General features: G+C 44.1%; 6 protein-coding genes across 12 annotated transcripts in view; 3 read left to right on the plus strand and 3 right to left on the minus strand.

The window, feature by feature from the left end:
- Positions 1–7597: 7597 nt before the first annotated feature.
- Positions 7598–29679, plus strand: LOC109898202 (SAGA-associated factor 29-like). Of its 3 annotated transcripts, none has more exons than XM_031833755.1 (11): positions 7598–7621; positions 23302–23399; positions 26182–26255; positions 26626–26701; positions 27126–27198; positions 27545–27609; positions 27703–27832; positions 28520–28666; positions 28818–28853; positions 29003–29165; positions 29328–29679. In XM_031833755.1, exons 3-11 carry the CDS (start codon positions 26190–26192, stop codon positions 29442–29444), a joined length of 873 nt encoding a protein of 290 aa, XP_031689615.1. In that variant the 5' UTR covers positions 7598–7621; positions 23302–23399; positions 26182–26189; the 3' UTR covers positions 29445–29679. The 3 variants fall into 3 exon arrangements, with proteins under 3 accessions (XP_031689615.1, XP_031689614.1, XP_020348657.1); XM_031833754.1 differs by lacking the exon at positions 7598–7621 and adding an exon at positions 19645–19775; XM_020493068.2 differs by lacking the exons at positions 7598–7621; positions 23302–23399 and adding an exon at positions 19733–19775.
- Positions 11933–20098, minus strand: LOC109898203 (nuclear protein 1-like). The gene is made up of 4 exons (XM_020493069.2): positions 19838–20098; positions 14197–14306; positions 13800–13937; positions 11933–13523 (listed from the first exon to the last, which is right to left on the minus strand). Exons 2-3 carry the CDS (start codon positions 14294–14296, stop codon positions 13810–13812), a joined length of 228 nt encoding a protein of 75 aa, XP_020348658.1. The 5' UTR covers positions 14297–14306; positions 19838–20098; the 3' UTR covers positions 11933–13523; positions 13800–13809.
- A 3614-nt stretch (positions 29680–33293) lies between the features above and the next one.
- Positions 33294–50844, plus strand: LOC109898205 (protein spinster homolog 1). Of its 4 annotated transcripts, none has more exons than XM_031833758.1 (13): positions 33714–34208; positions 37842–38060; positions 38320–38421; positions 40766–40968; positions 43020–43171; positions 43307–43373; positions 43600–43742; positions 43994–44146; positions 44555–44744; positions 47773–47838; positions 48205–48303; positions 48384–48552; positions 49357–50844. In XM_031833758.1, exons 4-13 carry the CDS (start codon positions 40849–40851, stop codon positions 49425–49427), a joined length of 1230 nt encoding a protein of 409 aa, XP_031689618.1. In that variant the 5' UTR covers positions 33714–34208; positions 37842–38060; positions 38320–38421; positions 40766–40848; the 3' UTR covers positions 49428–50844. The 4 variants fall into 4 exon arrangements, with proteins under 4 accessions (XP_020348661.1, XP_020348662.1, XP_031689618.1 ...); XM_031833757.1 differs by having other exon boundaries at positions 37845–38060; XM_020493072.2 differs by lacking the exon at positions 38320–38421 and having other exon boundaries at positions 33294–34208.
- Positions 50845–51298: 454 nt separating this feature from the next.
- lat (linker for activation of T cells) lies at positions 51299–78740 on the plus strand. The gene is made up of 14 exons (XM_020493075.2): positions 51299–51617; positions 51964–52466; positions 53634–53748; positions 53936–53975; positions 54192–54223; positions 54312–54369; positions 54451–54500; positions 54615–54647; positions 56616–56664; positions 57351–57436; positions 61256–61357; positions 65828–65911; positions 69955–70044; positions 77449–78740. The coding sequence occupies exons 3-14, from the start codon at positions 53640–53642 to the stop codon at positions 77454–77456; spliced, it is 741 nt and encodes a 246-aa protein (XP_020348664.1). The 5' UTR covers positions 51299–51617; positions 51964–52466; positions 53634–53639; the 3' UTR covers positions 77457–78740.
- A 1573-nt stretch (positions 78741–80313) lies between these two features.
- On the minus strand, positions 80314–102532 carry LOC109898207 (ataxin-2-like protein). The gene is made up of 16 exons (XM_031833759.1): positions 102290–102532; positions 100784–101091; positions 100603–100689; positions 100349–100474; positions 100178–100255; positions 100021–100082; positions 99647–99942; positions 91985–92051; positions 88761–88910; positions 88573–88636; positions 88243–88406; positions 87912–88035; positions 87601–87716; positions 82532–82714; positions 81001–81172; positions 80314–80908 (listed from the first exon to the last, which is right to left on the minus strand). The coding sequence occupies exons 2-16, from the start codon at positions 101049–101051 to the stop codon at positions 80850–80852; spliced, it is 2016 nt and encodes a 671-aa protein (XP_031689619.1). The 5' UTR covers positions 101052–101091; positions 102290–102532; the 3' UTR covers positions 80314–80849.
- A 36272-nt stretch (positions 102533–138804) lies between these two features.
- Positions 138805–144179, minus strand: part of LOC109897235 (SH2B adapter protein 1-like) — a 19567-nt gene continuing 14192 nt past the window's right edge. For both annotated transcript variants that reach the window (XM_031833761.1, XM_031833760.1), the window contains exons 8-9: positions 140608–140782; positions 138805–139012 (exon numbers count right to left, since the gene is read on the minus strand). In XM_031833761.1, coding sequence (XP_031689621.1) covers positions 138918–139012; positions 140608–140782 — 270 coding nt within the window. In that variant the 3' untranslated portion in view covers positions 138805–138917. The remainder of the gene's footprint in view (positions 139013–140607; positions 140783–144179) is intronic.

Raw genomic sequence — 144179 nt, forward strand, 5'->3', positions numbered from 1 at the left:
TGAGATTATCTGAGGTAATAAAAATAGAACAAACTGACTTGAGGGGTGAGATGAAAAGTGATAGAAAAGTTTTTACTGTGGATGCTAAGAAAAGCATCAAACCAAGTAAGTTCAAGAAAAAAGGGACAAGCACGCACACAGGAAAAAAGTCAACAGGATGCACTTAACGAGTTGGACAGAAAATATGCGGGAATTGTGGGAAAACGTCTCATTCAAAGTTTCAGTGTCCAGCAAAGAATGCTGAGTCCCACAACTGTGGTAACAGAGGATATTATGGAAAAGTGTGTAAGTCAGGTAATGCAGTAAATGCTGTCTCAGAAGACAACAGTAGACTTTTCCTGGGCACAGTGAATGCAGGAGAAAACCCATGGTCTGTACGGATACAGATCAGGAATACCAATGTCAGGATACAGATCAGGAATACCAATGTCAAGTTAAAGATCGATACAGCAGCTGACTTGACCAGAGGAGTTGTACAGACAGATCACTAAAGAGGAAAATATAGACAATCTAAACCTCTGTCAACAAACCACTGTCTGGGCCAGGGGGAGCTTGACTTAGTGTAGTTGGGGTAGAAAACGAAACACTGTACTTTGTGGAGAAAGGCGCAACAGAGGACATTTAGGTAGTGAAAACCCTACAGACAACTCTGTTAGGCAGGCCAGCTTTAACTTAGCTGAAGTTAGTGGATAGGCTAGATAGCATAGACATGGACTCAGTTAAAGTAACTTACCCCAAGCTGGTGGTTTAGGTTTAGTGCAGCAGCCTTACACAATTAATCTCAAGCCAGATGCCAAATCCTTTTCGCTCAAGGTGCCACGGAGAGTTCCCCTGCCTTTGATGGAAAAGTTGAAGAAGGAATTGAAGCAAATGGAGCAGTGGGACGTAACCACCAAGATAAAGGAGCCTACTGACTGGTGCTCAGGGATGGTGCCATCTTTCCCGAGAAAGTTCATCTGCGTGAATCTGACCCCGCTGAGTTTGTGAGCAGAGAGAAATTCATCCTGCCAACAGTGGATCAAACACTAGGAATGTTGTCAGGAGCACAGCTATTCACCAAGCTTGACGCTAACATGGGATTTTGGCAAATACCACTAACAAAGGAGTCGGCACGCTACACTACATTTATCACTCCAGTCGGAAGGTACATTTTCAACCGTCTTCCATTGGGGATAGCCTCTGCTCTAGAACACTTCCAGAACTAGATGGGGATGGAGGTGATGGAGGGTCTCGATGGAGTGGTGTGCCACATGGATGATGGGCTAGTCTGGGGGAGAGATCAAGCTGAGTTCGACGGAGAGTACACACAGTCCTGGAAAAAGGCCGAAAAGCAGGCATCACAAAAATACGAGTTTGGGAAAACACAGGTAAAGTTCCTCGGTCATATCATCTCCACAGGTGGGATGAAACCAGACACCGACAAAACGAGAGCAGTGCAGGAGATGAAACAGCTGTCAAATGTAAGTGAACTCAGAAGGTACTTAGGAATGGTCAACCAGCTTGGAAAATATATTCCTAACCTGGCCGAAAAGAACAAAGCGCTAAGAGACTTGCTGTCAAAGAAAAGCCAGCGGTACTGGGAATGTGAGCAGCTGAAAGCGTTCCAGTGACTTCTTCATAGGACAAGAGATTCTGAATGAGGCTCGATAAGTATGTATTCTTACTTCCTCACTCATGTTCCAGGGAAGAGCCTAACCACAGCCGATACGCTCTCATGCGCAACTGTGTTGAACAGCGGGAGCAGAGCCGATGGGGAACTGATGGAGGATACAAACATCTATGTCGACACAATAAACGTGAACTTACCCACGAGTGATCACTATCTGCGTGGCTCAGGGAGTAGCTCAGCGCAGACAGGTTCTGCTCAGAAGTGATGAGAGACTGCATAGAGGGATGGCCGGACCCCAGCAGACTGGACGGGGCACTAAAGCACTACTGGACTCAGAGAGCTCTTTTGACTGTGCATGAGGGTCTTCTGTTACAGGACACTAGGTTAGTGATACCATCTACAATGAGAAACAGTGTGCTCGAGAAAAAACATGAGGGACACCAGAGGGTAGTCAAATGCAGAGAACATGCAAGACAATCAGTATGGTTGCCAGGGCTTAGCAGTCAGTTAAGCGAGTTAGTCTTGCACTGCAGGGTGTGTGTCAAGGAGAGAAACAAATGTGAGGGAGCCACTCATGCTACTCATGCCAACCAAACTACCAGACCGACCATGGCAGGAACTAGGTGCAGACCTATTCACATTGAGCGTCACTAGCTACTTACTGGTGGTGGAATATTTCTCAAGATAATGTGTGCAGGTATAGCTCAGCTCAGCCTTTCGAGGTCCACATATGTCATTGTACATTTGAAAGCTATGTTTGCCCGCCACAGGATAGCAGAGACATTAGTGACAGATAATGGGCCACATTTTTCAGGGAGAGACCTGCAACCCTTCGCAACAGACTATGGCTTTGAGCATGTGACGAACAGCCCTCGGTTTCCCCAGAGCAACGAGCCGTTCAGACAGTCAAAACCTGCTGAAGAAGGCTGCTGATCCCTATCTGGCATTGCTCGCCTAGAAATCTACACCTCTAAGCAATGGATACAGTCAAGCGGAACTAGTCGCCTGCACACTACCTTACCAGCCACGTTAGAACCAGTACTTCCAGACTTCAGGAAAGCTCATGCTACATCAAGAGACATTGGGTGAGAGACATTTCCAGCCTGTCCTCAGGAGACAATGTGTGGATCACTGAAGCAAAAGTACAGGGCACAGTGACATCTGCACTTCGCAATCCCTGCTCTTACCTTGTCAGCGAGCCACAATGCACACTGCCATCATTTGATGCCTATGCCAGCTACGAAGAACAACTGCGAAGACAGCCAACAGTTGCAGCTACCTGAGGAGGACATACCTACCCTTCCCAGGCAGACTCAGATGTCTACCTCTGTGAACTGTTAGGTCACACCTGCCTTTGTGAGAACAAGATCAGGCAGAGAAGTGATACAACCAAAGAGACTTGATCTTTGAGTGACTGAAAGTAACGTGTATAAACATTTAAAGTAGTGGGGACAGTTCAACAGAAATATTTGTTAAATAAAATAACAGTGAAATGTTTACGTGATTTACTGAGCTTTAGTAAAAAGCCAGACTGGGAACAGGTCTGTTTTACAAGGGCAGAATAACCCCCTATAACCTGCTGAGACAAAGGCAGGCTACCCTTGGTTCTCCAGAAAGGGAGATGTGACGTAATGTTAATGTTGAGCAGTGACTTAGAGGGGGGCTGGAATGTCACAAGAAGAAGGGCGCGCATGTTCATTGTGTCCTGATTTTGGCAATCAGGACACAAAGGTTGAAATATCAAAATGAACTCTGAACCAACAATGTTAATTTGGGGACAGGTCAAAACGCATGAAACATTCATGGCAATTTAGCTAGCTAGCTTGCATTTGGCTGTTATTTTACCTGAAATGCACAAGGTCCTCTACTCCGACAATTAATCCACAGATAAAAGGGTAAACCTAGTTAATTTATAGTAATCTCTCCTCCTTCAGTCTGATTCTTCTTCTTTGGACTTTATATTGCAGTTGGCAACCAACTTTAAGGTGTATTACCACCAACAACTGGACTGGAGTGTGGACCTCATTTCATCTTTCAATCACACGCTGTTAAACTCAGCAAAAAAATAAATGTCCTCTCACTGTCAACTGCATTTATTTTCAGCAAATTTAACATGTGTAAACATTTGTATGAACATAATAAGATTCAACAACTGAGACATGAACTGAACAAGTTACACAGACATATGACTAACAGAAATGGAATAATGTGTCCCTGAACAAAGAGGGGGTCAAAATCAAATGTAACAGTCAGTATCTGGTGTGGCCACCAGCTGCATTAAGTACTACAGTGCATCTCCTCCTCATGAACTGCACCAGATTTGCCCGTTCTTGCTGTGAGATGTTACCCCACTCTTCCACCAAGGCACCTGCAAGTTCCCGGACATTTCTGGGGGGAATGGCCCTAGCCCTCCACCTCCGATCCAACAGGTCCCAGACGTGCTCAATGGGATTGAGATCCGGGCTCTTCGCTGGCCATGGCAGAACACTGACATTCCTGTCTTGCAGGAAATCACTCACAGAACAAGCAGTATGGCTGGTGGCATTGTCATGCTGGAGGGTCATGTCAGGATGAGCCTGCAGGAAGGGTACCACGAGGGAGGAGGATGTCTTCCCTGTAACGCACAGCGTTGAGATTGCCTGCAATGATAGCAAGCTCAGTCCGATGATGCTGTGACACACTGCCACAGGACATGACAGACCCTCCACCTGAAAATCGATCCCTCTCCAAGAGTACAGGCCTCAGTGTAACGCTCATTCCTACGACGATAAACATGAATCCGACCATCACCCCTGGTGAGACAAAACCGCGACTTGTCAGTGAAGAGCACTTTTTGCCAGTCCTGTCTGGTCCAGCAATGGTGGGTTTGTGCCCATAGGCAACATTGTTGCCAGTGATGTCTGGTGAGGACGTGCCTTACATCAGGCTTACAAGCCTTTGTCCAGCCTCTCTCAGCCTATTGCGGACATACTGAGCACTGATGGAGGGATTGTGCATTCCTGGTGTAAATTGGGCAGTTGTTGTTGCCATCCTGTACCTGTCACGTAGGTGTGATGTTCGGAAGTACAGGTTATTACAAGTGTTGTTACTGTTGTTACAAGTGGTCTGCCACTGCGAAGACAATCAGCTGTCCGTCCTGTCTCCCTGTAGCACTGTCTTAGGCGTCTCACAGTACGGACATTACAATTTATTGACCTGGCCACATCTGCAGGCTGAGGGAAAGATTTTGTGTGTATATATTTCTGTGCTCCATTTAGTTAGTCTGCCTTTTTAAATAGTATACATTGTCTACCTCTGAAGGTACATTATGTGTATTTTATTTCAATCTTTTTGTACCCCTGGGAACAATACTGTACCCTAACCGTACCCTTTTTTCTGAGAGTGTGATCCACGAATGCAGTCAATGCTAACTCGGTTCAACCGGGGCATTAATCGAGTCCCCTCAATGAGAGAAGAATGTAATTGTAATTGTAATTTCTGTCTTAGTATCTGGGTTCCTCTGTACCCTCCCCCTAGATATCAGTAAGGAGGTGGAACAGCTGCGGGAGGCGTTGCTGTTAGGGCGTGCCCGTGTGGATGCAGAGTTAGAGACCAAGCGGTGGGCGGAGCAGGGCAGGAAGCTGCAGAAGCTCAGATCACCCGGCTGAAACTGGACAGGCAGAACAACCAGGAGGCCATCAAAAGGTAGGAGGGGTGAGTGTGTGTGTGTGTTTGTGTGTGCTTATAACTATGTTATGTGTGCGCCTTATCCACTCTCTACAGTATAAGCTCCAGATGTACCACAGAGTGTGTGGCATCCCCAAGAATACACATACAGGAGAGGGGTCACACTCAGGGGAGTCTGCGCCCTTTGACCCCAGGGACCTGCATGTTCAGCTGGGGCAGCAGTTGACCTCTGCGACATGCCCTCCTGGAGTGAAGAGAGCTCATCCACGGTGAGAGCGAGGGAATGCTATGCTGCATGCATTCTGGGATACGGTTACCATTGTTACCACATATTCTACCATATTTATTGGCACATAACTAAGTGTCCGAAATTGCACCCTATTCCCGCCTGTATATACTTTTGCCCAGAGCCTAAGTAGTAGTGCATTAAATAAGGAATAGGGCACCATGCCATTTGAGATTTACCCCAACTCTAACACTGATTCTCCACTCTTCCTCTCCTCCTCACAGACCTTGCTCTCTCTCCCCCTGCCCGAGAGACTGGACTCTTCAGCCCAGCTTCCCCTCTCTCCCCCACACTGGATCCCCATGAGACTGACTCTTCTCTGGAGGGCCAAGCCCCAGGCGGCTCTTTTACAAACCGTAATGGCCGCCACACTGTGGGGCATGTTGATGACTTCCATGCCCTGCAGCAGCAGATCCTGGAGGGACACGTCCTCATTGGCAAGATGGAGGTTGCCCTCCAGGCCACTGCCAACCACACCCTGCTGGAGCTCAGCCTGGATAAGGTGAGAGGTCAGGGGTCATTTAGAGGTTAGAGGAGCAGCAGACATTTTACAGAGGAGTTAATGATCCCAAGAGTAACTTTTAGATCCTTGGTTTAAATTCATTAAACTCATGCGTCATCTCAGTAGTACTGTATACAGTATAGCCAGTTGAACTGAAAATATGTCACACTTTTGTATTGTTATCCTGTGTTTTAGTTAGATTTGTTTAGTCAAACTGTCTGTACATGTATCTTTCGCTGTGTGTCAACCTACAGACACGGGCTAGCACTAAGACCCTGCGGCAGATCCTTGAGGAAGCCAACTCCTTGCTCAGAATGTTCTGGAGGGCAGCCCTGCACAGTTGTGGGGGTACCCTCAGAGCACCAAGGTCAGAAACATATACTCTTTATAAAGCATTCATAAAGCATTCATAATGCCTTAATATGCATGACATACAGAGACAATGGGTCACTCTTTGTGTTTGCTTGTAAGAGTTACATTAAAGGGAATTGCTTTCGCTGTTAGCGTGTTATGTGTGTGAAGTTACTGATCATTGTTTAGAGTTTGTATGCTTTAGTGGTGACTTTGTTAATACATGTCACGTCACTCCAGGTGCAATCAGTGTAACCTCACTGCTCTTTACAGGTGTGTAGATGTTTGATATGTGACGGTGTTAATACATTTGTCACGTCACTCCAGGTGGAATCAGAGAGGGGTCACACTCACTGCTCTTTACAGGTGTGTGTAGATGTTTGAAATGTGACGGTGTATTTTTTTACTATCTGTGTGTGTCTAGGAGCTGTCTCTAAAGGCCTAGCCCAAACCATTAAAAACAGACCCAGACCATTATTCCTCCTCCACCAAACTTTACAGTTGGCACTATGCATTGGGGCAGATAGCGTTCTCCTGGCATCCTCCAAATCTAGATTCGTCCATCCGACTGCCAGATGGTGAAGTGTGATTCACCACTCGAGAGAATTTGTTTCCACTGCTCCACAGTCCAATGGGGGCGAGCTTTACATCATTCCAGTCAACACTTGGAATTGCGCATAGTGATCATAAGCTTGTGTGTGGCTGCTCAGCCATGGAAACCCATTTCATGAAGCTCCTGATGAACAGTTATTGTGCTGATGTAGCTTTCAGAGGTAGTTTGGAACTCGGTAGTGAGTCTTGCAACCGAGGACAGACTATTTTTACACGCTCCAGCACTCGGCGGTCCTGTTCTGTGAGCTTGTGTGGCCTACCACTTAGCGGCTGAGCCGTTGTTGCTCCTAGACGTTTCCATTTCACAATAACAGCACAGTTGACTAGGACAGCTCTAGCAGGGTAGAAATTTGACGAACTGACTTGTTAGAAAGGTGGCATTCTATGAAGGTGCCACGTTGAAAGTGAATGAGCTCTTCAGTAAGGCCATTCTACTGCCAATGTTTTGTCTATGGAAACTGCATGACTGTGTTCGATTTTATACACCTGTTAGCATAAGGTGTGGCTGAAATAGCCGAATCCAGATAAGATAAGTATTCAATCCCCTGAGTCAATACATGTTATAATCACCTTTGGCAGCGATTACAGCTTTCTGGTAAGTCTCTAAGCTTTGCACACCCGGATCTTACAATATTTGCAATATTTATTATTTTTTAAATCCTTCAAGCTCTGTCATGTTGGTTGTTGATCATTGCTAGGCAGCCATTTTCAAGTCTTGCCATAGATTTTCAAGCTGATTTAGGTCAAAACTGTAACTAGGTCACTCAGGAACCTTCAATGTTGTCTTGGCAAGCAACTCCAGTGTATATTTGGCCTTCTGTATTAGGTTATTGTCCTGCTGAAAGGTGAATTTGTCTGTTGGAAAGCAGTGTCTGTTGGAAAGCAGACTAACCAGCTGTCCCTCTAGAATTTTGCTTGTGCTTAGCTCTATTCTATTTATTTTTATAATAAAATACTCCCTAGTCTTTGCCAATGACAAGCATACCCTTAACATGCATTCACCACCGTGCTAGAAAATATGAAGAGCTTGTGTGTTGTGTTCGATTTTCCCCAAACATAATGCTTTGTATTCAGGATATAAAGTACATTTCTTTGCCACTTTTGTTGCAGTTTTATTTTAGTGCCTTATTGCAAACAGGATGCATGTTTTGGAATATTTTTTTCACTCTGTCATTTAGGTTAGTATTGTGGAGTAACTACAATGTTGTTGATCCATCACAGCCAGTAAACTCTGTAACTGTTTTAATGTCACCATTGGCCTCATGGCAACTGATTTAGGAAGGATGCCTGTGTCTTTGTAGTGACTGGGTGTTACGTTCCCACAAGACAAACTCAATATGTCACTCACAAACAATGAAAATCTCTTTGATAACCAAAACAAAACCGAAAGGGGTTCTGAAAGGCACCGTTTTCCACATTTTGTTATGTTACAGCCTTTTTCATCAACTAGCCAATACCATCCCTACGATGAAGCATGGTGGCGGCAGCATCATGCCGTGGGGATGTTTTTCAGTTGCACGAAATGGGAGACTAGTCAGGATCGAGGGAAAGATGAACAGAGCAAGTACAGAGAGATCCTTGATAAAAACCTGCTCCAGAGAGCTCAGGACCTCAGACAGGTGGCGAAGGTTCACCTTTCAACAGGACAAGGACCCTAAGCACACAGCCAAGACAACGCAGGAGTGGCTTTGGGACAAGTGTCTGAATGTCCTTTAGTGGCCCAGCCAGAGCGCGGAATTGAACTCGAACAGCTCTGGAGAGACCTAAAAATAGCAGTGCAGCGACACTCCCCATCCAACCTGACAAAGCTTAAGAGGATCTGTAGGATAAGAATGGGAGAAACTCCCCAAATACAGGTGTGCCAAGCTTGTAGCGTCATACCCATGAAGACTTTGAGGCTGTAATCGCTGCCAAAGGTGCATCAACAAAATACAGAGTAAAGGGTCTGAATACTTATGTAAATGAGATATTTCAGGGTTTTTTGCAAACATTTCTAAAACACTGTTTTTGCTTTATGGGGTATTGTGTTTAGATTGATGAGGGGGAAAAAATAATTTAATCAATTTAGGAATAAGTCTAACGTAAAAAAGTGTGGAAAAAGTCAAGGGGTTTGAATACTTTCCGAATGCACTGTAAGTCAGTGATTGAGCACCAGTGGACGCTCCTCAAAGGAGGAAGGGGAGGACCATCCTCCTCAGTGAGTTTCATAAAAATAAAAATGTTCTAACATTTAAAAAGTAATAATTTTTAGATAAAACTAAACTAAATATTCATGTCACCAAATAATTGATTAGACTTACTAATTAAGTCTAATTATGACAGCTTACGGTGGACATCCTCCAACCTATCAGAGCTCTTGAAGCATGACTCTTGAAGCATGGCTCTTGAAACTGACATGTTGTCCAACCAATCAAAGGATCAGATAATGTATCTAGTACTGAAAGCATTGTAGCACTGCAGTGCATACAATGTGGTGAGCAGTTGACTAAAAGAGAGAGAAAGACAATAGTTTAAGTTTTTAACAAATTAATTGCTTCCAAAACAAGGAGAAGGAAGAGAGAGATAGAGATGTCATCTTTTTTTCAGTTTCACTTACTTAGCAAGCGAATGCAGCTAGATAGTTTAGCCTACTCAAACACACGTGTCTCAGATAGATATCAAAAAGAATATCCAACAGTGGAAGTCAAGGTACGTTTTTGGTTTTACAAATGTATTGCCACCGTGGCCTGGCATTGTAACTGCTAAACTGTACTGCATGATTGTAGCGGGTTTACTAACACGTTAGTACAAGTAGCTATGTTGCCTATGTCGTGTCTTTGGCTATGCTGGATTAAGTGATATGACATGCTATTCTATACCTAATTGAGCTAATCATGTAAATGTAATTAACTAGAGAGTCGGGGCACCACGAAATAAAATTTATAGAGCTGTTATCTTCCGAATAAACTCTTAAAAACCTAGTAATATTTTACATCAATAGCAGTCAATATTAATCGTCATCTTAATTCAGTCTCATCTGAAAGTTGTAAATTCTTGGTTATCTGCACGAACCCTGGCTAACAAGTTGAATCAGCAATACAAAATTGGGTTTAATTATTTATTTACTAAATACCTAACTAATCACACAGAATTACATATACACATAATTAATCAACTTGATTACAAATTACGTCATAAAGGAAAACGTCCCTAGCGGGCGGAACAGATATGACAGCTTGTTACACAAAAGAAAAGGGGCTGGGTTTGAGTGAAAGAGCGGGAAGACTGAGGAACAAAGGGCGAAGCTGTGCTATCGTAAATACAGTATCTTATGCATTCTAAATTACCGCCCATTTGGAAAAGGAAAATGCAATAAATATTTACTCTGAGCTGCGCTTCGGTAGGTTGGTGGTAGATGGAAGGCCGTGTTGCCAAACCGAGTCTTTTGTCCTTTGAAGAATGTCTCCTGGTGGTCTAATGGATACATTGTAGTAACGTCGTTGTGTGATAGACGGGATACTCTGTCTGTTCCTTCCTAACCCTCGTTTGCAGTTGCTGTTGCTAACTCAACGGCTAGGAGGTATCACTTCTGTAGTGAATAACGGTTTAAAGTTCATACCATTCGCAACCAAAGCTCACGCTGATGTTGGCTTCGTTCTGTAGTTATTATCTGAACCATTCTGACATCAGACCGTCATCCTCACATCCTCGGAACAGGAGGTTATATTGTCGTCAAGGCTTTATATAGGAAGGGAGAAGAGGGCGTGTTTGAAAAGTTTTATAGCCCATGTCCCTTCACAGGGGCGGGCCACTGATTGAGCAGAGCCCTACCTTATGAAAACCCAAATCTCACATTTTAGAAGCTAAAATCACATTTCATCCCATCACGAATAATTTCATATTCAAACATTTAAATTGAACAACAATTCCATGTGAATCCGATAACTCTGATGTGTAGACTTTCCACTGTAGAGTTTATGTCATCTTATCATTGATGAGAATGTCTCAGAAGACAACCGAACCGACATCCTATTCATTAAGTACCACCGCATATGTTCAATTGGTCAGATTACCAGAATATAGTTCATTTCCCCCCACCTTCTGATATTCCAAGAATCTCTTTGTTAACCAAGGGTTTTGCAAATGTAACATCAGTAGGGTAGAGAGCGGAAAAAGGAGGGAAGAGGTATTTATGACTGTCATAAACCTACCCCCAGGCCAACGTCATGACACCTATGAAGTTAGCTAATATGGTGACAACAATGTGTGTAGCGTTTAGCGGTTATGATATAAAGGTTTGGCTTGGAAAGGTTTCTTAGCCTGGTCACAGACAGCTGATATGTTGTGCACTGAAGTTAATAAGTGAAGGGTAAAGGTGAGAGGATGAGAGCGCATAGATGCGAGAAGGACTTTACAATGAGTAAAGTGATCATGCTGTTTGTATGTGGCTGCTATGAAAGTGAACTGTTTGCGTGTTATCATGATTCTGTTGAAAAAGTTTCTTAAACAGAAACAAACGGAACGAAACGTGGATAAACATATCTGAAATTGTCCAATAGAAACTCTTGTTTGTAATTATTGGACTAATGATTACACCCTAGATCAGCTAGATGCACGCAAGAGTGTGCAAGGCGGTATTGAATGTGTCACTGTCACCTTGATTACTCAAATGTTTCTCTCGACCTGTGCACCTAAGTTGTAAACTTTCATTCATAGGCTAGGTTGTAACAACCTCATGATGGTTATCGGGAAAATTTGAGTATCATGTAGTAGCCTAAACCTATTGATGTTAGATTGAGCTGGGTGAATGGAATATGAATGACAGTCATCCAACATGCTGTAATATAAATAAGGCCATTCTCATAAAAAAAATGGTCATCCCTCATCTTAAATGTCACTGACCACCACTGGTATCAAGATAAGGTGACTCATTTAGAAGCATTTGATTTTGCAATCACATTTATTATTTTGGATTTGTGTGCCCATGATAACTGTTTTCAACCCATAACATAAGGAGACATGAAATGTTACGCAGGCATATTTATGAGATCTCTATACAAAAACACTGTCCAACAGCTAGATCCAAGATTCTTACAGAGTTCAAGTTCGATGTCTAATTTAACTGATTACTTAACTATAACTTACTCTTTTTTCATGATGGGAAAAACATAACATGCTCCACCAAAGGCTTTTGAAAAAAAATGGGTGTTAGATGATACTGGCATCCTTTTTATATCAGTTTCCCTTTTAAAAGACCATGGAGCTCATGGAGCTCACACTTGTGAGTGCATTTGATGGCAAGTTTTGTTTTTACAATTTAGAAATAGGGAATTACTTTTAAAACAATACACAATCTAACTGTCATGTAGGCTATATCTCCTTGAAATATATCTGTGAAACTAACCTAGTATAAAAACCCTGCCTAACATCAACTAATTTCAGCTCAAGGGTAGCCTACATTTTCAGACGCAAAGAGATGCAAAGCACCAGACTTAAGTTATTTTCTCATTATTCATTTAGTTTAAGCAGCTGTCACAGAAATGTCTATTCTTTTACATTTTCCTTTCTTTGTCAAGGGTTCTTCAAATAGTCCATTTCTTGACAATAACCCTTAATTCTTTGGCACAAATGTATTTTCTAAACTAGAGCATTCCCAAAGAAAGGACTTTAACTTGACACAAATCGGTTACTGCCACCTATTGGCTTGTTTGAAGATTGCAGCCCATGACACCTTCCATGAAGACAAATTCAGAATTAAAGATGTCCTCCAGTGATGTTGGAAAAGTAATATCCCAAGTATAAAGACAGTAAAGTACACACACCAAAAGGTAAAAATAGGTTTTAAGCAAAATAGGGTTTAGACAACTGCAAACTTCAAGGAATAGGGCATACACGGAGTTGGTTGGATGGGAAGTTGTGATGTCACTAGAGGAAAGCCCACCCCCGTGCCATGTCATGACTTACCTGGACAACCTATTGAGATGAACCTTTTGTTAATAAGTAATTCGGGTGTTAAATGAGTTGAAAAGGAGACTGGAGTACCACTTTAAACCTAGACTTATTTTCAATACACTTTGTAAAATAAATACATTTTAAGAACCTCTTTGCTTTAAAAAAAAAACATTAAGTGACAAATATCATCAATTAAGACTTAAAAACAAAACCACATTGATACTGAAACATGATGCAGCCTGCAACCACTCCCATTACTCCCCACTTGTTTGGGAAGGTCGTCCAGAAGACCGCTTGCATGGTGGTCTACATCACCTTCAGTGGAGGTCTACCCATGACTGAGGTGAACACCCAATATGGGGGCCACTCCCACTCCATACCATCAGCTCTATGAAGGAGAGGACTGAAATCCCCCTTCACTGATGCTAGAGTCAAACTCATTGGCAGCCTGTGACCCGTCCTCATATTCACCCCTCTCTACATTGGAGTTCACCGTCTGTCTGCCCATCTTGTTTTGTCACCAAGGCGGCCATGGTCGGTTGCCAGTGTTAACCGTCCGATTTGCCCTGAAAGGAAAGACAAATGCACTTTGGTTACGGTTCTGCCTAGTTGACCGTTTGCTACATGAGGGCACTTGAGGGTGGTAGGAACAGAGTACCAAGATAGAAACAAAACAATGCCTTAAAAATGGTATTTAGTAGGTCAATAAGCCTACAAAAAAATATATAATTCACTGTAGAGCAAATGTTGAATATTCACTTCCTCAAACTTCATATTGTGTCCCACACTTGTTTGAAATTGTGAAGTGCATACAAAGATTGGAGGGCGGGGGGGTGACTTACCTCCATTTACTCACTCCTTGGCCTTCTTTTCAGTGTTCTGAAGTTTCTCTATGAGCTTGCGCTCGTGGCCTCCGGGGTTGGGTCGGTTGGTATTGTCGCTGGCTTCCTTCGTTGACCTCCCCTTGCGGCTAGCGCCACCTGGAAACAGTGCGAGTTCACAGTTCAGATTGTGAGACTTTGAAAACAATAACACACCCACTTGCCCCCAATGCAACATTGTAGCAGTCAACATGTGCCACTTGCAACACGTTGAGGAGTTGAGAGTTCTTCATAGATTGAACCTCACCGACCCATAGAAATTGAATGAATCTTCAAATTATTTGTTGGCTACCATTATTTGATGGTCATAACTTGATAATTCATTGCACATACAAACATAAGAATGACTGATTCTTACTTATGTATTTTTCTGAAAGGTTGTAGTATTCATATTCGTCGTAGTGTTGTTCTTCAAAGTGGGTTGGCTCAACATTCTTCACGTCTACGAAACTTGCCATAGCGACGCTTCTATTGAACAAATAAAAAGTAACTGAGAAATGACTTTTCGCTGGACAGCAACAAAACAACTTTAGAAAGCAGTTATTTTTCCACGGGTGTTTCTCTTTCTTTCAACTCTAGAAATGAGTGGTTTTATGCACTTGCCCATGTGTTTAATAAAGCATGGTCGCTCCTCCCTTTCTCCTTGTTATGAGTCCTTGGCCCTTGCCTGAGTCAGTGAAAGTTGCATGAGTTTTTGGTAAATATTTGACGCCAACTGACTTCCAAGGTCACCCATGTTTTTTTATTTATCAGGTGCCCTTTATTGATTTAATTTGCTATTCATCTTGTGGTACATGTTTTCTTTCTTTTTCTCTCTCTCTCTCTCTCTCCACCTAGTTTCCTTCACCGACATGGTTAATCTGCCCTATCAACCCCTCCCTCCTCGGAGACAAAGATTAGATGAATAATGTTTTTCCTTCAGTCTTATCAACATCTGTGGTTCAAAACTCACACTTCTCACGTTTTCTAACAGACCCCCTTTTCTTTGTTTGTCCTCCATTTGTCTGTCAGGGCTCCATCCAAAGGGTGCTTGAAGGTGAGGTGTGTGAATGTGAGCATGGGGAACCAACTTTTGGTGACAATGCAAAGCTGTTGATAGATTCTGGTTGTTCAGTAGGCATTGAACCCATTTTGATCGCAGTTCTATAGCACCCATGAAATCCCATTGTGTGTGTGTTCTCACGTGTGCATGTTAGTAGAGAGGAAATTAAATGTATGTGGTACTGTACAGCGAATACATGTAGGCCTACATAAAGGAATATATATATATATATATATATATATATATATATATATATATATATATATATATATATATACAGTGGCTTGCGAAAGTATTCACCCCCCATGGCATTTTTCCTATTTTGTTGCCTTACAACCTGGAATTAAAATAGATTTTTGGGGGGGTTTGTATCATTTGACTTACACAACATGCCTACCACTTTGAAGATGCAAAATATTTTTGGGGGTAAAACTAACAATAAATAAGACAAAAAAACAGAAAACTTGAGCGTACATAACTATTGACCCCCCCCAAATTCAATACTTTGTAGAGACACCTTTTTCAGTAATTACAGCTGCAAGTCTCTTACAGCTTGCCCGTTCTTTAAGGCAAAACTGCTCCAGCTCCTTCAAGATGGATGGGTTCCGCTGGTGTACAGCAATTTTTAAGTCATACCACAGATTCTCAATTGAATTCTCACTATTCCTTCAATTCTGACCAGTCCCTGCTGAAGAAAAACATACCCACAGCATGATGCTGCCACCACCATGCTTCACTGTGGCGATGGTGTTCTTGGGGTGATGGGAGGTGTTGGGTTTGTGCCAGACATAGCGTTTCCTTGATGGCCAAAAAGCAACATTTTAGTCTAACCTGACTAGAGTACCTTCTTCCATATGTTTGGGGAGTCTCCCACATGCCCTTTGGCGAACACCAAATGTGTTTGCTTATTTTTTTCTTTATCCCATTGCTCTATAGTGGGGTGTTGTGTAGGCCACTACACTCATGGATTTTCCTTCTATTAATAGTTCACAATTGTTTGTTGTTTAAGCAATGGCTTTTTTTCTGGCCACTCTTCCGTAAAGCCCAGCTCTGTGGAGTGTGCGGCTTAAAGTGGTCCTATGGACAGATCTCTGCTGTGGAGCTTTGCAGCTCCTTCAGGGTTATCTTTAGTCTCTTTGTTGCCTCTGATTAATGCCCTCCTTGCCTAATCCGTGAGTTTTAGTGGGCAGCCCTCTCTTGTCAGGTTTGTTGTGGTGCCATATTCTTTCCATTTTTTAATAATGGATTTAATGGTGCTCCGTGGTATGTTCAACGTACTTCTTCTTCTTCTCTCTACTTCACCACAACTTTGACCCTGACCTGTTTGGAGAGCTCCTTGGTCTTCATGGTGCTGCTTGCTTGGTGGTGTCCCTTGCTTGGCTGTGTCCCTTGCTTGGCGGTGTCCCTTGCTTGGCGGTGTCCCTTGCTTGGCGGTGTCCCTTGCTTGGCGGTGTTGCAGACACTGGGGCCTTTCAGAACAGGTGTATATATACTGAGATCATGTGACAGATCATGTGACACTTAGATTGCACACAGGTGGACTTTATTTAACTAATTATGTGACTTCTGGAGGTAATTGGTTGCACCAGATCTTACTTAGGGGCTTCATAGCAAAGGGGGTGATTACATATGCACGCACCACTTTTCCATTGTTCATTTTTAAAAAGATTTTTAACAAGTTATTGTTTTCATTTCAGTTCAACAATTTGACTATTTTGTGTAGGTCCATTGCATGAAATCCAAATAAAAATCCATTTACATGACAGGTTGTAATGCAACAAATTAGGAAAAACGCCAAGGGGGATGAATACTTTTGCAAGGCACTGTATGTACAGTTGAAGTCGGAAGTTTACATACACCTTAGCCAAATACATTTAAACTCAGTTTTTCACAATTCCTGACATTTAATCATAGTAAAAATTCCCTGTCTTAGGTCAGTTAGGATCACCGCTTTCTGTTAAGAACGTGACATGTCAGAATAAGAGTAGAGAGAATGATTTATTTCAGCTTTTATTTCTTTCATCACATTCCCAGTGGGTCAGAAGTTTACATACACTCAATTAGTATTTGGTAGCATTAGCTTTAAATTGTTTAACTTGGGTATAATGTTTTGGGTAGCCTTCCACAAGCTTCCCACAATAAGTTGGGTGAATGTTGGCCCATTCCTCCTGACAGAGCTGGTGTAACTGAGTCAGGTTTGTAGGCGTCCCTGCTCGCACACACTTTTTCAGTTCTGCTTACACATTTTCTATAGGATTGAGGCCAGGGCTTTGTGATGGCAACTCCAATACCTTCAATTTGTTGTCCTTAAGCCATTTTGCCACAACTTTGGAAGTATGCTTGGGGTCATTGTCCATTTGGAAGACCCATTTACAACCAAGATTTAACTTCCTGACTGATGTCTTGAAATGTTGCTTCAATATATCCACATCATTTTCCGTCCTCATGATGCCATCTATTTTGTGAAATGCACCAGTCCCTCCTGCAGCAAAGCCCCCCCATAACATGATGCTGCCACCCCCGTGCTTCACGGTTGGAATGGTGTTCTCCGGCTTGCAAGCCTCCCTCCTTTTCCTATAAACATAACGATGGTCATTATGGCCAATCAGTTCTATTTTTGTTTAATCAGACCAGAGGATATTTCTCCAAAAAGTAGTCCCCATGTGCAGTTGCACCATAGTCTTGCTTTTTTATGGCAGTTTTGGAGCAGTGGCTTCTTCCTTGCTGAGCGGCCTTTCAGGTTATGTCGATATAGGACTTGTTTTACTGTGGATATAGATACTTTTATACCTCTTTCCTCCAGCATCTTCACAAGGTCCTTTGCTGTTGTTCTGGGATTGATTTGGACATTTTGCACCAAAGTATGTTCATCTCTAGATGACAGAAGGCGTCTCCTTCTCGAGCAGTATGACGGCTGCGTGGTCCCATGGTGTTTATACTTGCAAACCTTTGTTTGTACAGATGAACGTGGTACCTTCAGGCATTTGGAAATTGCTCCCAAGGATGAACCAGACTTGGGGTCTACAATTTTCTTTCTGAGGTCTTGGCTGATTTCTTTAGATTTTCCAATGATGTCAAGCAAAGAGGCACTGAGTTTGAAGGTAGGCCTTGAAATACATCCACAGGTACACCTTCAATTGACTCAAATTATGTCAATTAGCCTATCAGAAGCTTCTAAAGCCATGACATAATTTTCTGGATTTTTCCAAGCTGTTTTAAAGGCACAGTCAACTTAGTGTGTGTACATTTCTGACCCACTGGAATTGTGATACAGTGAATTATAAGTGAAATAATCTGTAAACAATTGTTGGACAAATTACTTGTGTCGTGCACAAAGTAGATGTCCCAAACGACTTTCCAAAACTATAGTTTGTTAACAAGACATTTGTGGAGTGGTTGAAAAACAAGTTTTAAATGGCTCCATCCTAAGTGTATGTAAACTTTCGACTTCAACTGTATATACCGTTGATAGAATGATTCAGACTGTAGTCATGACAAAGTACGACTGTCTGTATCTGTGACATGACTGTCTATATCTGTGAGAACGATGAGGAAGGACCCTTCCCTCACATAAATCTACTCCTGATCAGATGCCGTCGTATAATTTACAGGCTGTGAACCAGGAGATATGAGTAAAACCTCTCAAAGTAGCCTCTTCTCCTAAAGCCTTCATTGAATATTCCACAAACCATTCCTTTTGGATATGACCCAATTGTTTTTGAGCAAGGAAGGGTTGACACAGGTTTTACACAGCCACAGAGTTCTTGGCATATTTTACTTCTCTCGCTGCCTCCATAAACAGTCATAAACAGTACTGTACTGGCCATAAACCGGGGCGACATGTTAAAGCGTCACTCTCTCTTTGTCCCATTCTCTCTTCTTTATCTCTCTTTCACTCCCACTATTCATATTTCTTACATGTGCTGTTTTCCTTTCAACGGCAGTCTCTCAGTTATCTATCAACAGTCCTGTTCTTTCTTTCACTGTTTTTCTCCCCTTACTCTTTCTGTGACTCGTCCTTCCACGCTTTCTTAGCATCTCTCAGTCATGTGGGTACTCTGTTCAATAAATATTTGCTGAAATATGAGCTTACCATATGAGCTGTGATTAAGCCTGCTCTCAACAAACACACAAAGATACACACAGACAATTATAAACAGCACGGAGCGCCCCAGACAGTTTTGAAGCATGGCAGATAAGCCAACACTTATCTGTGTCTGTCTATGGTCCATTTTACTACCTTATTTTCTCCATGTCAGTGTTGAATATGAACTTTTCAGTATCTCCACCTCACCACCCTTTGTGCTTCCCTCCACACACACCCAACTAGTAATATCAAATAGGTATAATATATTGCTTTACATTAAAGGCACGGTCTACCTAGCTTTACATTCATATTAGTACTCTATTAAGTTTTGTTCTTAGTGATTGTTTTGCTGTTTATGTGGGTGTTTTCTTCACCATAGTGTTTCCAGAGGCCAAACCTCCCTCCGCCCCCTTGCAGAATTCTGCTGACGGAACATTTTACACAAACATTACAGTGCAATTGAATGTGTTTACAAGATCATGCCTGAAAGGAATTGTCTGTATGTTTCAATATGTAAACATTGAGGAGAGATTTTTGGAAAATATAATTTGCTTCACCACTTACATTCCATGGGTTGTACATATTAGCTAAACGAATTCAAACAACAATTATATTTACGTGTGATTATTATTATTATTTTACATTAGAACACCTATATGGTAGAGAGATGCCTTATTTCTTATACAGTCTATGGCCGAGATGCAATATTGAAAGACCCGTAAGACAAACGTTTGGGGTAGTGCTGTTTGTCCTCGCTGCCAGTCCGTAGTAGGCCTTGAAACGAATGAAAGCTCACAAACTACCAAAGGTAGGGAGATAGTCTGAATGTATAGTTCTAAACATGTTGTATAACAATTTACGACTACTTACCAACATGTAACTTTACTCCACAAAATAAACTGCGCTTGGTGGTTGATAAAAGGAAAGATCACGTTTAAGGAGTCATAGAAGCTAGCTAGCTATTTAGCCAGCTAAGCTAGCTTGCGAACATTAGTTGGCTTGCTAAATTTTCTAATTTTAGCTGGCTAGTTTCCTACAATATGTTTGTTCTGACCACGTTAGCTAACTCTTGCAGACAACTTGCCAGTACAAAGTAAATGTGACATAAGTTGCGAACAATACAGCTAACCTTACTGTTAGCCAGAAGATTCTAACGTTGCGCTTGTTTACATGGAGCTGCACTGGGGTCAGAACGCAATTATGGTTAGATTAAAGGCCCATTGCAGTCAACGTTATTTTCCTGAGTTTTGTATATATATACTCACACTATGTAGTTGGAATAATATTGTGAAAAGGATAATGCCTTTGGTGTAAGAGCTCTTTGAAAAGATCCAGGCTGTATCACAACTGGCAGTGATTGGGAGTCCCAAAGGGCGTAACACAATTAGCCCAGCGTTGGCCGGTGTAGGCCGTAATTGTAAATAAGAGTTTGTTCTCAACTGACTTGCCGAGTTAAACATTCAATTTTAAAAAGACCACCTGAAATTTCAGCCTGTTTTGGTGGGATGTGCCAAATACAACAGGTGTAGACCTTGGAGTGAAATGCATATTTACGAGGCCCAGGGAAATGCAAATAGTCTGGGTAGCCATTTGATTAGATGTTCAGGAGTCTTATGGCTTGGCGTAATAGCTGTTTAGAAGCCTCTTGGACCTAGACTTGGCGCTCCGGTACCGCTTGCTCTGCAGTAGCAGAGAGAACAGTCTATTACTAGGGTGGCTGGAGTCTTTGACAATTTTTAGGGCCTACCTCTGACACTGCCTGGTATAGAGGTCCTGAATGGCAGGAAGCTTGGCCACAGTGATGCACTGGGCCGTTTGCGCTACCCTCTGTGGTGCCTTGCGGTCGGAGGCCGAGCAGTTGCCATACCAGGCAGTGATGCAACCAGCCAGGATGCTCTCGATGGTGCAGCTGTAGAACCTTTTGAGGATCTGAGGACCCATGCCAAATCTTTTCAGTCTACTGAGGGGGAATATGTTTTTGTCGTGCCTGCTTCAAATCAAATCAAATTGTATTTGTCACATACACATGGTTAGCAGATGTTAATGCGAGTGTAGCGAAATGCTTGTTCGAAATGCAAGCTTCATGACTGGCTTGGTGTCCTTCGACCATGTTAGTTTGTTGGTGATGTGGACACCAAAGAACTTGAAGCTCTCAACCTGCTACACTGCAGCCCCTTCGATGAAAATGGGGCCGTGCTCGGTCCTCTTTTTCCTATAGTCCACAATCATCTCCTTTGTCTTGATCACGTTGAAGGAGAGGTTGTTGTCCTGGCACCACACGGCCAAGTCTCTGACCTACTCCTTGTAGGCCGTCCTCTTGTTGTCGGTGATCAGGCCTACCACTGTTGTGTCATCTGCAAATGTAATTATGGTGTTGGAGTCGTGCCTGGCCGTGCAGTCATGAGTGAACATGGAGTACAGGAGGGGGCTGAGCATGCACCCTTGAGGGGCCCCTGTGTTGAGGATCAGTGTGGCGGATGTGTTGTTGGCTACCCATCAGGAAGTCCAGGATCCAGTTGCAGAGGGAGGTGTTTAGTCCCAGGGTCCTTAGCTTACTGATGAGCTTTGAAGGCACTATGGTGTTGAATGCTGAGCTGTAGTCAATGAATAGCATTCTCACATAGGTGTTCCTTTTGTCCAGGTGGGAAAGGGCAGTGTGGAGTGAAATAGAGATTGCATCATCTGTGGACCTGTGGGGGCGATATGCAAATTAGAGTGGGTCAAGGGTTTCTGGGATGATGGTGTTGATGTGAGCCATGACCAGCCTTTCAAAGCACTTCATGGCTACAGACGTGAGTGCTACGAGTCGGTAGTCATTTAGGCAGGTTACCTTAATGTTCTTGGGCACAGGCACTATGGTGGTCTGCTTAAAACATGTTGGTATTACAGACTCGGACAAGGGAGAGGTTGAAAATATCAGTGAAGACACTTGCCAGTTGGTCAGAGCGTGCTCGCAGTACACATCCTGGTAATCCTTCTGGCCCTGCGGCCTTGTGAATGTTAACCTGTCTTACTCACATCAGCTCCAGAGAGCATTGTCACACAGTCTTCCGGTACAACTGGTGCTCTCATGCATGTTTCAGTGTTATTTTCCTCGAAGCGAGCATAGAAGTAGTTTAGCTCGTCTGGTAGGCTCGTGTCACTGGGCAGCTTCCCTTTGTGGTCTGTAATGGTTAGCAAGCCCTACAACATCCAACGAGCGTCAAAGCTGGTGTAGTATGACTCGATCTTTGTCATGTATTGATGCTTTGTCTGTTTGATGATTAGTGGGAGGGCATAGCTGGATTTCTTATAAGTCTCTGGGTTACAGTCCTGCTTCTTGAAAGCGGCAGCTCTAGCGTTTAGCTCAGTGCAGATGATGCCTGTCATCCATGGCTTCTGGTTGGGGTATGTACGTAAGTCACTGTGGGGACAACGTCATCGATGCACTTATTTATGAAGCCAATGACAGATGTGGTGTACTCCTCAATGCCATTGGAGGAATCCCATAACATATTCCAGTCTGTGCTAGCAAAACAGTCCTGTAGCTTAGCATCTGCTTCATCTGACCACTTTTTTTATTGATCTAATCACTGGTGCTTCCTGCTTTCATTTTTGCTTGTAAGCAGGAATCAGGAGGATGGAATTATGGTCAGATTTGCCAAATGGCGGGCAAAGGAGAGCTTTGTATGCATCTTTGTGTGTGGAGTAAAGGTGGCCCAGAGTTCTTTACCCTCTGGTTGCACATTTAACATGCTGATAGGAATTTGGTAAAACTGATTAAGTTCCCCTGCATTAAAGTACCCGGCTACTAGGAGCGCCGCCTCAGTGTGAGAGTTTTCTTGTTTTCTTATGGAGGAATACAGCTCATTCTACGCTATCTTAGTGCCAACCTCTGACTGAGGTGGTATGTAAACAGCTACGAAGAATACAGATGAGAACTCTCTCGGTAGGTAGTGTGGTCTACAGCTTATCATGATATACTCAACCCCAGGCGAGCAATAACTCGAGACTTCCTTTGATATAGTGCACCAGCTGTTATTTACAAAATACATAGTCCGCCGGCCCTTGTCTAACCAGACGCCACTGTTCTATCCTGCCGGTACATTGTATAACCAACCAGCTGTATGTTGAGTTTGTCGTCGTTCAGCCACAACTCTGTGAAGCATAAGATGTTACAGTTTTTAATGTCCCGTTGGTAGTTTAATCTTCCCCGTAACTCTGCAATTTTATTGTCCAAAGATTGCATGTTTGCTAGCAGAATTGAGGGAAGTGGGGGTTTATTCGATCGCCTCCGACTTCTCAGAAGGCAGCCCGCTCTCCAGCCTCTCTTTCTCCGCCTCCTCTTCATGCAGATCACGGGGGTCGGGGCCTGTTCCCGAGGGAGCCGTATATCCTCCGTCTCGGTCTCGTCAGAGTCGTGAAAGAAGAAACAGGATTCTGCTAGTCCGTGGTGAGTAATCACAGTTCTGATGTCTAGAAGTTATTTTTGGTCATATGAGACGGTAGCGGCAACATTATGTACAAAATGGGTTAAAATAATAAGTTACAAACAACGCAGATAAATAAACAAAAAAACACAATCGGTTGGGGGCACGTAAAACGTCTGACTTCTGCTCCGGCTCCATCTTACATCCACCAGGTGGTAAATTAGTTAATCGACCAATGGGCGGTATTAGATTATGCTGAGCTGTGGGGCACTGGTCTATGGCCCGTGGTGAGGGAGGAGCACCTTTCTCAAATTGAACAGTAATCTACACTGCATGGTCGTGTTGTCAACATGGCAGCATGGTACATCATCCAGTAACATACAACCTCTCGCGTTTTTATCAAAAGCAATCACTTTTGAATGTGAACACAGGCCAGATTAATCAATTCCCTTCAGTAAGCGAGTGAGTTCCAAACCTCTCTGCCAATAACAGAAAGTTTTCCATTTTCCCCGCCCCGCATAGACCACTCCCAGACAGTCCTAACAAAATTCTTGCTTGAGAAATTGCTATTTGCTAAGAAGCTATTTTTGTTTCTTGTTGACCATTTCAATTGAAAACAGTCACAGTGAGGTTACCCAGAAGTTATTTGATATTGAGAGAAAAATGGCAACATTGGACCTTTAAGACACCGTGGAGCCAACGCAAGATATGGATCGGAAAACCTACTTCAATGCAGGGATGGGATGTTACACTGTACTCTAAATTTGACCTACAGTTGAAGTTGGAAGTTTACATACACTCAGGTGGGAGTCATTAAAACTGTTTTTTAAACCACTCCACAAATTTCTTGTTAACAAAACTATAGTTTTGGCAAGACTGTTAGGACATCTACTTTGTGCATGACACAAGTAATTTTTTCAACAATTGTTACAGGCAGATTATTTCACTGTATCACAATTCCAGTGGGTCAGAAGTTTACACAAGTTGACTGTGCCTTTAAACAGCATGGAAAATTCCAGAAAATGATTTCATGGCTTTAAAAGCTTCTGATTGGCTAATTGACATAATTTGAGTCAATTGAAGGTGTACCTGTGGATGTATTTCAAGGTCTACCTTCAAACTCAGTGCCTCTTTGCTTGACATCATGGGAAAATCAAAAGAAATCAGCCAAGACAATTGTAGACCTCCACAAGTCTGGTTCATCCTTGGGAGCAATTTCCAAATGCCTGAAGGTACCATGTTCATCTGTACAAACAATAGTACGCAAGTATAAACACCATGGGACCACGCAGCCGTCATACCGCTCAGGAAGGAGACTCGTTCTGTCTCCTAGAGATGAACATACTTTGGTGCGAAAAGTGCAAATCAATCCCAGAACAACAGGAAAGGACCCTGTGAAGATGCTGGAGGAAACGGGTACCAAAGTATCTATATCCACAGTTAAACGAGTCCTATATCGACATAACCTGAAAGGCCGCTCAGCAAGGACGAAGCCACTGCGCCAAAACTGCCATAAAAAATCCAGACTATGGTTTGCAACTGCACATGGGGACAAAGATCTAACTGTTTGGAGAAATATCCTCTGGTCTGATGAAACAAAAATAGAACAGTTTGGCTATAATGACCCTCGTTATGTTTGGAGGAAAAAGGGGGAGGCTTGCAAGCCGGAGAACACCATTCCAACCGTGAAGCATGGGGGTGGCAGCATCATGTTGTGGGGTGCTTTGCTGCAGGAGGGACTGGTGCACTTCACATAAAATAAAAAAAAGTGGATATATTGAAGCAACATCTCAAGACATCAGTCAGGAAGTTAAAGCTTGGTCGCAAATGGGTCTTCCAAATGGACAATGACCCCAAGCATACTTCCAAAGTTGTCGCCAAATGGCTTAAGGACAACAAAGTCAAGGTATTGGAGTGGCCATCACAAAGCCCTGAGCTCAATCCCATAGAAAATTTAGGGGCAGAACTAAAAAAGTGTGTGCGAGCAAGGAGGCCTACAAACCTGACTCAGTTACACCAGTTCTTTCAGGAGGAATGGGCCAAAATTCACCCAATGTATTGTGGGAAGCTTGTGGAAGGCTACCCGAAAAGTTTGACCCAAGTTAAACAATTTAAAGGCAATGCTACCAAATATGAATTGAGTGTATGTAAACTTCTGACCCACTGGGAATGTGATGAAAGAAATAAAAGCTGAAATAAATCATTCGCTCTACTATTCTTCTGACATGTCACATTCTTAAAAGAAAGCGGTGATCCTAACTGACCTAAGACAGTTAGGATTAAATGTCAGGAATTGTGAAAAACTGAGTTTAAATGTAGTTGGCTAAGGTGTATGTAAACTTCCGACTTCAACTGTATATCCAAACTGATACATCAAGAAGATTGAAATACTGCTAGTTTTCTGTAAAACTACCCTTTTTGTCCTCATGCTAGCTAGCAGTAGCCACTGCCACCGTTTTGGAATACCAGTGGCAGCCAATCAGCTCGTTTGTTGTTTTTTGCAACATGTCATTCTATAATGGCTGCTGTGGCTCCTGCTGGATAGCATGAGGATGAAAATAAGCAGTCGTTCAATCTTCCCGGTGTAACAGTTGGGACAATTCGGAGTACAACACAATTTCTCATCCCCTGAGTCTAACCATGATGTCGTTCCGACCCCAGTGCAACTCATTGTAAACAAGCATAACGGTAGGGTCGGAATCTGCTGGCTAGCTATCATGTGTGCAAGGCATGTCTGTCATGTTGCTGCTTAAACTAAAGTGAAACTAATTTGATGAATGCATTTTGAACATCTCGTTACCACAGGCAACATCATGTCGGCGGACACCAAAATCGCAGAGCTTTTAACAGAGCTCCATCAACTCATCAAACAGACGCAGGTAAGTCTCAACCAATGGTTTCTACACCCAAGTGCTGTTGTCATCAGGAGCACTGACTTGTGATTCAGGTACCACAGTGAAGGAATAGCTACCTAGCTGGTTATATTCAAATGTGACTCCAATTACTCATATTTTTACATCATGCCATCATAGGGATTGAAGTCACATTTGGGAGTAGTGTAATAACTAGCAATACAGAATAGGAATGATATTCAGAGATCAAATTAAATCTCATTGCCAAACATCAATCACTATAATACATTTACATTTTGTGTGCACATTGCATGTTATTCTTGCTGATATATTGCATCATTTTGCACCTATGCAACAACCACATTGTAATATTAATCCCTTTCCTTCTCTTTTTCAGGAGGAGCGGTCGCGCAGTGAACACAACCTGCTCAACATCCAGAAAACACATGAGAGGATGCAGACTGAGAACAAGAGTGAGCCTCTACCTCGCCTCCCCACATTCCCTTTTGTCCATCCACACTGCAACACTCTTCATATTACTGTTACACACCGTTTCTATATATGTATCATCTGGCTAAGCCAGACACACACACGTTATGTTCTTCTATCCTCGTGGGGACCTAAAATTAATTTCCATTCAAAATCCTATTTTCCCTAACCCCTAAACCTAACCCTTATTTGTAACCCTAAACCTTACCACTAACTTCTTATCCGAATTGTAACCCTAAACCCTAAGATCAAAATATTACTATCCTTGTGGGGACTTTGGGGCTTTTAGATCCCCATAAGGACACACACACACACACACACACACACACACACACACACACACACACACACACACACACACACACACACAGTGTAATAAGGTGTTATTCTTGTTTCTCCCTCCCCCAGCCTCCCCTTACTACCGGACTAAGCTGAGGGGACTCTACACCACAGCCAGAGCAGACGCTGAGGCAGAGTGCAGGTCGGTAGCCTACACTTGAAAAAGAAAAGGAGAGCCGCACACTCTTAGGAGCTCAGATGCAATAATTTAATAACCAACGCTTCGACAGACAAGCTGTCTTCATCAGGGTAGCCTACACTGATATCCCTATGCCCCTTGCCCTATGGACCCTTGAAGTGTCCACTGATCTGATATGGTAGGTTTGGTGTAAGCCATTTAATGTAATGTTTCCTTTCACCTATCCAACTGTGGTAGTTCAGTGATTGGATGTGTTTTTGCGTTCAGAAATCATCGCCACCATGTGGAGTACGTAAGTACAGCTTAATTCCAAAGAAATAAGTTGGGCGCCACTCTTTCTCTCCCACAGTATTCTTCGTCATGCTCTCGACAAAATTGCAGAGATCAAATCCTTATTGGAGGAGAGGCGAATAGGTAAGAATGGAAGGAAGGAGACGAGAATAAGCCACTGTTAACTATTGAGATGCAGCCCATGCCTCACTCTTTCCTCTCTCTCCTCTCCCCCAGCGGCTAAGATGGCAGGGGTGAACAGCGACAATGACCCCCCCAGGAAGACCATGCGGAGGGGGGTGCTGATGACACTGCTCCAACAGTCGGCCATGACGCTCCCGCTGTGGATTGGCAAGCCAGGAGACAGGTAGGGTCTGATGATTCAGTCTCTCCTGAGCTCAGTATAGTAGTGCACAACATTTTACAATGGGAAACAAAAATCTGTGTTCTTTAAAAAAAAAAAAAACATTCCCCCCCGTATTTCGTGGTATCCAATTGGTAGTAGTTACAGTTTTGTCTCATCGCTGCAACTCCCGTACAGACTCGGGAGAGGCAAAGGTCGAGAGCCATACGTCCTCCGAAACACAACCCAAAACAAGCTGCACTGCTTCTTGACACAATGCCCATCCAACCCGGAAGCCAGCCGCACCAATGTGTTGGAGGAAACACCGTACACCTGGCGACCGTGTCGGCGTGCACTGCGCCCGGCCTGCCACAGGAGTTGCTAGTGGGCGATGAGACAAGGATATCCCTGGGGGCCAAACCCACCCTAAGCTGGACGACGCTGGGCCAATTGTGCAACGCCCCATGGGCCTCCCGGTCGCGGCCAGCTGCGACAGAGCCTGGACTCAAACCCAGACTCTATGCGATGCAGTGCCTTAGACCACTGCGCCACTCGGGAGGCCAAAATCTGTGTTCTTGTTGTGTACATTTCAAGTTCAGTACCCCCCCCCCCATTTCTTTTCCACCTGCCCCTTTTTTCTGTCCTCCATTACTATATTACTCCCTCAACCCTAAAACCCTCCATCCTTCCCTGTATCCGCCTCTCCTCCAGTCCTCCTCCCCTGTGTGGGGCGATGCCAGCCAACAGTGACTACGTGGCCAAGCAAGGGGACAAGGTTGCAGCGCGGGTCAAGGCCGTGGACGGAGACGAACAGTGGATCCTGGCCGAGGTGGTCAGCTACAGCCACTCCACCAACAAGTAACTATCAGCAAATCAGCTACAGCCACTTTTAGCCAATCAAGTACAGCCATGTACCACTGTTACCAATCAACTACAGCCTTTAACACTTTTAGCGAATCAGCTACAACACAGACTGTTTTGAGTTGTATTATTTTGCTCTATCCTTCAGGTACGAAGTGGATGACATTGATGAGGAAGGAAAAGAGTAAGTCAATGTCTTCATTTTCTATATTTCTTTTCCTACTATTTTGTCTTGTAGTACATTATATTTTATGCCCTGAAAATCTCACCTCGGATATAATGACAATTATCTACTCTACTTCTTATCTCCCCCCTCCCATCCTCCTACTCCAGGAGACACACACTTAGCAGGCGGCGTATCATACCCCTGCCCCAGTGGAAGGCCAACCCAGAGACGGACCCGGAGGCCCTGTTCAGTAAAGACCAGCTAGTGCTGGCCCTCTACCCCCAGACCACCTGCTTCTACAGAGCCCTCATCCACACACACCCACACCGGGTGAGACAAGGAAAGGGAGAGCTGATTGACGTCATTTGAATACATTTTGTTTGATGACGAAACTACATAAAGCTGACCATTATTGGGGAAAATGCTAAACTGACCCCAAATCAGTGAACTCTGTTCTCTCCACTAACCACCACGCTCTTTCTGCTCTCTCAGCCCCAGGACGACTACTCAGTGCTGTTTGAGGACACGTCGTACGCAGACGGCTACTCCCCGCCCCTCAACGTAGCTCAGAGATACGTGGTGGCCTGCAAAGAGAACAAAAAGAAGTAAAGAAGAGACTGATGAAGAGGAGAAGAAAGAGAGGAGTCAGGAGAAATCAAGGGGACTGTGACTGAAGATACTGTATTTTGTCAGACTTGACAAGTACACTGTGTAGACAAGTGTTCCTAGACAAGTGTTTCCAACCACCCCCCTCCCCAGAATAACAATGGATTCCATACCTTAACCACACGTATGGACACACTGAGGGCGGGTTTCAAATAAAATAACATCAAATGAAACTTTACTTGTCACATGCGCCGAATACAAGTGTAGACCTTACTGTGAAATGCTTATTTACAAGCCCTGAACCAAAGGTGCAATTCAAGGAGAATTAATAAAATATTTACCAAATAAACTAAAGTAAAAAAATAAAATAACACAATAACATAACAATAACGAAGCTATATACAGAGGGTACCGATACCGAGTCAGTGTGCGGGGGTACAGGTTAGAGGCAATTTGTACATTTAGGTAGGGGTGAAGTGACTATGCATAGATAATAAACCGTGAGTAGCAGCAGTGTACAAAACAAATGGAGGGGGGGTCAATGTAATAGTCTGTTGGCCATTTGATTCATTGCTCAGCAGTCTCATGGCTTGGGGGTAGAAGCTGTTAAGGAGCCTTTTGGTCCTAGACTTGGCGCTCAGGTACCGCTTGCCGTGCGGTAGAAGAGAAAATAGTCTATGACTTGGGTGACGAGTCTCTGACAATTATATGGGCTTTCCTCTGACACCGCCTATTATATAGGTTCTGGATTGCAGGAAGCTTGGCCCCAGTGATGTACTGGGCCATACGCACTACCCTCTGTAGGGCCTTACTGTCAGATGCTGAGCAGTTGCCATACCAGGCGGTGATGCGACCGGTCAGGATGCTCTCTATGGTGCAGCTGTAGAACTCTTGAGGATCTGGGGATCAATGCCAAATCTTTTCAGTCTCCCGAGGGGGAAAAGGTTTTGTCGTGCCCTCTTCATGACTCTCTTGGTGTGTTTGGACTAGAGGTCAACCGACTGATTTTTCAACGCCGATACCAATTATTGAAGGAGGAAAAAATGCAGATACCGATTAATCTGCCGTTTTTTTAAATTTATTTTATTTATTTGTAATAATGACAATTACAACAATACTGAATGAACACTTATTTTAACTTAATATAATAAATTTAAAAAAATCTATTTAGCCTCAAATAAATAATGAAACGTGTTCAATTTGGTTTAAATAATGCAAAAACAAAGTGTTGGAGAAGAAAGTAAAAGTGCAATATATGCCATGTAAGAAAGCTAACGTTTCAGTTCCTTGCTCAGAACATGAGAACATATGAAAGCTGGTGGTTCCTTTTAACATGAGTCTTCAATATTCCCAGGTAAGACGTTTTAGGTTGTAGTTATTATAGGACTATTTATCTCTATACCATTTGCATTTCATTAACCTTTGACTATTGTATGTTCTTATAGGCACTTTAGTATTGCCAGTGTAACAGTATAGCTTCCGTCCCTCTCTTCGCTGGGCTCGAACCAGGAACACAACGACAACAGCCACCCTCGAAGCAGCGTTACCCATGCAGAGCAAGGGAAACAACTACTCCAAGAACGAGTGACGTTTGAAACGCTATCAGCGCGCACCCCGCTAACTAGCTAGACGTTTCACATCGGTTACACCAGCCTAATCTCGGGAGTTGATAGGCTTGAAGTCATAAACAGCGCAATGCTTGACGCACAACGAAGAGCTGCTGGCAAAACGCACGAAAGTGCTGTTTGAATCTATGCTTATGAGCCTTCTGCTGCCTACCATCGCTCAGTCAGACTGCTCTATCAAATCCTATACTTAATTATAACATAATAACACAGAAATACAACCCGTAGGTCATTAATATGGTCGAATCCGGAAACTATCATCTCGAAAACAAGACGTTTATTCTTTCAGTGAAATACGGAACCGTTACGTATCTAAGGGGTGGCATCCATTAGACTAAATATTCCTGTTACATTGCACAACCTTCAATGTTGTCATGATTACGTAAAATTCTGGCAAATTAGGCGGCCCAAACTGTTGCATTTACACTGACTGCGTGCAATGAAATCAAGAGAAGTGACACAATTTCACCTGGTTAATATTGCCTGCTAGCCTGGATTTATTTTAGCTAAATATGCAGGTTTAAAAATATATACTTCTGTGTATTGATTTTAAGAAAGGAATTGATGTTAATGGTTAGGTACACATTGGAGCAACGATGCGCACCGCATCAATTACAGTGGGGCAAAAAAGTATTTAGTCAGCCACCAATTGTGCAAGTTCTCCCACTTAAAAAGATGAGAGACCTGTAATTTTCATCATAGGTACACTTCAACTATGACAGACAAAATGAGAAAAAAAATCCAGAAAATCACATTGTAGGATTTTTAATGAATTTATTTGCAAATTATAGTGGAAAATAAGTATTTGGTCAATAACAAAAGTTTCTCAATACTTTGTTATATACCCTTTGTTGGCAATGACAGAGGTCAAACGTTTTCTGTAAGTCTACACAAGGTTTTCACACACTGTTGCTGGTATTTTGGCCCATTCCTCCATGCAGATCTCCTCTAGAGCAGTGATGTTTTGGGGCTGTTGCTGGGCAACACGGACTTTCAACTCCCTCCAAAGATTTTCTATGGGGTTGAGATCTGGAGACTGGCTAGGCCACTCCAGGACCTTAATGCTTCTTACGAAACCACTCCTTCGTAGCCCGGGCGGTGTGTTTGGGATCATTGTCATGCTGAAAAGACCCAGCCACGTTTCATCTTCAATGCCCTTGCTGATGGAAGGAGGTTTTCACTCAAAATCTCATGAATGAGATTTTGAATGGCCCCATTCATTCTTTCCTTTACACGGATCAGTCGTCCTGGTCCCTTTGCAGAAAAACAGCCCCAAAGCATGATGTTTCCACCCCCATGCTTCACAGTAGGTATGGTGTTCTTTGGATGCAACTCAGCATTCTTTGTCCTCCGAACACGACGAGTTGAGTTTTTACCAAAAAGTTATGTTGGTTTCATCTGACCATATGACATTCTCCCAATCTTCTTCTGGATCATCCAAATGCTCTCTAGCAAACTTGTATGTCTTCCATTTCCTAATAATTGCTCCCACAGTTGATTTCTTCAAACCAAGCTGCTTACCTATTGCAGATTCAGTCTTCCCTGCCAGGTGCAGGTCTACAATTTTGTTTCTGGTGTCTTTTGACAGCTATTTGGTCTTGGCCATAGTGGAGTTTGGAGTGTGACTGTTTGAGGTTGTGGACAGGTGTCTTTTATACTGATAACAAGTTCAAACAGGTGCCATTAATACAGGTAACGAGTGGAGGACAGAGGAGCCTCTTAAAGAATAAGTTACACGTCTGTGAGAGCCAGAAATCTTGCTTGTTTGTAGGTGACCAAATACTTATTTTCCACCATAATTTGCTAATAAATTAATAAAAAATCCTACAATGTGATTTTCAGGATTTTTTTTTTTCATTTTGTCTGTCATAGTTGAAGTGTACCTATGATGAAAATGACAGACCTCTCATCTTTTTTAAGTGGGAGAACTTGCACAATTGGTGGCTGACAATACTTTTTAGCCCCACTGTATATACACCAAAGTATGTGGACACCCCTTTGGCAATTTTTTTTAAACCTTTATTTAACTCAGTTAAGAACAAATTCTTAATTTCAATAATGGCCTAGTAACAGTGGGTTACCTGCCTTGTTAGAACGACAGATGTTTACCTTGTCTGCTCACGGATTCAATCTTGAAACCTTTAGGTTACTAATCCAACGCTCTAACCACTAGGCTACTACTTGCCGCCAGGAGTGAAAACCTCCTTCCATCAGCAAGGGCATTGAAGATGAAACGTGGCTGGGTCTTTTCAGCATGACAATGATCCCAAACACACCGCCCGGGCAACGAAGGAGTGGTTTCGTAAGAAGCATTAAGGTCCTGGAGTGGCCATATTTCAGCCACACCCGTTGCTGACTGGTGTATAAAATTGAGCATACAGCCATGCAATCTCCATAGACAAACATTGGGGCCTTACTGAAGATCTCAATGACTTTCAACGTAGGATGCAACCTTTCCAACAAGTCAGTTCATCAAATTTCTACCCTACTAGAACCTCCCCGGTCAACTGTAAGTGCTGTTATTGTGGGGTGGTAACTTATAGGAGCAACAACAGCTCGTGGTAGTGGTAGTCGCGAAGTGGTAGGCCGCACAAGCTCACAGAACCGGACCGCTGAGTGCTGAATCGCAGAAAAATCTTCTGTCCTCGGTTGCAACACTCACTACGGAGTTCCAAACTGCCTCTGGAATTAACGTCTGCACAATGACTGTTATCTCATAACACCAGGGTCGGTTGAAGCCAATGATTTTTAACATCATTGGTTGAGGCTAGGAAAAATGCAACTATGTACTTTGACTATTTGCCAATGAAAGGACTTGTTTTTCTCGTATCTATTCAGTCACTGGTATCAGTTTCATTGTTGGTCGATTGCCAAAGGAGGTGGTGTTGTAATAAGTCATGTGAGTAAGGTGCGGAAGTTGGATACAATTTCAACATGGCTGCGCCGCGATAAGGAAAGAAGAACCTAGCTGCGCCTCACAAACATAACGGTTTACCTTCGTCCGACCAGTTTTTCAGAGAGCATCAAGACATGTTGACGCTAGTGTTTAAGCTAATGGCATAACGTCCAAGAGCAGATCTGACATCAACACAGGACCCGAGACAGATAACCTCGTCTCATCACTGAGTTGACCAGCTACCAGGTAACGACCGTTAAACAATAACAAAAAGTAGCTTTGAGACTCACAGGTATTATGGACATCTGTTTTCAAAGTATACGAGAGTTGGCAAGATTATACTGCTGGGCTGCTAGGTATGGGATACATTTGTTACTGAGTATTAGCAACGTACTGACATCGAATGACAATCTGTTAGGTAGCTTTAGTTTTGTTAGCCAGCTAACAAGGTGTTTGGTAATTGTATATGGTGTCACACTGGTTGCTAGCAACAAGCTAACCAACCAAGGTCCCATAATGATAGGATAGGATTTGCTAGTTAGCTACATAATTTACTGTCCAGCAACCCGAGGTAAAGACAGTTTCAGGTTGGATATTCGCCTGTAGTTTTCACCACCAACAGCAGTTAGGGACCGTCAACATAGTGACAAATCAACGTTTAAAACTGGTTCTAGCTAACCCGATGGCATAGACACACATTGCACACACTCTTTTTGTTGTCTATCTTGGTGTCTTTCACAATTTTCAATGATTTATTTACATTTTTTTTTATTTCAATAGCTCTTTGGTCATGTGACCTGACTTCAAACAAAGTTCAGAATGTACACTCAGTGGGCCTACATATTGCACACCCTTTAGTTTGCCCATTTTCATCTCATGCATTTATACATTCAATGTTTCTAATTTCAATAGCTCCTTGATCATGTGACCTACTGACCTCAAACAAGGTTCATAATGTCCACTGACTACACTTCTATATTGCACACCCTTTAGTTTGTCCATTTTCATCTCACATGTTTTTACGTTACCATTTTTAATTGTTGTAATTTCAATATTTTACTGTATGTTTGTTTATTCCATGTGTAACTCTGTTTGTGTCGCACTGCTTTGCTTTATCTTGGCCATGTCAGTTGTAAATGAGAACTTCTCAATGAGCCTGCCTGGTTAAATAAAAGTGAAATAAAATAAATAAAAAATGTGTTCCTTGGTCATGTGACCTACTGACTTCAAACAAGGTTTGGAATGTACAATCAGTGAGCCTACACATTGCACACCCTTTAGGTTGGTCCAATTTCAACTCACATAATTTTAAATGAATTTCCCTGCTCTGCCCCCCTGAAGGACAGTGTCACTCTCACACCTATTCACTTCGGCCTTCCTGACCTCCTGGCTTCTAGGTCTACACTCCCTGCCTGCCTTCTCCCTGGGCCTGAGAGTGAATAGCTTACTCCCTGGAACTACAGGCCTCCACACCTACTCTCCCTACTCGTTCAACATCCCTCTCCCTTGGCCTTAGAGTATTGCTTACTCCCTGGAATACTAAAACATCTATAGTCCCGCTGTCAGGAACCACATGCACCTGGTAACCCATAAAAGGCTCTGCGCTGCTGGTGACCCGCCCACTTTTTCTGCTCACAGACTAAGTCCCCACTCCAACCTCCATGGCCCGAGTGCTGCCCCCAGCCCCCGAGCCTGGCCGCCCCTGCATGGACTCTGAGTGTCCCCTACCTTGGAGGCCTCCTTGTGCACCTGGTAACCTGAAACAAGCTCTGTGCACCTGGTGACCTGCCTGCTTTTATCAGCTAAGAGACTAAGTCACCAACCTCCACAGCCTGAGTGCTGCCCCTGAGTAACGCCCGGTCTTATCATCAAAGGCTTTTCTGTCTTACAAACTGGACATCATTTGCTGCTACTAACCTTCGGTGGACTTCAACTGTTTCTTTACACCCAATCGACATCAAGTGCCAGTGCAATACTTATAGGGTTGAGAACCAAATACCCCTCGCAGTACCTAGCGGCACCATCAACTGGGTGTCGGAAGAAGCAACCTTTGAATTTCATCAACTTGACATTCAGTGATCTGTGCCTAGTGGGAACCTAGGCTTCCTCTGTCCGTTTTATGGTTCTGCAGCAAATCAATGGCCATGGATGGTACTACCAGATGTAGTACCATCCATGGTTTGAGATACTGCTTGAGATACTGCTCCCCACTTCATAGGGCATGAGCCAGATCCATGCAATGCCCTATCACTGCGGGGCCAATGGGTTTAGTCTCCGCCTCAAGTCTAGTGAGCGTAGAGGAGACCTCCCCACCTACAATGTGTGGGGCCAGCGAGCGCCGTAGCTGGGGAGATCTGCGAAAAGGGCCTGGCATGCGTCCAGAGTTGCCGCCGCCAACCACCGGACCCAAACCCCCCACCCGCCTGCCTGACGGTTCTGACTACCAGCCTGCCTATCGCCTGGTACTGTTTGGACTCTGACCTGGTTTATGAACTCTCGCCTGTCCCCGACCTGCCTTTACCTACTCCCTTTGTTATAATACATATCGGAGCTCAACCATCTGCCTCCTGTGCCTGCATTTGGGTCTCGCCTTGTGCCCTTGTACCGTGGACATTCTGAAATGAGTTTGAGGTCAGTAGGTCACATTACCAAGGAGCTATTGAAATTTGAATGTTAAAGTTTGTATTTTGATTACGCTCCCTAATTAAACTAGGAATACAAAATGCTTATTAGCTTTGGAAAGTGAATTAATCTCCAAATTGCTAAAATAAGACCTGTGCAATATAGTGTGCAATTTTTCCAACATCATGACACTTATTTGGAGTCAAGTGGTTTGAAAGCTATTGAGGTTTGAAAACGCAAATATCCGTTGAATATCCAACTTATAACTGTCTTTACCTCTCCGTTGAATATCCAATTTATAACTGTCTTTACCTCGGTGTCCAGCAATCACGTAACAGTAGCCAGCTAACTGGTAACTACATAATGTCTACTTCTGCAAGCTTACAAAGACGTCGATGGAACTGCTAAAGAATTGCTAAAGTTCAAGTATCGATCAGAATCACATTGATATTTTATGTATTTTGGTATTGGTATTTTATGTAGCGATCTGTAAACAGATGAAGCATTTTAACCCTCTACTCTAGACACAGTTTTGTGGTTAATTATGAACAGTTTCGATTTTTGTTTGAAGAGGATGTTCGTGTATTAGCCTGCCTGTCAGCACAAATTGACCCTTGTCTGGTGACCACCTAGAGTTAGCCTTTGTGTGACGTTGAAAAACACTTCAGGAAATTGGAAACCATACTCAAGCCCTAACTCGTCGTTCTCTCTGGTATTTTTCATTACCTGAGTTTCCTCACATACTCTTTCTAAACAGCCTCCATTCTTGCTGATACCAATGCACACACACTGTCTTAACACTCTGCGCACACACACTGTCTTAACACTCTGCGCACACACACATTCAGACATGTGCTGTCCATGCTCACATGACAGTAAGTTAGTTTCGTTAGCATACATCACAAGACTGCATTGCTATACTTCCCCTATACTGCCCCCTTCTCCCACATTGTCTCTGACTGTCTTGTTCCCCTGGCTCTAAATTACATTGCTTTCCCTTCAGCTGAATAACACAACCAAACCACTCAAATTTGCTTTGGTTTTACAATGACACACTTTTGAAATGCATTTGGACCTTTGTGTCTCTGACATTCATTTAGGTATTTTTCCTTTTGACTTTTGACTTTTTTATTTTCCCCTCCTTTGTTTCTGCCAGAGAACTCTTTGCACGTGAGTTCCATTTAACTCCAGGTGCCTACTGTGTTGACCCAAAAATGGCCTTCTCATCATTCAGTTTTCTTTCCTTGTTCTCTCCAGCAGCTGTGATGTCTCTAGCTGACCCCACCTCTGACACCACGCCCTTCTTCTCTGATGACAGCGAGGCGGAAGGCTTAGAAGAGCCTGGTGCAGGGCCCAGCCACCACCGGGAAGTGGAAGAGCCAGCCAGCGGCGTGTCCAGCATGAGATCGGTGTTCACTGTTATTGTCCTGTGTTTCATCAACCTGCTCAACTACATGGACAGGTTCACCGTGGCTGGTATGGACGATCTAGCGTTACACCAAAATTGACCAAACCCAATGCTCACCTAACATTTCTTTAAAGGGGAACTACATATCATAAGTGTTTAGATATTGGTCCTCACCTTTTAAAGGTCCCGAACAGTCATTCTGATTCCCATGTAAAATAGCCTTATGCGTGACTTAAACATCACCCATTATATTTTTTCCAGATTTAGATACTTCAATTATATATATTTTTTTATGTTACATGTTTTTCTCTCATGTCAAACTACCAGGAAGTCTGAAAAGATTGAGTGGGCAGGGAGCTCACCTTGACTGGAGGTTCTTTTGAAAACACCAAACCTACTGGCTCCAGGTCATCTATAAGTCTTTGCTCGGTAAAGCCCCGCCTTATCTCAACTCACTGGTCACCATAGCAACACCCACCCGTAGCACGCGCTCCATCAGGTATATTTCACTGGTCATCCCCAAAGCCAACACCTGCTTTGGCCGCCTTTCCTTCCAGTTCTCTTGCTACCAATGACTGGAACGAATTGCAAAAATCACTGAAGCTGGAGATTTATATCTCCCTCACTAACTTTAAGCATTAGCTGTCAGAGCAGCTTTCTGATCACTGCACCTTTACACAGCTCATCTGTAAATAGTTGACTGCCTTTAAACAGCTTGGAAAATTCCAGAAAATTATGTCATGGCTTTAGAATCTTCTGATAGGCTATCTTCTGATAGGCTAATCATTTGAGTCAATTGGAGGTGTACCTGTGGATGTATTTCTATGCCTACCGTCAAACTCAGTGCCTCTTTGCTTGACATCATGGGAAAATCAAAAGAAATCAGCCAAGATCGTAGACCTCCATGAGTCTGGTTCATCCTTAGGAGCAATTTTTAAATGCCTGAAGGTACCACGTTCATCTGTACAAACAATAGTACGCAAGTATAAACACCATGGGACCATGCAGCTGTCGTACCGCTCAGGAAGGAGATGCATTCTGTCTCCAAGAGATGAACGTACTTTGATGCGAAAAGTTCAAATCAATCCCAGAACAACAGCAAAGGACCTTGTGAAGATGCTTTTATACCTGCTTCCTCAAGCATCTATATCCACAGTAAAACGAGTCCTATGTCGACATAACCTGAAAGGCCGCTCAGCAAGGAAGAAGCCACTGCTCCAAAACCGCCATTAAAAAAAGCCAGACTACGGGTTGCAACTGCACATGGGGACAAAGATCGTACTTTTTGGAGAAATGTCCTCTGGTCTGATGGAACAAAAATAGAGCTGTTTAGCCATAATGACTATAGTTATATTTGGAGGGAAAAGGGGGAAGCTTGCAAGCCGTGGAGCACCATCCCAACCGTGAAGCACCATCCCAACCGTGAAGCACGCGTTATGTTGTGTTGGTGCTTTGCTGCAGGAGGGAATGGTGCACTTCACAAAATAGATGGCATCATGAGGCAGGAACATTATGTGGATATATTGAAGCAACATCTCAAGACAATCAGTCGGGAAGTTAAAACTTGACAATGACCCCAAGCATACTTCCAAAGTTGTGGCAAATGGCTTCAGTACAAAGTCAAGGTATTGGAGTGGCCATCACAAAGCCCTGACCTCAATCCTATAGAACATTTGTGAGCAGAACTGAAAAAGCATGTGCGGGCAAGGAGGCCTACAAACCTGACTCAGTTACACGAGTTCTGTGGGCCAAAATTCACCCAACTTATTGTGGAAGGCTCGGGGGCCTGAAACGTTTGACCCAAGTTAAACAATTTAAAGGCAATGCTACCACATACTAATTGAGTATATGTAAACTTCTGACCCACTGGGAATGTGATGAAAGAAATAAAAGCTGAAAGAAATCACTACTATTCTTCTGACATGTCACATTCTTTAAATAAAGTGGTGATCCTAACTGACCTAAGACGGGGCATTTTTACTAGGATTAAATGTCAGGAATTGTGAAAATGAGTTTAAATGTATTTGGCTAAGGTGTATGTAAACTTCCGACTTCAACTGTAGCTAGCCAATTCATCTTGGACAATTTCAGTTGAAACTTTACAAGGTGAGGTCTGAATACATTTAATTAAATACATGTATATTGACTATCAAACAATGTTAATATATCATGACATCAATGATGTCCAGAAATTTGTATGGATCTTCCAATTGGAATGTCTCAATATAATGACATGACATCTGTCAGTTTTGGGCAGCCCTTCCCCCTCTTTTGTTCCATGCTGTCTGAAGACTTAGCTAGCCTCTAATTATATTTGCTGACACACTGAAGTCAAATTTTGGTGTTAGTTTACTTGTACCAATCTAAACCACGCAATTCTGCCAACACGCCTTCTGCGATGACAGTTACAAGGCTGTACGTATTTAAGATGGGTAAGATAATAAGATGTTACCATGGTTTATTAAAATGAGGCTTTATGTGATTAACTTTCTGATCAAAATTTATCATTGTAAAAGCAACAGCAATCTTTTATAATTTGGTCATCCTACTTTGTTCTGGTTTCATCCAAATATCATCAAATTTGATGAAAAACATGATTTTGACAGGACCTTTTTAAGAGTTATATATTATGATGATTTCACACAATCATCGATCTGTTTGCTACAGAAGCATAGGCAACTCCTAAAAAGCATGTTTGATTAGACTATCATAACCCCAATAAGTAATTTCCCATATTCCATATAACAGGTCTGTCTGTCTCTGTCTTGTTTAGGTGTTCTGCCTGACATTGAGCAGTACTTTGGGATCAATGATGGGAAGTCGGGGCTGCTACAAACAGTCTTCATCTGCAGCTACATGTTCCTGGCTCCTGTCTTTGGTTACCTGGGTGACCGGTACAACAGGAAGGTGATCATGAGTGTGGGCATCGGCTTCTGGTCCGTGGTGACGCTTGCCAGCTCCTACATGCCCAGAGAAGTGAGTTACACTGTTCTGACCAGCAAAAAAAACAGTTTTGAATCCCCAAAAAGTTACGGTTGGAAAATTGGAACGCATCATTTTTGTAGTTAATAAATCCAATGTGAAACGTGATAACTATAGTATCCTTAACTAGCGTTAAAAAGGTTACTCCATTCTTCTATAATTAAAAATCTGTTTGTTATAGGCAGTTTTTAAGGACACGTAACTGTGGATAATTTGGCCAATATCGCTTGTTTATTGATGGTGCTGGCAGCGCCCAGTTGGTTTCTTTCTCTTGGATCTGAACGGGTCTTTGGATCCGAACCAACACAGGTCTGTTTGAGTCTGCTTTCCACAGTACTTTTCAGAATTGGTCCCACTGACCTTGGGTTAATTCGGGAATGGTCTCCGTTTTTTGGAAAATAATTGTGTGCTTATCGAGTCTGGTGGGAGAGCCACGGATCCATTTCGGAACAGATCCAACTTTTTGGACATGTGAAGACCTCTAGGCCCATGCCCTGGTTCTCAGACAGTGAAAATGACTTGACAATGGACTGTAAATCTGTGTGTGACAACTCTTAAACTTTCTGTGTCTGCCTGCCTGCTTGTCTGTCTGTCTCCATGTGTGAAGAGATGTGAGCTGCGGGTCTCCACTGAATTAGGTAAATTCGCCTTCAGTTTTAATGCCGCCCATTTAAAAAAAAAAAAAAAAAAACCTGCAGAACTCCCTGCATCTTGATTCCCTGGTGGCAGTTTAGAAGTCTGTGTTGAATTTGTTAAGTCAGAGTATTTTTTTGTTTGTCTTTATTAACTGTGAATAGCTGGGCCTCCTGAGTGGCGAAGCGGTCTAAGACACTGCACTGGTTAAGGCGTCACTACAGACCCGAGTTCGATCCCAAGCTGTGTCACAACCGGCCGTGACCGCGAGTCCTGTAGGGCGGAGCACAATTGGCCCAGCGTCCTCTGGGTTGGGGGAGGATTTGGCCTGGGGGTCTTTACTTGGCTCATCACGCTCTAGCGACTCCTGCTGGCGGGCTGGGCGCCTGCAGGCTGACGTTGGTAGTCAGTTGAATGGTGTTTCCTGAGACACATTGGTGCGGCTGGCTTCCGGGTTAAGCGGGTGGGTGTTAAGGAGCTCGGTTTGGCAGGTCATGTTTCGGAGGGCGTATTACTCGACCTTCGCCTCTCCCGAGCCTGTTGGGGAGTTGCAGCAATGAGACAAGATCGTAATTGGATATCAAGGAATTGGGGAGAAAAGGGGGGTAAAAAATGGTTAGAATTGTATTTTTTAAATTTTTATTAACCTGCAGTTTTTCATTATTTAAAAAACAATATATACTCAGCAAAAAAAGAAACGTCCTCTCACTGTTAACTGCGTGTGTAAATATTTGTATGAACATAACAAGATTCAACAACTGAGACATAAACTGAACAAGTTCCACAGACATGTGACTAACAGATATGGAATAATGTGTCCCTGAACAAAGGGGGGGTCAAAAACAGCAACATTAAATACTGCAGTGCATCTCCTCCTCATGGACTGCACCAGATTTGCCAGTTTTTGCTATGAGATGTTACCCCACTATTCCGCCAAGGCACCTGCAAGTTCCCAGACATTTCTGGGGGGGGAATGGCCCTATTCCTCACCCTCCGATTCAACAGGTCCCAGACATGCTCAAGGGGATTGAGATCCGGGCTCTTCGCTGGCCATGGCAGAACACTTGACATTCCTGTCTTGGAAGTCACCTACAGAACGAGCAGTATGGCTAGTGCCATTGTCATGCTAGATGGTCATGTCAGGATGAGCCTGCAGGAAGGGTACCACATGAGGGAGGAGGATGTCTTCCCTGTAACGCACAGCGTTGCGATCGCCTGCAATGATAACAAGCTCATTCCAATGATGCTGTGAATATAGATATTTTGTGTTTGTGTTGAATTTGTTTTCCTCAGGGCACCATTGAAAATGAGAACCTGGCCTCAATGGGCTCCCCTGATTTTAAATTAAAGTAAAATCTTAACCTGAAGGAATGTTATTTTCTTCCCCCTCTCTCCACCATTCATCCTGTCAGTATTTCTGGCTCCTGTTGTTGACGCGTGGCCTCGTGGGGGTTGGGGAGGCCAGTTATTCCACTATCGCCCCAACCATCATCGCTGACCTGTACGTCAAGGAGAGGAGGACGCAGATGCTCTCTGTCTTCTATTTCGCCATTCCAGTGGGCAGGTGGGGTCATAGAACATACACACCCACTAATGTATACATCTGTCCATCTTTGTTATCTGTCTTGGATTATGTGTTAAGAGTAGGAGCCGATTGACCCTGTGGTGAATGTTTGTTCCATTGTCCTTCCTTCCTCAGTGGTCTGGGCTACATCGTGGGGTCAAAGGTTGATGACATGGCAGGGGACTGGCATTGGGCCCTGCGGGTGAGTTATCAAATCCCCTGAGCTGTTGGATATTATACATCTCAACACACATCTTTCTCAAAATACATGCGCTCTCAACCATAAAGGGAATAAAACAAAAATGCATAAAAACACGTCACCCAGCCAGCTGGTCATCTGACTTAAATTCAATGTGTCCATGTTTTAGTTCTATGTCTATCAGAAACATCAATTGTGCCATTCAAATTGTGTTTTTTTTTCCCCTTAGGTGACTCCTGCGTTAGGACTGGTAGCGGTGGTGTTGCTTCTGTTCGTGGTGAAAGAGCCGAAGAGGGGTGCTATCGAGGCCCGACCGGAGCACACCCTCCAAAGGACCAGCTGGCTGGGTGACATGAAGGCCCTCTGCAGAAAGTATGTCCACCATCACAAGCCCAGTGTCAAATGATATCCCTGTGTAGAGAACTACGTTTGACCAGAGCTGAGTATCATATCCTCTTTTCTATATTGTGCACTACTTGAAATGACACCCATGTTCCCTATAATAGTCCACTATGTTTTGCCCATATCTCTATAGCTCTGTATTCATTGCACAATTATAGTGTATCGTTGGTCTTACAGAAGAGTTATCTAACCAATATATTTGTTTGTGTCTATGTGTGCAGCCCCAGCTTTGTGTTGTCTACGTTTGGCTTCACAGCAGTGGCCTTTGTGACTGGCTCCTTGGCACTCTGGGCCCCGGCCTTCCTCTTCAGAGCTGCTGTCTTCACTGGAGAAAGGCCCCCCTGCATTAAGGGGCCCTGCGACACCTCTGACAGGTAACACACAGGCTCACACCTCAAACTCACACCAACATCCAACAGGTGACGCACAAACGTCCGACAGGTAACACACACACAGGAACTAGGTGCTGAACAAAGACACTTTATAATCAGTCAGAATGTTAAGGGATCATCAGATTCCTGTAATCACAGGATAAGATTGAATCATCACAACGTTGTTGCCACTACTACACTCGACTCCTGATTACTGCAACGGTTTGGGATGACGGTACAAGTCAGTGAATAAAGAGCAGCAGTAGAGAATAGACATCAAACTTTCGCTGTCAAAGGAATTCCGTTTATCCGGAAATAGTCAATTGTCAATCAAAAACCACACAGATGAGTCAGCAAGGGTAAACAAATGTTTTAAATGTTATAAACCCTTCTCACTCTCTCCCTCCGCAGCCTGTACTTTGGCATCATCACAGTTGTGTCGGGGATCCTGGGTGTGGCCAGTGGTGCAGAGGTCAGTAGGAGGCTGAGGTTGAGGACCCCAAAGGCTGACCCCCTGGTGTGTGCTCTAGGACTCCTGCTCTCAGCGCCCTTCCTCTACCTCGCCATCGTCTTCGCTCAGGCCAGTCCCACTGCCACCTACGTAAGCCAACACCCATCTCTCGCTCTGTGTGGCCGTGTCCGAATACTTGCATTCTAAATAGTAGGCATTTTGGGTATGGACAATTCCACGGTGCTGGAGCTGAACTGAGACTTACATTTTTCACTTAAAATGTATACCAAACAAAAACCATGGATTTCAAAGTTTAACAAACCATACAAATCTATGCACAAGGACTATTTTAAACAATTAACACTGACATTTTTACAAAACCTTTTTTAAATAAAATAAAAACAATGTTACCCCTTTTTCTCCCCAATTTTGTGGTATCCAATAGTTTTTTTAGTAGCTACTATCTTGTCTCATCGCTACAACTCCCGTACGGGCTCGGGAGAGACGGCTGAAAGTCATGCGTCCTCCGATACACAACCCAACCAAGCCGCACTGCTTCTTAACACAGCGCACATCCAACCCGGAAGCCAGCCGCACCAATGTGTCGGAGGAAACACTCTGCACCTGGCAACCTTGGTTAGCGCGCACTGCGCCCGGCCCGCCACAGGAGTCGCTGGTGCGCGATGAGACAAGGATATCCCTACCGGCCAAGCCCTCCCTAACCCGGACGACGCTAGGCCAATTGTGCGTCGCCCCACGGACCTCCCGGTCGCGGCCGGTTACGACAGAGCCTGGGCGCAAACCCAGGGTCTCAGGTGGCACAGCTGGCGCTGCAGTATAGCGCCCTTAACCACTGCGCCACCCGGGAGGCCCTTGCCTCTTTTTTTTATTTTTATGAATTCACGGTTTCCCAAAAACTCTGTTTACATATATGCTCCGAATTAAGATTCAACGATGTCTGCGGAAAGAATGGGGTGTCAGCTATGACATAAATTTATTTTGGTTATTTAACTACAGTAAGTGAAGTGGATTTACACCCGGTAACGGAATTTCATCATGGTTCCCTGATCTGTACTACAGAAATTCTCTTCATGGTGATTTATCCTAAATGGGTACACAAAGGTTAAAATATGCAATGTTCTCTCTTGCATATTTGGGTATTATTCTACACACTGGATATTATTTTAACGAGCTCTGCCCCTGAACCAGACCAAATTTGGTTGGTCCAGACCACACCAAATCTGAACCAATCATAGACGTCTATGTTTGCAGAGTACAGCACAGTAGAGTGCAGATAGTTCAGTACATTATCGTGTACTCAACTTGTGTGCTCTACTGTATACTATACTGAACTCTACAGTATTGAACTATACTCTACTACTTACTCTACTGTCCTGTCCAAACTTGTGAAACCAACTGTAGTTTGTGACTACTATTATTTCCCATTGTAGCCAACTCAATTGCAGATATTCTGCTACCAATTTGGTATGAAAGAAAATGTAAAAACACTAATTGTTAGGTCTACCTTTTTACTTGTTACTTCTGTGAATGCAGCTAGCTCAGCCTATTCAGAGAGGGATGCTATGTTAGCTGAAGTGCTGTGCACTGAAGTCTCCAAGAGAAGGGAGAAGGTGAGAGGATAATAATAGAAATAAGGCCATGCTCATTAAAAAAAAGAAATCCTCATGGCGCTGACCACCACTGATACACACGGTCTGCCGTCTGCCCGGGACAGTTGAAACTGGGATTAATCTGTGAAGAGCACACTAGCAGGGTGCCAGTGGCCATTTGAAGGTGAGCATTTGCCCACTGAAGTTTGTTACGGCGCCGAACTGCAGTCAGATCAAGACCTTGGTCAGCACAACGAGCACACAGATGAGCTTCCCTGAGGCGGTTTCTGACAGTTTGTGAAGAAATTCTTCATTTGTGCAAACCCACAGTTTCATCAACTGTCCGGGTGGCTGGTCAGATGATCCCGCAGGTGAAGAAGCTTAACGCCGAGGTCCTGGGCTGGCATGGTTACACATGGTCTGTGGTTGTGAGGCCGGTTGGACTTTCTGCCAAATTCTTTAAAACGATGTTGGAGGCGGCTTATAGTAGAGAAATGAACATTTTATTTCTCTGGCAACACCTCTGGTGGACAGTCCTGCAGACAGCATACCAATTGCATGCACCCTCAACTTGAGACATGTGGCATTGTGTGACAACTGCACATTTTAGTTGCATTTTATTGTCCCCAGTACAAGGTGCACCTGTAACGATCATGCTGTTTAATCAGCATATTCATATGCCACACCTGTCAGCTAGATTGATTATCTTGGCAAAGGAGAAATGCTCATTAACAGGTGTGTAAACACTTATGTACCAAATTTGAGGGAAATAAGCATTTTGTGTGTATGGAATATTTCTGGGATCTTTTATTTCAGCTTATGAAACATGGCACTACATGTTGCGTTTATATTTACGTTCAGTGTATATATGCCTTACTTTCTCAGACTAGCTTTCATTTTAACACCCAATTTGATATGCTCCTAGTGACTTCACGTTGGTCCTTTTACATGGAATTGATCGTGTGTGAATGTACGTGAAATTTTGCACAATATTGAGGAAGAGAAATGCTTGTGTTTGACAACAGCTGATACTCAGATATAGTAACACGCTGTACCAAAATAAACAAATGGCAGGAGTCAACGCAATTGCACATTAGATGACTCATTCTCAATATGGCTGAGTCTAGTATGTTATGTTTTTGAAATTTAACTAGGCTAGCCGTTTAAGAACAAATTCTTATTTTACAATGACTGCCTACCTCAACCAAACCCTCCCCTAACCCGGATGACGCTGGGCCAATTGTGTGCCGCCCTTTGGGACTCCCGATCACAGCTAGTTGTGATACAGCCCAGGATCGAACCAGGGTCTGTAGTGATGCCTCTAGAACTGAGATGCAGTACCTTAGACCACTGCGCCACTCGGGAGCATGTGTTGCTATCTGCATTCGATTTTACTGAACCGTACATAAATAGTGTGTAGTATGATTAGTACACAGTATGTAGTTTTAGTAAGTAGTAGGTAAGACCGATCAGCCTGTCTTTCACACACACGCTTTCCTCTCTGCTGGCTTTGTATCCCCAGTGTATGGTGATGGTAGTCTAACCATTTTTTTTTTTTGTGTGGTCAGGTGTTTATCTTCCTGGGCGAGACCTTCCTGTCTATGAACTGGGCCATCGTAGCGGACATCCTGCTAGTGAGTTCAGATGCATAACAATCCCCTATCTAAACGCAAGGTGGTTGTGCCCTATCCAATCAATGTCCATATGCAGATGTTTCTGGTCAAATTTGTCAAACTCACCTGGTGTCTCGTCCGGGGCAACAACAAAAATGTGTACTAACTGGATAATATGGATTCGGTTTCTGTTGAGGAATTTAGATCATGCCAAGTCATTGGCATATATGAATAGCCACATTTTTAAAGTAATGTAACTCTTTAGTGCACATTTTTGACCTTCCATCCTCAAGGTTACTTTTAAATTGTGCTGATTTATAAGATATGGAAAAACCATTTGCTAATTATTTCCTCCATCCCCCCCCACTCTCCCTCTGTCTTTCCCAGTACGTGGTGGTCCCCACGCGTCGCGCCACAGCTGAGGCCTTCCAGATCGTTCTCTCTCACCTGCTAGGAGATGCTGGGAGTCCTTATCTCATAGGCCTGGTATGTCTCGTGATTGTTATGCATGCATAGACAGGTGTGTGTATGATCCTCATTTACTGTCTGACACCCCTCCCCATCAGGTGTCAGACTCTCTGAAGCAGACTGACTCGTACCTGTGGCAGTTCCGCTCCCTGCAGCTCTCCCTCCTCACGTGCACTTTTGTGGCAGTGGGGGGCGGGGCTTTCTTCCTGGCCACCGCCCTCTTCATCGAGAAGGACCGTCAACGTGCCGCAAACTACACACCCTCAGGTGAGAGGCTAAACTTGGAGCTACGTTTATGCGCCTGGGCCCCAGATTAGCAACAGGTGAAGCTAACTATGAATGCAGGTGAAGTGGTGAAATTCAATGAGGAGCCTTTTAAAATAAAAAATAAAAATCTCATACTTTACCAGGTAGGTTGACTGGGAACACATTTTCATTTACAGCAATGGCCTGGGGAATAGTTACAGGGGATGAATGAGCCAATTGGAAGCTGGGGATGATTTGGTGGCCATGATTGTATGTGGGCCAGATTTGGGAATTTAGCCAGTATACCAGGGTTTACACCCTTACTCTTACAGTAAGTACCATGGGATTTTACTGACCACAGAGGGTCAGGACACGCATTTAATGTCCCATCCTAAAGACTGAACCCTACACAGGGCAATGTCCCCAATCACTGCCCTGGGGCATTGGGATAAATAAAAAAAATAGACCAAAGGAAAATGTGCCTCCTACTGGCCCTCCAACACTACTTCCAGCATCATCTGGTCTCTCATCAAGGGACTGACCAGGACCAACCCTGCTTAGCTTCAGAGGCAAGCCTGCAGTGGGATGCAGGGTGCTATGCTGCTGGCCCAACACTTACTCCTGCTAACTACAGATATGTGAAAGAAAGTGTTGAGAGCAAGCACAGATGAGACCGGTAGAGACGAGTTTACAGACCACAGGTGATGTTAGCAGAGAGAGGCTTGCAACAGTTAGAAGAAACTACCAGGTCACATATTCTGCTCATCTTGATAATCAATATACAATGCTTTAATTTTACTGTCCTGTATTTTCTTTCCCTAACAGATGATGAACCAATTGTTGTACCGAAGAGCGGCAGGTCCACGAGGGTGCCAGTGTCCAGCGTTTTGATTTGAGATTAAAGGGACATTGAAGGCTCCTGTGGAATATGCTGCACCCTGATTGGTCCCTGTTTCAATCGCGCAGCAGTGTTTTTACATTTAGGGTCTTTTAATTGGACAATGCCCTATACAGAGACGTTTATTTATTATTTGTAACATTTGAGGTGATATGGTTTTTAATACCTTTATCTGCTGAGGAACATTGCAGAGTCAGAGCTGCCAAACCGTTCCACTCATCATTTCCTGGTGTTTTTGTAGTGACCAATCAGATATTCCACTTCTGATTGGCTTCACGTGTTGGCATGACAACATGAGAAATGTATGCAGAGTAGTAAACAGGAAGTCAAAGAGCCACATCAGTGGAAGCCTAACCTCTGTGGCTGGAAGAGGTGACCGGATAGAAGAAAGCAAAAGGGAGAATTTCAGAAGAGGCAGCTACTTTACCCGAGGGAGAGAAAGAAGCAGAAAGCCTTTTTGCGTTCCGATGTGTGCACCCCAGTTATCTCCTGTTACAGCCAATGTGTCACAGGGTCACAGATAGGGGTGTCACTCTTAGACAGACACTCATCCGTTACCCCACAGGGACTATATGTCGACGGTAGAGACCTCTGCGGAAAACCGGCAGGATATTTTTCACCCCAGTGCTCTGATTGATTTCTAACCACTACATCCCAACTACTGCTGCTGTGCTTCTTGCTTGGGTCTGAAACGCAGAGATCTGATTGGCCACGTAATAACTACGACCGGTCCATTTCGAAGCCATTCCAACCAGTGCTGTCGTCCTCCCGTCAACAAACTTAAGACTGTAAATATTATGCTTGTTCGTTCAGTGTAACCACAAACTATTTACTACATACAGTATCCAACCGAAAAAAAGGGAGTTGGCAGGCACAGGCCGCATTGTACTCCAAACCCACCGATCGGTTGTGGGATGTTGCATTTTTAACAGATTAAGCCTAATCATGCTTGTTGTTTTTAGACCCGTTTGGTATATTATAATAATAACACTAGATTTGTCCCTCAGCTACCTAGAACGTGGTGGAGGGACAGACGTCTGTTCCAGACAGGTACAGAAGATGATCTATGTTTTCTTTATTAAGACCCTTCTTTTTTTGTGTTTGTTTTGTTGCAATTACTGGTGTTTTTATGGAATGATCCTGGCGGTCAGGTGTACTTTGAGGTCACAAAATCCAGAGTCACTGATGTCACAACGACCAGGAGATCAAATCGGGTCTATTACAGTTTAATTGTCTAAGGAAAATGGATATCCCTTTTTAATGAAGGCGATTGTTACATTATTTCTTTTTTTTTTAAAGAATGTATTGGTTATTTTGGAAAGTGAAGCCTTAAAATAATTAGTTCTGTTTTTTTAACTTGAATTTGATTTGATGTAAACTTTCGTTGAAACATTAAACGATGAGAATGGACCGTTGACGAGATGACTCATGGAATGATTTCTCTATGTATCCGCGCATATGTCACTTAGTGCTTTGCAGTTGCAGAGGTGATAAATGTGTCTTTGAAGCTTGGATCCTGTAAGCCCATAACCACGCTTTAATGAAGGGTTGTATACTCTGCTGCACAAATACACCAAGTGCAGCTGCAGCCTCTCTCATTTAGCCTTTCTATACCTTTCCCTCTCTCGTCCCTCTCCTATGACATCTCCCTCTCCTTTGCCCCTCTCACTATTCAGGAATTCCACCTTGATTTTTTTTCAGTTGTCTACACAGTCTCTCTCTTTGATGGGGAGTGAGAGAGGAGCTCATGGCTTCCTTCCGTTGGTGTGGTTTCCTGTTTGTGGGGGGAGGAGGGGGGGGGGGGGTGTGTGAGAGGTAAAGCAGGTCGCTTGTGCAAAGTTCACACTATTCAATTTTAACGCTGCTGCGAGACTGTGTGTGTGTGCGCCCACGTCTGTGTGTGTATGTCCAGAGCAGTTTGACATTTTGTGTTCTTCTGAGAACTAGTGTCTTCTCAGAGGTTCTGGCAGTTAAATCAGGATGATAACACTAAATGCAACACCGTACCCAACGCTACCACATAGGCACCCGGCAGCCATTTTACATGTGTGGGTGCCATGCCAACCAGCTTTTCTGATGGCGGTCTGCTAGAGGAGCATCTATAGTGGTGGAAACATTTCCCCTAAAATGATTGTCTGGAGAGAATAATAATGAGTGCACTGATGATGGGAACACACAGCTACAGGAGGTACATGTCGTGATTTGCCATTCCATGTCTGTTGTATACTTTCGCTACATTTCTGAGTTGACTTTCAGATTCTACATTCTGACTAAAAAATAAAGCATTATTACTGACAGCTCAATTAGCAGTTGACAATAACTGATTATTGACTTGTATGGACCAAATGATAGCCAAGGGTCTGAATGTTGGCCAATTATTATGCTGTTCCCAATGTTCCCTCTACAGTATATACATTGGTTCAAATACAGACCTTTGGGGTACCCCGGCATAGGATTTAGAACTATAGAATGGTACATCTTTTGAACCATGAACTGAACACTTGTCATTCCCTGTATTTGAATGTGCGTTTCAGGTCTCAGAGAGAGGAGGCGATGAGATCACGGTGGTGGGGAGAGGTGATCTGAAACAACATTGTGAGAAGGATAGAAAAAAGGCACATTGGGGGAGGTTGAGATGACGGCAGGGTAGGAGAGTTGATGAGAAGAGGGAGGAAGGGAAGTAGGAGGCGACTGAACAGGCCGTACAGACAGAAAGGCGCATCGAGGAAGACACCTATGTCAAGCTGCAATAGTCAAGGTTCCTTACAGTTAACTGACAGAGTGGAAAACAGAGTGTTAAATAGGGAGAGTGGTATGACAGAGATTTGAGCAACAGAGGTATGGTATACTGTAGATCAGATGGATCCAAAATGACGCATCTCAGTGTAGCTGACGACTGAGCTGGTCTGGGGATTGGATTGGGATCAACTCGGCCTGAACTCGACCTCCGGTTTAGAACCAGTCTCATTGACCACTTGGCAGATCATCAGCGACTTACGACCTAACGCTCTGTTGGGAATCTACACAAATCGTGCCGGTAAGAGAACTCCCTCCACTCCTACTTTATGCCTAGTTTCTTAACCTCTAGGTTAGTAGAGAATAAGCTAGAACTGAAGAAGTAACTTGTTGACGTATTCACCTGAGTTGGGGTCAATCCTGTTTCAATTCAGAAAGTAAACCAAATTCTAATTCCACATTTTCCCCAGTGAAAAGCATTGAAGAGTATTGTACAGTGTACTTCCTGAATTGACTCCATCCCTGGTACTCACAACAGTGTTGATTTAACCCAAGATGAATTCAGTATAGAGACATGTTCACAATGTTAGAAATGCCTTTGACTGTATCTGAATGCTCTTCAACATCATGGCTACTGGTACAGGACCCAGGTTTTCTGAAGGCCTCCGGTCCAGCAGCTCTGTACTATTACCACTTAACTTGGTCTAAGTTAGCCCTTCAGATCAGCCGTCCCTCGCTTCCTCTCTTGCTACCAAATCTAGATCCGTCTGAGTTTGGCCCGAAAAGTCACCCTCCTCATGGCTCCCCAGGAGGAGTGTCGTGACACACAATCTCTACCAATTGTCACAATTATAGGGCCTTTCGTGTTCAACTCACTACCAATTAAAAGTTTTAGAGGGAGCAAGGTTCTGCAAAAAAGTAAATACCAGCCCTATGGTACCACACTGTAGTGTCGTTGTAGTCGTGTCTGTTCTTGAGGTTGTCTTATTTTGTGTGTCGTCAGTTTTGCAGGGAGTTTGTTTTATGTGCCACAGAACTAGATATTATGTGAAATACAGAAAGTTGTCTGTGTGTGTGTGATTACACATACAGTGTGAGACGAGTGTGCTGGTATTTTCATTAACTTGAAAATACAGGAAATCCGTTTACTGGAATTAGAAAGGTGAACTCAACCTCAAAGTGATAGTTAACAAGAAGTTTAGAGACAGCATGTGTGAAATTGAGAATCAAAAACCACAAGGAAGGAAAATTACATGATGAGGATTTAACACTGACAACCACATTTCTATTCAGAGGTGATACAAAAAATATACTTAAGTACAAAAAAATCCCCATTTTTAATTAGCTTCTTAGTCCAAGACTAGTCTTAATCGGGGTCAGAGAAGACGGCATAATAATGCTTTTAATAGTGCCATGTCAAAAGTGTAACCTGACCGGATGACTCTTTGTATTGTGTTTATACCTGCAGACAGCGATGGAGGTGTCTATGCAGCTGTATGCGTTGCTGCTGAGTGGAGCGGTCCTCCTGTCACTCATCCTGTTGACTGGCCTGTGTCTTCGCTGCAGAAGACACAACCTGCCTAGTAATACCAAAGCTTCGTTACTGTAACCTATAAAGTTGTTTTGAATTAAATTGGTCTCTATGTAGATGTTGTCGCTGTAAATGAGAATGTTCTTCTCAGTCAGCTTAAACTGGTAAAATAAGGGTTAAATGCAAATGATGAGAAAAAATAAAACTCATTTACAGAACATAATTTTCTTACTCCTCAGCGTCCATTCAGCAGCGTTACAGTGAGGATTACACTCAGCAGTAAGCACTTTTTCATAAAACTATTCAGTGCCTGTTAATTAAAATGAAACCACATATTCAAAAGTTTGTGTGGCACTTGTAATATATGTCCGGTACACTGTGTAAGTGTACCAGACGAGATGACGGGAAGTGGGCTTGAATGTTTGCACAAATCTCCAATTGATATCCGTGCGAGGTATCAACCTCTACCAACGCTCTGATTTCTTCCCCACTCAGCACCCCAGGATTCGGCTTGGCCCACCCACCATGTGAGTATGTGTGTGATGACTGAAGTTGTATCCAAATCTTTTCACGATACTTAAGAAAAATGTGTTTATGATGAACCTTCCTCCTCAGACAACCCCTCTTCAGCCACAAGCTGGGGTGCTCCCCCTTCCAGCCTCCTTTCACCCATGTGAGTTACTGCACACACACACACACAGACAATGACTCATATTACCGTCAAGCGAAATGTACCGGTCTTTCTATCCCACAGTTCACCACAGATCGTTCTGAGACCGAACTCTATCACCCCAACTGAAAATGGTGAGATGTCTCGCTCTTCCTCTACATCAAATGTCTATTTTCTCCACTTGTTTTCCTTCTTTCGCCACTATCTCTATAACGGTATATCTCTTAATGGTTAGCTTTTTCTTGCAGAGAGTAATGACGGCTATGAGAGTCCAGGAGAAGGTAATGTGAGCGTTATATCCTACCATGTTCAATAACACTGATCCCTTCAAACATGTGTGCACAGTAACTGCTGAAGAAGTTTTAGACAATGTGCACATGGCTCCTTAGGTGAAACAAAATATGTTTTTATTGTCACACACCAATTAGGTGCAGTGAAATGTATTATTTTACATGGTCAACCATATGGCGCCCCTGGAGCCAGGGTTAAAGTGCCTTGCTCAAGGGCACAACAACACATTTTTCACCTCGTTGGCTTGGATGTTTGAACCAGCAATGCTCTAACCGCTAGGCTACTGTACCTGCCTACTTGTGACTTACTCACATTCATTCAGACATTTGGACATTAAACCATTCATGCAGTGCCTTTGGAAAGTATTCGGACCCCTTGACTTTTTCCACATTTTGTTTGTTTACAGCCTTATTCTAAAATTGATTAAATAGTTTTTTCCCTCATCAATCTATACACAATACCCCATAATGACAAAGCAAATTTTTTTTTTTTTGAAATTTAAATATCAGATTTACATAAGTATTCAGACCCTTTACTCAGTACTTTGTTGAAGCACCTTTTGCAGTGATTACTGCCTCGAGTCGTCTTGGGTATGACACTACAAGCTTGGCACACCTGTATTTTGGGAGCTTCTCACATTCTTCTCTACAGATCCTCTAAAGCTTTGTCAGGTTGGATGGGGAGCGCTGCTGCACAGCTATTTTCAGGTCTCTCCAGAGATGTTTGATCGTGTTCAAGTCCGGGCTCTGGCTGGGCCACTCAAGGACATTCAGAGACTTGTTCCGAAGCCACTCCTGCGTTTTTCACCTTGGCTGTGTGCTTAGGGTCGTTATCCTGTTGGAAGGTAAACTTTCGCCCCAGTCTGTCCTGAGCGCTCTGGAGCAGGTTTTCATCAAGTATCTGTCTGTACTTTTCTTTACCTCGATCCTACTAGTCTCCCTGCCGCTGAAAAACATCCCCACAGCATGATGCTGCCACCACCATGCTTCACCGTAGGGATGGTGCCAGGCATCCTCCAGAATTGACGCTTTACATTCAGGCCAAAGAGTTCAATATTGGTTTCATCAGACCAGAGAATTCTTAGGTGCCTTTTGGCTAACTCCAAGCGGACTGTCATGTGCTTACTGAGGAGTGGCTTCCGTCTGGTCAATCTACCATAAAGGCCTGATTGGTGGAGTGCTGCAGAGATGGTTGTCCTTCTGGAAGGTTCTCCCATCGCCACAGAGGAACTCTGGAGCTCAGCCAGAATGACCATCAGGTTCTTGGTCACCTCCCTGACCAAGGCCCTTCTTCCCCGATAGCTCAGTTTGGCCGGGTAGACAAGTCTAGGAAGAGTCTTGGTGGTTCCAAACTTCTTCCATTTAGGAATGATGAAAGCCACTGCGTTCTTAGGGCCTTTCAATGTTACTGAAATGTTTTGTTACCCTTCCCCAGATCAGTCCCTTTACACAATCCTGTCTCGAAGCTCTAAGAACAATTCCTTCAACCTCATGGCTTGGTTTTTGCTCTGACATGCACTGTCAACTGTGGGACCTTATATAGACAGGTGTGTGTCTTTCCAAATCATGTCCAATGAATTGCATTTACCACAGGTGGACTCCAAGACACAGAAACATCTCAAAGATTATCAATGGAAACAGGATGCACTTGAGCTCAATTTTGAGTCTAATAGCAAAGGGACTGAATACTTATGTAAATCAGGTATTTCTGTTTTATATTTTTAATAAATGTGCAAAAATGTCCAAACATGTCTTCGCTGTGTCTCTCTGGGGTATTATGTGTAGATTGCTGAGGATTTTGTTTTCTATTTAATCTATTTTATAATAAAGCTGTAACGTAACAAAATGTGGAAAAAGTGAAGGGGTCTGAATGCTTTCCGAAGGCACTGTAATCTGACATGATTGATTGACAGCTGTGTGTGCCCGTGTCTCTGCGGATGTGCTATCTTTGTTCTGTAGAGTATGTCAACGAGGTGATGGATGACTATGAACCAGGATCAGGCTACCTGTGAGTGTTCATTTAATTTTAACAAAATACACAGAGTATACCAAACATTAGGAACACCTTCATAATATTGAGTTGCACTCCCCCCTTTTCCTTCAGAAGATTCTCAATTCTTTGGGGCATGGATTGTACAAGGTGTTGAAAGTGTTCCACAGGGATACTGGCCCATGTTGATTCCAACAGATTGTGTCAAGTTCGCTGGATGTCCTTTGGGTAGGGGACTGTTCTTGATACACACGGGAAACTGTTGAGTGTGAAAAACCCAGCAGCGTTGCAGTTCTTGACACAAACAGGTGTGCCTAGCACCTACTACCATACCCTGTTCAAAGTCACTTAAATCTTTTGTTTTGCCCATTCACCCTTTGAATGGCACACCTACACAATCCATGTCACAATTGTCTCAAGGCTTAAAAGTCCTTCTTTAACTGGTCTCTCCTTCATCTACACAGATTTGCATTCACCTGGTCAGTCTGTCATGGAAAGAGCAGGTGCTCTTAATGTTTTGTATACTCAGTGTATACTACATGTCAGTGCCTCACTTTGAATGTTACTTTGCATTTCTAGGACTTCCTGGGGAAAAAAAGTGCCATTTGTTGCTCTATTGGCTAAATTTAAAATAATGTTACTTCTGTGGCTATAGAGTACTGGGGTCTCTTGGGATTTGTGTAACCTCTCGCTCCTCCTTATAGAATAGTGTTACCATCAGATCTTCCTGGGACTGGGTCTCTGTGTCATTCCAACCAATGTCTCATCTCCAAAAGCTCCCAAAGCACAGGTAGGTAACGTAAGGGTGGAGAGGTGACTGAATATGACACATTACTTTAGCCCTTTTTGGATGGGATACATTTGAATGGGGAAGCTCAGGTAATATAATTATGTGCACGAGCACAAATCACCACATCCTTAATTTTATTCCCGTCCGAATCTGCCATGTCAGTAATTTTTACTTGGCAGGAAGGTTATTATCCCAGCCCTAAAAACCGACTGTTTTTCGAGTTTAACAGGTACAGGTACTGCACTCAGTTTGGGTAAGAACATGGGAACAAATTGATGATTAAAACAAAGTGCTATGCGCACAGCCTGAGTCTGGTAATTAAATGTCTGCATAGGTTACATTCCATGGTTCTTATTGATATGCATTACTATTTACACTTTCTCTGAACTGAAGGCCATTAGGTCAATATTAGGCTAACCCTAGATGTGAAATAGCTTCATGTCTAGAAGAGCCTCCAGACTTTCGTCATACCGGTTAATTTTGAATAAGGAAAAAAAAAAGAATTACAGGGGCAGTTTGGTAAAGTTCGAATCTTCCACTGGGAAAACATGCTGTGGTAATAGTTAGTGTATCTAGTAGTGTAAAATTACTTGAAAGTACTACTTAAATCGTTTTTTGGGGTATCTGTACTCTATATTTTTGACAACTTTTACTCCATACATTTTCCCTGACACCCAAAAGTACTCATTACATTTTGAATGCTTAGCGTGACAGGAAGATTCACACACTTATCAAGAGAACATCCCTGGTCATCCCTACTGCCTCTGATCTGGCGGACTCATTAAACACACATTGCTTCATTTGTAAATTGTCTTGTGTTGGAGTGTGTCCCTGGCTCTCAACCTGCTCCACTGCAGCCCCTTCGATGGGGGTGTGCCGGTCCTCTTTTTCCTGTAGTCCACAATCATGTTGAGGGAGAGGTTGTTGTCCTGGCACCACACGGTCAGGTCTCTGACCTTCTCCATATTGTCTGTCTCGTCTATGTCGGTGATCAGGCTGTTGTCATGGCAAACTTAATGATGGTGTTGGAGTCGTGCCTGGCCATGCAGTCATGAGTGAACAGGGAGTACAGGAGGGAACTGAGCACGCAGCACTGAGGGGCTCCTGTGTTGAGGATCAGTGTGGCGGATGTGTTGTTACCTACCCTTACCACCTGGGGGCGGCCCGTCAGGAAGTACAGGATCTTGTTGCAGAGGGAGGTGTTGAGTTTGGGTCCTTAGCTTAATGATGAGCTTTGAGAGCACTATGGTGTAGAATGCTGAGCTGTAGTCAATGAATAGCTTTCTCACATAGGTGTTACTTTTGTCCAGGTGGGAAAGGGCAGTGTTGTGTGCAAAAGAGATTGCATCATCTGTGGATCTATTGGGATGGTATGCCAATTGGAGTGGGATAATGGTGCTGATGTGAGCCATGAATAGCCGTTCAAAGCACTTCATAGCTACAGACAGTGCTGTAGTCATTTAGGCAGGTTATCTTAGTGTTCTTGGGCACAGGCACTATGGTGGTCTGCTTAAAACATGTTGGTATTACAGACTCGGACAGGCAGAGGTTGAAAATGTCAGTGAAGATACTTGCCAGTTGGTCATTCGTCTGGCCCTGTGGTCTTGTGAATGTTGACCTATTTAAAGGTCTTACTCACGTCGGCTGTGGAGAGCGTGATCAGTGTTCTGGAACAGCTGGTCTCATGCATGTTTCAATGTTATTTTCCTTGAAGCTAGCATAGAAATAGTTTAGCTCGTCTGGTAGGCTCGTGTCACTAGGCAGCTTACCGGCTATGCCTCCCTTTTGCAGTCTGTAATAGTTTGCAAGCCCTGTCACCTCCGACGAGCATCAGAGCCGGTGTAGTATGAGTCGAATATAGTCCTGAATTGACGCTTTGCCTGTTTGATGGTTCGTCAGAGGATTTCTTATAAGCTTCCGGGTTAGAGTCCCGCTCCTTGAAAGCGGCAGCTCTACCCTTTAGCTCAGTGCGGCTGTTACCTGTAATCCATGGCTTCTAGTAGGGGTATGTACGTACGGTCACTGTGGAAACGTCATCGATACACTTATTGATGAAGCCAATGACTGATGTGGTGTACTCCTCAATGCCATCAGATGAATCCCGGAACATATTCCAGTCTGCTAGCAAAACAGTCCTGTAGCTTAGCATCTGCTTCATCTGACCACTTTTTTTATTGATCTAGTCACTGGTGCTTCCTGCTTTTAATGTTTGCTTGTAAGCAGGAATCAGGAAGATAGAATTATGGTCAGATCTGCCAAATGTCAGGCGATGGAGAGCTTTGTATGCATCTCTGTGTGTGGAATAAAGGAGGTCTAGAGTTTCATTTATTTATTTTCCCCTTCTGGTTGCACATTAACATGCTTATTTGAACTTAGGTAAAACAGATTTAAGTTTCACTGCATTAAAGTCCCTGGCTACTAGGAGCACCTTGTCTACGTGTGCGTTTTCTTGTTTGCTTATGGTGGAATACTGCTCATTCAATGCTTTCTTAGTGCCAGCCTCAGTCTGTGGTGGTATGTAAACGGCTACGAAAAATACATATGAAAACTCTAGGTAGATAGTGTGGCCTACAGATTATCATGAGATACTCTACCTCAGGCAGGCAATATGTCGAGACTTCCTTAGATATCGTGCACCAGCTGTTATTTACAGAAATACATAGTCTGCCGCACCTTGTCTTACCAGACGCCGCTGTCCTATCCTGCCGGTACAGTGTATAACCAGCCAGCTGTATGTTGATAGTGTCGTCGTTCAGCCACGACTCCTTGAAGCATAAGATATTACAGTTTCTAATGTCCCGTTGGTAGTTTAATCTTCAGTGTAGGTCATCGATTTTTATTCTCCAAAGACTGCACGTTTGCTAGCAGAATGGGAGGAAGTGGGGGATTATTCGATTGCCTACGAATTCTTAGAAGGCAGCTCGCCCTCTGGCCCCTTTTTCTCTGCATCCTCTTCACGCAAATCACTGGGACCTGGGCCCATTCCCAAGAAAGCAGTATATCATTCACGTCGGGCTCGTCAGACTTGTTAAAGGAAAAAGATTCTGACAGTCCGTGGTGAGTAATTGGAGTCCTGATTTCCAGAAGTTATTTTCGGTCATAAGAGACAGTAGCAGCAACATTATGTACAAAATAAGTTCTAAACAACGCAAATAAACACAAACAAAACAATCGGTTAGGGACACATAAAACGTCAGCCTTCTTCTCCGGCGCCATTTGAATAGGGCTTTAAAGACACTTGAATATTACACAATGCATACACAATAAGACATTTTAAGTTGAAATCACAAGTGCAACTCAAGACTTTTTTGTTGATTTTAAGGGCTGTATTCAAACCTTATCACAGAAGTTCCGCTTTATAGCGTGATTGAAATGTGAAGGCTATGCCCCCACTTTGGCAAAGACTGCGTTCAAGGTCAAAGCTTCAAATTACCTTAACATCTCTAGTGCACAGTCTGTAAAGCTTCAGCGATACAGCTTGAATAGTGCGCTAATTTGCATACGTATGTTGCCAGCAGCAGATTTATTTCCTTGTTCATGTTTTTGTGAAGCACATGTGCAGAATGTTAGACGGAGGTTTAGAAAACGTGTCTCCGATGGGCCATTAAAATATTATTTGATCAAATGCTGTCTGGAGTATTCACATCGTGTTCATATGATATGTCAATGTGGAAGCAGAGGAGGACGAAGAGCAGGGTGAGTGCTGCAGTAGAAATCCAGCCTGTAGGTTTATCAGTATAGACATCACAATGGTTTTAGACTGGAGTGTATATACAGTATATACCTCAATCCTGTGTGTGTGTGTGTGTGTGTTCACAGAAAACAGTGGCGTGGTTGGCAATATGAAAATCAATATGACCGTCGACGTGGAAAAGAGTGATGACAGTGATGATGGCAGCAACGACTATGTCAATACTAAAGGTATGGCCCACGTTGGCACGTTGAATAGAATATAACTTTTTAGGGGTGTTCCTGATTAATCAGGAATCTACAACTGTCAAAAAAGCTGAATAACCTATGGAACTCTTTATGCCTTGGAAGGAGGGAGGGGAGTTGCTCTTTAAAATGTATGTCTTTATTACTAACCTGGATTGTCATCCAATTTTGTTCACATACACATGGTTAGCAGATGTTAATGCGAGTGTAGTGAAATGCTTGTGCTTTTAGTTCCGACAGTGCAGTAATATCTAACAAGTAATATCTAACAATTCCACAACAGATATCTAAGTAAAGGAATGGAATAAGAATATATAAATAATGGATGAGCAATGACAGAGCGACATAGGCTAAGATGCAATAGATAGTATAGAATACAGTATTATACATATGAGAGATGTAAACATTTTTAAGTGACTAGTGTTCCATTTATTAAAGTGGCCAATGATATCAAGTCTGTATGTAGGCAGCATCCTTTCTGTGCTAGTGATGGCTGTTTAACAGTCTGATGGCCTTGATAAAAGCTGTTTTTCAGTTGAATGCAGTTGATTTGCGATGATGACACAAACTTAAACAGGACAATCATAGAAGCTTTAAAATCCAATTATAATCCAAAAGTATTGTGAATTTCACTCATAAGCAACATGTAAATAGAGAGATTTTTTGCTGGGGCTCCCAAGTGGCACAGCAGTCTAAAGCACTGCATCTTAGTGCTAAAGGCGTCACTACAGAACCTGGTTCGATTCCAGGCTGTATCACAACCAGCCATGATTGGGAGTTCCATAAGGGCGGCGCACAATTGGCCCAGCATTGTCCTAGTTAGGCTGTCTTTGTAAAAAAATAATTTGTTCTTAACTGACTTGCCTAGTTAAATAGTGTGCTGCCAACACACTGACACTGACACTGACTCAACTCCAGCCACTTTAATAATGGGAATGAATGGAAAATTATGTAAATATATCACTAGCCACTTTAAACAATGCTACCTTATATAATGTTACTTACCCTACATTATTCATCTCATATGCATACTTATATACTGTACTCTATATCATCGACTGCATCCTTATGTAATACATGTATCACTAGCCACTAACTATGCCACTTTGTTTACATACTCATCTCATATGTATATACTGTACTCGATACCATCTACTGTATCTACTATGCTGCTCTGTACCATCACTCATTCATATATCCTTATGTACATATTCTTATCCCCTTACACTGTGTATAAGACAGTAGTTTTGGAATTGTTAGATTACTTGTTGGTTATTACTGCATTGTCGGAACTAGAAGCACAAGCATTTCGCTACACTCGCATTAACATCTGCTAACCATGTGTATGTGACAAATAACATTTGATTTGAAATAAAATAAATGCCCCTTGTTCTGCCACCAACTTGTGCGCACCACCCTCGTGTTTGTAAACACAGAAAGGGGTCTAGATATGCATTATTATTTAGACTTTCTCCGAATTGAAGGCCATTAGGTCCGGTAGCGATTTTAGCATGTAAATCTTAGTGGGGAAAACTCAACATTACATTTTTTAGATGCATGTTAGAGCCAACAGCAGAGCTTTCTTTTGAGTGAATCGAGTGAATTCTTGGTGCTACACCTGGCTATCAGCGGAGCGTTGTCTTGCAGCAAAACAGTTCATTCAGCCTCATTAACTGCCTTTAAAAAAAAACATAGCTGATATGGCGACTTGCTTAAACAAATGTGGTTTCTACTAACAATTGAGATATACAAAACATGGCATTAGGGAACGATGAGCGGATGAGGCAATCCGTAATTTCAATTAAGACATTAATAAGCGAGCGACGATGGACGTAGTCAATAACTATTTGTTCAGCATTTTTGAAATGTACAGCGACAGAATTCAGAACATGGGCCGTTCTTAGTGTACTCCCTGTACAACAAGTCAGAACCCTAGGATAAATAAAGGGGCATATGAACAGACAGTGAAAGCTCTTACAATATTCAATGATTACATTTCTCTAAAACAGGTTATATGCACCACCAAGTTAGAACAGTAGGCGAAATTAAGAGGTGAAAATAGACCAAATGATTAGGGTAAGGCACATTAAACGTCGTTTGGGTCTTTGTGTGTCAAAAAAGATACACGTCATATATATGATGTGCTAAATAAGCTATTGACATGTCAAATAACAGTTCTATTAGAGAATGTTGTGTGTGCTGAATTTGCACGTGCAAGCCAAGCGCCACCACTACTATCAGTAGCACTGTCAAAATTGTACATAAAAAGTTGGCAAACAAGCACACACCGACCATGAACGAAGTGCTTACAATACAATAGACCAAATTATTAGGGTGAGGGTCATGGGCTACTAACGGCTTACTACACAACATATACTTAGTATTACTTTCTTAGCTACAGTATACATCTCTCCCTTGCATAATACATCATTTATGCAGCAGCGTACAATAAATTTTTGTACTCGCCTTGTGAAGGTTGTGCGGCGGTCCTTTGTGGGCAAATTTTGGCACACCCACCCACTCCATTGAATAGCAGGCTAAGTTACTGGTTCCTTTCCAGTTAGTCACTGATTCCTTCCAAATGACTCATTGTTGAATTTGCGATTTCCAACTTGTCGTGTAATCTTTATGGCCGATGAGCACCGATGAGTTTTATCTATAATTTCTCTACATATAAAAAGGATTTGCCAGTAGATTGTCGACTTGATACATGATGACTGCTAGCTAAGACTTTGAAAGTAAGCTGTTGACATGATCAGTCCAATCAAAGCTACTGTACATACAATGTGATTTGATGTAATTTTATCTGTGGCCAATAACCTTGAGTCTTCTAGGATGGGCACTTCTAATGTAACTCTATGGCAGGATCCAAACGGCTGAAATTTTGGGTGTCTACCCTTACTAAGGACTTAAATTTGGCGATGACGTACTGTCCCCATGAGTGACCGAACACTAAGCCAATCACAGCACAATGCTCCAATTTTCTGCTGGCTTGCCGCCACCACAGAAAGCATGAGCTAGGCTGAAACACCTGCATTTGGGAGACTAGTCAGGATCGAGGCAAAGATGAACAGAGAAAAGTACAGAGATCTTTGATGAAAACCTGCTCCACAGGCACTCAGGACCTCAGACTGGGTTGAAGGTTCACCCTTCCAACAGGATAATGACCCTAAGCACACAGCCGAGACAATGCAGGAGTGGCTTCAGGACAAGTCTCTGAATCTCCTTGAGTGGCCCAGCAAGAGCCCGGACTTGAACCCGAACATCTCTGGAGAGATAGCAGTATACCGACGCTCCCCATCCAACCTGACAGAGCTTGAGAGGATTACGCTGCCAAACATTTTTAATAAATGTTTTTTAAATAAAATGTTCTAAACCACTTTTTGCTCTGTCATTATGGGCTATTGTGTGTAGGTTGGGACTTTCATCCATTTTAGAATATGGCTGTAACGTAACAAAATGTGGAAAAGGTGAAGGGGTCTGAATACTTTTTTGAATGCACCGTACAATCGTGGGGAAAAGTTTTAAAAATGACAAATATTCATTTTCACAAAGTCTGCTGCCTCAGTTTGTATGATGGCAATTTGCATATACTCCAGAAGAGTTATCAGATGAATTGCAATTAATTGCAAAGTCCCTATTTGCCATGCAAATTAACTGAATCCCCAAAAAACATTTCCACTGCATTTCAGCCCTGCCACAAAAGGACCAGCTGACATGATGTCAGTGATTCTCTTGTTAACACAGGTGTGAGTGTTGACAAGGACAAGGCTGGAGATCACTCTGTCGGGCTGATTGAGTTCAAATTATAGACTGGAAGCTTCAAAAGGAGGGTGGTGCTTGGAATCAATGTTCTTCCCCTGTCAAACATGGTTACCTGCAAGGAAGCACGTGCCGTCATCATTGCTTTGCACAAAAAGGGCAAGGCACAGGCAAGGATATTGCTGCCAGTAAGATTGCACCTAAATCAACCATTTATCGGATCATCAAGAACTTCAAGGAGAGCGGTTCAATTGTTGTGAAGAAGGCTTCAGGGCGCCCAGGAAAGTCCAGCATGCGCCAGGACCATCTCCTAAAGTTGATTCACCTGCGGGAATGGGGCACCACCAGTACAGAGCTTGCTCAGGAATGGCAGCAGGCAGGTGTGAGTGCATCTGCACCAGTCAGGATGTGGCCCAGAAGTTAATTGACAACATGCCAGAGCGGATTGCAGAGGTCTTGAAAAAGAAGGGTCAACACTGCAAATATTGACTCTTTGCATCAACTTCATGTAATTGTCAATAAAAGCCTTTGACACTTATGAAATGCTTGTAATTATACTTCAGTATTCCATAGTAACATCTGACAAAAATATCTAAAGACGAAGCAGCGAACTTTGTGTAAATTAACATTTGTGTCATTCTCAATTTTTGGCCACGACTGTATACCTCAATCCTGTGTGTTTTGTGTTCACAGAAAGCAATGATGCGGAGGTCAATGTCGACTTGGGAAAGAGTGATGACAGTGATGAAGGCAGCAACGACTATGTCAATACTAAAGGTATGGCCCACGTTGGCACGTTGAATAGAATATAACTTTTTAGGGATGTTCCTGATGTAATCAGGAATCCCTGCTTTTTTGACAGTTGTAATAACCCATGGAAGGAGTGAGGGAGTAGCTGTTTATAAACGGTCTACTTTATTACTATCCCGGATCGTCATCCCTGTGTTTTGAGGGGATATAAATTTTAACAGATGCTGCACCTAGTTTGGGTATAAACATGGGAACAAGTTAACAAGGCAAGTCGGTTAAGAACACATTCTTATTTTCAATGACGGCCTAGGAACGGTGTGTTAACGGCCTTGTTCAGGGGCAGAACGACAGATTTTTACCTTGTCAGCTCAGGGATTCAATCTTGCAACCTTACGGTTCACTAGTCCAACGCTCTAACCGCCTGCCTGTTACGCAAATGCAGTAAGAAGGCAAGGTAAATTGCTAGCTAGCATTAAAGTTATCTTATAAAAAAACAATCAATCATAATCACTAGTTATAACTACACATGGTTGATGATGTTATGTTGCTCCAACATGTCCAAATCAATACACAGAAGTATATATTTTTAAACCTGCATATTTAGCTAAAAGAAAGGTTAGCAGGCAATATTAACCAGGTGAAATTGTGTCACTTCTCTTGCGTTCATTGCACGCAGAGTCAGGGTATATGCAACAGTTTTGGCCGCCTGGCTTGTTGCGAACTAATTTGCCAGAATTGTACGTAATTATGACATAACATTGTAGGTTGTGCAATGTAACAGCAATATTTAGACTTAGGGATGCCATCCGTTAGATAAAATACGTAACGGTTCCGTATTTCACTGAAAGAATAAATGTTTTGTTTTCAAAATGATAGTTTCCAGATTCGACCATATTAATGACCTAAGGCTCGTATTTCTGTGTGTTTATTATAATTAAGTCGATGATTTGATAGAGCAGTCTGACTGAGCGGTGGTAGGCAGCAGCAGGCTCGTAAGCTTAGATTCAAACAGCACTTTTGTGCATTTTGCCAGTAGCTCGTCGCTGTGCTTCAAGCATTGCACTGTTTATGACTTCAAGCCTATCAACTCCCGAGATTAGGCTGGTGTAACCGATGTGAAATGGCTAGCTAGTTAGCGGGGTGCGCGCTAATAGCATTTCAAACGTCACTCGCTCTGAGACTTGGGGTAGTTGTTCCCCTTGGGCCGAAGGCTTTTGTGCCGAGGCTTTTGTGGAGCGATGCTTCGAGGGTGGCTGTTGTCGATGTGTTCCTGGTTTGAGCCCAGGGAGGAGCGAGGAGAGGGACAGAAGCTATACTGTTACACTGGCAATACTAAAGTGCCTATAAGAACATCTAATATTCAAAGGTTAATGAAATACAAATGGTATAGAGAGAAATAGTCCTATAATTCCTATAATAACTACAACCTAAAACTTCTTACCTGGGAATATTGAAGACTCATGTTAAAAGGAACCACCAGCTTTCATATGTTCTCCTGTTCTGAGCAAGGAACTGAAACGTTAGCTTTCTTATATAGCACTTTTACTTTCTTCTCCAACACTTTGTTTTTGCATTATTTAAACCAAATTGAACATGTTTCATTATTTATTTGAGGCTAAATTGATTTTATTGATGTATTATATTAAGTTAAAATACACGTTCATTCAGTATTGTTGAAATTGTCATTATTACAAACAATGAAAAAAATAAAAATAATAATAATAATCTGCCAATTAATCGGTATCGGCTTTTTTGGTCCTCCAATAATTGGTATTGGTGTTGAAAAATCATAATCGGTCGACCTCTAGTTACAGCCTTATTCTAAAATGGATGAAATTAAATAGAAATTCCTCATCAATCTAAACAATACCCCATAATGACAAAGCAAAAACAGGTTTGTAGAAATGTTAGCAATTTTTTATATATAAAAAATAACATACCTTATTTACATAAGTATTCAAACCCTTTGCTATGAGACTCAAAATTGGAGGTCAGGTGCATCCTGTTTCCATCCTTGAGATGTTTCTACAACTTGACTGGATTCCACCTGTGGTAAATTCAATTGATTGGACATGATTTGGAAAGGCACACCTGTTTATATAAGGTCCCACAGTTGACAGTGCATGTCAGAGCAAAATCTAAGCTATGAGCTCGAAGAAAATGTCCATAGAGCTCCGAGACAGGAAAGTGTCGAGGCACAGATCTAGGGAAGGGTACCAAAGAAATTCTGCAGCATTGAAGGTCTCCAGGAACACCGTGACCTCCATCATTCTTAAACTGGAAGAAGTTTGGAACCACCACCACTCTTCCTAGACCTGTCTGCCCGGCCAAACTGAGCAATCGGGGAAGGAACGGCCTTAGTCAGGGAGGTAACCAAGAACCCGATGGTCATTCTGACAGAGCTGCAGAGTTCCTCTGTGGAGATGGGAGTGCCTTCCAGAAGGACAACCATCTCTGCAGCACTCCACCAATCAGGCCTTTACGGTAGAGTGGCCAGGCGGAAGCCACTACTCAGTAAAAGGCACGACAGCCTGCTTGGAGTTTGCCAAAAGGCATCTAAAGGACTCTCAGACCATGATAAACAAGATTCTCTGGTCTGATGAAACTAAGATTAAACTGACTTTGACTTGAATGCCAAGCATCACATCTGGAGGAAACCTGGCAACATCCCTACGGTGAAGCATCATGCTATGGGGATGTTTTTCAGCGGCAGGGACTAGGAGGCACGACTGGTCAGGATCTAGGGAAAAATTAATGGAACAAAGTAGAGAGACCCTTGATGAAAACCTCAGACTGGGGCGAAGATTCACCTTCCAAAAGGACAACAACCCTCAGCACACAGTCAACACAGGAGTGGCTTTGGCACAAGTCTTTGAATGTCCTTGATTGGCCCAACGATAGATCGGCTTGAAGTCCGGGGCTAACGTCTCTGGAGACTGAAAATAGCTGTGCAGCAAGAGAGAGGATCTGCAGAGAACAATGGGAGAAAGTCCCCAAATACATGTGTGCCAAGCTTGTAGCGTCATACCCAAGAAGACTCAATTCTATAATAGCTGCCAAAGGTGCTTCAACAAAGTACTGAGTAAAGCCTCTGAATACTTAAAATGCAATATCAGTTTTTGTTTTAATTTGCAAAAATGTCTAGCCTGTTTTTGCTTTGTCATTATGTGGTATTGTGTTTAGATTGAGGAAAAAACACAATTGAATCCATTTTAGAATAAGGCTGTATTGTAACAAAATGGGGGAAAAGTTATGGGGTCTGAATACATTCCAAAGGCGCTGTATTGTCATGCATTTCTATTGTTTATATTCTAATATCCATTTATTTAAGTGTTATTTGAATATCAATAAAAAATTCAAAATATTTTAACCACAAGATGTCACAAAAGCCCTATTCGCAAGGGACTAGTATTACTATAGAACGTCGGTTATGTAATTATTACCCCAGAATTTCAGTGTTTCCTGTTGACGATTCAGAGAGGATTAGTTTTAACAAACTGCCCCTGTAATATTTTTTTTTTCCTCATTCAATCGATCCCTTTATGACAGAAGTCTGGAGGCTCTGCTAGGCGTGAAGATATCTCAAATGTCTAGGGATAGCCTAAAAATGACCTAATGGCCTTCAGTTCGGCGAAAGTCAAAATAATCATGCATATCAATAAGAACCATGAACTGTAACCTATGCAGACATTTAATTACCAGACTTATTTGGCAATTTTTCAATTAATTGGCACAATATAGTCTACGTCATCTTTTAAAAGTGAAGTTTGGCACTAGGAAAGTTGATATGTGACAAAACGGATCATTCACCTGTGGGCTACATGCATAGGACTTTGTTTTAGCCATTAAATAAAGTTGTAAAAAATATATATTTTTTTCAATCTGCAAAATTGGCGTCCAAAAATAGATTTCCGATTGTTATGAAAACTTGAAATCGGCCCTAATTAATCGGCCATTCCGATTAATCGGCCGACCTCTAGCTGTAACGTAACAATGTGGAACAAGGGAAGGGTTCTGAATTCTTCTGAATGCACTGTATATTCCTCAAGCCTGTGTTTGTGTGTTCACAGAAAATAGTGGCGCAGAGGGCAATATGAATGTCGTTGTGGAAAAGAGCGATGACAGTGATGACGAAGGCAACGACTATGTCAATACTAAAGGTATGGCCCACATTGAATAGAATATAACTTATCAGGGATGTGATTTTTCCTGATTTAATCAGGAATCCCTGCTTTTTCAACAGTTGTGATAACCCTTGGAACTCTTTATGCCTTGGGAGAGGACTACGGTAGTAGCTCATTATAAACTGATTACTTTATTACTAACCGGGAGCATGGTGTAACAGGCCGGCAGCTGCACTCAACTTGTGTATTGGGGTGCATTCCAATACTCTAATAATGATACCAAGGTACTCAAGTGCCAAACAACCTGGTAATGTGTAATGACGTTAATACCACATTCCTCCCCTCTTAAGATTTCAATATTTCATCTTCACAAATAAACCCTTTTTTAACAATATCGAACATAAGACATTGCCTAAGGGAATTAAAGGCCAGCATCCCGGAGTCACCTGTTGATGTTGAAACTGGTGTTTTGCAGGTACAATTTATTGAAGTTGGGCACTTGTGAGGCATCTGTTTCTCAAACTAAACACTAATGTACTTGTCCTCTTGCTCAGTTGTACACCAGGGCCTCCCACTCCTCTTTCTATTCTGGTTAGAGCCAGTTTGCGCTGTTCTGTGAAGGGAGTAGTACACAGCGTTGTACGAGATCTTCAGTTTCTTGCCAATTTATTGCATGGAATAGCATTCATTTCTCACAGGGTTTTCTAATGATCAATTAGCCTTTTAAAATTATGAACTTGGATTAGCTAACACAACGTGCTATTGGAACACAGTAGTGATGGTTGCTGATAATGGGCCTCAGTACGCCTATGTAGATATTCCATAACAAAAACTGCCATTTCCAGCTACAATAGTCATTTACAACATTAGCAATGTCTACACTGCATTTCTGATTAATTTGTTATTGTAATGGACCATTTTCTTTGCTTTTCTTTCAAAAACAAGGACATTTATAAGTGAGCACAACTTTTGAATGGTAGTGTATGTACTCTACTTATCTAAACAAGTCTGTCAGTGTAATCAATAAACATGACATTTCACATATTCACAATTTTTTTTCACATGCTTGGGTAACTTTTATTTAACTGTGAGTCTTTTAGTTGTCTTTTAAAAAGAATTCAATATATTTTCAAAAGTGCTTAGAAGCTTTGCGTGCCTCTGTGCACAACGTACACTAGGGGTAGTATTCATTCTCAACGGTGGAAAAGCCACCAGCTGTTTCTTAGCCGGGCTATGAATCCAGGAATCCCTTGTCCCATGACTGAAATTTCAGATAAGGGCAAGGTCCCACTCTCCAAAATGTCAGCCCTTGGTATGTTTGTCATGGTTCTTTTTCTGTCTTTTGTTTGCGTTCAACTTTCATTTTCAGGTCTGGATAGACTAGGTCCAGTGTGAAGCGTTGTGGATTGAGATGTTATTCTGTAGCTGAACAGAACACGTGACACTTTTGTTGCTATTTTTTTTGAGTGTCTGTAAATGTCACAGGCACAATATTGTTGCTCACTACCATCTCCGGTATCCCTTGGATATTAAAGCTCTGTCGTAGGCCAAATATAGTAGTCGTGAATGAAGCAGAACTAACAGGATACACATCCATCCATTTTTAATGTGCATCAATGATTATCAGGAATATTTTCCCCATGAATGGCCCTGTGTAATCTATTTGCAATCTTCTCCAAGGTTTCTCTGGAAACTCCCAAGGGTGGAGCTGGTGCCTTTGTGTTCCTGACATATTACATGTCTTGACTAGATTGGCTATCACCTAATCTAGTTTTGACCACCACAAGTAACTCCTAGCCAACGCTTTCATATGTGTGACTCTGATGTAGCTGCTGTAGGATAGCCTGGCTTTGGAAAAATAACTTGTGCTCTCCACAAAATACAACCATCCTGTACACTCAACTCTGTTTTCCTGACACTGTTTGCTGTGAATTCAGCACTGTCCTCTTGAGCTGTTATGGTGGGCGTGTAAGACTGCTCTAGGCATCTGCATTCCCATTGGTACTTTCCTAATAAAGCTCAAAAGCAATCACTTTTGCATGTAAAAACACAGAATCCTACTCATTATTCCAAATGCTCCTATGTCAATTTGTTTTGAGGCACCTGGCTCATGCCAGGAGGCAACCCGATTCCAAAACGAATGCAATCAACTGGTGCAAAACACGCCTACACAAGTGCACGGGAGAGATTAATCGAACACCCTCACTGTAGCTAAAGCTAACCCTTTTCCTAACCTTAGTCTCCTAACCTGCCACGTTAATTATCCTAACCTGCTATTTAACAAATCATCTGTGTCCAGAAACCATCAGTTTCATAACACCGGAACTGACCAATTGCCGTTTCCTGATATCAGGGAACACCCACATCAAGAGCCACCCTGAGTTGTGGTCTGCAATTACACCATATTCTTTCAAATGCCGCCTTTCCTGTGAAGTAGTAATATCCCTCTTCCACCCTCGTGTGGCGTCACATAGGCCTATAGGTTAAGTCCCAATGACACCTTATTCCCTATATAGTGCACTACTTTTGACAAGAGCCGTATGGACCTTAGTCAAAAGTAGTTAGGGTGCCATTTGGGACACATCCTTATTCTCTGCTCATATTTGATAGAAACTGACCTATCCTCCCCATAGCCATTACTGTATGTTGTCCTGATCACATTACTAATTTTCTCAGAGTTCAGTGTGTCAAATCGGAGGGCCTGTTGTCCGGACCTCTGGCAGTGTCTATGGGGGTGCCACAGGGTTCAATTCTCGGGCTGACTCTTCTCTGTATATATCAATGATGTTGCTCTTGCTGCGGGTGATTCTCTGATCCACTTCTACGCAGATGACACTATTCTGTATACTTCTGGCCCTTCTTTGGACACTGTTGACAAACCTCCAGACAAGCTTCAATGCAGTGGCCTCCAACTGCTCTTAAATGCAAGTAAAACTAAATGCATGCTCTTCAACTGATCACTGCCCGCCCGTCCAGCATCAGTACTCTGGATGGTTCGGACTAAAAATATGTGGACAACTACAAATACCTAGGTGTCTGGTTAGACTGGAAACTCTCCTTCCGGACTCACATTAAGCATCTCCAATCCAAAATGTAAATCTAGAATTGGCTTCCTATTTCTTAACAAAGCATCCTTCACTCATGCTGCCAAACATACCCTCGTAAAACGGACTATTCTACCGCTCCTTGACTTCGGCGATGTCACTTACAAAATAGCCTCCAACACTCTATTCAGCAAATTGGATGTTGTCTATCACAGTGCCATTTGTTTTGTCACCAAAGCCCCATATACTACCCACCACTGCGGCCTGTATTACTTTCGTTGGCTGGCCCTCGCTTCATATTCTTCGCCAAACCCACTGGCTCCAGGTCATCTATAAAAGTCTTTGCTCGGTAAAGCCCAGCCTTCTCAGCTCACTGGTCACCATAGCAGCACCCACCCGTAGCATGCGCTCCAGCAGGTATATTTCACTGGTCACCCCCAAAGCCAACACTTCCTTTTGGCCGCCTTTCCTTCCAGTTCTCTGCTGCCAATGACTGGAACGAATTACAAAAATCACTGAAGCTGGAGACTCATATCTCCCTCACTAATTTTAAGCATCAGCTATATCAGAGCAGCTTACAGATCATTGCACCTGTACATAGCCCATCTGTAAATAGCCCACTCAACTACCTCATCCCCCATATTGTTATATATATTTTTTGCTTCTTTGCACCCCAGTATTTCTACTTGCACATCTATCACTCCAGTGTTTAATTGCTAAATTGTAATTATTTCACCACTACGGCCTATTTATTTCCTTACCTCGCAAATTTTACTTCATTTGCACACACTGTATAATGACTGTACGTTTGTTTATTCCATGTGTAACTCTGTTTTGTGTCGCACTGCTTTGCTTTATCTTGGCCAGGTTGCAGTTGTAAATGAGAACTTGTTCTCAACTGGCCTACCTGGTTAAATAAATAAAATACAGTAAGGCATTGTTGGCAGAGTAGATGGATGCAGTTCAATGTATCCATCTATTATTGTCTATCAACAATGACAAGCCACTGGGGTCTGAAAACTTGGATGGAAAATGACTGCGGATAATAGCGGACGTTATTGCCACTCCCATTTGCTATATTTTCAATTTAAGCCTATTAGAGAGCGTGCGCCTGGAGGGAAGCAACAGTTATCCCCCTACCAAAGGATAGTAAAAGCCCCATTTGCTGGCTCAAACAGCTGACCCAATCAGCCCGTTACCAACCCTTTGTAAACTTTTGGACCAGATAGCATTGTATTTCACAGTAAACAAATTGACAAGACTTTCAGCATGCTTATAGGAATGACATTCAACAAGCACAGCACTTACACAAATTACTGATTGGCTGAGAGAAATGTATGATAAAAAGATTGGGGGCTGTGTTAGACTTTAAGGTGGCTTTTGACATTATTGATCATAATCTGCTGGAAAAACATGTTATGGCTTTACACACCCCCTGCTATATTGTGGATAAAGAGTTAGACAGGTAACAGAACACAGAGGGTGTTCTTTAATGGAAGCCTCATCAACAAAATCCAGGTAGAATCAGGAATCCCCAGGGCAGCTGGCTAGGCCCCTTACTTTACTAACGGCATGTGTAAAGCCAGTGTATGAGGAAGACTCAACCGTATACACGTCAGCTACCACAGCGACTTAAATGACTGGAACACTTAACAAAGAGCTGCAGTTAGTTTCAGAATGGGTGGCAAGAAACGTTTGTCCTAAATATTTCAAAAACTAAAAACATTGTATTTGGGACAAATCATTCACGAAACCTCAACTAAATCTTGTAATGAATGTGGTACTTGAGCAAGTTGAGGAGAATAAACTGCTTGGAGTAACCCTAAATTGTAAACTGTCATGGTCAAAGCATATTCATACAACAGTAGCTAGGATGGGGAGAAGTCTGTCTATAATAAAGCGCTGCTCTGCATTCTTAACAGCACCATCAACAAGGCAGGTTCTACAGGCCTTAGTTTTGTCGCACCTGGACTACAGTTCGGTCATGTGGTCAGGTGCCACAGAGGGCCTTAGCAAAATTGCAATTGGCTCAGAACAAGGCAGCACAGCTGGCCCTTGGATGTATAACAAAGAGCTAACCAAAATATGCATGTCAATCTCTCCTGGCTCAAGGTGGAGGAGAGATTGACGTCATCGCTACTATTTGTGAGAGGTGTTGACATGTAGAATACACTGGGCTGTTTGAACTACTGGCACACAACCCGGACACCCATGCATACCCCACAAGATATGCCACCAGGTCTTTTCACAGTCCAAGTCCAGAACAGATTATAGGAGGCGCACAGTACTACATGAAACTCTATTCCACAGTAAAATTACATTTTAAAAAACTGATACATATATACTTTTTGGAACAGCAGGGCCTGTGAAGCAACAGACACACACATACATGAATAATATTCACCAATACATTTCTTGGTAGTCCAAAATATATTGCTATCAGGTTGTAAATCACTGCTGGCCAGGTACATTGTTTGCTGCCTCCACCCATTCGGGATTCATCTTCAATTACTAAATATTTGGAACGAAAACGGACGACTATAACTAAGGCTTGGAATGTCAATACAACCAAGCTAGCAATGATCACAAGTCAGTCGTAATGTGGTTAATAGGTTTGGCCACGTGTCAAACACATGGGCCCGCAGGCTAAATAGGACTCACAAGCAAGTATAAATGAGTCAACAATTTAGTCATTTACTTCATGAAATTACAGCTTGATTGCACTCACATCAGTGAATTCAACTTCAATTGCGCTGCTTTCATGTGCCCCGTTTACAGTGGAGAGAGTGTACAGACACATGCCACAAGCTAGGCTACTAAAATGTTGCAGTCTTCGGTATTTAAAGCTTCATGGTTAACCGAAAAACAAAACCTGCAATAAATGATATATATCCGTGAATATATATATATATTGTGAATTGTTTTCATGTGACATTTGACTTATACAGTATGTATAATCAGTATGTATAATCAGTATGCTCCTATGTGACCAGTAGTATTCAAATGTCCCTTATGTCATATGTTACCTTAAATGCTCATTTGTGACAAAGTATTCACATTTTCATTACATATGTTCTTTGTCACAATACATGTTATGGGAGCATTATTTCAGTGATACCTGTCATGGTAATAAAACGAAACGAACAAACACAAAACACTAAACTTAATCGCTTCTCAATTCAGCCATTTTACCGTTAAACCGTTCCCACGTGTCCTTTTTGTTTCACGTGGGAAGTGCTTCATGATAGCAACATAAGATAAAGAGCACATAGAACATAGTTAGAGGTTGGTGTTTTTAAATTACTTTGTATAAAGCTGTTCAGATTCAGTTTAAGAAATCCTTGACCAATTTATGCCCTTTTTGCAATGATACAAGCATTTCTCTACAACCACCTAAATTTGAATGGCGCTGCCCATAACCATAATGAGACGGATACAACGCTTTTGCGATCTCTATACGACAACGGGACAGAGAATGAGGATCAACTTTTTTAATGATTGTCAAATTAACATATTTATAAATGGAGTATACTACAATACATTGAGTGCACCATGCTGTGTTAAAAAAAAAAGTTTGACGTTAAATACTTTTTCATTAGGGTCGCAGCGTATTCTGCATAGCAGCAAAGGCTGGACACATATTTCCCTCTTGTTTTAATAGGATGCATATAGCATTTTAACATATCTAAGTGGGCATTATAAAAGGCCCATTGTTGTCAACGTGGGTTTGGCCAAGCAGGCTACTTTTCCCCCATCGTTTATCAATACGATTTTGGCGGCAAACTATCTGAAAAAGTTTGAGGGTTTTATCTGTTCTTTCATTAGGACTCCGGCTAGCTTTAGTTGTTGATCTTGTTGATGTGAATAGGCAACTGAGGGAGAGAGCCTACCTTTTCATGGTTGTTTCATCAATAGGGCTCTAAAGTTCCCAAAATGTAGGAGGACTCCCGTAGTATTTACATATTTGCAGAAATCCATTCGGGTGGCGCTTGGCAAATGCGTTCTAATTATCTAAAGGCAGGCACACTGTTGCTATGGCCTGTAGTCACACAGTTGTTTAAAGTGAATGATGGCAGGTCTGTATTTGCATATAGGCCTACTATAGCGCTGATTGGCTTTGGTGCACCGGTCTGCATAGACTCTGGTCCTAGACAGGACAGCTAGCAGTTTTATTAAATTGTCCAAACAAGGCTGCTTTCCCACTCTATATTGCTTTACAATTTTCACATGCCTTACTGTCATTCAAACATTCCATGAATTTTCCCAACCAATTTAATTCCTGGGGGTGTATACAAACAGACTTGGTTTTACTAAAACATCTAACCTAGTAGGTGGGCGATATTCTGAAACTCAGCTCTACATAAAAGTTGGTACTAACTTTTTTTTTTTTTCTCAGACATGTGAAGCCTCCCCATCACATAGCAGATTCTGACGGAGTCGATCGACTGCTGGATTTATCATGAGTGCAACCAAGTTTCAAAGGGAAACCTACACAGCGTAACTAACATCTACATAGGGGTTCTGCAATATGGACAAGAGCACTGTGCAACTCACTGCTGTGGCTGATGAAACGTTTCAAAAGACCTTAACCTCATCCACCAGCTGTCTCTGAACTATGCGGTAATAATTAAGGCCTAGGGAGAACATGTTCTAAGTTTTATTGTATGGTGTAGGGCAAATGTCTTCGAACACATCTCTTGGTGCCCCAGCTGCAACCATGTTACATTTTTAAGCTCTTTCCTGACTATTGAAGAGAAGGGATGACAGTGGGGAAAAGAGGTGCTGTCGTAGGGCAGATTTGAACCCATGTTGACACCGCGGCATTATTGTTTTCAATGTATGGATTTGCTGACGACTCCTGAGAATGTTCGTTCTAGTTTACTCATTTTTTCTAATCTTTATTACTGTGGATTCAAATCTGGTTTGGATTTTTTTTTGGTCAATATAAGAAATGCTTTGCCATAATCTATAGCCCTATTCGGACAGGATAAGTTTTACTGGGGAAGCTTAGTTAATGTAATGTGCACAAATCACCACATCCATAGTTTTTCCCATCCAAATCTGCCATTTAGTCATTTTTAAAATGATCCCATCCAAGGTTTTGGCAAACTACCAGGTCCTCTTAAAATACTTATCCTGTCATCCCTGTGTTGAGGGATATTAGAGTAACAGGTCCTGCACCCAGTTTGGGAAAGAACATGAACAAATGCTTAAAAATACGCTTTGGATGTAACCTACAGATGAATGAACTTTTGTCACATCAACTGTCTTAGTGCCATACTTCTTTTAAAAGATGAAGTGGAAAATATTGTGCCAATGAATTGATGTTACAGATCATGGTTCTTATTGACTTTCTATACACTGAAAGCCATTAGGTCAATATTAGGCTATCCCGAGACGTGGGAGCGCCTCCAGGCTTCCATCATGAGGAAGGAATACATAATTAGGGGCAGTTTGGAAAAACGGACAAGATGGATATAAATTACATAGGACTAGTATTACTATAGAACGTCGGCTGTGCGGATAGGGCTTATGAACCATTGTGATGTTTTCTGAATGAATTGAAGCTGATATGGATGGCATATAGTTTACTATTAAAGATGTGGTTCAAATCAGTAATGATCATTCACAAATGCTTGTTTGTTACATACACTGCTCAAAAAAAATAAAGAGAACACTTAAACACAATGTAACTCCAAGTCAGACTTTTCTGTGAAATTAAACTGTCCACTCAGAAAGCAACACTGATTGACAAATTTCACATGCTGTTGTGCAAATGGAATAGACAACAGGTGGAAATTCAAGACACCCCCAATAAAGGAGTGGTTCTGCAGGTGGGGACCACAGACCACTTCTCAGTTCCTATGCTTCCTGGCTGATGTTTTGGTCACTTTTGAATGCTGGCGGTGCTTTCACTCTAGTGGTAGCATGAGACGGAGTCTACAACCCACACAAGTGGCTCAGGTAGTGCAGCTCATCCAGGATGGCACATCAATGAGAGCTGTGGCAAGAAAGTTTGCTGTGTGTGTCAGCGTAGTGTCCAGAGCATGTAGGCGCTACCAGGAGACAGGCCAGTACATCAGGAGACGTGGAGGAGGCCGTAGGAGGGCAACAACCCAGCAGCAGGACCGCTACCTCCGCCTTTGTGCAAGAAGGAGGAGGAGCACTGCCAGAGCCCTGCAAAATGACCTCCAGAAGGCCACAAATGTGCACGTGTCTGCTCAAACAGTCAGAAACAGACTCCATGAGGGTGGTATGAGGGCCCGACGTCCACATGTGGGGGTTGTGCTTTTACAGCCCAACACCGTGCAGGACTTTTGGCATTTGCCAGAGAACACCAAGATTGGCAAATTCACCACTGGGGCCCTGTGCTCTTCAGACGAAAGCAGGTTCACACTGAGCACGTGACAGACGTGACAGAGTTTGGAGACGCCATGGAGAACGTTCTGCTGCCTGCAACATCCTCCAGCATGAGCGGTTTGGCGGTGGGTCAGTCGTGGGGTGGCATTTCTTTGGGGGGCCGCACAGCCCTCCATGTGCTCGCCAGAGGTAGCCTGACTGCCATTAGGTACCGGGATGAGATCCTCAGACCCCTTGTGAGACCATATGCTGGTGCGGTTGGCCCTGGGTTCCTCCTAATGCAAGACAATGCTAGACCTCATGTGGATGGAGTGTGTCAGCAGTTCCTGCAAGAGGAAGGCATTGATGCTATGGACTGGCCCGCCCGTTCCCCAGACCTGAATGCAGTTGAGCACATCTGGGACATCATGTCTCGCTCCATCCACCAGTCTGTTGCACCACAGACTGTCCAGGAGTTGGCGGATGCTTTAGTCCAGGTCTGGGAGGAGATCCCTCAGGAGACCATCCGCCACCTCATCAGGAGCATGCCCAGGCGTTGTAGGGAGGTCATACAGTCAAGTGGAGGCCACACACACTACCGAGCCTCATTTTGACTTGTTTTAAGGACATTAGAGGCTGATCCAACTTTGATGTAGTGTGGTTATCCACTTTAATTTTGAAATCCAGACCTACATGGGTTGATAAATTTGTTTCCCATGTGACTTTGTTGTCAGCACATTCAACTATGTAAAGAATATTTCATTCATTCAGATCTAGGATGTGTTATTTTAGTGTTCCCTTTATTTTTTTGAGCAGTATATACATTTCAATAAATTATATATATACACACACACACACACACCTAAATTAACAAAATTCCTTTTCAATAATTTCACCCTTGCACAGAAAATAAGAGTTCTGGTGGCATTTGAGGTTGAGTAAACTTTATTTTTATGATTTTTCATTTTTTGTATTTTTAGTTTATTTATTAATGGTTACCTGTAAAAGGAGAAAGGGAAGTAGGTTGGGGTTAAAAGGGAGCAAGTTTCATTGTGATAAGTCCTATGATCTCTTCAGTCTGAGGCCATGTCAATCCTCTCAACTTAAAAATGGAACCAGCTAGTGAGGACGACTCAGTCTTTCTAGGCTTTCATAAAAACAAAACCTTTTTTCTTCTCTGTCCTTAAAGAAGAAGCCTTTGACGAGCTCTCTTTGATTAAGAACTCTAGCTTAAAAAACAGGAGAGAAAAAAAAGTTGCTTATTTTGAGGGCGAGAGGAGAGAAGTGGGGGGGCTTCAGTTCAGACTAGTTTAGCCGATCAGCGAACAACTTGATTGTGTCCCTCAATGGGATTGCGTCAGTCATAAGACTCAGGGAGGGACTGGGGGCATCAGCTCCCTGTCCTCAGCTCCTCTGTCTCCTGCTTCTTCTGTGGTCCTCTAGGTGTAGGTAGGGGTGTCAGTTTCCAGGGGGGTGGAAGGAGAGCTGCTGGGTGGGGTGAGCCTGCACCTGTACAGCTAGAACACAGAACAACAGTCACTGAAGAAGATCTGGAAATGTAAAGCTAATTTCTATTGGAGAGGTTTAGCTCTGACTTGAAGTTACTTACCCTGTGGATGTTGGATGTAGTAGTGTTGGTGCGCCCCCTGCTGGGGGGGAGGGCCGTGCTGCTGGGCTGAGCCTGGGCCTTGCTGTGGGGGTGGAGCATAGTGCAGCATCATCTGGGGCGGGCCGTGGCCTCCTGGGTGGTGAGGGCCAGACATACCTTGGGCAACATGGGCCTGGAGTGAGAGGGTGCAAGATGTCAACCATATTTAAAATTCAAGACTAGTGGTCTACAGACTCACGGAGATGGAAAGATTCAGAGCGCAAAATGGGTGGCTCTTCGTAGAACGTAGTCCTACCTTCGTTACTAGCGACTTTTTGGCGCAGCTCAATCGGACTACGAAGAGTTCATTGTGGGGGCAGTGTTAATAGAGCTCTGCTAACTGACAGGCCTGACTAAAATTGTGACATGTCAGAAGTGCGTCAACATCAAATATAAGAATTTCACAGAACATAATGTTCCTTGAGCTGTCAGTTTAGAGTGACTAAAAGAAGCAAAATCAGCTCTCATGTCATCATCAAGCAGAGCAGCACCAGCTGAACCGTAGTTATCGATACCCAGACTTAGAGCCACCATACGCAGAACTAGCTGTGCGCAGGGAGCGAGTGACCGGAGCAGCTAATGGAGGAAGTTAGTTCGTAAAGGGCCGGGGTTTTAAATTTGGCAAAAGCCAATCGGGCCTGGGTAGGGTAGGGCCTGAACATCATAGGCATGGGTAAGGGCTCAGGCTTAAAGTTCATGCCAGTGCAGGGCTCTACAGTGTTGTGTAGGCAATGACGTTGTTGCTTGGTTCCTTGATAAAACATTTTATTTAACTAGGCAATTCAGTTAACAAAATCTTATTTACAATGACTGTTCATTGATCTGATCTACATAGGCTATGCAAAGTAGTATTTTGCATTGATAACCAACTAATCTCAGCGACTGTTTAAACAAAACATTGTTGCCTTATTAGAATCCCCACAAAAGTGTATTTTGTTGAGAAGTAATAACTGATTCCAGGCTATTTTGAAACAGTAAAAACAGCTAGTAGCCATGTGCCTTTTCTCCTGAATATCAAATTGAGATGTAGGTTACTGGCAAGTATAACAATATTTGCCAGGGAATACTATATTTAAATATGATGATTTCACAAGGAGATGTGGTAAGCTAAAAGGCTAGCTAGTTTGCTATGTTTTTAGCCAGGTTAAAGCCAGCTAGTTAGTACTAGCAAGGGAAGATTAACGTAACTCTTTTCACCACAAATGAGAAGACTTGTAAATGGGAGTCTTGGAAACACGGACTGGCGAGGGCATAATGTTACCAGCTGGTGTCCAATGCTTCAAAAAAATAAAAAAATACCCACGCATGTAGATCAACAGCATGAAGCTCGTATCGGCCTTATGCAATTGAAACAAAAATACTGACTTGTGCTACATCCTTATATTATCGCAATGTTTGACTTAGTATCACTGTTTGCTTAGATCTGTTAGTCCTTTCTTTCTGGAGAGTTGAATGTATGTGGGCTGTGGGTCAAGAGTAGTCTGGTGTTTACCTGTGTGAGCTGTCCCAGGCCGGGGTAGTGTTGGGCCATGGGCTGGTGGGTGGGCAGGCTGTAGCCCTGCATGGGGTAAGAGGCCTGGGGAGAGCTGTGGCCAGGGGGCATGTTAGGGGGTGTGGGCGCTGGCAGGGGCCCAGAGTGGTACATGGACTGGGGCTGGGGGCCTCCCTGGCCCGACTGAAGAGAGGAAGGGAAGTATGTTAGGAAATTACATACTTGTGATACACAACAATGAGACGAACACTATATTCACACAAAACAGGCTTTTCAGGATAAATAGGCTGTGTTTTAGCCAGCCAAATAGAAAAAGTAGCCAGCTAGGTGCCTCTCGAAGAAGCTCCATTGTGGTGGCCTCTGGTACATTCTAGAGGTCGACCGATTAATTAGGGCCGATTTCATAACATTCGGAAATCGGTATTATTGGACACTAAAAAAAAAAGTATTCTTCTTTTTTAATTTTTTATCTTTATGTAACTAGGCAAGTCAGTTACAAACACATTCTTATTTTCAGTGACTGCCTAGGAACGGTGGGTTAACTGCCTCGTTCAGGTGCAGAACGACAGATTTTCACCTTGTCAGCCCGGGGGATTCAACCTTACAGTTAACTAGTCCAACGCTCTAACCACCTGATTACATTGCACTCCATGAGGAGACTACCTGTTACGCGAATACAGTAAGCCAAGGTAAGTTGCTAGCTAGCATTAAACTTATCTTATAAAAAACAATCATAAATAACTAGTTAACTCCACATGGTTGATGATATTACTAGTTTATCTAGCGTGTCCTGCGTTGCATATAATCGATGCGTTGCGTATTGTTGCTCCAAGTATACATTTTTAAACCTGCATATTTAGCTAAAAGAAATCCAGGTTGGCAGGCAATATTAATCAGGTGAAATTGTGTCACTTCTCTTGCGTTCATTGCACGCAGAGTCAGTGTATATGCAACAGTTGGGGCCGCATAATTTACCAGAATTGTACATAATTATGACATAACATTGAAGGTTGTGCAATGTAACAGGAATATTTAGACTTACGGTTCCGTATTTCACTGAAAGAATAAACGTCTGGTTTCCGTATTCGGACAAATTAATGACCTAATGCTCGTATTTCTGTGTGTTATGTTATAACTAAGTATGATTTGATAGAACAGTCTGACTGAGCGATGGTAGGCAGTAGCAAGCTCGTAAGCATTCATTCAAACAGCACTTTCGTGCTTTTTGCCAGCAGCTCGCTGTGCTTCAAGCCTATCAACTTCCGAGATTAGGCTGGTGTAACCGATGTGAAATGGCTAGCTAGTTAGCGGGGTGCGCGTTAATAGCGTTTCAAACTTCACTCGCTCTGAGACTTGGAGTGGTTGTTCCCCTTGCTCTGCATGGGTAACGCTGCTTCGAGGGTGGCTGTTGTCGTTGTGTTCCTGGTTCGAGCCCAGGGAGGAGCGAGGAGAGGGACGGAAGCTATACTGTTACAGGCACTTTAGTATTGCCAGTGTAAGAACATCCAATAGTCAAAGGTAAATAAAATAAAAATGGTAGAGAGAAATAGTCCTATAATTCCTATAATAACTACAACCTAAAACGTCTTACCTGGGAATATTGACGACTCATGTTAAAATAACCACCAGCTTTCATATGTTCTCATGATCCGAGCAAGGAACTTAAACCTTAGCTTTCTTACATGGCACATATTGCACTTTTACTTTCTTCTCCAACACTTTGTTTTAGCATTATTTATTTGAGGCGAAATTTATTTTATTGATGTATTATATTAAGTTAAAATAAATGTTAATTCAGTATTGTTGTAATTTTCATTATAAAAATGTTAAAAAGTCAGATTAATCACTATCAGCTTTTTTTGGTCCTCCAATAATCGGTATCGGCGTTGAAAAATCATAATCGGTCGACCTCTAGTACATTCTAATGCCTTGATTCCATCCAAAATACACAGCAAAATTATTACCTCCCAGATTGGAAAAATGTGTTGTAATTGTGTATTAAGACTTCACAACTTAAATGACAGAAAATGTATACATTCAGTTTGTTAGTTTGATATCTATATGATCAGTACTATTTTCCAAGTCAGAGAACATTCAACTTGAAACATTTTGCATCTTGAGATTGTCGTATTAGCGGTTTTACTGCAAGATATGAATTGCCATAACAATCTTTATTTAAATTACAAAAGTAAATAGCCCACATTATTGTAAATTAATTAAAGGTCAAATCAGTGTTTCCTAATCAAAGGGGTGCACATTTTTGCCCTAGCACAAGACCGCTGATTCAAATGATCGACTAATCGTTATCTTTGATGATTTGAAGCAATACTTTTAGCTGATTCCTTACTAAGGTCAATACATTTTAATATTATTGAATTCCGTTTTAATGCCTGGATTCTACGAGGGCCCTAATGATCATATTTGGACCAGAATGAGGCTCTCCACTACCTATTACTGCAGCGATGATTCACTATCTTCATCTAATGTTTTCATAACGTATCTGCAGATAATCGCCAAAGATCCCAGGTAAATTAAGGAGCCAAATGAACTGATGCGATTCGGTAGTATACACTGACGAGTCACTCACTTTACCGTCACTGTCGGGCAATCCGACATCCTACGAAATATTTAGTTTTACTTGTCCAGATGCGACACCATGTACATATAACCACGTTGCATGATTTATGAATGGCAAAGCGATATATATAGACTTTATACAGTCAGTTCGACACCTTTTATAAACTTGTCAACACTTGCTTGTCAGTTGTCAATCAAAGCACAGTAGGCTAAATAGCCCATGCGACATGACGCTGCGTGGCTGGCTATGTGAAACGCTAACGAAAATAAATTAAATGTGCAAGAAAACAATTAGTTTAAGTGGATTTCGACCCATCGTTACCACTTACATTACATGGGACGAGCAAATCCACATTAATCTGGCGCTCTCCCTCCTCCGTGTAAAGACATTTAAATTGCAACCAACCCCAGGCGGGACAGACCGCAGCAGTGTTGCCAACTAATTGTCAGGGTAAGTTGCTAGAGGCAGGTTGAATAGTTGCTAAAATACATTGTCATATCATTGCGTGATAATGTAGAATACACAATAACGTTACTCAAATTGACTGGCCATCTCAGTAAAAAATATGATCTGACATTTGTTCAGGTAGACTCCCACTCTTTTCTGTACATTTTCGATTGATGTTGTAAGTTCTGTTCAAGATCAAACATTCGTGACCAACTATATTCATTGGGTTTGGCTCGTCGAACCCGTACTGCTGCCAGCCAGCCAACAATGAGTTGCAATTTGCTGAAATTGCTGCTGACCTGCTGCTGCATGTGCACGGGTTGAGCGCCTGCTGCTGACATCACTCACAATGCACTTTTGCAGCCAGGCACGTGTGTTGCGAGTGTGTGACAGAATCCTTTTTGTGTCATTTAGAGGGGAAATGCATGTATTTTAGCATTTGAGTCACCTTTCAAAAGTTGCTAGAAGTTCCAAATACATTTTTTAAAGTAGCTAAATTTGTTGCTAGGTGCTGTTTGAAAAGAAAAAAAAAGTTGCTACATTGGCATCACTGGACCACAGACTGTTTACCCATCAGCGCTCGCTTGAACCTATCCTATCAATAGACCGCTAGAACATTCATATGATTCATTCTAGCAGTACAGGGTTCGACGGACTAGCGAATTTAATCTTTTACATGACAAGTAGCCTAGTTTATTAACGAAGTGGAAAAAGTAGAGGGTTGAAAGGGAGTCGGACCGACAGACTGAATTAAGGGCTCAAGTATAAATACACATATATAAAGTACACACATATATTGAGCAAAATAGTGTTTTTTAAATGGCGAACTTCAAGGAGTAGGGCATTGAAGGAGTTGGTCTGATAGGAATTTGTGAATTCATCGGCCTCCTACTTTGCTTGTTTGTGGAGCAATAGAGAACAAAAGAGAAAAGCACACCCTGCCACTTGGGGCATGTCATGAGCTGGATCACCTATTGAGATGTGCCTTGTGTTAAGTAAAGGTGAAAAGGAGACTGGAGTGTTTGTTCACCATACATATCCATTGCATTTAACACAAGTGACACATTACTTTGTGTGGAAAGCCACATTACTTTATGCTAAAAAAAAAATGTTATCAGCATTTGTTTGTCTGAGGGAGCAAGGCGCTCTCTACCAAAAATAGAAGCAACTAATTCATTTCAATAATAACAGTCACATGTTTAATCTAAAAGTTACAATTCAACTAATGCAAGAGCACCAGCCTCTGCCATATGGACACAGAGATAAACCGTGATCCATTGGCGGCTAAAGAAAAATAAATTCAGGTTGGCCTGTAGACTACAACGTCCATCGTCAACTAAGTAAAATACATAGGCCTAAAGCCGACAAATAAAAACGAGACAGCCCGCACCTCCATGACCCATAAAGATTTTTAAGGGGACACTTTCCACTAGATGGGAAAACCCCTCTATGGGCTTTGCTATCACCGAAGCGATCAATAGCAAAGATCAGAGGTGCGCCCTCTACACATTTCTATGGACAGCAGCAGCCATGACATTTTTCTAAAACAGCTTTTCACTGCTTGCTCAAGAACTCAACGAGGGATCAAGTCAAGCTCGGATCATGGACACACGTGCCCGATTCGGCAAGTAACACTTTTTTTTACAAAGTAACTTCAATAATATTACGTCATTTGAAAAAGTAACGTAAACAGAATACTCAAAAGTAATCTGATTATATAACAAGTTACCTTAACGCACAACTCCCAACAATGCTGGAGTGTCTCTTTAATTACAGGCTCCTCACATAAAACATGAAGCAAAATCACTGACAAGACAGAATCGATCATACACCAGTACATGAATCGCTCCACCACATAAAGTAAGCGAAAGATCGCTGGTTTGAATACCGGAGCCGATAGAGTGATAAATCTGTCCATGTGGCCCTGAGCAAAGCGGCCGTACTACTATGGCTGAACCAGTAAAAAAACAACACATTTTACTGCACCTGTCCAGTGTTTGTGACAAAAACATGCACACACACACAGATGGGCTGGTTGATTTACCTGTCCGTGCCCAGGGCTGGGGGCAGTGTGCTGGGGAGGGGGCTGGCTCCCAGTAGGGGTGCTGGAGGGCTGGGGAGGGTGCATGGAGCTAGAATGGTGGGAGAACTGCTGGGAGGCTAAGAGACAGATGGAAGACTAACTTGAACCTCAAGTATGTGGATTCAAACATAATTTACAAACCAAAGAAACATGAACAATGGCAATCTTAGAATAAATTAAATGTATTGATGCGACTGTCTAAGCAGGACCATGTCTAAAATGACGAAGTCTTGCCGGGTGTACTTTTAAACTGAAACTGTGCGTTATCTTACCATACATGGCCTGTTGTGGTCCCGGGGGACCCTCTGTCTGTCCGGGGTACTGAGGGCCCATAGCCTGGGGGTGGCCCGCCTGGGTCAGCATCCTGGCCCCACCCTGCAGCATGGAGTACACCGGCTAGCACAGGGGGGAGAGAGCGGATAAAGAACGAAAGGGGAGAAAGAAAAAGAGTGAGAAAAGGGAATATAAGAACATTTAATGACATGAACAAAATAAACCATTTATTTCCTGTGCAAGTCAGGCATCTATTGAAACAAAGCCTCCATCCACAACACACATTGTGGACTGGTTAGCATTAGCAACATTAGCATGGTAGTAAACTACCTGTCCGGGGTAGTGGGGCATGCCCTGGATGACCTGACTGTACTGCAGGTAGGCCTGGGGGTAGGGGGAGGCCACCAGGGGAGGGCCTGCTGCAGACGCTGCAGCCTGGAGCATCTGGGGCTGGGAAGAGCCGTGGTGGTCCGGACGAGGGCCTACCACCTGGCCTGGGGGGGGGTTAACAACATACGGATCATAACTTTAGTCTATAGTTCTTTACTTGTTGATTTCAAATGTTCCAGAGTTGCTAAATTAAAAGAACGTAACATTGAATAGAGATTATGACAGTGTTGTGACCAACCTATTGATTAGGCAACAGAATGGTGTGAGTACCTTTAGATCTGGGATACTTCCCCTGCTGGACTGAAGACATGGTGTACTGATACATCTGAGGAGCCTGGGAAACAAAGGACAGTTAGACCCCAACCTCAAATGTATACACACCATTTGTTTTTCAACACCCCAGACACACCAATGCTTATTTTTCAGAGTCACACGCACAGCCTCAGTCCTAGTCATACCTGTACAGAGTGTCCCTGTATCTGTACGGGGGAGAGGTAGGACAGATAGGGGGTGCTGTAGATGGCCTGTTGTCCCGGGGGAGGCTGGAGCACTACAGAGGGGCTGGGAGGAGTGGGCCGTGGGGGGGTGGGGGCTGGGGACGGCTTCACCTGGGGAGGAGAGAAGTCGCACAGTTCAGGTTGGTTTGTGAGGTAAGTAAGCGTGTGTTTAGCTGAACAAATCACACACAGTTACATTTAGTGTAAGTGTCTGAACATATAGTTTGGACCACCACCCAGGACAATGGATCTAATCCCAGAAGCCGACCCAAAACAACAGCGCCGCAGAAGGGGCAAGATGGACCGACCTCCTGGTCAGACTCCTTAGACGTGCACATCGCCTACCGTTCCAGAGTATACTACTCGCCAATGTCCAGTCTCTTAATAACAAGGTAGACAAAATTCGAGCAAGGGTTGCCTTCCAGAGAGACCGCAGAGAATGTTTCATGGCTCTCTCGGGATATGTAATCGGAATTGGTCCAGCCACTGGGTTTCTCCATGCATCGCGCCTACAGAGAAACACCTCTGGGAAGAGCGGGGGTGTATGCTTCATGATTAATAACGTCATACAGGAACTCAAGTCCCTCTGCTCACCCAACCTAGAATTCTTCAATCAATCAAATACTGGCTATATTACTTTCCAAGAGAATTCTCATCAGTTATAGTCACAGCTGTTTCCCCTCAAGCAGACACCAATATGGCCCTCAAGGAACTTCACTGGACTCTATGTAAACTGGAAACCAGATATCCTGAGGCTGCATTTATTGTAGCTGGGGATTTTAATAAAGCAAATTTGAGAACAAGGCTACCAAAAATTCTATCAGCATATTGATTGCACTATCCGCGGGGGTAATACAATAGACCACTGCTACTTTAACTTCCGCGATGCATACTCCCTCTCCCGCCAAATCTGAACACGATACCATCTTGCTCCTACCGTCTTATAGGCAGAAACTCAAACAGGATGTACCAGTGACTAGAACCATTCAATGCTGGTCTGACCAATCTGAATCCACGCTTCAAGATTGTTTTGATCACACTGACTGGGATGTTCCGGTGAGCCTCAGAACAACATCGGTGAGTGAGTTTATAAAGAAGTGCATTGGATATGTACCCACTGACTATTTAAACGTACCCTAACCAGAAATTATGGATGGATGATGGCATTTGTGCAAAACAAAGCACTAACCACCTCATTTAACCATGGAAAGAGGTCTGGGCATATGGCTGAATATAAACAATGTAGTTATTCCCTCCGCAAGGCAATCAAACAAGAAAAATGCCAGAACAGGGACAAAGTGGAGTCGCAATTCAACAGCTCAGACACAAGACAAATGTGGCAGGGTCTACAGGAAATCACAGAACACAAAAAGGAAACCAGCCACATCACGGACACCGACGTCACGCTTCCAGACAAATTAAAACACCTTCTTTGCCCGCTTTGAGGATAATACAGTGCCAGAGTTGCGGCCCGCTAACAAGAACTGCATCCCCCCTCTCCATGGCTAACGTGAGTAAAACATTTAAAACATGTTAACCCTCACAGGGCTGGTGCCCCAGATGGCATCCCTAGCCGCATCCTCAGAGCATGCACAGACCAGCTGGCTGGTATGTTTACGGACATATTCAAATCGCTCCCTATACCGGTCTGATGGCCACCATCGGTTATCATGAACTGCTTTGAGAGACTATTCAAGGATCATATCACCTCCACCTTACCGGCCACCCTAGACCCACTTCAGTATGCATAGTGCCCCAACAGGTCCGATGCAATCGCCATCACACTGCCCTATCCCATCTGGACAAGAGGAATACCTATGTAAGAATGCTGTTCATTGACTACAACTCAGCATTCAACACTGCAGTAACCTCCAAGCTCATCATCAAGCTGGAGGCCCTGAGCCTCAACTCCGCCCTGTGCAGTTGGGTCCTGGTCTTTGACGGCCCCAGGTGGTGAAGGTAGGAAACAAGATCTCCACTTTGCTGACCCTCAACACTGGGGCCCCCACAAGGGTGCGTGCTCATTCCCCTCCTGTACTCCTTGCTCAGCCACGCACGCCTCCAACTCAAATCATCATATTTGCAGACGACAACAGCAGTGGGCTTGATTACCAACAACGAGAGCCTACAGGGAGGTGGTGAGGGCACTCGGAGTGTGGTGTCTGGAAAACAACCTCTCACTCAAAGTCAACAAAGATGACATGGAATTCAGGAAAGAGCAAGAGGGAGCACCCCCCCCCCCCCCCTATCCACAAAGGGACAGCAGTGGAGAAGGTGGAAAGTTAAGTTCCTTGGTGTACACATCACTGACAAAGTGAAATGGTCCACCCACACAGACAGTGTGGTGAAGAAGGTGCAACAGTGCCTCTTCAACCTCAGGAGGCTGAAGAAAATGTTGCTTGTTGCCCAAAACCCTGACTAACTTTTACAGATTTACAGTCGAGAGCATCCTATTGGGCTGTATCACAGCCTGGTACGGCAACTGCTCCGCCCACAACCACAAGGCTCTCCAGATGTTGGTGCAGTCTGCACAACACATCACTGGGGGCAAACTACCTGCACTCCATGACACCTATAGCACCCAATGTCAAAGGAAGGCCAAAAAGATCAAGGACAACAACCACCCGAGCCACTGCCTGTTCACACGACTACCATCCAGAAGGCGAGGTCAGTACAGGTGCATCAAAACTGTGACCGAGAGACTGAAGAACTGCTTCAATCTCAAGGCCATCAGACTGCTAAACAGCAATTACTAACTCAGAGGCTGCTGCCTACATTGAGACCCAATCGCCTGGCCACATTAACTAATGGATCACTAGTCACTTTAAATAATGTTTACATTACTCATATCATATGTATATACTGTATTTTATACCATCTATTGCACCATTCCTGTCACTCGGCCATTGCTCATCCATATATTTATTTGTACATATTCTCATTCACCCCTTTAGATGTGTGTATTAGGTAATTGTTAGATATTACTGCACTGTCGGAACCAGAAGCACAAGCAATGCACTACACTCGCATTAACATCTGCTAAGCATGTGTATGTGACCAATAACATTTGATTTTAACTTCTGGCCAAACAGGTTGCTGTGAGAACTTGTTCTCAACTACTTTCCTCTCTCTCTCTGGTGTGTGTGGTGTGTGGTGTGTGGTGTGTGGGTGTGTGTGAGACAGACCAGGGTCATGGGTGCCTTGAAGACGAACTCTTTGGCGTTGGGGTTCAGCGTAGACTTCTTCACCTGACTAAAAAAACACAGAAGAAGAGCGAGATGAGAACTCCAAATCACCTTTCAAATCCCTTTTTCATACATCCATCCACAACATGGCAACTACCTTGCCCACCTGAGCATGGGGCTCACTTGACTTAATTTAGCACTGCATCAACATTGTATATGTATTCATAACAGTATTCATGATATTTCACCCAGACCTATTATAATACCTACAGATGTGCCAACATCGTATTAATACTAGGGTTGTAACGGTAGTAGGGGTGTAACGGTACACTACCTCAGTTCAGTCTGCACTGTGACCCTGTATGGATACACAGCGTTGTAGCCTATGCCTCGAGTAAATCTGACCTGAAAAAAACATTGTAGGCTATTCCGTTAAAACAACTAGCACCAATGTGCACGTTGTAATCAAAATGTGTATCTTAAATTGACGCATTTCAAACTTTCCTTTTGTTAACCATCCTGGTATTGGCATATACATTACTCTTACAGAATTTCCACATGGGAGAGGATATTGGAAATTTAATCAAAGCCTACTGGATGATAAATGATTCTGTCCTAGTTGAAAACAAGTTATAACTGACTTTTTCCTGACAGAACATAGGTACAGCAGATCCCCTTATTGTATGGGACACTTTTAATAGTGCCTTTAGAGGCAATGAAATTCAGTACTCATCTATAAAACAAAAGCAATTTAGGTCAAAAGAGTCCATAATAACAAAGGAAATTGCCTGAGGTAGAGTACCATATGACAAGCTGTAGACCACACTATCTATATTATTCGTAGCCATCTATTTACCGTCACAGAACGAAGCTGGCACTAAGACAGCTCTCAACCAACTATAAGTAAAGAAAATGCTCACCCAGAAGCGGCGCTCCTAGTGGCCAAGGACTTTGATGCGGGAAAACTTAAATCAGTTTTACCAAATGTTTTGTCATGTGCAACCAGAGGGGATTTTTTATTTTTTAAACTCTAGACCACCTTTACTCCACACACACCCTGACCACCTGGCAAATCTGACCATAATTCCATCCTCCTGATTGCTGCTTACAAGCAAAAACAAAAGCAGGAAGTATCAGTGAGTCTCTCAATACGGAAGCTGTCAGATGACGCAGATGCTACAGCACTGTTTTGCTAGCACAGACTGGAATATGTTCCAGGGTACATCCAATGGCACTGAGGAGTATACCACCTCAGTCATCGGCTTCATCAATAAGTGCATCGACAACATCATCCCTGCAGTGACTGTACGTACAGATCCCAACCAGAAGCCATGGATTACAGGCAACATCCGCATTAAGCTAAAGGCAAGAGCTGCCGCTTTCAAGGAGCGGGAGACTAATCCGGACGGTTATAAGAAATCCCACTATGCCCGCAGACGAACCATCAAACAAGAGTCAATACAGGATTAATATTGAATCCTACTACAACGGATCTGACGCTCGTCGGCAGGGCTTGGAAACTATTACGGAATACAGAGGGAAACCCAGACGCGGGCTGCCCAGTACCGCGAGCTTCCCGGATGAGTTAAATGCCTTATGTTCGCGTCGAGGCAAGTAACACAGAAGTATGCACAAGAGCACCAGCAGTTCTGGATGACTGTGCGATAACGCTCTTGGTAGCCGATGTGAACAAAACCTTTAAACAGGTCAACATTCACAAAGCCGCGGGGCCAGACAGACTACCAGGACGTGTACTCAAAGCATGCTCTGACCAACTGTCAAGTGTCTTCACTGACATTTTCATCCTCTCCCTGACCAAGTTTGTAATACCTACATGTTTAACTTCTTGACGCTACCCATCCCTGTCACCGGATCATTTGTCAGCAACTGCTGAATTGCACAGTCAAATAATATTACAAAAAAATATTCATATTCATGAAATCATAAGTGCAATATTGCAAAACCCAGCTTAGCCTTTTGTTAATCCACCTGTCCTCTGAGATTTTGAAATGATGCTTTACAGCGAAAGCAATCCAAGCATTTGTGTAAATTCATCGATAGCATAGCATTATGTACACTTAGCATCAGGAAGCTTGGTCACGAAAATCAGAAAAGCAATCAAATTTGATGATGTTCGGATGTTTTCACTCACGAGACTCCCAGTTACACAACAAATGTTCCTTTTGTTCCATAAAGATTTTATACCCAAAATACCTCCGTTTGTTTGTCACGTTATGTTCAGAAATCCACAGGAAAGAACAGTCACGACAAAGCAGACGGAAATTCCAAATAGTCTTCAATGTCCAAAGAAACATGTCAAACGTTTTTTATAATCATTCCTCAGGTAGTTTTTAAAATATATATTTGATAATATATCAACCCAGTGTAGGTTTTTCCAATAATAGCGGGAGGAACAATGGCGGCTTTACTCTGTAGCGCAAAAACTCACTGAGAGCCCCCACCTATCCACTTACGCAATGTGATCTTTCACGCTCATTTTTCAAAATAAAAGCCTGAAACTATGGCTAAAGACTGTTGGCACCTTAGGGAAGCCAGAGAAAAAGGAATCTGGTTAATATCCCTTTAAAATGGAGGATAGGCATGCATAGGAACAGAAGAGTTTCAAAATAAGAGGCACTTCCTGATTGGATTTTCACCTGCAATATCAGTTCTGTTATACTCACAGACAATATTTTGACAGTTTTGGAAACTTGAGTGTTTTCTATCCTAATCTGACAATTATATGCATATTCTAGCATCTGGTCCTGAGAAATAGGCTGTTTACTTTGGGAACTTTATTTTTCCAAACATAAAAATAGTGCCCCCTAGCTTCAAGAGGTTAAAGCAGGCCACCATAGTCCCTGTGCCCAAGGAAGCGAAGGTAACCTGCCTAAATGATTACCGCTCCGTGGCACTCACGTCAGTAGCCATGAAGTGCTTTGAAAGGCTGGTCATGGCTCACATCAACAGCATCCTCCCAGACACCCTAGACCCACGCCAATTCACATACCGTCCCAACAGATACACAGATGATGGAATCTCTATTACACTCCACACTGCCCTTTCCCACTTGGACAAAAGGAACACCTATGTTAGAATGCTGCTCATTGACTACAGCTCAGCGTTCAACACCACAGTGCCCACTAAGCTAAGGACTCTGGGACTAAACACCCTGACGGACTGCCCCCAGGTGGTAAGGGTAATCAACAACATGTCTGCCACACTGATCTACAAGCCCTCAGTCCAGCCTTTCTTAGCCTATTGCGGACAGTCTGAGCACTGATGGAGGGATTTTGAGTTCCTGGTGTAACTCCGGCAGTTGTTGTTGCCATTCTGTACCTGTCCCGCAGGTGTGACGTTCGGATGTACCGATCCTGTGCAGGTGTTGTTACACGTGGTCTGCCACTGCAAGGACGATCAGCTGTCCATCCTCTCTCCCTGTAGCGCTGTCTTAGGCGTCTCACAGTACAGACATGGCAATTTATTGCCCTGGGCACACCAGTCCTCATGCCTCCTTGCAGCATGCTTAAGGCACGTTCACACAGATGAGCAGGGACCCTGGGCATCTTTCCTTTGGTGTTTTTCCCCAGAGTCAGTAGAAAGGCCTCTTTAGTGTCCTGAAAGGTTTAGTTGGGTACAGATAGTCAGCAGCATACCACCCTGCATACCACTGCTGGCTTGCTTCTGATGCTAAGCAGGGTTGGTCCTGGTCAGTTCCTGGATGGGAGACCAGATGCTGCTGGAAGTGGTATTGGAGGGCCAGTAGGAGGCACTCTTTCCTCTGGTCTAAAAAAATATCCCAGGGCAGCGATTGGGGACACTGCCCTGTGTAGGGTGCAGTCTTTCGGATGGGACGTTAAAAGGTTTACAGTTTACAATCCTCTCCCCTGTAACTATTCCCCAGGTCGTTGCTGCAAATGAGAACGTGTTCTCAGTCAACCTACCTGGTAAAATAACAGATAAATTAAAATATTCGATGTACCGATTCCAGGGCACATGAATTGACACGCAAAACGACGCCGAATTCAAAACTTCTTGAAACCAATAGAATGTTACATACAGTTGGAGTCATTAAAACTCGTTTTTCAACCACTCCACAAATTTCTTGTTAATTAACAAACTATAGTTGTGGCAAGTTGGTTAGGACATCTAATCTGTACATAAGTAATTTTCCCAACAATTGTTTAGAGACAAATTATTTCACTGTATCACAATTCCAGTGGGTCAGAAGTTTACATGGCACAGTCATCTTAGTGTTTTAACTTCTTGCGTCGAGCAATCCCGTATCCGGGAGCGTAATCATAGCCTCAAGCTCATTACCATAACGCAACGTTAACTATTCATGAAAATAGGAAATTAAATTAAATAAATATATTGGCTCACAAGCTTAGCCTTTTGTTAACAACACCGTCATCTCAGATTTTCAAAATATGCTTTTCAACCATAGCTACACAAGCATTTGTGTTAGAGTATTGATAGCTAGCATAGCATTAAGCCTAGCATTCAGCAGGCAACATTTTCACAAAACAAGAAAAGCATTCAAATAAAATCATTTACCTTTGAAGAACTTCAGATGTTTTCAATGAGGAGACACAGATAGCAAATGTTCAGTTTTTCCAAAAAGATTATTTGTGTAGGAGAAATCGCTCGGTTAAGAAAACCCCCGAAAATTCAGTCATTACAACGCCAAACTTTTTTCCAAATTAACTCCATGATATCAACAGAACCATGGCAAATGTTGTTTAGAATCAATCCTCAAGGTGTTTTTCAAATATCTATTCGATGATAAGTCATTCGTGGCAGTTGGGTTTCTCCTCTGGAGCAAATGGAAAAATACACGCAGATGGAGATTACGCAATAATTGCAACGGAGGACACCAAGCGAGCACCTGGTAAATGTAGTCTCTTAGTCAATCTTCCAATGATATGCCTACAAATACATCACAATGCTACAGACACCTTGGGGAAACGACAGAAAGTGTAAGCTCATTCCTGGTGCATTCACAGCCATATAAGGAGACATTGGAACACAGCGCCTTCAAAATCTGGGGCATTTCCTGTTTGAAATTTCATCTTGGTTTCGCCTGTAGCATCAGTTCTGTGGCACTCACAGATAATATCTTTGCAGATTTGGAAACATCAGAGTGTTTTCTTTCCAAAGCTGTCAATTATATGCATAGTCGAGCATCTTTTCGTGACAAAATATCTTGTTTAAAACGGGAAAGTTTTTTTATCCAAAAATTAAAAGAGCGCCCCCTATATCGAAGAAGTTAAACCGCTTGGAAAATTCCAGAAAATTGTGTCATGGCTTCTGATAGGCTAATTGACATAATTGAGTAAATTGAAGGTGTACCTGTGGGTGTATTTCAAGGCCTACCTTCAAAACTCAGTGCCTCTCAGAAAGAAAAAAAATGTGGACCTCCACAAGTCTGGTTCATCCATGGGAGCAATTTCCAAACGCCTGAAGGTACCCCGTTCATCTGCACAAACAATTGTACGCAAGTATAAACACCATGGGACCACGCAGCCATCATCCCACTCAGGAAGGAGACGCGTCCTGTCTCCTAGAGACGAACGTACTTTGGTGCGAAAAGTGCAAATCAATCCCAGAACAGCAAAGCACCTTGTGAAGATGCTGGAGGAAAAAGGCACAAGTGTCTTTATCTACAGTAAAACGAGCCCAATATCAACATAACATAACATGAAAGCCCGCTAAAAAGCCAGACTACGGTTTGCAACTGCACATGGGGACAAAGATCATACTTTTTGGAGAAATGTCCTCTGGTCTGATGAAACAAAAATAGAACTGTTCGCCATAATGACCCTCGTTATGTTTGGAGGAAAATGGGGGAGGCTTGCAAGCCAAAGAGGATGGAACATTTTGTGGATATATTGAAGCAACATCTCAAGACATCAGTCTTCAGTTAAAGCTTGGTGGCAAATGGGTCTTCCAAATTAACAATGACCCCAAGCACACTTCCAAAGTTGTGGCAAAATGGCTTAAGGACAACAAAGTCAAGGTATTGGAGTGGCCATCAAAGCCCTCAATCCAATAGAACATTTGTAGGCAGAACTAAAAAAGCCTGTGTGAGCAAGGAGGCCTAGAAACCTCACTCAGTTGCACCAGCTCTGTCAGGAAGAACGGGCCAAAATTCACCCAATTTATTGTGGAAAGCTTTTGGAAGGCTACCCGGAACATTTGACCCAAGTTAAACAATTTAAAGGCAATGCTACCAAATACTAATTGAGTGTATGCATGTAAAATTCAGACCCACTGGGAATGTGATGAAAGAAATAAAGCTGACCTAAATCATTCTCTCTACGATTATTCAGACATTTCACATTCTTAAAATAAAGTGGTGATCCTAACTGACCTAAGACAGGGAATTTTAACTAGGATTAAATGTCGGAACATTAATGGAAGCAACAATATTAAATGCAATATTAAAGCGGATACACCCCCCTAAGGAAAAAAAGTTTCAAAAATGTAAAAAAAGGTCTGGAAATAGTTATGTACGTTGGCAAGTTGTGGGGTCAATAAACCAGAATTGGAGGATCCTAAATTATATTTTAAAATCTCAAATTTCCCAACATTTTGGCTTCACAGTAGACTACAACGGCAATGGACAGAGAGATGTGGATAAAACGCTAACAGTATGCCGCCACTGCTAAATGAGAATACCCTAATAAACATGTTGACACATTAACACCACCACAGAATACCGGAACAAGAAAAACAGCAACACATTGTCTCCTCTATGCATTCAAACAGCCGAGTATGACCAGGCCAAAGACATTACAAGAGCAAAATGTAGGCTATGTTAATATTTTTTACAGTCTGCTGCGGATATGCGCCCATTCTCGGTGGTTGAGAAACGAGGGTTTAAGCACCTCGTAAAGGTGCTCGAGCTACGTTACCACTTCCCTCTTGCACCCATTTCAGCAAACAGGTTACTTGCTCTATCTACGCAAACCAAAGCAGAAGTTTCCAGTGATTTGCCCTATGCACCATGTGTTGCGCTTACTTAACAGTGAGCCTATCACATTTACCCCGGAGTGGGAGATGTACCTTGGTACATACGCTTATCTGGCACTGACGGAGGCAGTGTCATAGCGCGTTTGTAATCAAGAGGGAAGTGGTTATTTACCATATACGACTGGGAAAAACTCACTTGAACGGCCCTCAAGCTTGTAATTACTAGTGGGAAACTTGTCTGTCATCCTGCGCACCCACTTCTCCCACATCACCTATTAAGGAAATGGCCTCAAAAACAGTATTTTCAGCAGTTAAATGCAACAGAACACTATTTATAAAAAGCACTACAATTTCTTTACAAGCACGAAAGCTGTACTTTCGGTTGACACAGCTCATTGGCATTTTGCAACGAGTTCAAATCGCATGAATGCATCCAACTAGTATTTATGACTTCACAACTGGTAAATTCCCACCTCCCACATGGTTACAAACACAGCATTGGAGTAGAAACTTGAGGCCCAATCTAACAAGCTGGTCACAACATTCACAATGTTCCTGGCATTGTCTGACATTACATCTTTCCTGTGACCCCACAACCGTAATACGTACTGAACGACTTAGGAGTAGACTATTGCACTACACTGTGGAATAAAGTACTGTATTGCACTGTTCTCGGGTCACACTTACTCAGCCACACCCTCTGCTCGCTCGCTGCCCTCCTCCTCCTCCTCGCTGCCAGGGGACCTGGCTGGCTGGGGTGTCTGTCTGTCTGGTCCTGATGACTGAGAGGCGGTGTTGGGGGCTGGAGAGGGGGTAGGGGTGGTGGGGGTCAGGGTGAAGGAGGACCCCTCTCCAGATTGGGGGTCCTGGGAGGGGGTGTGGCCAGGGGCGGGTACGGACTCTGCTGTGGTGGCGGAGTCTGATGAGGAGGGCTGGGCGGAGTCTGAGGAGGTGGGGCCAGCAGAAGAGGGGCTGGGCTGGAGCTGTGGAAGAGAGCGAGTGTCAGAATCAGATAAGATACATGGGTCACACACAGGCATGCATGGACATGACACACTTACCCTGAACTCTTTGCCAAATTTCCGTAGCTCCTCCAACTGTGTTCTCTGCAGGACTGAGGGAACTGAGAGGGAGAGAGAAAATATTTTTTTCAAAAGACCTGAGATAACGGAAAGGATACGGACCAGTCAAATGGAGAGAGGAAGGGAGAGCGCTGACCTTTGCCGCTCTTGCCGTCTTGAGGGCTGGCTGGGCCTTCTGTCCTCTCCTTAGCCGCTGAGCTTAGGATCTCATTCACTGAAAGCGAGAGAAAAAGAAAGCAAGAGACAGATGGAGATTAAGAGGTAGAGAAAGGAACAGAAATCATAAAATAAACAATCATCCCCTCACCATCCACAGTGAACAGAGGGGTGGGGCCAGAGGACTTAGGGGTTGCCGAGGCGATCGAGGAGGAGGAAGTGTCCAGGTAGGAAGGGCCAGCCAGAGCGGGGTCGTCTGGTTTTGGAGAGCGAGAGACTGCGGGGAGAGAATGAGAAGAAGAGAGAAGGGAAAAGGAGAGGTGAGGGTTGTGAATCGTCTAGAATATGAGTGTCAGAAATGTGCGGTTGTGTGCACTTACAGATGAGGTGTGTGTGTGTGTGTACCTGCAGGTGAGGACTGGGAGCTTGGGTTGCGCAGAGTTCGATTGGTCTGTACGGATCTCTGGGCTTTGGGGGAAGTTCTGGACGACACTGATCCATAGAAAGAGCCCAATTAACACTCAATATACCCCAAAACTCCCACACACTTCCTCCCTCAATATACCCAAACAGACAGAGGCCTTACCTCCGTTGACAGAAGAGCGCGAGGTATCAGCCAGAGCTTGTGGGTGAGAGATGGAGTGAGGGATCGGGTGAGAGGAAGAAGAGGGGGTAGGGCTACTGGGCTGGCCCGGGGGGCTGGCTTGGGACTGGTGGGGAGAGTAGGCGCCCCTGATGGACAGCGGGCTGCACCTATCAGAACCCTGGGATGGTCTAGAGGAGCCGGGGACTCCTGTTCGATTGGGTATTGGACCAGAGGCTCCTCCCCTCAGGCTGCTGGGGGGGACGCCCATCTCCCTGGCCCTCTGGGGAAGCGGAATATATTTACCGTCCCTAGAGAGAGAGAGAGAGAGAGATAAACTGAACAAAAGTATAAATGCAACAATTTAACATTTTACTGAATATCAGTTCATGTAAGGAAATCAGTCCATTTAAATCAATTCATTAAGGCCAAATCTATGGATTTCACATGACTGGGAATAGAGACAGGCATCTGTTGGTCACAGATACCATAAATAAAAAAGGTAGGGGAGTGCAGTGCTACTACATATCCTTCGCAGAGTTGATCAGGCTGTTGATTGTGGCCTGTGGAATGTTTTCCCACTCCTCTTCAATGGCCGTGCGAAGTTGTTGGATATTGGTGGGAAAACGCTGTCGTACACGTCGATCCAGAGCATCACAAACATGCTCAATGGGTGACATGTCTGGTGAGTATGCAGGCCGACAAAGAACTGGGACATTTTCAACTTCCAGGAATTGTGTTCAGATCCTTGCCGCATGGGGCCTTGCATTATCATGTAGAAACATGAGGTGATGGGCACGACAATGGGCCTCAGGATCTCATCACGGTATCTCTGTGCATTCAAATTGTCATCAATAAAATGCAATCGTGTTCATTGTCCGTAGCTTATACCTGCCAATACCATAACCCCACTACGGGGCACCATGTTGACATCAGCAAACCCCTCACCCACACAAAGCCATACAGGCAGTCTGCCATTTGCCCAGTTTAGCTGAAACCGGGATTCATCGGTGAAGAACACACTTCTCCAGCGTTCCAGTGGCTCTGGTGGACATCCCTGCACGCCCTCAACTTGAGACATCTGTGGCATTGTGTTGTATGACAAAACTGCACATTTTAGTGGCTTTTTATTGTCCCCAGCACATTGTGCATCTTAATAATTATCATGCTACTTAACCAGCTTCTTGATTTGATCCACCTGTCAGGTGGATGGATTACCTTCGCAAAGGAGAAATGCTCACTAACAGGGATGTAAACAAAAGTGCAAAACATTTGAGAAGAATAAGTTTCTGGTGACATGGGAAAGAAAGCTCATGAAAGATGGGTCCAACACTTTACATGTTGCAATTATATTTTTGTTCAGTGCATGTTAGTGTTATGTCTGTCTATACAACTGATTGAGTAGCCTACATCCTTGCACAGATGCAGTTTTGTCAACTGTGTTTATGCCTCCATGTATTGAGTTTAGAACTAAGCGTGTGTATGTCTGCGATTCTCCTACGGACTCACCTGCTCCCGGCACTGCTCTGGAATCCAGGGCTGCCCCTCTCCCTCCCCTCGTCTCTCTCTCGGACCACGGCACTGTACTTGTCCTCCTCACTCTTATCGTCGTTCTCCAGGTTGGTGCGGTGACGGTACTGGGGACTGCCCTCAATCTCATTCGCTAGGCGGGCTGCACGTGCCTCCCTCTGCCGGAAGCCATCCGAGCTGCCCCTTTCCAGTGGAACACTGTATGGGGAGAAAGAGAGATAAGACTTCCAAGGTCACCCTCCGACCTGTTGGATCGGAGGGTGAGGGCTAGGGGCCATTCATGTCTGTGAGAACGGGAGATGCGAGTGAATAAGGCGGTGTTCACACAGGCAGCGCAATTCTGATGTTTTTGTTTCCTCACCAATTGGTCTTTTGACCGATCAGCTCTGAAAAAGATCTGTGATATCTCTATTATATTATGACAGACCAGCTAGATCTACTGTCTCTATTATATTATGAAGACCACCAGATCTATGTCTCTATTATACTATGAACCAGCTATCTCTATCTTATTATATTAGACAGACCAGCTAGATCTAATGTCTCTCTATTATATTATGACAGACCAGCTAGATCTACTGTCTCTATTATATTTGACAGACCAGCTAGATTACTGTGTCTATTATTTATGACAGACCAGCTAGATCTACTGTCTCTATTATATTATGACAGACCAGCTAGATCTACTGTCTGTCTCTATTTATTATGACAGACCAGCTAGATCTACTGTCTCTATTATATTATGACAGACCAGCTAGATCTACTGTCTCTATTATATTATGACAGACCAGCTAGATCTACTGTCTCTATTATATTATGACAGACCAGCTAGATCTACTGTCTCTATTATATTATGACCACCAGCTAGATCTACTGTCTCTATTATATTATGACAGACCAGCTAGATCTACTGTCTCTATTATATTTGAGACAGCTAGATCTACTGTCTCTATTATATTATGACAGACCAGCTAGATCTACTGTCTCTATTATATTATGACAGACCAGCTAGATCTACTGTCTCTATTATTATGACAGACCAGCTATTCTACTGTCTCTATGTATCTATTATGACAGACCAGCTAGATCTACTGTCTCTATTATATTATGACAGACCAGCTAGATCTACTGTCTCTATTATATTATGACAGACCAGCTAGATCTACTGTCTCTATTATATTATGACAGACCAGCTAGATCTACTGTCTCTATTATATTATGACAGACCAGCTAGATCTACTGTCTCTATGTCTCTATTATATTATGACAGACCAGCTAGATCTACTGTCTCTATTATATTATGACAGACCAGCTAGATCTACTGTCTCTATTATATTATGACAGACCAGCTAGATCTACTGTCTCTATTATATTATGACAGACCAGCTAGATCTACTGTCTCTATTATATTATGACAGACCAGCTAGATCTACTGTCTCTATTATATTATGACAGACCAGCTAGATCTACTGTCTCTATTATATTATGACAGACCAGCTAGATCTACTGTCTCTATTATATTATGACAGACCAGCTAGATCTACTGTCTCTATTATATTATGACAGACCAGCTAGATCTACTGTCTCTATATATTATGACAGACCAGCTAGATCTACTGTCTCTATTATATTATGACAGACCAGCTAGATCTACTGTCTCTTATATTATGACAGACCAGCTAGATCTACTGTCTCTATTATATTATGACAGACCAGCTAGATCTACTGTCTCTATTATATTATGACAGACCAGCTAGATCTACTGTCTCTATTATATTATGACAGACCAGCTAGATCTACTGTCTCTATTATATTATGACAGACCAGCTAGATCTACTGTCTCTATTATATTATGACAGACCAGCTAGATCTACTGTCTCTATTATATTATGACAGACCAGCTAGATCTACTGTCTCTATTATATTATGACAGACCAGCTAGATCTACTGTCTCTATTATATTATGACAGACCAGCTAGATCTACTGTCTCTATTATATATGACAGACCAGCTAGATCTACTGTCTCTATTATATATGACAGACCAGCTAGATCTACTGTCTCTATTATATTATGACAGACCAGCTAGATCTACTGTCTCTATTATATTATGACAGACCAGCTAGATACTGTCTCTATTATATTATGACAGACCAGCTAGATCTACTGTCTCTATTATTATGACAGACCAGCTAGATCTACTGTCTCTATTATATTATGACAGACCAGCTAGATCTACTGTCTCTATTATATTATGACAGACCAGCTAGATCTACTGTCTCTATTATATTATGACAGACCAGCTAGATCTACTGTCTCTATTATATTATGACAGACCAGCTAGATCTACTGTCTCTATTATATTATGACAGACCAGCTAGATCTACTGTCTCTATATATTATGACAGACCAGCTAGATCTACTGTCTCTATTATATTATGACAGACCAGCTAGATCTACTGTCTCTATTATATTATGACAGACCAGCTAGATCTACTGTCTCTATTATATTATGACAGACCAGCTAGATCTACTGTCTCTATTATATTATGACAGACCAGCTAGATCTACTGTCTCTATTATATTATGACAGACCAGCTAGATCTACTGTCTCTATTATATTGACAGACCAGCTAGATCTATCTCTATGTCTCTATTATATTATGACAGACCAGCTAGATCTACTGTCTCTATTATATTATGACAGACCAGCTAGATCTACTGTCTCTATTATATTATGACAGACCAGCTAGATCTACTGTCTCTATTATATTATGACAGACCAGCTAGATCTACTGTCTCTATCTCTATTATTATGACAGACCAGCTAGATCTACTGTCTCTATTATATTATGACAGACCAGCTAGATCTACTGTCTCTATTATATTATGACAGACCAGCTAGATCTACTGTCTCTATTATATTATGACAGACCAGCTAGATCTACTGTCTCTATTTATTATGACAGACCAGCTAGATCTACTGTCTCTATTATATTATGACAGACCAGCTAGATCTACTGTCTCTATTATATTATGACAGACCAGCTAGATCTACTGTCTCTATTATATTATGACAGACCAGCTAGATCTACTGTCTCTATTATATTATGACAGACCAGCTAGATCTACTGTCTCTATATATTATGACAGACCAGCTAGATCTACTGTCTCTATTATATTAGATACAGACCAGCTAGATCTACTGTCTCTATTATATTATGACAGACCAGCTAGATCTACTGTCTCTATTATATTATGACAGACCAGCTAGATTATCTCTATTATATTATGACAGACCAGCTAGATCTACTGTCTCTATTATATTATGACAGACCAGCTAGATCTACTGTCTCTATTATATTATGACAGACCAGCTAGATCTACTGTCTCTATTATATTATGACAGACCAGCTAGATCTACTGTCTCTATTATATATGACAGACCAGCTAGATCTACTGTCTCTATTATATTATGACAGACCAGCTAGATCTACTGTCTCTATTATATTATGACAGACCAGCTAGATCTACTGTCTCTATTATATTATGACAGACCAGCTAGATCTACTGTCTCTATTATATTATGACAGACCAGCTAGATCTACTGTCTCTATTATATTATGACAGACCAGCTAGATCTACTGTCTCTATTATATTATGACAGACCAGCTAGATCTACTGTCTCTATTATATTATGACAGACCAGCTAGATCTACTGTCTCTATTATATTATGACAGACCAGCTAGATCTACTGTCTCTATTATATTATGACAGACCAGCTAGATCTACTGTCTCTATTATATATGACAGACCAGCTAGATCTACTGTCTCTATTATATTATGACAGACCAGCTAGATCTACTGTCTCTATTATATTATGACAGACCAGCTAGATCTACTGTCTCTATTATATTATGACAGACCAGCTAGATCTACTGTCTCTATTATATTATGACAGACCAGCTAGATCTACTGTCTCTATTATATTATGACAGACCAGCTAGATCTACTGTCTCTATTATATTATGACAGACCAGCTAGATCTACTGTCTCTATATTATGACAGACCAGCTAGATCTACTGTCTCTATTATATATGACAGACCAGCTAGATCTACTGTCTCTATTATATTATGACAGACCAGCTAGATCTACTGTCTCTATTATATTATGACAGACCAGCTAGATCTACTGTCTCTATTATATTATGACAGACCAGCTAGATCTACTGTCTCTATTATATTATGACAGACCAGCTAGATCTACTGTCTCTATTATATTATGACAGACCAGCTAGATCTACTGTCTCTATTATATTATGACAGACCAGCTAGATCTACTGTCTCTATTATATTATGACAGACCAGCTAGATCTACTGTCTCTATTATATTATGACAGACCAGCTAGATCTACTGTCTCTATTATATTATGACAGACCAGCTAGATCTACTGTCTCTATTATATTATGACAGACCAGCTAGATCTACTGTCTCTATTATAATGACAGACCAGCTAGATCTACTGTCTCTATTATATTATGACAGACCAGCTAGATCTACTGTCTCTATTATATTATGACAGACCAGCTAGATCTACTGTCTCTATTATATTATGACAGACCAGCTAGATCTACTGTCTCTATTATATATTATGACAGACCAGCTAGATCTACTGTCTCTATTATATTATGACAGACCAGCTAGATCTACTGTCTCTATTATATTATGACAGACCAGCTAGATCTACTGTCTCTATTATATTATGACAGACCAGCTAGATCTACTGTCTCTATCTATTATATTATGACAGACCAGCTAGATCTACTGTCTCTATTATATTATGACAGACCAGCTAGATCTACTGTCTCTATTATATTATGACAGACCAGCTAGATCTACTGTCTCTATTATATTATGACAGACCAGCTAGATCTACTGTCTCTATTATATTATGACAGACCAGCTAGATCTACTGTCTCTATTATATTATGACAGACCAGCTAGATCTACTGTCTCTATATATTATGACAGACCAGCTAGATCTACTGTCTCTATTATATTATGACAGACCAGCTAGATCTACTGTCTCTATTATATTATGACAGACCAGCTAGATCTACTGTCTCTATATATATGACAGACCAGCTAGATCTACTGTCTCTATTATATTATGACAGACCAGCTAGATCTACTGTCTCTATTATATTATGACAGACCAGCTAGATCTACTGTCTCTATTATATTATGACAGACCAGCTAGATCTACTGTCTCTATTATATTATGACAGACCAGCTAGATCTACTGTCTCTATTATATTATGACAGACCAGCTAGATCTACTGTCTCTATTATATTATGACAGACCAGCTAGATCTACTGTCTCTATTATATTATGACAGACCAGCTAGATCTACTGTCTCTATTATATTATGACAGACCAGCTAGATCTACTGTCTCTATTATATTATGACAGACCAGCTAGATCTACTGTCTCTATTATATTATGACAGACCAGCTAGATCTACTGTCTCTATTATATTATGACAGACCAGCTAGATCTACTGTCTCTATTATATTATGACAGACCAGCTAGATCTACTGTCTCTATTATATTATGACAGACCAGCTAGATCTACTGTCTCTATTATATTATGACAGACCAGCTAGATCTACTGTCTCTATTATATTTGACAGACCAGCTAGATCTACTGTCTCTATTATATTATGACAGACCAGCTAGATCTACTGTCTCTATTATATTATGACAGACCAGCTAGATCTACTGTCTCTATTTATTATGACAGACCAGCTAGATCTACTGTCTCTATTATAATTATGACAGCAGCTAGATCTACTGTCTCTATTATATGACAGACCAGCTAGATCTACTGTCTCTATTATATTATGACAGACCAGCTAGATCTACTGTCTCTATTATATTATGACAGACCAGCTAGATCTACTGTCTCTATTATATTATGACAGACCAGCTAGATCTACTGTCTCTTTATATTTGACAGACCAGCTAGATCTACTGTCTCTATTATATTATGACAGACCAGCTAGATCTACTGTCTCTATTATATTATGACAGACCAGCTAGATCTACTGTCTCTATTATATTATGACAGACCAGCTAGCTAGATTACTGTCTCTATCTCTATTAATATGACAGACCAGCTAGATCTACTGTCTCTATTAATATGACAGACCAGCTAGATCTACTGTCTCTATTATATTATGACAGACCAGCTAGATCTACTGTCTCTATTATATTATGACAGACCAGCTAGATCTACTGTCTCTATTATATTATGACAGACCAGCTAGATCTACTGTCTCTATTATATTATGACAGACCAGCTAGATCTACTGTCTCTATTATATTATGAGACCAGCTAGATCTACTGTCTCTATTATATTATGACAGACCAGCTAGATCTACTGTCTCTATTATATTATGACAGACCAGCTAGATCTACTGTCTCTATTATATTATGACAGACCAGCTAGATCTATTCTGTCTCTATTATATTATGACAGACCAGCTAGATCTACTGTCTCTATTATATTATGACAGACCAGCTAGATCTACTGTCTCTATTATATTATGACAGACCAGCTAGATCTACTGTCTCTATTATATTATGACAGACCAGCTAGATCTACTGTCTCTATTATATTATGACAGACCAGCTAGATCTACTGTCTCTATGTCTCTATTATATTATGACAGACCAGCTAGATCTACTGTCTCTATTATATTATGACAGACCAGCTAGATCTACTGTCTCTATTATATTATGACAGACCAGCTAGATCTACTGTCTCTATTATATTATGACAGACCAGCTAGATCTACTGTCTCTATTATATTATGACAGACCAGCTAGATCTACTGTCTCTATTATATTATGACAGACCAGCTAGATCTACTGTCTCTATATTTATGACAGACCAGCTAGATCTACTGTCTCTATTATATTATGACAGACCAGCTAGATCTACTGTCTCTATTATATTATGACAGACCAGCTAGATACTGTCTCTATTATATTATGACAGACCAGCTAGATCTACTGTCTCTATTATATTATGACAGACCAGCTAGATCTACTGTCTCTATTATATATTATGACAGACCAGCTAGATCTACTGTCTATTATATTATGACAGACCAGCTAGATCTACTGTCTCTATTATATATGACAGACCAGCTAGATCTACTGTCTCTATTATATTATGACAGACCAGCTAGATCTACTGTCTCTATTATATATGACAGACCAGCTAGATCTACTGTCTCTATTATATTATGACAGACCAGCTAGATCTACTGTCTCTATTATATTATGACAGACCAGCTAGATCTACTGTCTCTATTATATTATGACAGACCAGCTAGATCTACTGTCTCTATTATATTATGACAGACCAGCTAGATCTACTGTCTCTATTATATTATGACAGACCAGCTAGATCTACTGTCTCTATTATATTATGACAGACCAGCTAGATCTACTGTCTCTATTATTATATTATGACCAGCTAGATCTACTGTCTCTATTATATATGACAGACCAGCTAGATCTACTGTCTCTATATATTATGACAGACCAGCTAGATCTACTGTCTCTATTATATTATGACAGACCAGCTAGATCTACTGTCTCTATTATATTATGACAGACCAGCTAGATCTACTGTCTCTATTATATTATGACAGACCAGCTAGATCTACTGTCTCTATTATATTATGACAGACCAGCTAGATCTACTGTCTCTATTATATTATGACAGACCAGCTAGATCTACTGTCTCTATTATATTATGACAGACCAGCTAGATCTACTGTCTCTATTATATTATGACAGACCAGCTAGATCTACTGTCTCTATTATATTATGACAGACCAGCTAGATCTACTGTCTCTATTATATATGACAGACCAGCTAGATCTACTGTCTCTATTATATTATGACAGACCAGCTAGATCTACTGTCTCTATTATATATGACAGACCAGCTAGATCTACTGTCTCTATTATATTATGACAGACCAGCTAGATCTACTGTCTCTATTATATTATGACAGACCAGCTAGATCTACTGTCTCTATATATTATGACAGACCAGCTAGATCTACTGTCTCTATTATATTATGACAGACCAGCTAGATCTACTGTCTCTATTATATTATGACAGACCAGCTAGATCTACTGTCTCTATTATATATGACAGACCAGCTAGATCTACTGTCTCTATTATATTATGACAGACCAGCTAGATCTATCTCTATTCTATTATTTATGACAGACCAGCTAGATCTACTGTCTCTATTATATTATGACAGACCAGCTAGATCTACTGTCTCTATTATATTATGACAGACCAGCTAGATCTACTGTCTCTATTATATTATGACAGACCAGCTAGATCTACTGTCTCTCTATTATATTATGACAGACCAGCTAGATCTACTGTCTCTATTATATTATGACAGACCAGCTAGATCTACTGTCTCTATTATATATGACAGACCAGCTAGATCTACTGTCTCTATTATATTATGACAGACCAGCTAGATCTACTGTCTCTATTATATTATGACAGACCAGCTAGATCTACTGTCTCTATTATATTATGACAGACCAGCTAGATCTACTGTCTCTTATATTATGACAGACCAGCTAGATCTACTGTCTCTATTATATTATGACAGACCAGCTAGATCTACTGTCTCTATTATATTATGACAGACCAGCTAGATCTACTGTCTCTATTATATTATGACAGACCAGCTAGATCTACTGTCTCTATTATATTATGACAGACCAGCTAGATCTACTGTCTCTATTATATTATGACAGACCAGCTAGATCTACTGTCTCTATTATATTATGACAGACCAGCTAGATCTACTGTCTCTATTATATATGACAGACCAGCTAGATCTACTGTCTCTATTTATTATGACAGACCAGCTAGATCTACTGTCTCTATTATATTATGACAGACCAGCTAGATCTACTGTCTATTAATATGACAGACCAGCTAGATCTACTGTCTCTATTATATTATGACAGACCAGCTAGATCTACTGTCTCTATTATATTATGACAGACCAGCTAGATCTACTGTCTCTATTATATTATGACAGACCAGCTAGATCTACTGTCTCTATTATATTATGACAGACCAGCTAGATCTACTGTCTCTATTATATTATGACAGACCAGCTAGATCTACTGTCTCTATTATATTATGACAGACCAGCTAGATCTACTGTCTCTATTATATTTGACAGACCAGCTAGATCTACTGTCTCTATTATATATGACAGACCAGCTAGATCTACTGTCTCTATTATATTATGACAGACCAGCTAGATCTACTGTCTCTATTATATATGACAGACCAGCTAGATCTACTGTCTCTATTATATTATGACAGACCAGCTAGATCTACTGTCTCTATTTATATATGACAGACCAGCTAGATCTACTGTCTCTATTATATTATGACAGACCAGCTAGATCTACTGTCTCTATTATATTATGACAGACCAGCTAGATCTACTGTCTCTATTATATTATGACAGACCAGCTAGATCTACTGTCTCTATTATATTATGACAGACCAGCTAGATCTACTGTCTCTATTATATTATGACAGACCAGCTAGATCTACTGTCTCTATTATATTATGACAGACCAGCTAGATCTACTGTCTCTATTATATTATGACAGACCAGCTAGATCTACTGTCTCTATTATATTATGACAGACCAGCTAGATCTACTGTCTCTATTATATTATGACAGACCAGCTAGATCTACTGTCTCTATTATATTATGACAGACCAGCTAGATCTACTGTCTCTCTATTATATTATGACAGACCAGCTAGATCTACTGTCTCTATTATATTATGACAGACCAGCTAGATCTACTGTCTCTATTATATTATGACAGACCAGCTAGATCTACTGTCTCTATTATATTATGACAGACCAGCTAGATCTACTGTCTCTATTATATTATGACAGACCAGCTAGATCTACTGTCTCTATTATATTATGACAGACCAGCTAGATCTACTGTCTCTATTATATTATGAGACCAGCTAGATCTACTGTCTCTATTATATTATGACAGACCAGCTAGATCTACTGTCTCTATTATATATGACAGACCAGCTAGATCTACTGTCTCTATTATATTATGACAGACCAGCTAGATCTACTGTCTCTATTATATTATGACAGACCAGCTAGATCTACTGTCTCTATTATATTATGACAGACCAGCTAGATCTACTGTCTCTATTATATTATGACAGACCAGCTAGATCTACTGTCTCTATTATATTATGACAGACCAGCTAGATCTACTGTCTATTATATTATGACAGACCAGCTAGATCTATCTCTATGTCTCTATTATATTATGACAGACCAGCTAGATCTACTGTCTCTATTTATATGACAGACCAGCTAGATCTACTGTCTCTATTATATTATGACAGACCAGCTAGTACTGTCTCTATTTATATTGACAGACCAGCTAGATCTACTGTCTCTATTATATTATGACAGACCAGCTAGATCTACTGTCTCTATTATATTATGACAGACCAGCTAGATCTACTGTCTCTATTATATTATGACAGACCAGCTAGATCTACTGTCTCTATTATATTATGACAGACCAGCTAGATCTACTGTCTCTATTATATATGACAGACCAGCTAGATCTACTGTCTCTATTATATATGACAGACCAGCTAGATCTACTGTCTCTATTATATTATGACAGACCAGCTAGATCTACTGTCTCTATTATATTATGACAGACCAGCTAGATCTACTGTCTCTATTATATTATGACAGACCAGCTAGATCTACTGTCTCTATTATATATGACAGACCAGCTAGATCTACTGTCTCTATTATATATGACAGACCAGCTAGATCTACTGTCTCTATTATATTATGACAGACCAGCTAGATCTACTGTCTCTATTATATTATGACAGACCAGCTAGATCTACTGTCTCTATTATATTATGACAGACCAGCTAGATCTACTGTCTCTATTATATTATGACAGACCAGCTAGATCTACTGTCTCTATTATATTATGACAGACCAGCTAGATCTACTGTCTCTATTATATTTGAGACCAGCTAGATCTACTGTCTCTATTATATTATGACAGACCAGCTAGATCTACTGTCTCTATTATATTATGACAGACCAGCTAGATCTACTGTCTCTATTATATTATGACAGACCAGCTAGATCTACTGTATCTGTCTCTATTATATTATGACAGACCAGCTAGATCTACTGTCTCTATTATATATGACAGACCAGCTAGATCTACTGTCTCTATTATATTATGACAGACCAGCTAGATCTACTGTCTCTATTATATTATGACAGACCAGCTAGATCTACTGTCTCTGTCTATATTATATTATGACAGACCAGCTAGATCTACTGTCTCTATATTTATGACAGACCAGCTAGATCTACTGTCTCTATTATATTATGACAGACCAGCTAGATCTACTGTCTCTATTATATTATGACAGACCAGCTAGATCTACTGTCTCTATTATATTATGACAGACCAGCTAGATCTACTGTCTCTATTATATTATGACAGACCAGCTAGATCTACTGTCTCTATTAATTATGACAGACCAGCTAGATCTACTGTCTCTATTATATTATGACAGACCAGCTAGATCTACTGTCTCTATTATTATGACAGACCAGCTAGATCTACTGTCTCTATTATATTATGACAGACCAGCTAGATCTACTGTCTCTATTATATATGACAGACCAGCTAGATCTACTGTCTCTATTATATTATGACAGACCAGCTAGATCTACTGTCTCTATTATATTATGACAGACCAGCTAGATCTACTGTCTCTATTATATTATGACAGACCAGCTAGATCTACTGTCTCTATTATATTATGACAGACCAGCTAGATCTACTGTCTCTATTATATTATGACAGACCAGAATCTAGATCTGTGTCTCTATTATATTATGACAGACCAGCTAGATCTACTGTCTCTATTATATTATGACAGACCAGCTAGATCTACTGTCTCTATTATATTATGACAGACCAGCTAGATCTACTGTCTCTATTATATTATGACAGACCAGCTAGATCTACTCTCTATTATTATGACAGACCAGCTAGATCTACTGTCTCTATTATATTATGACAGACCAGCTAGATCTACTGTCTCTATTATATTATGACAGACCAGCTAGATCTACTGTCTTTATATTATGACAGACCAGCTAGATCTACTGTCTCTATAATTATGACAGACCAGCTAGATCTACTGTCTCTATTATATTATGACAGACCAGCTAGATCTACTGTCTCTATTATATTATGACAGACCAGCTAGATCTACTGTCTCTATTATATTATGACAGACCAGCTAGATCTACTGTCTCTATTATATTATGACAGACCAGCTAGATCTACTGTCTCTATTATATTATGACAGACCAGCTAGATCTACTGTCTCTATTATATTATGACAGACCAGCTAGATCTACTGTCTCTATTATATTATGACAGACCAGCTAGATCTACTGTCTATCTCTATATATTATGACAGACCAGCTAGATCTACTGTCTCTATTATATTATGACAGACCAGCTAGATCTACTGTCTCTATTATATTATGACAGACCAGCTAGATCTACTGTCTCTATTTATTATGACAGACCAGCTAGATCTACTGTCTCTATTATATTATGACAGACCAGCTAGATCTACTGTCTCTATTATATTATGACAGACCAGCTAGATCTACTGTCTCTATTATATTATGACAGACCAGCTAGATCTACTGTCTCTATTATATTATGACAGACCAGCTAGATCTACTGTCTCTATTATATTATGACAGACCAGCTAGATCTACTGTCTCTATTATATTATGACAGACCAGCTAGATCTACTGTCTCTATTATATTATGACAGACCAGCTAGATCTACTGTCTCTATTATATTATGACAGACCAGCTAGATCTACTGTCTCTATTATATTATGACAGACCAGCTAGATCTACTGTCTCTATTATATTATGACAGACCAGCTAGATCTACTGTCTCTATTATATTATGACAGACCAGCTAGATCTACTGTCTCTATTATATTATGACAGACCAGCTAGATCTACTGTCTCTATTATATTATGACAGACCAGCTAGATCTACTGTCTCTATTATATTATGACAGACCAGCTAGATCTACTGTCTCTATTATATTATGACAGACCAGCTAGATCTACTGTCTCTATTATATTATGACAGACCAGCTAGATCTACTGTCTCTATTATATTATGACAGACCAGCTAGATCTACTGTCTCTATTATATTATGACAGACCAGCTAGATCTACTGTCTCTATTATATTATGACAGACCAGCTAGATCTACTGTCTCTATTATATTATGACAGACCAGCTAGATCTACTGTCTCTATTATATTATGACAGACCAGCTAGATCTACTGTCTCTATTATATTATGACAGACCAGCTAGATCTACTGTCTCTATTATATTATGACAGACCAGCTAGATCTACTGTCTCTATTATATTATGACAGACCAGCTAGATCTACTGTCTCTATATATTATGACAGACCAGCTAGATCTACTGTCTCTATTATATTATGACAGACCAGCTAGATCTACTGTCTCTATTATATTATGACAGACCAGCTAGATCTACTGTCTCTATTATATTATGACAGACCAGCTAGCTACTGTCTCTATTATATTATGACAGACCAGCTAGATCTACTGTCTCTATTATATTATGACAGACCAGCTAGATCTACTGTCTCTATTATATTATGACAGACCAGCTAGATCTACTGTCTCTATTATATTATGACAGACCAGCTAGATCTACTGTCTCTATTATATTATGACAGACCAGCTAGATCTACTGTCTCTATATATTATGACAGACCAGCTAGATCTACTGTCTCTATTATATTATGACAGACCAGATATACTGTCTCTATGTCTATATATTATGACAGACCAGCTAGATCTACTGTCTCTATTATATTATGACAGACCAGCTAGATCTACTGTCTCTAATATTATGACAGACCAGCTAGATCTACTGTCTCTATTATATTATGACAGACCAGCTAGATCTACTGTCTCTATTATATTATGACAGACCAGCTAGATCTACTGTCTCTATTATATTATGACAGACCAGCTAGATCTACTGTCTCTATTATATTATGACAGACCAGCTAGATCTACTGTCTCTATTATATTATGACAGACCAGCTAGATACTGTCTCTATTATATTATGACAGACCAGCTAGATCTACTGTCTCTATTATATTATGACAGACCAGCTAGATCTACTGTCTCTATTATATTATGACAGACCAGCTAGATCTACTGTCTCTATTATATTTGACAGACCAGCTAGATCTACTGTCTCTATTATATTATGACAGACCAGCTAGATACTGTCTCTATGTCTATTATATTATGACAGACCAGCTAGATCTACTGTCTCTATTATATTATGACAGACCAGCTAGATCTACTGTCTCTATTATATTATGACAGACCAGCTAGATCTACTGTCTCTATTATATTATGACAGACCAGCTAGATCTACTGTCTCTATATATTATGACAGACCAGCTAGATCTACTGTCTCTATTATATTATGACAGACCAGCTAGATCTACTGTCTCTATTATATTATGACAGACCAGCTAGATCTACTGTCTCTATTATTATATGACAGACCAGCTAGATCTACTGTCTCTATTATATTTGACAGACCAGCTAGATCTACTGTCTCTATTATATTATGACAGACCAGCTAGATCTACTGTCTCTATATATATTAGAGACAGACCAGTAGATCTACTGTCTCTATTATTATTATGACAGACCAGCTAGATCTACTGTCTCTATTATATTATGACAGACCAGCTAGATCTACTGTCTCTATTATATTATGACAGACCAGCTAGATCTACTGTCTCTATTATATTATGACAGACCAGCTAGATCTACTGTCTCTATTATATTATGACAGACCAGCTAGATCTACTGTCTCTATTATATTATGACAGACCAGCTAGATCTACTGTCTCTATTATATTATGACAGACCAGCTAGATACTGTCTCTATTATATTATGACAGACCAGCTAGATCTACTGTCTCTATATTATGACAGACCAGCTAGATCTACTGTCTCTATTATATTATGACAGACCAGCTAGATCTACTGTCTCTATTATATTATGACAGACCAGCTAGATCTACTGTCTCTATTATATTATGACAGACCAGCTAGATCTACTGTCTCTATTATATTATGACAGACCAGCTAGATCTACTGTCTCTATATTATGACAGACCAGCTAGATCTACTGTCTCTATTATATTATGACAGACCAGCTAGATCTACTGTCTCTATTATATTATGACAGACCAGCTAGATCTACTGTCTTATTATATTATGACAGACCAGCTAGATCTACTGTCTCTATTATATTATGACAGACCAGCTAGATCTACTGTCTCTATTATATTATGACAGACCAGCTAGATCTACTGTCTCTATTATAATGACAGACCAGCTAGATACTGTCTCTATTATATTATGACAGACCAGCTAGATCTACTGTATCTATGTCTCTATTATATTATGACAGACCAGCTAGATCTACTGTCTCTATTATATTATGACAGACCAGCTAGATCTACTGTCTCTATTATATTATGACAGACCAGCTAGATCTACTGTCTCTATTATATTATGACAGACCAGCTAGATCTACTGTCTCTATTATATTATGACAGACCAGCTAGATCTACTGTCTCTATTATTTATGACAGACCAGCTAGATCTACTGTCTCTATTATATTATGACAGACCAGCTAGATCTACTGTCTCTATATATTATGACAGACCAGCTAGATCTACTGTCTCTATTATATTATGACAGACCAGCTAGATCTACTGTCTCTATTATATTATGACAGACCAGCTAGATCTACTGTCTATTATATTATGACAGACCAGCTAGATCTACTGTCTCTATTATATTATGACAGACCAGCTAGATCTACTGTCTCTATTATATTATGACAGACCAGCTAGATCTACTGTCTCTATTAATTATGACAGACCAGCTAGATCTACTGTCTCTATATATTATGACAGACCAGCTAGATCTAGTCTCTATTATATTATGACAGACCACTCCGCCACACCTCCCTCTCTCTCTCTCTCCGCCACATCTCCCCCTCTCCCTCCTGCTCCGCCACATCTTCCTCTCTCTCTCCCCGCTCAGCCACGTCTCCCTCTCTCTCTCCCGCTCAGCCATGTCTCCCTCTCTCTCCCGCTCCGCAACATCTCCCTCTCTCTCTCCTGCTCCTCCACGTCTCCCTCTCTCGCGCTCCGCCACGTCTCCCTCTCTCTCTCGCACTCCGACACGTCCCTCTCTCTCGCTCCGCCAAGTATCCTTTTCTCTCTCTCTCATCCAAGTCTCCCTCTCTCTCCCGCTCCGCCTCCCTCTTTCTCTCGCGCTCTCCGCCACGTCTCCCTCTCTCTCTCACTCCGAAACGTCCCTCTCTCACGCTCCGACACGTCCCCTCTCTCTCGCTCCGCCAAGTCTCCTTTTCTCTCTTACTCCGCCACGTCTCTCTCTCTCATCCAAGTCTCCCTCTCTCTCTCTCCCGCTCCGCCTCCCTCTTTCTCTCGCGCTCTCCACCACGTCTCCCTCGCACTCCGACACGTCCCTCTCTCTCGCTCTGCCACGTCTCCCTCTCTCTCGCGCGCACTCTGTCACATCTCCTTTTCTCCCGCACTCCGCCACGTCTCCCCCTCTCTCTCACGCTCCACCAAGTCTCCCTCTCTAGCTCTGCCACGTCTCCTACTCGCGCTCTACCACGTCGCCCCCTCTCCCGCTCACTACGTCTCCCTCTCTAGCTCTGCCACGTCTCCTACTCGCGCTCTACCACGTCTCCCTCTCTCTCGCGCGCTCTGCCACATCTCCTTTTCTCCCGCTCCACCAAGTCTCCCTCTCTAGCTCTGCCACGTCTCCCCCTCTCCCACGCTCCACCAAGTCTCCCTCTCTAGCTCTGCCACTTCTCCTCCTCGCGCTCTACCACGTCTCCCCCTCCGCAACGTCTCCCTCTCCACTACGTCTCTCTCCCGCCCCACTACGTCTCTCTCTCCCGCCCCACTACGTCTCTCTCTCCCGCCCCACTACGTCTCTCTCTCCCGCTCCACTACGTCTCTCTCTCGTTTCCCTCTCTCTCGCTCTGTCAAGTCTCCTTTCTCTCGCGCTCCGGCAAGTCTCCCTCTCGCACTCTACCACATCTCCCCTCTCTCTCACACGAACTCCGCCACGTCTCCCCCTCTCTCTCACACGAACTCCGCCACATCTCCTCCTCTCTCTCACACGAACTCCGCCACGTCTCCCCCTCTCTCCGCCACGTCTACCTCTCTCTTTCTCTCCCGCTCTGCCACGTCTCCCTCTCTCGCGCTCCACCACGTCTCCCTCTCTCGCGCTCCACCACGTCTCCCTCTCTCTCGCACTCCGACACGTCCCTCTCTCTCACTCAGCCAAGTATCCTTTTCTCTCGCTCTCCTACACATCTCCCCCTCATTCGCTTCTCCACATCTCCCCCACGTCTCCCTCTCTCTCTCTCTCATCCAAGTCTCCCTCTCTCTCTCTCTCCCGCTCCGCTCCCTCTTTCTCTCTTTCTCTCGCGCCTCTCCGCCACGTCTCCCTATCTCACTCGCACTCCAAAACGTCCCTCTCTCTCACTCCGCCACGTCTCCCTCTCTCTCGCGCGCTCTGCCACATCTCCTTTTCTCCTGCACTCCGCCACGTCTCCCCCTCTCTCTCACGCTCCACCAAGTCTCCCTCTCTAGCTCTGCCACGTCTCCTCCTCGCGCTCTACCACGTCTCCCCCTCTCCCACTCTGCCACGTCTCCCTCTGCCACAACTCCCTCTCTCTCTCCCGCTCCGCCACGTCTCTCCCGCTCCGCCACGTCTCCCTGTCTCTCTCTCCCGCTCCGCCACGTCTCCCTCTCTCTCCCGCTCTGCCACGTCTCCCTCTCTCTCTCCCGCTCCGCCACATCTCCCTCTCTCTCTCCCGCTCCGCCACGTCTCTCTCTCGCGTTCCGCCACGTCTCCCCCTCTCTCTCTCTTCGCCACGTCTCCCCCTCTCTCTCTCTTCGCCACGTCTCCCACTCTCTCTCTCTGCCACTTCTCCCTGTCTTTCTCTCCCACTCCGCCACGCCTCCCTCTCTCTCTCTCTCTCTCCGCCACATCTTCCTCTCTCCCGCTCAGCCACGTCTCCCTCTCTCTCTCCCGCTCAGCCATGTCTCCCTCTCTCTCCCGCTCCGCAACATCTCCCTCTCTCTCTCCTGCACGTCTCCCTCTCTCTCGCTCCGCCTCCCTCTTTCTCTCGCGCTCTCCGCCACGTCTCCCTCTCTTTCTCTCCCGCTCTGCCACGTCTCCCTCTCTCGCGCTCCACCACGTCTCCCTCTCTCTCGCTCTCCTACACATCTCCCCCTCATTCGCTTCTCCACATCTCCCCCACGTCTCCCTCTCTCTCTCTCTCTCTCTCTCTCATCCAAGTCTCCCTCTCTCTCTCCCGCTCTGCCTCCCTCTTTCTCTCGCGCTCTCCGCCACGTCTCCCTATCTCACTCGCACTCCAAAACGTCCCTCTCTCTTGCTCCGCCACGTCTCCCTCTCTCTCTCGCACTCCGACACGTCCCTCTGCTACGTCTACCTCTCTCTCGCACGCTCTGCCACATCTCCTTTTCTCCTGCACTCTGCCACGTCTCCTCCTCGCGCTCTACCACGTCTCCCCCTCTCCCACTCCGCCACGTCTCCCTCTGCCACAACTCCCTCTCTCTCTCCCGCTCCGCCACGTCTCCCTGTCTCTCTCTCCCGCTCCGCCACGTCTCCCTCTCTCTCCGCCACGTCTCCCTCTCTCTCCCGCTCCGCCACGTCTCCCTCTCTCTCTCCAGCTCTGCCACGTCTCCCTCTCTCTCTCCAGCTCTGCCACGTCTCCCTCTCTCTCTCCAGCTCTGCCACGTCTCTCTCTCTCTCTCCAGCTCTGCCACGTCTCCCTCTCTCTCTCCAGCTCTGCCACGTCTCCATCTCTCTCTCTCCCGCTCCACAATGTCTCCCTCTCTCTCTGCCACTTCTTCCTCTCTCGCGCTCCGCCACGTCTCCCTCTCTCTGCCACGTATCTCTCTAGCGCTCCGCCTTGTCTCTCTCTCTCTCCTTCACGTCTCTCTCTCTCCGCTATGTCTCTCCTCCACACCTCTCTCTCGCGCTCCGCCATGTCTCTCTCTCCTTCAAGCCTCTCTCTCTCTCCGCCACGTCTCTCTCTAGCACTCCGCCACGTCTCTCCCTAGCACTCCGCCACTTCTCCCTCTCTGCCACTTCTCCCTCCCCCTCTCTCCGCCACGTCTCCCTATCCGCCACGTCTCCCTCTCTCTCTCTGCCACGTATCTCTCTCTAGCGCTCCGACACGTCTCCCTCTCTCTCTCCTCCACGTCTCTCTCTCGTGCTCCGCCACTTCTCTATCTCTCTCTCCGCCACGTCTCTCTCTCGTGCTCCGCCACGTCTCTCTCTCTCTCTCCGCCATGTCTCTCTCTCCGCCACGTCTCTCTCTCTCGCGCTCCGCCACGTCTCTCTCTCCGCCACGTCTCCTCTCTCTCTCAACCATGTCTCCCTCTCTCTCGCTCCACCACGTCTCTCTCACACTCCACCACCTCTCTCTCTCTGCCACAACTCCCCCTCTCCGTCTCGCGATCCGCCACGTCTCCCCCTCCAGCGCTCCACCACGTCTCCCTCTTTCTCCCTCTCCGCCACGTCTCCCTCTCTCGCGCTCCGCCACATCTCTCTCCTCCACGCCTCTCTATCGCGCGCCGTCACGTCTCGTGCTTCGCCACGTATCTCTCTCTCCTCCACGCCTCTCTCTCTCCGCAACGTCTCTCTCCTTCACGCCTCTCTCTCCTCCATGCCTCTCTCTCTCGCGCTCCGCCACGTCTCTCTCTCTCCTTCACGCCTCTCTCTCTCACGCTCCGCCACGTCTCTCTCTCTCGCGCTCCACCACGTCTCTCTCTCCTCCACGCCCCTCTCTCTAGCACTACGCCACGTCTCCTTCTCTCTCTCTCAACCATGTCTCTCTCTCTCTCTCTCGCTCCGCCATGTCTCTCTCGCGCTCCGCCACGTCTCTCTATCTAGCACTCCGCCACGTCTCTCTCTCTCTCTCTGCCACAACACCCCCTCTCCGTCTCGCGCTCCGCCACGTCTCCCCCTCCAGCGCTCCACCACGTCTCCCTCTCGCTCACGCGTCTCCCCCCCTCTCTCTCCTCCACGCCTCTCTCTCGCACGCCGTCTCGCGCTTCGCCACGTATCTCTCTCTCCTCCACGTCTCTCTCCTTCACGCCTCTCTCTCTCCGCCACGTCTCTCTCTCCTCCACGCCTCTCTCTCTCGCGCTCCGCCACGTCTCCCTCTCTCCTTCACGCCTCTCTCTCTCTCCGCCATGTCTCTCTCTCCTCCACGCCTCTCTCTCGCGCTCTGCCACATCTCCCTCTCTAGCACTCCGCCACGTCTCTCTCTCTAGCACTCCGCCACGTCTCCTCTCTCTCCACCACGTCTCTCTCTGCCACTTCTCCCTCTCTCTGCCACCTCTCCCTCTCTCCGCCACGACTCCCTCTCTCCGCCAAGTCTCCCTGTCTCGCGCTCCGCCACGTCTCTCCCTCCAGCGCACCAACTGCTTTTCTCTCTCCGCCACTTCTCCCTCTCTCGCGCTCTGCCACTTCTCCTCCTCTCTCTGCCACACTTTGCTTCTCCAAGTTTCCCTCTCTCTCTCGATCTCCGCCACGTCTCCCTCTCTCTGTCGCTCCGCCAAGTCTCCTTTTCTCTCGAGCCCCGACACATCTCCCTCTCTCTCTCGAACACGTCTCCCTCTCTGGCGCTCGAACACGTCTCCCTCTCTCGCGCCCCTTCACGTCTCCCTCTCTCTCGCACTCAGACACGTCCATCTCTCGCGCTCCGCCAAGTCTCCTTTTCTCTCACGCCCGACGCGTCTCCCTTTCTCTCTCGTGCCCTGTCACGTCTCCCTCTTTCTCTCACGCCCTGACACGTCTCCCTCTCGCACTCCGACACGTCCATCTCTCTCGCTCCGCCAAGTCTCCTTTTCTCTCGCGCACCGCCAAGTCTCCCTCTCTCCCTCTCACACAAGGCGTCTCTCTCTCTCTCTCACAACCCGGCGTCTCTCTCTCTCACACCCGGCTTCTCTCTCTCTCTCACACCCGGCGTCTCTCTCGCTCTCTCACACCCGGCGTCTCGCTCTCTCACACACCCGGTGTCTCGCTCTCCCTCTCTCACACATACACTCGGTCTCTCTCTCTCTCTCTCACACCCGGCTTCTCTCTCTCTCTCACACCCGGTCGTCTCTCTCTCTCTCTTCACACCCGGCTTCTCTCTCTCTCTCTCACACCCGGCGTCTCTCTCTCTCTCTCACACCCGGCTTCTCTCTCTCTCTCTCTCACACCCGGCGTCTCTCTCACACCGGCGTCTCTCTCTCTCTCTCACACCCGGCTTCTCTCTCTCTCTCTCACACCCGGCGTCTCTCTCTCTCTCTCTCTCTCACACCCGGTTTGTCTCTCTCTCTCTCTCTCTCTCACACCGGTGTCTCTCTCTCTCTCTCACACCCGGCGTCTCTCTCTCTCTCACACCTGGCTTCTCTCTCACACCCGGCGTCTCTCTCTCTCTCTCTCACACCCGGCTTCTCTCTCTCTCTCACACCCGGCGTCTCGCTCTCTCCTCTCTCTAACACATACACTCGGCTCTCTCTCCTCTCACACACTGTCACTCTCTCTCTCTCACACACTCGGTCTCTCTAACACACACACACTCAGTCTCTCTCTCACACACACGGTCTCTCGCTCTCACACACACACTCGGTCTCTCTCTCTCCCTCTCTCTCTCTCACACTCGGTCTCTCCCTCTCTCTCTCTCACACTCGGTCTCGCTCTCTCTCACACACACTCGGTCTCTCTCTTTCTCTCTCTCTCACACACTCAGTCTCTCTCTCTCACACACTCAGTCTCTCTCTCACACACACTCCGTCTCTCTCTCACACACACTCAGTCTCTCTCTCTCTCTCTCACACACACACACACACACACACACACACACACACACACACACACACTCGGTCTCTCAAATTCAAATTCAAGCTGCTTTATTGGCATGAAAAACATTGTGTCAATATTGCCAAAGCAACAATGTATACAATATACATTGTAACAAAATTATAAACGATAGCAAATAATAATATAAAATGGTAGTAAATAATAATACAAAATTAAATACAAAAATAATAACAATAAAATGTTAACAGTCAATAGTAGAAATGTAATAAATATAAAATCTAAATATGGAAAATGAAATTATAACTAACTTATAACTAACGGTCATCTTCTCCATGATATCATTACTACTACTACCATCACTAAACTGTCATCATTCCCATTACCACCCATACCACTACTATTTGGAATGATAAACAACAATAATAATAGAAATAACAATAATGATTTACTATGCAGATGTTATTATTCAGTGTCCCTCAGGCTATGGCAGGAAAATACATATTTGGCTGCAAGAGGAGCCATTGCTCCTCCGCCCATGAGTATTCTTAGTGTTTCCTCTGGGTTTAGTAAGTAAAAATGTGGAATAAATGTAGTCATTTCTGTGAATAATGAATCTCTTTGTGAGGAATATTTATCACAGTAAAGGAGAAAGCGCATCTCTGTCTCTACCTCCCCTGTCATGCAGTGACCACATACACGCTCCTCTTTGGGTAGCCATGTCTTTTTATGTCTGCCGGTTTCTATTGCCAATCGGTGGTCACTCAGCCTGTACTTGGTAAGGATCTGTCTCTGCTTCGTATCTCTGACAGAGTAGAGATAATCAGCCAATTCATATTAGGGTCAGATAGCAATTTAGTCGCGTTTGGGATTTTGTTTAGTTTTTCCAATGTTGTAAATATGATTCAATGAATATGATTGGTTCATGATTTTGCTTATTGGAATTCTTTCTTTTGAAGCAGTGCTGGTGTCAGCTTGGTTGGTGAAGTCCAACACCAGGTGACTGAGGGGGCTCGTTTTTGGGCTCAGCTCTTGGGTTTGAAGTGCTTTAAATTGCAGACTTGAATTTAGATGTAGCCAAAATTTTAATGATATTTTCATTATTACTGGAAAACGGGCCAATTCTGCCCTACATGCATTAGTTGGTGTATTTCTCTGGCCTTGTAGAATTTTCCGACAGAATTCTGCTTGTAGGGCTTCAATTGGATGTTTGTCCCACATTTTAAAGTCCAGTTTATTGAGTGGCCCCCAAACCTCACTTCCATAAAGAGCTATTGGTAGGATTACACTGTCAAATATTTTGGTCCAAATTCTAATTAAGATGCTGATTTTGAATAATTTCATTTTTATTGCATACATTGATTGCCCTGCAGGCTTTTTCTTTGAGTGCATTCACTGCCATCTCTCACACACACTCGGTCTCTCTCTCACACACACTCGGTCTCTCTCTCACACACACTCCGTCTCTCTCTCACACACACTCCGTCTCTCTCTCACACACACTCCGTCTCTCTCTCACACACACTCCGTCTCTCTCTCACACACACTCCGTCTCTCTCTCACACACACTCCGTCTCTCTCTCACACACACTCCGTCTCTCTCTCACACACACTCCGTCTCTCTCTCACACACACTCCGTCTCTCTCTCACACACACTCCGTCTCTCTCTCCCACACACTCCGTCTCTCTCTCACACACACTCCGTCTCTCTCTCACACACACTCCGTCTCTCTCACACACACTCCGTCTCCCTCTCTCACACACTCGGTCTCCCCTCTCTCACACACTCGGTCTCCCTCTCTCACACACTCGGTCTCTCTGACTCTCACACTCGGTCTCTCTGTCTCTAACACTCGGTCCCTCTCTCTCTCACATACTCGGTCTCTCTCTCTCTCACACACTCGGTCTCTCTCTCACACACACTCGGTCTCTCTGACTCTCACACTCGGTCTCTCTGTCTCTAACACTCGGTCCCTCTCTCTCTCACATACTCGGTCTCTCTCTCTCTCACACACTCGGTCTCTCTCTCACACACTCGGTCTCTCTCTCTCTCACACACACTCGGTCTCTTTCTCTCTCACACTCGTTCTCTCTCTCTCACACACTCGGTCTCTCTCACACACACACTCGGTATCTCTCTCCCACACACACTCGGTCTCTCTCTCTCTCTCTCTCTCACACACTCGGTCTCTCTCTCTCTCACACACTCTCTCTCTCTCTCTCACACACACTCGGTCTCTCTCTCTCTCACACACACACTCGGTCTCTCTCTCTCTCACACACACTCGGTCTCTCTCTCACACACTCGGTCTCACTCTCTCTCACACACTCGGTCTCTCTCTCTCTCACACACTCGGTCTCTCTCTCTCTCACACACTCGGTCTCTCTCTCTCTCACACTCGGTCTCTCTCTCTCTCACACACACACTCGGTCTCTCTCACACACACTCGGTCTCTCTCTCATACACTCGGTCTCACTCTCACACACTCGGTCTCTCTCTCTCTCACACACTCGGTCTCTCTCGCTCACGCACTCGGTCTCTCTCTCTCTCACACACTCGGTCTCTCTCTCTCTCACACACTCTGTCTCTCTCTCTCTCACACACTCGGTCTCTCTCTCTCTCACACATTCGGTCTCTCTCTTTCTCTCACACACTCGGTCTCTCTCTCTCTCACACACTCGGTCTCTCTCTTTCTCTCACACACTCGGTCTCTCTCTCTCTCACACACTCGGTCTCTCTCTCTCACACACACACTCGGTCTCTCTCTCTCTCACACACACTCGGTCTCTCTCTCACACACTCGGTCTCACTCTCTCTCACACACTCGGTCTCTCTCTCTCTCACACACTCGGTCTCTCTCTCTCTCACACTCGGTCTCTCTCTCTCTCACACACACACTCGGTCTCTCTCTCTCTCACACACACTCGGTCTCTCTCTCACACACTCGGTCTCACTCTCTCTCACACACTCGGTCTCTCTCTCTCTCACACACTCGGTCTCTCTCTCTCTCACACACTCGGTCTCTCTCTCTCTCACACTCGGTCTCTCTCTCTCTCACACACACACTCGGTCTCTCTCACACACACTCGGTCTCTCTCTCATACACTCGGTCTCACTCTCACACACTCGGTCTCTCTCTCTCTCACACACTCGGTCTCTCTCGCTCACGCACTCGGTCTCTCTCTCTCTCACACACTCTGTCTCTCTCTCTCTCACACACTCGGTCTCTCTCTCTCTCACACATTCGGTCTCTCTCTTTCTCTCACACACTCGGTCTCTCTCTCTCTCACACACTCGGTCTCTCTCTCTCACCACACACACTCGGTCTCTCTCTCTCTCACACACACTCGGTCTCTCTCTCACACCACTCGGTCTCACTCTCTCTCACACACTCGGTCTCTCTCTCTCTCACACACTCGGTCTCTCTCTCTCTCACACACTCGGTCTCTCTCTCTCTCACACACTCGGTCTCTCTCTCTCTCACACTCGGTCTCTCTCTCTCTCACACACACACTCGGTCTCTCTCTCTCTCACACACACTCGGTCTCTCTCTCACACACTCGGTCTCACTCTCTCTCACACACTCGGTCTCTCTCTCTCTCACACACTCGGTCTCTCTCTCTCTCACACACTCGGTCTCACTCTCTCTCACACACTCGGTCTCTCTCTCTCTCACACACTCGGTCTCTCTCTCTCTCACACACTCGGTCTCTCTCTCTCTACCGGTCTACCTCCTCCTCACACACACACTCGGTCTCTCTCACACACACTCGGTCTCTCTCTCATACACTCGGTCTCACTCTCATACACTCGGTCTCACTCTCACACACTCGGTCTCTCTCTCTCTCACACACTCGGTCTCTCTCGCTCACGCACTCGGTCTCTCTCTCTCTCACACACTCGGTCTCTCTCTCTCTCACACACTCGGTCTCTCTCTCTCTCACACACTCGGTCTCTCTCTTTCTCTCACACACTCGGTCTCTCTCTCTCTCACACACTCGGTCTCTCTCTCTCACACACACACTCGGTCTCTCTCTCTCTCACACACACTCGGTCTCTCTCTCACACACTCGGTCTCTCTCTCTCTCACACACTCGGTCTCTCTCTCTCTCACACACTCGGTCTCTCTCTCTCTCACACACTCGGTCTCTCTCTCTCTCACACACTCGGTCTCTCTCTCTCTCACACTCGGTCTCTCGTCTCTCTCACACACACACTCGGTCTCTCTCTCTCTCACACACACTCGGTCTCTCTCTCACACACTCGGTCTCACTCTCTCTCACACACTCGGTCTCTCTCTCTCTCACACACTCGGTCTCTCTCTCTCTCACACACTCGGTCTCTCTCTCTCTCACACTCGGTCTCTCTCTCTCTCACACACACACTCGGTCTCTCTCACACACACTCGGTCTCTCTCTCATACACTCGGTCTCTCTCTCTCTCACACACTCGGTCTCTCTCGCTCACGCACTCGGTCTCTCTCTCTCTCACACACTCGGTCTCTCTCTCTCTCACACACTCGGTCTCTCTCTCTCTCACACACTCGGTCTCTCTCTCTCTCACACACTCGGTCTCTCTCTCTCACACACACACTCGGTCTCTCTCTCTCTCACACACACTCGGTCTCTCTCTCACACACTCGGTCTCACTCTCTCTCACACACTCGGTCTCTCTCTCTCTCACGCACTCGGTCTCTCTCGCTCACGCACTCGGTCTCTCTCTCTCTCACACACTCGGTCTCTCTCTCTCTCACACACTCGGTCTCTCTCTTTCTCTCACACACTCGTCTCCTCTCTCTCTCACACACTCGGTCTCTCTCTCTCACACACACACTCGGTCTCTCTCTCTCTCACACACACTCGGTCTCTCTCTCACACACTCGGTCTCACTCTCTCTCACACACTCGGTCTCTCTCTCTCTCACACACTCGGTCTCTCTCTCTCTCACACACTCGGTCTCTCTCACACACACTCGGTCTCTCTCTCATACACTCGGTCTCTCTCTCACACACTCGGTCTCTCTCTCTCTCACACACTCGGTCTCTCTCTCTCTCACACACTCGGTCTCTCTCTCTCTCACACTCGGTCTCTCTCTCTCTCTCACACACACACTCGGTCTCTCTCACACACACTCGGTCTCTCTCTCATACACTCGGTCTCACTTCTCACACACTCGGTCTCTCTCTCTCTCACACACTCGGTCTCTCTCGCTCACGCACTCGGTCTCTCTCTCTCACACACTCGGTCTCTCTCTCTCTCACACTCGGTCTCTCTCTCTCACACACACTCGGTCTCTCTCTCACATACTCGGTCTCTCTCTCTCACACACTCGGTCTCTCTCTCTCACACGCTCGGTCTCTCTCTCACACACTCGGTCTCTCTCTCGCTCACACACTCGGTCTCTCTCTCGCTCACACACTCGGTCTCTCTCTCGCTCACACACTCGGTCTCTCTCTCGCTCACACACTCGGTCTCTCTCTCGCTCACACACTCGGTCTCTCTCTCGCTCACACACTCGGTCTCTCTCTCGCTCACACACTCGGTCTCTCTCTCGCTCACACACTCGGTCTCTCTCTCGCTCACACACTCGGTCTCTCTCTCGCTCACACACTCGGTCTCTCTCTCGCTCACACACTCGGTCTCTCTCTCGCTCACACACTCGGTCTCTCTCTCGCTCACACACTCGGTCTCTCTCTCGCTCACACACTCGGTCTCTCTCTCGCTCACACACTCGGTCTCTCTCTCGCTCACACACTCGGTCTCTCTCTCGCTCACACACTCGGTCTCTCTCTCGCTCACACACTCGGTCTCTCTCTCGCTCACACACTCGGTCTCTCTCTCGCTCACACACTCGGTCTCTCTCTCGCTCACACACTCGGTCTCTCTCTCGCTCACACACTCGGTCTCTCTCACACACTCGGTCTCTCTCACACACTCGGTCTCTCTCTATCTCACACACTCGGTCTCTCTCTCTCTCACACACTCGGTCTCTCTCACACACTCGGTCTCTCTCTCTCTCACACACTCGGTCTCTCTCTCGCTCACACACTCAGTCTCTCTCGCTCACACACTCGGTCTCTCTCTTGAATAATTTCATTTTTATTGCATACATTGATTGCTCTGCAGGCTTTTTCTTTGAGTGCATTCACTGCCATCTCTCACACACACTCGGTCTCTCTCTCTCACACACTCGGTCTCCCTCTCTCACACACTCGGTCTCCCTCTCTCACACACTCGGTCTCCCTCTCTCACACACTCGTCTCCCTCTCTCACACACTCGGTCTCTCTGTCTCTCACACTCTGTCTCTGTCTCTCACACTCGGTCTCTCTGACTCTCACACTCGGTCTCTCTGACTCTCACACTCGGTCTCTCTCTCTCTCACACACTCGGTCTCTCTCTCTCTCTCTCTCACACACTCGGTCTCTCTCTCTCTCTCACACTCGTTCTCTCTTTCTCACACACTCGGTCTCTCTCACACACACACACTCGGTCTCTCTCTCTCCCACACACACTCGGTCTCTCTCTCTCACACACACACTCGGTCTCTCTCTCTCACACACACACTCGGTCTCTCTCTCTCTCACACACACACACTCGGTCTCTCTCTCACACACTCGGTCTCACTCTCACACACTCGGTCTCTCTCTCTCTCTCACACACTCGGTCTCTCTCTCTCTCACACACACACACTCGGTCTCTCTCTCTCTCACACACACACTCGGTCTCTCTCTCACACACTCGGTCTCTCTCTCACACACACTCCGTCTCTCTCTCACACACCACTCCGTCTCTCTCTCACACACACTCCGTCTCTCTCTCACACACACTCCGTCTCTCTCTCACACACACTCCGCTCTCTCTCACACACACTCCGTCTCTCTCTCACACACACTCCGTCTCTCTCTCACACACACTCCGTCTCTCTCTCACACACACTCCGTCTCTCTCTCACACACACTCCGTCTCTCTCTCCCACACACTCCGTCTCTCTCTCACACACACTCCGTCTCTCTCTCACACACACTCCGTCTCTCTCTCACACACACTCCGTCTCTCTCTCACACACACTCCGTCTCCCTCTCTCACACACTCGGTCTCCCTCTCTCACACACTCGGTCTCCCTCTCTCACACACTCGGTCTCCCTCTCTCACACACTCGGTCTCTCTGTCTCTAACACTCGGTCCCTCTCTCTCTCACATACTCGGTCTCTCTCTCTCTCACACACTCGGTCTCTCTCTCTCTCACACACACTCGGTCTCTTTATCTCACACACTCGGTCTCTCTCTCTCACACACTCGGTCTCTCTCACACACACACTCGGTATCTCTCTCCCACACACACTCGGTCTCTCTCTCTCTCTCTCTCTCTCACACACTCGGTCTCTCTCTCTCTCACAAACTCTCTCTCTCTCTCTCACACACACTCGGTCTCTCTCTCTCTCACACACACACTCGGTCTCTCTCTCTCTCACACACACACTCGGTCTCTCTCTCACACACTCGGTCTCACTCTCTCTCACACACTCGGTCTCTCTCTCTCTCACACACTCGGTCTCTCAATTCAATTCAATTCAATTCATCACTCGGTCTCTCTCTCTCTCACACACTCGGTCTCTCTCTCTCTCACACTCGGTCTCTCTCTCTCTCTCTCACACACACACTCGGTCTCTCTCACACACACTCGGTCTCTCTCTCATACACTCGGTCTCACTCTCACACACTCGGTCTCTCTCTCTCTCACACACTCGGTCTCTCTCGCTCACACACTCGGTCTCCCTCTCTCACACACTCGGTCTCCCTCTCTCACACACTCGGTCTCTCTGACTCTCACACTCGGTCTCTCTGTCTCTATCACTCGGTCCCTCTCTCTCTCACATACTCGGTCTCTCTCTCTCTCACACACTCGGTCTCTCTCTCACACACACACTCGGTCTCTCTCTCTCTCACACACACTCGGTCTCTCTCTCACACACTCGGTCTCACTCTCTCTCACACACTCGGTCTCTCTCTCACACTCGGTCTCTCTCTCTCTCACACACTCGGTCTCTCTCTCTCTCACACACTCGGTCTCTCTCTCTCTCACACACTCGGTCTCTCTCTCTCTCACACTCGGTCTCTCTCTCTCTCACACACACACTCGGTCTCTCTCACACACACTCGGTCTCTCTCTCATACACTCGGTCTCACTCTCACACACTCGGTCTCTCTCTCTCTCACACACTCGGTCTCTCTCGCTCACACACTCGGTCTCTCTCTCTCTCACACACTCGGTCTCTCTCTCTCACACACTCGGTCTCTCTCTCTCTCACATACTCGGTCTCTCTCTCTCTCACACACTCGGTCTCTCTCTTTCTCTCACACACTCGGTCTCTCTCTCTCTCACACTCGGTCTCTCTCTCTCTCTCACACACACTCGGTCTCTCTCTCACATACTCGGTCTCTCTCTCTCACACGCTCAGTCTCTCTCTCACACCCTCGGTCTCTCTCTCGCTCACACACTCGGTCTCTCTCTCGCTCACACACTCGGTCTCTCTCTCGCTCACACACTCGGTCTCTCTCTCGCTCACACACTCGGTCTCTCTCTCGCTCACACACTCGGTCTCTCTCTCGCTCACACACTCGGTCTCTCTCTCGCTCACAGACTCGGTCTCTCTCTCGCTCACACACTCGGTCTCTCTCTCGCTCACACACTCGGTCTCTCTCTCGCTCACACACTCGGTCTCTCTCTCGCTCACACACTCGGTCTCTCTCTCGCTCACACACTCGGTCTCTCTCTCGCTCACACACTCGGTCTCTCTCTCGCTCACACACTCGGTCTCTCTCTCGCTCACACACTCGGTCTCTCTCTCTCTCACACACTCGGTCTCTCTCTCTCTCACACACTCGGTCTCTCTCTCTCTCACACACTCGGTCTCTCTCTCTCTCACACACTCGGTCTCTCTCTCTCTCACACACTCGGTCTCTCTCTCTCTCACACACTCGGTCTCTCTCACACACTCGGTCTCTCTCACACACTCGGTCTCTCTCACACACTCGGTCTCTCTCACACACTCGGTCTCTCTCACACACTCGGTCTCTCTCACACACTCGGTCTCTCTCACACACTCGGTCTCTCTCACACACTCGGTCTCTCTCACACACTCGGTCTCTCTCTCTCGCTCACACACTCGGTCTCTCTCTCTCGCTCACACACTCAGTCTCTCTCTTGAATAATTTCATTTTTATTGCATACATTGATTGCTCTGCAGGCTTTTTCTTGAGTGCATTCACTGCCATCTCTCACACACACACTCGGTCTCTCTCTCTCACACACTCGGTCTCCCTCTCTCACACACTCGGTCTCTCTGTCTCACACACTCGGTCTCTCTGTCTCACACACTCTGTCTCTCTGTCTCACACACTCTGTCTCTGTCTCTCACACTCGGTCTCTCTGACTCTCACACTCGGTCTCTCTGACTCTCACACTCGGTCTCTCTGACTCTCACACTCGGTCTCTCTCTCTCTCACACACTCGGTCTCTCTCTCTCTCTCTCTCACACACACTCGGTCTCTCTCTCTCTCTCTCTCACACACACTCGGTCTCTCTCTCTCTCACACACACTCGGTCTCTCTCTCTCTCACACACACTCGGTCTCTCTCTCTCTCTCACACTCGTTCTCTCTTTCTCACACACTCGGTCTCTCTCACACACACACACTCGGTCTCTCTCTCTCCCACACACACTCGGTCTCTCTCTCTCACACACTCTCTCTCTCTCTCTCACACACACTCGGTCTCTCTCTCTCTCACACACACACACTCGGTCTCTCTCTCTCTCTCTCTCACACACTCGGTCTCTCTCTCTCACACACACACACTCGGTCTCTCTCTCTCTCTCACACACACTCGGTCTCTCTCTCTCTCACACACACACTCGGTCTCTCTCTCACACACACTCGGTCTCACTCTCTCTCACACACTCGGTCTCTCTCTCTCTCACACACTCGGTCTCTCTCTCTCTCACACACTCGGTCTCTCTCTTTCTCTCTCTCACACACTCGGTCTCTCTCTCTCTCACACTCGGTCTCTCTCTCTCTCTCTCTCTCACACACACTCGGTCTCTCTCACACACACTCGGTCTCTCTCTCTCACACACACACACTCGGTCTCTCTCACACACACTCGGTCTCTCTCTCATACACTCGGTCTCACTCTCACACACTCGGTCTCTCTCTCTCTCACACACTCGGTCTCTCTCGCTCACACACTCGGTCTCTCTCTCTCTCACACACTCGGTCTCTCTCTCTCTCACACACTCGGTCTCTCTCTCTCTCACACACTCGGTCTCTCTCTTTCTCTCACACACTCGGTCTCTCTCTTTCTCTCACACACTCGGTCTCTCTCTTTCTCTCACACACTCGGTCTCTCTCTTTCTCTCACACACTCGGTCTCTCTCTCGCTCAAACACTCGGTCTCTCTCTCGCTCACACACTCGGTCTCTCTCTCGCTCACACACTCGGTCTCTCTCTCGCTCACACACTTCGGTCTCTCTCTCGCTCACACACTCGGTCTCTCTCTCGCTCACACACTCGGTCTCTCTCTCGCTCACACACTCGGTCTCTCTCTCGCTCACACACTCGGTCTCTCTCTCGCTCACACACTCGGTCTCTCTCTCGCTCACACACTCGGTCTCTCTCTCGCTCACACACTCGGTCTCTCTCTCGCTCACACACTCGGTCTCTCTCTCGCTCACACACTCGGTCTCTCTCTCTCTCACACACTCGGTCCTCTCTCTCTCACACACTCGGTCTCTCTCTCTCTCACACACTCGGTCTCTCTCACACACTCGGTCTCTCTCACACACTCGGTCTCTCTCTCGCTCACACACTCGGTCTCTCTCTTGAATAATTTCATTTTATTGCATACATTGATTGCTCTGCAGGCTTTTTCTTTGAGTGCATTCACTGCCATCTCTCACACACACTCGGTCTCTCTCTCTCACACACTCGGTCTCCCTCTCTCACACACTCGGTCTCCCTCTCTCACACACTCGGTCTCCCTCTCTCACACACTCGGTCTTTCTCTCACACTCTGTCTCTGTCTCTCACACTCGGTCTCTCTGACTCTCACACTCGGTCTCTCTGACTCTCACACACTCGGTCTCTCTCTCTCTCACACACTCGGTCTCTCTCTCTCACACACTCGGTCTCTCTCTCTCTCACACACTTGGTCTCTCTCTCGCTCACACACTCCGTCTCTCTCTCTCTCACACACACTCGGTCTCTCTCTCTCTCACACACTCGGTCTCTCTCTCTCTCACACACTCGGTCTTTCTCTCTCTCACACACTCGGTCTCTCTCGCTCACACACTCGGTCTCTCTCGCTCACACACTCGGTCTCTCTCGCTCACACACTCGGTCTCTCTCACTCTCACACACTCGGTCCCTCTCTCTCTCACACACTCGGTCTCTCTCTCTCTCACACACTCGGTCTCTCTCTCTCTCACACACTCGGTCTCTCTCTCTCTCTCACACACTCGGTCTCTCTCTCTCTCTCACACACTCGGTCTCTCTCTCTCTCACACACACTCGGTCTCTCTCTCTCTCTCACACACACTCGGTCTCTCCCTCTCTCACACACACTCGGTCTCTCTCTCTCTCTCGCACACTCGGTCTCTCTCTCTCTCACACACACTCGGTCTCTCTCTCTCTCTCGCACACTCAGTCTCTCTCTCTCTCTCACACACACTCGGTCTCTCCCTCTCTCACACACACTCGGTCTCTCTCTCTCTCTCGCACACTCGGTCTCTCTCTCTCTCTCTCTCACACTCGGTCTCTCTCTCTCTCTCTCTCTCGCACACTCGGTCTCTCTCTCTCTCGCACACTCGGTCTCTCTCTCACACACACTCGGTCTCTCTCTCACACACACTCGGTCTCACTCACTCGGTCTCACACACTCTCACACACTCGGTCTCACTCACTCTCACACAGTCGGTCTCACTCACTCTCACACACTCGGTCTCTCTCTCTCTCACACACTCGGTCTCTCTCTCACACACTCGGTCTCTCTCTCTCTCGCCCATGGTCTCTCTCTCTCTCGCCCATGGTCTCTCTCTCTCTCGCACACTCGGTCTCTCTCTCTCGCACACTCGGTCTCTCTCTCTCGCACACTCGGTCTCTCTCTCTCTCACACACTCGGTCTCTCTCTCTCTCACACACTCGGTCTCTCTCTCTCACACACTCGGTCTCTCTCTCTCACACACTCGGTCTCTCTCTCTCTCTCTCTCTCACACACTCGGTCTCTCTCTCACACACTCGGTCTCTCTCTCTCACACACTCGGTCTCTCTCTCTCACACACTCGGTCTCTCTCTCTCTCTCACACTCGGTCTCTCTCTCTCTCACACTCAGTCTCTCTCTCTCTCGCACACTCGGTCTCTCTCTCTCTCATACTCGGTCTCTCTCTCTCTCACACTCGGTCTCTCTGTCTCACACTCAGTCTCTTTGTCTCTCACACTCGGTCTCTCACACTCGGTCTCACTCACTCTCACACTCACTCTCACACTCGGTCTCACTCACTCTCACACTCGGTCTCTCTGTCTCACACTCGGTCTCTATGTCTCACACTCGGTCTCTCTGTCTCTCACACTCGGTCTCACTCACTCTCACACTCGGTCTCACTCACTCTCACACTCGGTCTCACTCACTCTCACACACTCGGTCTCACTCACTCTCACACACTCGGTCTCTCTCTCTCTCACACTCGGTCTCTCTCTCTCTCACACTCGGTCTCTCTCTCTCTCACACTCGGTCTCTCTCTCTCACACTCGGTCTCACTCACTCTCACACACTCGGTCTCACTCACTCTCACACACTCGGTCTCACTCACTCTCACACACTCGGTCTCACTCACTCTCACACACTCGGTCTCACTCACTCTCACACAGTCGGTCTCACTCACTCTCACACAGTCGGTCTCACTCACTCTCACACAGTCGGTCTCTCTCTCACACACACTCGGTCTCTCTCTCTCACGCACTCGGTCTCTCTCTCACGCACTCGGTCTCTCTCTCTCGCACTCTGTCTCTCTCTCTCGCACACTCGGTCTCTCTCTCTCTCGCACACTCGGTCTCTCTCTCTCGCACACTCAGTCTCTCTCTCTCGCACACTCGGTCTCACTCTCACACACTCGGTCTCACTCTCACACACTCGGTCTCTCTCTCGCTCACACACTCGGTCTCTCTCTCGCTCACACACTCGGTCTCTCTCTCGCTCACACACTCGGTCTCTCTCGCTCACACACTCTGTCTCTCTCTCTCACACACTCGGTCTCTCTCTCTCACACACTCGGTCTCTCTCTCTCACACACTCGGTCTCTCTCTCTCACACACTCGGTCTCTCTCTCTCACACACTCGGTCTCTCTCACACTCGGTCTCTCTCTCTCACACACTCGGTCTCTCTCTCTCACACACTCGGTCTCTCTCTCTCACACACTCGGTCTCTCTCTCACATACTCGGTCTCTCTCACACTCGGTCTCTCTCACACTCGGTCTCTCTCACACTCGGTCTCTCTCACACTCGGTCTCTCTCACACTCGGTCTCTCTCACACTCGGTCTCTCTCTCTCTCTCTCTCTCTCTCACACTCGGTCTCTCTCTCTCTCTCTCTCTCTCTCTCTCACACTCGGTCTCTCTCACACTCTGTCTCTCTCTCTCTCACACTCGGTCTCTCTCTCTCTCACACTCGGTCTCTCTCTCTCTCACACTCGGTCTCTCTCTCTCTCACACTCGGTCTCTCACACTCTCACACTCGGTCTCACTCACTCTCACACACTCGGTCTCTCTCTCTCTCTCACACTCGGTCTCTCTCTCTCTCTCTCACACTCGGTCTCTCTCTCTCACACTCGGTCTCTCTGTCTCACACTCGGTCTCACTCACTCTCACACTCGGTCTCACTCACTCTCACACTCGGTCTCACTCACTCTCACACACTCGGTCTCACTCACTCACACACACTCGGTCTCACTCACTCGGTCTCACTCACTCTCACACACTCGGTCTCACTCTCTCTCACACTCGGTCTCACTCACTCTCACACACTCTGTCTCACTCACTCTCACACACTCGGTCTCACTCACTCTCACACACTCGGTCTCACTCCCTCTCACACACTCGGTCTCACTCACTCTCACACACTCGGTCTCACTCACTCTCACACACTCGGTCTCACTCACTCTCACACACTCGGTCTCACTCACTCTCACACACTCGGTCTCACTCTCACACACTCGGTCTCACTCTCACACACTCGGTCTCACTCCCTCTCACACACTCGGTCTCACTCACTCTAACACAATTGGTCTCTTTCTGTGGAGTCTGGTCTCACTTACACACAGTCAGAGATGGGGGTTGATGGAGAGTCAAGGTGGCGCGTGGGGATGACATCACAGACTGTGGGCCGGCTGCTTGCCCTGTCCCGGCCTGCGAAGAATGACCCAACGAAAACACAATAACAGAGACAGCCAATCAGAGCTCTGGAAGACACAGGAGAGGGGAGGAGGAAGGGGAGGGACAGAAGGAAGGGTGTAGAAGGAGAGGAGGTAGAGTGCTATGGCCTAGGGGCAGAGGGTAGTAGGGGCAAGGGGTTGATTTGGAATTGTGTGTGAAGGGAAAGTGGGGGGGGGCAGTTGTGTTTTAAGGAGCAGGGGTGTATGGGTGGGAGCATCAGTGCAAATTGATGGGACCAGCCATGCGGAGCCACTCCAGTGTGTGTGTGCGCATGTAAGCACGCATGCTGTAGTGCAGGGACGTCGCTAGGCAACCGTTTCATAGCATCTTAAACGTCTAACCGGGTAAGCACTAGGACGTGGGGGAGGCTGCTGCTGGCGCTAGTGACCGTTAGGTCTACTTGTAGCTAACATTTTGGCTACTTCTGTGGCTTGAGACTGCTAGCTAACAGTAAACAGACGGGAAAAGGCTCTGACAGGACGGATTCATGCAGATAGGCTACAATGTGAATTTGTGGTAACTTAGAGAGTATTCGCTACTATAGACTTTGGTCATAATCATAGCTTTGTTTACCAACACGTTTTTATGTGAGGCTGCCTGTAAGTTACAGTGTAACAGAGCTAGCTAACGGTAACGTTAACAGTGTCTTTTAAAATCGGCATAAGTTGTGGCGATGATATCTAATTAACGTTGTATTTAATGTAGTTTTGCCATCTGTGCCAGGCTATAAAGTTGAATTAAATGTTGTTCCATGTGTCTGAATTATCGGGTACATTTTTTTGCAACAATTAACAAAAGGGTGACATTTAAATAAAGATATTTTTCTATTGGTATAATATGACCTGCATGTCTTGCCATTTCTCGCTCTCTCAAAATAAAATCCCCAAAGTATCGTGGCTACATAGTACAGCCATTTTTGCACCTTTTGTTGGTGTTGGATGGATGGGGACAGAGGACTTTAATTTTTTCATTTGGAGAGAATTTAAGCCATATTAGATCAGTGTCTAACACAAACTATGAGACAGATATACTTTTAGCCAACCTTGACCAAAAATAACCTTATTTTGATAGATTTTTGCACCCGTTATTACTCTAAAAATACATGATAAAAATACGTTTTGGGGCCATAAAAAAAATCCTGGGGGGGGGGGGGGGGTGCCCAGACCCCCCTAAAAGTGGCTTAGCCCCCCTATCCATTAATCTCTAGTGACATCCCTGCTGTAGTGGACACAGCATGAGGATGCAAAGCAGCTAGTCTTATGTTATAATGACATTGGCAGAAACATCATGCAGTGGCCATGTTTTAGCACACACATTACTTATGGCCTGTACACACACACACACACACACACACACACACACGATCTTCAATGGGATGACACACACGCACACTGTATCGATTCACTTGCGTAATAGCATAGTGTAAGCCAATCATAATGCATAAAACACACACACCAGACATACAACATTCATACAACACCCAAGACTTGCCTTTAGAGGCCAGTGTAAACCCAGTGCAGTTTCATCCTAGTGGAACATCCTGTGACCTTTCACTCCTGACCTGTTACCTGGCTGCCGGACGGCGGTGGCTCCCACAAAGCTGATGAGGGTGACATCCGAGGCACCCCCAGACTCCAGGGGGATTGGGTGAACCCGGAAGTGCTCCAGCATGTCGAATATGGACTGGAACCACAGGTGCTGCACCCGGCACTGGCCGTCCTCGTTCAGAGACAGACGCAGGTGCTGCAGGGGACAGAGAGAAGGGAGAGAGAGGGAAGAGAAGTATGGAGAGAGAGAGTTGAAAAGGGAGGTATGGGGGAGAGAGAGAGAATGAGAAGGGGGATAGAGGGAAGGAGTAGAAGGGGGAGAGACAAAAGAAGGGAGAAGAGAGGGGGATATGGGTTAGCCCTGGATGCAACTTAGGTGTGATCTCGCTCTCTGTGGCCGATGTGAGCAAAACGTTTCAACAGGTTAACAATCACAAGGCCGATGGGCCAGATGGAATACCACTGCGCGTCCTCAAAGACTGCGCAGACCTCGTTCCAGTCTGTCATCCCAACATGTTTCAAGCTGACCTTCATTTTCACTGTTCCAAAGAGCTCCAAAGTAACCTGCCTAAATGACTATCACACTGTATAACACGCATCTGTAATTATCACGTGCTTTGAAAGGCTGGTCGTGACAAACATCAACATCATCATCCCAGACACCCTAAACCCACTCCAATACACAGATGACACAATCTCAATTGCACTTCACACTGCCCCCTCCCACCTGGACAAGAGGGGAAATAACTATGTGAGAATGGGCTACAGCTCAACGTTCAACACCATAGTCCCCTCCAAGCTCATCACCAAGCTAAAGACCCTGGGACTGAACCCCTCCCTCTGCAACTGGATCCTGGACTTCCTGACAGACCGGCCCCAGGTGGTGAGGTTAGGCAACAACACCTCTACCATGCTGACCCTCAACACGGGGGCCCCTCAGGGGTGTGTACTTAGTCCCCTCCTGTACTCCCTGTTCAACCACGACTGTATGGCCACGCACGACTAAAAAACAAACAACAAGATTGCTGATGACGCAGCGGTGGTAGGCCTGATCACCGACAGCGATAAGTCAGTCTACAAGGAGGAGGTCAGAGAACTGGCAGGACAACGACCTCCCCCTCAACGTCAGTAAGACTAAGGAGCTGATTGTGGACTACAAGAGAAAGAGGGGCGAGCACGTCCCCCATCCATCAGGCTGTTGCGAAGCGGGTCGAGAGGTTCAAGTTCATTGGTGCTATCGAGAGCATTTTGACTGGCTGCATCACCGCTTGATATGGCAAATGCACAAAGCGCTACAGAGGGCGTTGCGGACAGCCCAGTACATCACTGGGGCCAAACTCCCTGCCATCCAGGACCTCTAAACCAGACAAGTGTCCGAGGAAGGCCGGAAAAATTGCTAAAGACTCCAGCCACCAAAGTCATAGACTGTTCTCTCTGCTAACCATCCAGCAAACAGTATCAGAACATTGGCTCTCGGACGAACAGGCTCAGAGAAAGCTTTTACCACCAAGCCACAACACTGTTAAATAGCCAGACTGCAAAAAAATAGCCAATTAATGGCACCCAAACTAAATGCGATGCCTGTATCATGACTCGTTTTACTGTGGATATCGAATCCTTGTACCTGTCTCCTCCAGCATCTTCATAAGGTCCTTTGCTGTTGTTCTGGGATTGATTTGCACTTTTCGCACAGAAGTACGTTCATCTCTAGGAGACAGAAAGCGTCTCCTTCCTGAGCGGTATGACGGCTGCGTGGTCCCATGGTGTTTATACTTGCGTACTATTGTTTGTACAGATGAACGTGGTACCTTCAGGCGTTTGGAAATTGCTCCCAAGAATAAACCAGACTTGTGGAGGTCTACAATTTTCTTTCTGAGGTCTTGGCTGATTTCTTTTGATTTTCCAATGATGTCGAGCAAAGAGGCACTGAGTTTGAAGGTAGGCCTTAAAATACATGCACAGGTACACCTCCAATTGACTCAAATGATGTCAATTAGCCTATCAGAAGCATCTAAAGCCATTTAATCATTTTCTGAAATTTTCCAAGCTGTTTAAAGGCACCGTCAACTTAGTGTATGTAAACGTCTGACCCAATGGAATTGTGATACAGTGAATTCATCTGTAAACAATTGTTGGAAAAATTACCTGTGTCATGCAAAAACTAGATGTCCTAACTGACTTGCCTAAACTATAGTTTGTTGAAAAGAAATTTGTGGAGTGGTTGAAAAACAAGTTTTAATGACTCCAACCTAAGTGTATGTAAACTTCTGACTTCAACTGTATATATTAACTAAGCAAAGAAAGAAACGTCCTCTCACTGTCAACTTAACATGTGTAAATATTTGTATGGCCATAAGATTCAACAACTGAGACATAAACTGAACAAGTTCCACAGACATGTGACTAACAGAAATTAAATAATATGTCCCTGAACAAAGTGGGATCGAAATCAAAAGTAACAGTCAGTATCTGGTGTGGCCACCAGCTGCATTAAGTACTGCAGTGCATCTCCTCCTCATGGACTGCCCCAGATTTGCCAGTTCTTGCTGTGAGATGTTACCCAAGTCTTCCACCAAGGTACCTGCCAGTTCCCGGACATTTCTGGGGCGAATGGCCCTAGCCCTCACCCTCCGATCCATCAGATCCCAGATGGGATTGAGATCTGGGCTCTTTGCTGGCCATGGCAGAACACTGACATTCCTGTCTTGCAGGAAATCACGCACAGAACGAGCAGTATGGCTGGTGGCATTGTCATGCTGGAGGGTCATGTCAGGATGAGTCTGCAGGAAGGGTACCACATGAGGGATAAGGATGTCTTCCCTGTAACGCACAGCATTGAGATCGCCTGCAATGACAACAAGCTCAGTCCGATGATGCTGTAACACACCGCCCCAGACCCTCCACCTCCAAATCGATCCCGCTACAGAGCACAGGCCTCAGAGTAACGCTCATTTCTTCGGTGATAAACTAGAATCCGATCATCCCCCCTGGTGAGACAAAACCGCTACTCGTCAGTGAAGAGCAGTTTTTGCCAGTCCTGTCTGGTTCAGTGACGGTGAGTTTGTGCCCATAGGCGACGTCGTTACCGGTGATGTCTGGTGAGGACCTGCCTTACAACAGGCCTACAAACCCTCAGTACAGCCTTTCTCAGCCTATTGCGGACAGTCTGAGCACTGATGGAGGGATTGTGCATTCCTGGTGTAACTCGGGCAGTTGTTGTTGCCATCCTGTACCTGTCCCGCATGTGTGATGTTCGGATGTACCGATCCTGTGCAGGTGTTGTTACACGTGGTCTGCCACTGCGAGGACGATCAGCTGTATGTATATGTGTGTGTATGTATATATATATATATATAGTGCCTTGCGAAAGTATTCGGCCCCCTTGAACTTTGCGACCTTTTGCCACATTTCAGGCTTCAAACATAAAGATATAAAACTGTATTTTTTTCTGAAGAATCAACAACAAGTGGGACACAATCATGAAGTGGAACGACATTTATTGGATATTTCAAACTTTTTTAACAATCAAAAACTGAAAAATTGGGCGTGCAAAATTATTCAGCCCCTTTACTTTCAGTGCAGCAAACTCTCTC

This window comes from Oncorhynchus kisutch, linkage group LG10, assembly GCF_002021735.2.
Source record: "Oncorhynchus kisutch isolate 150728-3 linkage group LG10, Okis_V2, whole genome shotgun sequence".
Taxonomy (NCBI): domain Eukaryota; kingdom Metazoa; phylum Chordata; class Actinopteri; order Salmoniformes; family Salmonidae; genus Oncorhynchus; species Oncorhynchus kisutch.

Coding starts and splice junctions, on each gene's coding strand:
- lat (XM_020493075.2), top strand. CDS start 53,640: ATGGAGGTGTCTATGCAGCTGTATGCGTTGCTGCTGAGTGGAGCGGTC. Junction 53,976..54,191: donor AGTGAGGATTACACTCAGCA/GTAAGCACTTTT, acceptor TTCCCCACTCAG/CACCCCAGGATTCGGCTTGG. Junction 61,358..65,827: donor CGACTATGTCAATACTAAAG/GTATGGCCCACG, acceptor TTGTGTTCACAG/AAAGCAATGATGCGGAGGTC.
- LOC109898202 (XM_031833755.1), top strand. CDS start 26,190: ATGTCGGCGGACACCAAAATCGCAGAGCTTTTAACAGAGCTCCATCAA. Junction 26,702..27,125: donor GATGCAGACTGAGAACAAGA/GTGAGCCTCTAC, acceptor TCCCTCCCCCAG/CCTCCCCTTACTACCGGACT. Junction 27,610..27,702: donor ATTGGAGGAGAGGCGAATAG/GTAAGAATGGAA, acceptor CCTCTCCCCCAG/CGGCTAAGATGGCAGGGGTG.
- LOC109898207 (XM_031833759.1), bottom strand. CDS start 101,051: ATGGGCGTCCCCCCCAGCAGCCTGAGGGGAGGAGCCTCTGGTCCAATA. Junction 87,717..87,911: donor ACCACAACAGGCCATGTATG/GTAAGATAACGC, acceptor TCTGTCTCTTAG/CCTCCCAGCAGTTCTCCCAC. Junction 80,909..81,000: donor CTACATCCAACATCCACAGG/GTAAGTAACTTC, acceptor TCTGTGTTCTAG/CTGTACAGGTGCAGGCTCAC.
- LOC109898205 (XM_020493072.2), top strand. CDS start 37,850: ATGTCTCTAGCTGACCCCACCTCTGACACCACGCCCTTCTTCTCTGAT. Junction 44,745..47,772: donor CCAGTCCCACTGCCACCTAC/GTAAGCCAACAC, acceptor TTGTGTGGTCAG/GTGTTTATCTTCCTGGGCGA. Junction 47,839..48,204: donor TCGTAGCGGACATCCTGCTA/GTGAGTTCAGAT, acceptor TGTCTTTCCCAG/TACGTGGTGGTCCCCACGCG.
- LOC109898203 (XM_020493069.2), bottom strand. CDS start 14,296: ATGGCAAGTTTCGTAGACGTGAAGAATGTTGAGCCAACCCACTTTGAA. Junction 13,938..14,196: donor CCTTTCAGAAAAATACATAA/GTAAGAATCAGT, acceptor CACTGTTTCCAG/GTGGCGCTAGCCGCAAGGGG.